General features: G+C 42.3%; 4 protein-coding genes across 6 annotated transcripts; all 4 read right to left on the reverse strand.

Moving 5' to 3' along the window:
• Positions 1-595: 595 nt before the first annotated feature.
• Positions 596-66,101, reverse strand: LOC118853324. The gene is given in 22 exon segments (XM_036763370.1): positions 596-868; positions 871-931; positions 2,157-2,310; positions 4,923-5,161; positions 17,574-17,755; positions 19,486-19,792; positions 23,576-23,749; positions 24,929-25,082; positions 26,483-26,718; positions 28,409-28,608; positions 31,856-32,069; positions 39,654-39,863; positions 46,402-46,549; positions 47,117-47,355; positions 48,159-48,334; positions 52,353-52,635; positions 58,225-58,398; positions 58,986-59,130; positions 59,613-59,863; positions 61,999-62,174; positions 64,130-64,412; positions 65,840-66,101. Coding segments are annotated over 22 exon segments (4,236 nt in total). The 5' UTR covers positions 66,017-66,101; the 3' UTR covers positions 596-815.
• Positions 66,102-66,154: 53 nt separating this feature from the next.
• On the reverse strand, positions 66,155-72,670 carry LOC118853399 (2'-5'-oligoadenylate synthase 3-like; the record flags this gene model as incomplete). The annotated part of the gene is made up of 6 exons (XM_036763497.1): positions 72,494-72,670; positions 70,612-70,894; positions 68,362-68,537; positions 67,640-67,893; positions 67,322-67,475; positions 66,155-66,223 (listed from the first exon to the last, which is right to left on the reverse strand). Coding segments are annotated over exons 1-6 (1,113 nt in total), but the record flags the coding sequence as incomplete, so codon positions are not given.
• Positions 72,671-76,026: 3,356 nt separating this feature from the next.
• LOC118848195 (2'-5'-oligoadenylate synthase 1-like) lies at positions 76,027-99,838 on the reverse strand. Of its 3 annotated transcripts, none has more exons than XM_036757013.1 (6): positions 99,637-99,838; positions 99,090-99,378; positions 94,610-94,785; positions 93,916-94,145; positions 92,936-93,089; positions 76,027-77,572 (listed from the first exon to the last, which is right to left on the reverse strand). In XM_036757013.1, exons 1-6 carry the CDS (start codon positions 99,811-99,813, stop codon positions 77,417-77,419), a joined length of 1,182 nt encoding a protein of 393 aa, XP_036612908.1. In that variant the 5' UTR covers positions 99,814-99,838; the 3' UTR covers positions 76,027-77,416. The 3 variants fall into 3 exon arrangements, with proteins under 3 accessions (XP_036612908.1, XP_036612916.1, XP_036612899.1); XM_036757021.1 differs by lacking the exons at positions 92,936-93,089; positions 93,916-94,145; positions 94,610-94,785; positions 99,090-99,378; positions 99,637-99,838 and adding exons at positions 78,839-78,992; positions 79,844-80,073; positions 80,536-80,711; positions 83,557-83,845; positions 84,071-84,256; XM_036757004.1 differs by lacking the exon at positions 76,027-77,572 and adding an exon at positions 90,369-91,857.
• A 6,736-nt stretch (positions 99,839-106,574) lies between these two features.
• On the reverse strand, positions 106,575-117,008 carry LOC118848211 (2'-5'-oligoadenylate synthase 1-like). Its single transcript, XM_036757033.1, has 6 exons — positions 116,755-117,008; positions 116,243-116,531; positions 111,410-111,585; positions 110,721-110,950; positions 109,731-109,893; positions 106,575-108,057 (listed from the first exon to the last, which is right to left on the reverse strand). Exons 1-6 carry the CDS (start codon positions 116,929-116,931, stop codon positions 108,019-108,021), a joined length of 1,074 nt encoding a protein of 357 aa, XP_036612928.1. The 5' UTR covers positions 116,932-117,008; the 3' UTR covers positions 106,575-108,018.
• Positions 117,009-123,816: the final 6,808 nt, after the last annotated feature.

Raw genomic sequence — 123,816 nt, forward strand, 5'->3', positions numbered from 1 at the left:
ATATGATTTGATGAACTTCTTAAGCTCTTTGGAACCCAGTTTCCTATCTTTAAAAGGAAGGGATTCAACTAGATGGTCTTTAAGGGACTTTCCCCCTCTAATTCCTATAAGCCTGTGATTGCTTTGGGGTTGTCGCTGTTGGAGAGGAGAACCAGGAAGAGACTTCATTAGACAGGGGATGTTTGAATCGGGTCTTGGAATCTATGTTCCCACAGGTGGAGATAAAGGATCCCAGGATCCTAGATTTAATGCTGGATGGGACCTCAGAAACCCTCTAATCCAAGCCCTTCATTTTGTAGAGCCAGTGACTTGCCCAAGACCACAGAAGTAGCAAGCATCAGAGACAGAATTCGAACCTGGTCATTTGGCTGCCAAGTCAGCAACTTGCACTGTGCCATGGGAAGAGTGTTTCCCCCTCCTCTCCTAGCAAACAAAGCAGCAGGAGCAAAGGCAAAGAGCTGAGAGGTCACCATGTATAGATGATAAACTTAGGGATGACTTTGAATGTAGAGAGTAAAGACCAGAAGAATGAAGGACATGGTTTTGAGGGAGATCCTCACCAGTATGGGAGGAAGAAGAAGGTCTGTAAAGGTGATGTGCATAATGAGATAAATAGGTGGAAAATAAGGAAAGTCACTCCACAAATTTGGAGGCTCATGCCAGGGAAGAGAATTTTGAGAAGTAGATTGTTGAACAATGTCCCAAACTATGTAGTGAGAATGAGGAATGAAGATGAGTCCTTTTGGTTTGATCAAATATCATTAGATATTTTTTGAAAATTAAATGGTAGGGGATAGGAGGTAGGTTGCATCAGATCATTTTTGAGGTGACTTCAGCTTTAAGGTATGAAGAATATTCCATTTGTACAACTGAATTTTGGGTTGACAATGGGAGAAAGCCCAAGCCCTCTGCTTCCTGGAGTCTGGACTGTCTGAAAAGAAGCAGATCCTTCTCTTAGAATTAGGGTCATAGATTTAGAGCTGAAAGGGGCCTCAAATGTAATCTACCCAGTCTCACCCCTTCATTTTACAGATGAGGAAACTGAGGCCTTAAGACTTGCTAAAGGTTAAACCAACCAGGTTTCAAATAGAGCTCCTCTTGAATACAAATTCAAGGCACTTTCCCTATGCTAAATTTTGATTCAGATAAAGACTACTACTTATAAGGAGTAGAGATTTTCTAGGACCACCAGAAAACGAAGGTAGTTTCACTGGGTCAGAAAAGGTCTTTTTGGCTTATGAATGGTTATAGGGTCTCAACTGAGTAACTGGTTAAATAAACAGGTCTTCTTTCAGAAGGATGGAAGTTATAGTCTAAAAAAGGAATAATTTTGGGGAGATCAAATGCTAAATTATGGGGAATTCCAGAAGTCAATTCAATTCAAAAAAATATTTATTAACCTCTGGCTATATGCCAGGCACTGCGCTAAGCACTGGGAATTTTAAAAAGAGGCAAAAGACAGATCTTTTCCTCAAAGAGCTTACAATCTAATGGGGGAGACAACATATAAACAAATATATACAGTGAATTATATCCAGGATAAATAGGAAATCATTAACAGAGGGGAGGCACTGGAATTAAGAGGGGCTGGGAAAAGCTTAATGTAGGAGGTTTAGTTGAGACTTAAAGGAAGCCAAGGAGGTCAGTAGGTGGAGATAAGGAGCAAGAGCATTCCAGGTATGGGTGATGGCAGCCAGAGGGAATGCTGGAGGTGAGAGATGGAGCGTCTTGCCCATGGAATAGCCAGGAGACCAACGTCACTGGATGGAAGAGTATTCTGATAGGGAGGAAGGTGTAGGAAGACTGGAAGGGTAGGAGGGGACCAGGTGATGAAGGGCTTTGAACAACAAACGTGGAGAGCCTTCTGGGCAAAGACAGGTGTGGTATAGTAGAAAGAGCCCTAGATATGGAGTCAGAGGGGACATGGGTTCTAATCCTGCCTTTGACACATATTTGCTCGGTGACTGTGAGCAAGTTATTCTACTTCTATTGGCCTCTGTTTTCCCCATCTGCAAAAATGGAGGTAATACTAATACCCTCAGGCCTTGCCTGCCTGGATGGTGTGATTGGGTAGATAAGGAACACTGCCCACCTGAAGGTGCTATCTCAATGCTCGGATTACTAAGGCACTATCTCAGCACTGCAGAAATTCTCACCAGCACTGGCCAGGGCTCTACAGCATCAAAGTTCCCTGTCTTGAAGCAGAGAGAAGATGACCAGATTTCAGCTTCATGGGCCAAGAGGTGCCAACACCAACGGTTTCCTCCACCAACATCTCCAGTAGGGTCAGCTGGATCCAGGATCACAGGCCTACATAGTCAATTAATTCATCAATCAGCAATCATGTATTAAGTACCTACTATGTGCCAGGGACTATGATATATCTTCTATACTTAGATAAAAACAATGGAAACAATCCTTGCCCTCCAGGAGCTTATAATCGATTGGGGGAGACAATATTTACATATATAGGTATGTACAAAATATATACAAATTAAATATAAAGTAACTTTGGGGAGTAGGTACTTGCAGCTAGGAGTGAGGGTTGCCTAAGAAAGTCCTTATGTGGAAGTTGACAGTTGATATGAATCTTGAAGGAAACTTGGGATTCTGAGAGGTGGAAGTAAGAAGGGACGGCATTCCAGGCATGGGTGACTGCCAGGGTAAAGTCATAGAGGTGAGAGGTGGTAAGGGATGAAGAACAGTAAAATAAAGGCCAGTTTTGATGAACTATAGAGTGCACGAGGGAGAGAAATGTATAGTAAGGCTGGAAATACAGGTTCAAGCCTGGTTGAAAGGACTTTGAATGCCAAACAAAGGTGTTTGTATTTAATCCTAAAGCTGATGGGGGGGCAATTAGAATTTCTTGGGTAGAGAAATGACATGGTGAGACATTTGCTGTAGGAAAATGATTGTGTGAAGGCAACTGTGTGAAAAATAGATTGGAATAGGAAGAGAACTGAGTCAGGAAGGCCAGTTGGAAAGATCAACAAAGAAGTAGAGGATCAAACAATGAATCATTAATTAAGTTCCATTGTGCTGGGTGCTAAGGATACAAATAAAATCAGTGAAATGATCCCTACTCACAGGGAGATTAGATTACAATGAGGACATACATAAGCATGTCCAGAATGGATATAAAGACAAACCACTCCTCTCCAGACTCAAGACTTTCTGTACCATCCCAAAGGCCGCCCCCTCCCCCAGTCCTGAAATTCACACTTGGAAGTGCCCTGTGACCTCATCCTCAACTTGGATAGTTCCTCCCAGAATCTCCATTTAAGGGGGACATCCAGGCCAGCTAGGTCTTATTTCTGCAGCAATTTGGGCTTTCTCTAGTATGCTTGCTTGCTCTCTCTCTCTCTCTCTCTCTCTCTCTCTCTCCCCTTCCTTCCTCCTTGTCTCTCTCCCTACCATTTCCTTGTATTGGTCTCTCTTTCCTTCCTCCTCTATCTTTGTCTCCCCTCCCCTATCCTTTTCTTTGAAAGTAGAGATTGTCTTTCTACTTGTATTTGTATTTTCAGTGCCTGCTCCATAGTAGACCCTAATAAATACCCAGTGACTGAAATGCAAATCAATCCAAAGTAGTTAAATATAAGATCATTTGAGAGGGAGGGAGCCAGTAGCTGGAGGTATCATGCAACACTTGCATGCAGAAGCTGGTGCTCGAGTTATACATTCAAGGGAGAAAGGAATTTTTTGAGGCGGACATTAGGAGAGAGTACACTTCACACACAGAGAATAGCCCATGTAAAGGCAGAGAGGGAAGACTGGAATGTTGTATGTGAGGAATGGAGAGAAGACCAGTTTGGTTGGATATTGGAATGTGAGAGGGAAGAATGCTCGACAAAGGCTGGAAAGATAGTTTGGGGCCACTTTGTGAAGGTCTTCTAAAGCTAAACAGAGGAGTTTCTGTTTGATACTAGAGGTAACAGGAAGCCACTGAAGTTGGGTGAGTTGACTCAAGAGTGACGTAGTCCAATCTGGACTCAAAAAAATATCACTCTAGTAGCAGTATGGAGGATGAATTGGAGTGGATAAAGACTCACTGTCAGGGAGACAAATTTGGAGGCTCATGCAATAATCTAGGTAAAAGGTGGTGGCTATGTGAGGAGAGAGAAGAAATTGGGTGTGAGAGGTGTTGTGGAGATGGAAACAGCAATAGAGTGGATGTGTGTGGTGAGGGAGAGTGAGGAATCCATGACAACGCTGAGATTATGACTCTGGGAGACTAGAAGGACAGAAATAGGGAAGTTGAAAGGGTTTGAGTATAAGATAAGAATTACATATTTCTATAAAAATATTAATGAAATAAAAATTAATAAAATAATATTAATACATATGAATAAAATTTAGATAAATCAAAATAAACTATGTTAATGTTGCTATTTAACAGTTCAGAATGTGGGAGTGGGAAACCACTGGCATTTTTTCTTTGTCTCTTCCACTCCCTTTTCTCCTCTTAATTCCCTTCTTGCCCAACTCTGTTTCCTTTCACTCTGGTGAAGGGAAAGGTAGACCTGTGGGCTAAAGAAGTTAATCTGAATGATTTTGTAGGTCTATGAAAATGCTGGGTCTCAAAAGACAGGCCTTCAGCTTTCCTCCTTGTGGCTTGAAGTCCCTTGGCCTCTTCTGAATCTAAACTTTATTTTTGGTCTGAAGAGATCAGCAGAGAATATCTAGGGTCCCATTATGTGTCTAGCTTGCTCATTACCATGCTGACATTATTCTGTATATGGAATATTCTTGGGTTCTCCCTTTAGGATGTGGCATTGACTTTTCCCTATCTGGGCCACTCTTGGTTTTTTTTTTTATTCCAACCTCATATGGGATGTCATCACCTCAAAGAACTTGGGGGTCTGAGTCACTGACATTGGGTTTAGGGGTCAGGGAAAAGGAATGTGCTTGTTGGCAATGGGTACCTGGGTTTCTTGAGCTGTTTCAATAGGAAATTCCTGATGGTTTCATCCTGAAAATCATAGTTGACTGTCCAGTAGACACAGAGCTTTTGGTACTGCATAATTAATTTCAGGACTGTCAGGAAGCCTTCAGCTGTGTTAAAATCTTCCATTCCACTACCTTGCTCCCAGGCATAGATTGTCAGAAGTTCCAGGGCATACTTTGGAGGGAGGGACCCTTTCTTCTTTAATTTCCTGTGACACTGAAGGCAAAGAAAGAAAATATAAACAATATAAAGGAAGTATAAAGGAAAGGCTAAATTCAATCCTGTCATTTCCGTATAGCAGCCATGGCTGGCAGGATGAGGGTAACTGATGTACTAGACCACAAGACCCAGCACTGAGGGATAGTTGCCTTCTGTCCTTGAGCAGAGTGTGTTTCTAGATGTTCAGCTGCTAACAGGAAGCACAGATGTGTTGCTCCTCTGGGGTAGAACCTTAGGTAGAATAAGCAAAAAACCAAGACGTTTGGTCTCTGTTATGTGCCTTTAGCAACTGGAAATGGGGCAGTTTTCTCATGTTGAGTAGGATGGAGAGATTGCTAGGAAAAAAGGTGGTGGCACATTGGATGTTTCTTTTTTAATTTAAAAGCATTTAATTTTTCCAATTACATGTAGAGACAATTTTTAACATTCATTTGTGAAACATTTTGAGTTCCAAATCTTTCTCCTTTTCCTCCCCCTCCCCAAGACAGCAAGCAATTTGATACAGGTTATACATGTGCAATTACGTAAAATGTATTTCTACATTAGTCATATTATTAAAGAAGAAACAGAATAAAAGGAAAAAAACCATGAAAAGAAGACAAAAAAGTGAAAATAGTAAGCTTTGATCTGCATTCAGACTCCAGAGTTCTTTCTCTGGATGTGGATAGCATTTTCCATCGTGAGTCTTTTGGAATTGTCTTGCATCATGTATTGCTGAGAAGAGCTAAGTCAGTCATAGCTGATCTTCACACAGTGTGACTGTTACTATATGCAATGTTCTCCTGGTTCTGCTCATTTCACTAACCATCAGTTCATGTAGGTCTTTCCAGATTTTTCTGAAATCTGCCTGCTCATCATTATAGCACAATAGTATTCCATTACACTCACCAATCACAACTCATTCAGCCATGCCCCAATTGAAGGGCCGCTGTATGTTCTTTCTAACAAAAACACTTGAGAATCAGCTGAGTGCATGTGCTAATCTCTGGGGGGAAACCTACAGTAAGATGTGCTGATTCCCATATTTCTCCCTAACCTTCTTATAGATAAGCATCCACATGAACTAAATATGTGTAATTATCAAGAGATATCTATTTGTGGCTATATTTCTATAGAGAGTGCTGGAATGTTCTCCGTTCTATCTTCTGCCTTTTATAATCCATGGCTTCCTTTAAGACCCAGCTCAAATGCTAGTTTTACAGGAAGAGTGCAAGAAGAATAATTTAGACCACCAAACTGGATTGGAATCAGATTAGGGAGGACCTTCAGTAGCAAGAGAAGAAATTTGTGTCTTATAATCATGTAAGAAATGTGGAGCTATGGTAGAGTTTTGATCAGGGGCATGCCACGGTCATACTCATACATCAAAGATATTATTCTGGCGGGTAAAGAGGGATGGAGTGAGGTGAAGAGAGGAGTCAGAGAGATCAATCAGAAGGCTATTACGATAGCCCAGGCAAGAGGTAATGAGAGTCTGAACGAGCATAGTGGCTGTGGGAACAGAGAGAAGGGAATAGGCTGGAGAGATTTCATGGAAATGTTTGAAGGAGAGGGAAGAGTCAAAGGTCATTGATTCTGAGCTGTGAAGTCTGGGTGCTTGGTAAGATAGTGGGGCCATCAGCAGAAACAGGGATGTGTGGTACAGAGTGCTGGACTGATCACAGACTTATCCTCTCCAAGCTAAATATTTAAACTCAGCAAAAGCAGCAGCCTCAAGGCAAAAGGACTACCAGAAGAATCAATGTCAACAGATTAGAGTGCTTCTCTGAGTAGGAACAGTTTGTTGCTAACTTGGAGGGAAAGTTGAGCCAACACACAGTTGGCAACAGTGGAGTAGAAAAGGAGTGGACAGATTTCAGAGATTTGGTGTACAGCACTGCATTTGCTCATCTGGGTCAGAACACTTGCAAACATCAAGACTGGTTTAATAAAAATGATGTGGAAATTCAGAAGCTGCTAAATGAAAAATGAGAACTTGATGGGATTTACCAGCAGGACAGTTCATCCATCTCTAAGAAAGCAGCAATTAATTCCAACAAAAGCAAAGTACAAGTGAAGCTTAGAGAGATGCAGGTTTCTTGGATCCATAAGAAGACAGGTAAAATTCAGTTTTATGCTGATAGTAACAATCCAAAGCACTTTTATGCTTTGGAAGGCTGGAGGCTATTTATGGGCCAAAGATCTATGGCACATCTCAACTACTCAGTACTGATGGAGGCACATTGATTAGTGATAAGGATATGATCCTAGAGAGATGGGCTGAACACTTCCATAGTGTTCTGAATAGACTATCATCAATCAATGCAGAAGCCATTGACCATTTACCCTTGGTAAAAGTCAATCCCTCCCTAGCTGAAGTTCCAACTGAAGAAGTAGTTCTGAATGCCATTAGGCTCCTTTCATGTGGCAAAGCACCTGGTGCTGATTCTATTCCATGGAGGTGGGAGGTCCATTGCTCATACAAAAGCTGACTGTAATTTTCTGGGTTATATGGCAAGAGGAAGTTATCCCCCAGGAGTTCAAGGATGCCTCCATTGTCCATCTCAATAAAAGTAAATGAAAAATATTGTCTTGTGACAATCACGGGGCGGGGGGAGGGTCTCTCTTAGTAGTCATTAGTGGCAAGATTCTCGCCAGGATCCTCTTAATAGGCTGATCCTTCACTTGGAAGATGGTCATCTATCTGAGAGCCAGTGTGGCTTCAGAAAGGGGCAAGGAACAGTCGATATGGTGTTTGCTGCCCAACAACTCCAGAAGAAATGCCAGGATCAGAACAGAGATTGTACACAACATTTGTAGATCTGGACCAAGGCCTCTGATACTATCAGTCATGAGTGTTTGTGGAAAATTATGTCAAAATTTGGTTGCTCAGAGAGGTTCATCAGTATTGTACAACATTTTCATGACAGCATGTTTGCCCAGGTTCTGGATAATGGACAATGCTCTTGTGCTTTCCTAGTCATCAATAGAGTAAAATAAGGCTATGTGCTTGTTCCCATGTCTTTTAGCATGATGTTTTCAGCCATGTTGTCAAATGCCTTCAATGAGGATGAATATGACATCAAGGTCAGCTACTGCACTGATGGTAAATTCTTCAACTTGAAAAGGCTACAAGCCAAGACTAAAGTGGAGGGAGTGTTGGTATATGATTTTTCATTTGCAGATGATTGTATACTTAATGCAGCCTCTGAAGCTGAGATGCAACAAAGTATGGATTGATTCTCTGCTGTTTGTGCTAAATTTCACCTAACAATTAATACCAAGAAAACACAGGTGCTGCATCAGCCAGCACCACACCATCTATATGTGGTTACAGTTACAGCAAATGGAGAAGCTTTGAATACTGTGGGTAAGTTCACTTATCTTGGCAGTATACTTTCCAGGGAGATATTCATTGATAATGAGGTTGACAAATGCATTGCCAGAGCTAGATCAGTATTTGGGAGGCTCCAAAGGAAAGTATGGGAGAGAAGAGGTATTAGACTGATTACTAAACTGATGGTCTACAGAGCCATTGTGCTGACCTCATTGTTGTATGCCTGTGAAACCTGGATAGCATACCAGCACCATGCCAGGAAGCTGAATTGCTTCCATTTGAATTGTCTCAGGAAGATTCTGAAGATCACCTGGCAGAATAAGATACTGGACACTGAGGTCCTTTCTTGAACTAAACTGCCAAACATTCAAATTCCACAGCAGACAACACAACTTCAATGGGGTGGCCACATTGTTCGAATGCAAAATGTATGCTTGCCAAAAAGAATGTATTATGGAAAACTCTCACAGGGCAAGCATTCACATGGTGGTCAGTAGAAGTGATACAAGGCCACTCTCAAGGTCTCTCTTAAGAACTTTTTGGAATTGATTGCACAACATGGGAGACACTAGCACAGGACCACCCAGCATGGCATGCTGTCATCAGAGAAGGTGCTGCGCTCCATGAGCAAGGCAGAATTGAAGTAGCTCCAAAGAAACACAAGATGTGCAAATTTAGAGAATACACCTCAAGTGTTACATGTACTATTTGTGCCCGACCTGTGGTAAAGCATCTCCAAGCTTGTATTAGTCTGATCAGCCATAGTCAGATGCCTTGTAACTTGACTCTAACATAGTGATATCATTTTGATCCTCTTCAAGAATGAATGACAACAACCAACCAACACATTAGAGAAGAAAGAGAGAGAGAGAGAGAGAGAGAGAGAGAGAGAGAGAGAGAAACAGAGACAGAGACAGAGAGAGAGAGAGAGACAGAGAGAGAAAAGAGAGAGGAGAGAGGAGAGGAAGAGAAATGAGGGAGAGAGACAGAGGAGAGAGGAGAGGAGAGGAGAGAGAATTCCTAAAGGAAATGGGAGAGGATGGGATCAAGGGTACAGGTGGAGATGGTTATCCTTTACAAGGAGAGTAAGCCATCTCTTCACTTAGGCCTGGGGCAAAGGAGGAGAGAATAGCTGAAAGCGATGAGAAGTTTGGGGTTGGTATGCTGAATAGTGAATGCAAATCCATGTATTGGATTTTTGTCTCCATTTACTCCTTTGCCTCATGCTATGCAGTACTCTTCCCTTCTATGCCCCATCCTAGGACCAAAACCCCTTTTTAATTAAAAAAGATTTTTGTTTTTATTTTAGGTTCCAAATTATCTCCTTCCCTCCATTCCCTCTCATGCATTAATAAGGCAAGAGATACAGTGCCCATTATACATATAAACTCACAAAAAATATTTCCACATCAGCCATGTGAAAAAATAAAAGCAAGAAAAATAAAGAGGAAAAAGTATACTTCAATTTGCACTCAGAGTCCATCAGTTCTTTCTCTGGAGGTGGGTAGCACTTTTCATCATGAGGCTTTGGAATTGTCATAGATCATTGTATTTGGTCAGAGTTGCTAGGTTTTTCACAGTTCATCATCATTACAAAAATGCTGTTACTTTGTACATTGTTCTCCTGTTTCTGCTAACTTTACTTTACATCAGTTCATATAAGCATTACCAGATTTTTCTGAAACCATCCTCATCATCATGGCTTATGGCACAAGAGAATTCATTCACAATCATATACCATACTTTGTTCAGCCATTCCCCAATTGATGGATATCATCTCAATGTCTAATTCTTTGCCACCATAAAAAGCTGCTATAAATAGTTTTGTACATAAAGATCCTTTTCATTTTCCTTTGATTTCTTTGGGATATAGACCTATTAGCAGTATTGCTGGGTCAAAGTGTATGCACAGTTTTATAGCACTTTGGGCATACTTCCAAATTGTTCCATAGAATGGTTTGACTAGGTCACAGCTCCGCCAACAGTGCATTGATGTACGTATTTTCCCCCATCCCCTCCAGAATTTGTCATTTTTCTTTTCTTAGTCAGTCTGATGGATGTGAGGTGGTATCTCACAGTTGTTTTAATGTATATTTGTCTGATTATTAGTTATTTAGAGCATTTTCACATGACTATTGATAGCTTTGATTTCTTCATCTAAAAACTACCTGTTCTTATCCTTTGACCATTTATCAATTGGGGAATGGTGCTTATTTTTTAAAAAATAAATTTGGATTAGTTCCCCATATATTTGAGAAATGAGACCTTTATCAGAGAAACTTGCTGTAAACTCTTCCCTCCCCCCATTTCTTTCTTTCCTTCTAATTTTGACTGAATTGGTTTTGTTTGTGCAAAAGCTTCTTAATTTTATGTAATCAAAATTGTCCATTTTACCTCCTGGGAAACTCTATCTTTTGTTGGGTCATGAACTCCTCCTTTATCCATAGATCTTATAGGTAATTTCTTCCATGCTCCTTAATTTGCTTATATTATGCTTTATGTCTAAATTGTGTGCCCATTTTGAGCTTATCTTGGTATATGATGTGAGACATTGATCTATATCTAGTTCCTGACAGGCTAAATTCTAGTTTTCCAAGCAGTTTTTGTCATATATTGAGTTCTTGCACCAGTAGCCAAGATCTTTGAATTTAACAAACACTAGGTTGCAGTGCTCATTTGCTTCTGTATCTTGTGTATCTAATCTAGTCTATCGATCAACCACTCTATTTTCCAGTACCAAATTATTTTGATGTTTACCTCTTTGTAATACAGTTTGAGAACTGGTATTGCTAGGTCCCCTTCCTATTTTTTTCATTGATTCCCTTGGTATTCCTCTGGATGAATTTTGTTATTATTTTTTCTAATTCTATAAAGTAATTTTTTGGTAGTGTGATCTGTATGGCACTGAATAAGTATGTTAATTTAGGTACCATTATAATTTTTATTATACTGGCTTGGCCTACCCATGAGCAATTAATATTTCTCTAGCTGTTTAAATCCATCTTTATTTCTGTGAAGAGTGTTTTGTAATTGTGTTCATACAGTATCTGTGTGTGTCTTAGAAGGTAGAATCTCAAGTATTTAATACTGTCAGTAGTTATTTTCAATGGAATTTCTTTTTCTAGCTCTTCTTGCTGGACTTTTTGGTTATATATAGAAATGCTGATGATTTATATGGGTTTAGTTTATATTCCTCAACTTTGATGATACTGTTAAGATTAAACTAATTTTTCAGTTGGTTCTCTAAATACACCATCATATCACCTGCAAAAAGTAAGGTTTTTGTTTCTTCATTGTCTATGCTTATTCCTTCAATTTCTTTTCTTGTCTCATTACTATGACTAGCATTTTTAGTACAATATCGAATAATAATGGTGATAATAGACATCATTGCTTCGTCCCTGATCTTATTGGAAAGGTTTCTAGTTTACCTGCATTATATATAATGCTTATTCTTGATTGGTTTTAGATAGATACTGCTTGTAATTTTAATAAAAGTTCCATTTATTCCTATGCTTTCTAGTGTTTTTAACAAGAATGGGTATTGTATTTTGTCAAAAGCTTAATCTATATTTATTGCTTCGATCATATCACGTTTTTTGTTTTTGTTAATATGGTCAATTGGGCTTATATTTTTGTAAATATTCACCCATTTCATTTAGCTTGTCAGTTTTATTGGCATAAAGTTGGGCAAAATAGCTCCTGATAATTGCTTTAATTTCATCTTCATTGACTATGTATTCACCCTTTTCATTTTTGATACTGGCAATTTGGCTTCTTTCTTTTTATAAATCAAATTAGCCAATAGTTTAATCTATCTTGTTTTTCTCCCCATAGTATCAGTTCCTAGTTTCATTTATTAGATTTTTTGAACTTTGAATTTTATTATTCTCCTTTGATTTTTAGAATTTGTATTTTAGTGTTTAAATGAGAATTTAATATTTTTTTGTTTTTCTAGTTATTTTTTAGTTGCACCCCAATTCATCGATCTGCTCTTTCTCTTTTTTATTGATGTACTGTGTTGAGATATAGAATTTCCTCAGTACTGTTTTGGCTGAATCCCACAAATTTTGGTAAGTTGTTTTATTGTTATTATCTATAATGAAATTATTGATGGCTTCTATATTTGTTTTTTTTGACCCACTTATTCTTTAGGATTAGATTACATAGTTTCCTATTAGTTTTTATTCTATGCTTTAAAGGCCCTTTATTGAATGTAATCTTTATTGCATTATGGTCTGCTTTTCTGCATTTGTTTTTGAAGTTTTATGCTCTAATACATGGTCGGTTTTTTTTTTTTGTGAAAGCGCTATGCATAGCTGTGAAACAGGAATGCTCTTTTCTATCCCCATTCAATATTTTCAAGAGGTCCATCACAATTAACTTTTCTAAAATTCTATTCATGTCCTTAATGTCTTTCTTGTTTATTTCATGATTAGATTCACCTAGGTCTGACAAGGGACAAATTGAATTCCCTACTAGTATAGATTTACTGTCTGTTTCCTCCCATAACTCATGTAAATTTTCCTTCAACAATTTGGCTGTTATATGATTTGCTGCTTATATGATCAGTATTGATATCCATTCATTATTTATGGTATTTTTTCAAAAGCAAAATGTGGTTTCCCTGATTATCTCTTTTAATTAGGTTGATTTTTGCTTTTGCTTTGTCTGAAATCATTATTGTTATACCTGCCTTTTTGGGGGCGGGGAGTGACAATTGGAGTTAAGTGACTTGCCCAAGGTCACACAGCTAGTAAGTGGATTTGAACTTAGGTTCTCCTGACTCTAGGCCCTATACCTGCCTTTTAAAAAACTTAAGCTGAAGCATAATAGATTCTTCCTTAACCCTTTATTTTGTCTTTTTCTGTGTGTTTCTCTTTCAACTGTGTCTCCTGTTAACAACAGTTTCTAATCCATTCTGTTATCCTCTTCCATTTTATGAATGAGCTCATTCCATTCACATTCACAATTATGATTGCTGTGTATTTTCCTCAATCCTATTCTCATATTTGTCCTTTTCCCTTCTACTCTGTCCCCTCCTGAAAAGTCTGTTTTGCTTCTGACCATCACCTCTTTTTATATACCTTCTTCTTCTCACTCCACTCCCTCCTCTTTCTCTTAGCTCCCTTCTCTCCTACTTCCTTGTTGGATAAGATGAATTTCCATACCCAACTCTCTGTGTATATATATTTTCCTTCCTTGAACAAGTCTGTTGCCTGCTCCTTTTCCCCCACCCCATATTCCCCTCCATTGTAAAAACTCTTCCCTGCACCTCTATTTTATGTAAGAAAATTTCTTCCATCCTTCTCTCCCCCTTCTCTTAGTGCATCTCTCTTTTTCATCCTTTCACTATTCTTTTGAGTTAATGCCAAAATAATAGATTCACACCCATGTCCTCTGTCTAAGTTAATTCCTTCTAACTTCCTAATAATGAATAAGTTCTTGGAGGTTACATGTATCATCTTTCCCTTATGATTTCTTACTTATGCTTACCTTTTATGCCTCTCTTGAGTCTTGTGTTTGAATGTCAGATTATCTACTCAGCTTTGATATTTTCATCAGGAATGCTTCAAAGCTCTCTATTTCATTAAACATTAGTTTTGCTAGGCAGCTTAGGAACAGGCAGTTTTCAGAGGAGGAAATTAAAGACAGCTATAGTCTTATGAAAATATGCTCTAGATCACTATTGATTAGAGAAATGCAAAACAGCTCTTAGGTACCACATATCTCCTGTCAGATTGGCCAACAAGACAAAACAGGAAAATCATAAATGCTGAAGAGGATGTGGGAAAATTGGAACATTGTTACATTGTTGGTGGAGTTGTGAACTGATCCAGCCATTCTGGAGAGCAATTTGGAACTATGGCCAAAGGGCTATAAAAATGTGCCTACCCTTTGACCCAGCTACACCACTTCTAGGGCTATATCCCAAAGAGATCATAAAAATGGGAAAGGGACCCCATGTACAAAAATATTTATAGCAGCTCTTTTTGTGGTGGCAAAGAATTGGAAATCAAGGAGATGCCCATCAATTGAGGAATGGCTAAACAAATTGTGGTATATGAATGTAATGGAATACTATTGTGCTATAAGAAATGAGGAGCAGATGGACTTCATTACAACCTGGAATGACTTATATGAACCGATGCTGAGTGAGGGGAGCAGAACCAGGAGATCATCATACATGATTACAGACACATGGTATCTGTAAGGAGTAACATTGGTAGACTTGACTCTTTTCATCAATGCAAGGTTCAAAGACAGCTCCAAAAGATTCACGATCAAAAAGCTATGAACATCCAGAAAAAGAATTGTGGAGTCGGAATGCAGATTGAGGTAAACTTTTTGCTCTCTTTTTTTCCCTTCTTTTTTTGAATTCATTTCTCCTTTCTCGTGATTCATTCCATTGGTTATAATTCTTCTTTACAGCTGGACTATTATGTAAATAAGTTCAGTGTGAAGGTATATGTAGAACCTACATTGGATTACATGCCATCTTGAGAGGAGGGGGGAGGAGACGGAGGGAGAGAAAATTTGGAACCCCAAAACTTGTGGAACTGAGTATTGTAAACTAAAAATTAAAAATAAATTTATTATAAAAAAATCCTATCTCATTTGCCTTCCAGAAAATCATCCTCCAAACCCTCCACTCCTTTTTAGTGGAAATTGCTACATCTTGTCTGATCCTGACTGTGACTTCATGGTATTTGAATGATTTCTTTTTGGTTGTTTTCAGTATTTTTTCCTTGATCTGAAAGTTCTAGATTTTGGCCATAATATTTCTGGGGGTTTCCATTTGGCAATTTCTTTCAGTAGGTGATCCGTGGATTCTTTCAATTTCTACTTTGTTCTCTGGTTCTAAGATCTCTGGTCAGTTTTCCTTCATAATTACTTGAAATATGATGTTTAACTCTTTTATCTAATGGTTTTCAGGTAGTCCAATAATTCATAAACTATCTCTCCTCAAATATTTTCCAGGTCAGTTGTTTTTTTTTCCTGTGAGATATTTCAAATTTTCTTCTCTCTCTCTCTTTTTTCCCCATTATTTTTATTTGTTTTACTGTTTATTGATTTATCATGGAGTCATTTTCTTCCGCTTGACCAGTTCTACTTTTTAAGGAGGTATTTTCTTCAGTATTTTTGTGCCTCTGTTGATTACTACACTTTTATTACCCTGTATCTGCTCCATAGTTTTTGTGCCTCTATTACTAATTCTCTTTTCATAATTTTGAAGTGCTTTCATTTTTCTCATTTTTTCTCTATTCCTCTTATTTGATTAAATTTTTTTTTGCTTTTTAAAAACTTTTCTTTATCTCTTCCAGTAATTCTTATTGGGCTTGTGTCTGATCTGCATTTTTCTTTGAGGCTTTGCTTATATGTTTTCAAGTTATTGTCTTCTTCTGAGTTTGTGTTTTGAGCTTCTCTTTCACCATTGTAGCTTTTTATTCGGATTCATTGTTTGCTAATTTTAAAAGTCTATTTCTTAACTTTGAACTTTAAGTTAGAGTTGGGTTCTACATACTCCTGAGAGGAATGACTGTCTTTTTTGTTCTTCTGCTGCTTTCACAGCTTGATCTGGAGGACCATAAATTTCTGGTTCTTCAAATGTGGTGTGATCCAGGGAGAGGTCTCATCACTGCCCTCTTGGTCTGCATTCTGATCGTATAGGTAGAACCTTTGCTCTCTCATGACTGTAACTTCTCCTTTCTACCCTAGAACTGAGACCTGGAAATGGGTAATAGTTGATAGATCTTCCAAATGGTACCTGCTCCTACTCCTAGTATTAGCACAAGGGTCCCCTAGAGTCTCTTGATGACCAAGTGCTCAGTCCCCTTAACATCCCTTGGCATTGCTGCTGTTGCTCCACAGCCTGTGGCCAATGCCACTTCCACCATGTTGTGCTCCTGGTCAGCCTCTCACCCTAGTGTTTGCAGACCTCTTTATTTTGAAGATTTTCTTGGCTTGCTCTGGGAAAAGTTAACTTCCTGATGTGGCTGTCACTATGGACTTGGGCAGCTTGGAAACATTTCTTTTAGGACCCTACACTTATTTTCATAACAGGACTGAACTTGCATTTGTCCTGGCATCTGTTCTTTCAGGTTCAGTTGATGAATAATTATGGAAATATTTAATGTAAAACGTTCTTCATTTTGGGAAAACACAATCTGGGTTTCACCTCCTTTTCTAGTCTTATTTAAAATTGCTATCATTCATACACTCTCCGTTCTAGTCAGGTTGGCTTATTAATGGTCCCCACACAACCTACCTCTCACCTCTCTGCCTTTTTCTGATATTGCTCGTATTAGGAATGCTCTTTCTCAGTTTAACCTCATAGAGCCAATCTCTACATTTATTCAAAGAACAGCCCAGTGCCTCAAGAGGCCTTTGTGAGTTCTTTCCAGTGATGATCACTCTCACCCCCTTGAAATGTCTTCTTGCTATTTTGCGTTTGCTTAATCATGTTCACATTGTATCCCTCTACCCCCATCTCTGCCAGTAGAACCTAATCATCTTGAGGTCAAGGACTGTCTTATTTTGTAGCACAAGACCTTCCACACAGTAGGTGCCTGATAAATATTCATTCAAATCAATTAGGTGGCAGGAGAGTAGTGCCACAAACTTTTAGGTGTGACTTATACCATTGGGGTTGGTGCTAGGGAGCCTTTAAAGATGCTTTGGGGTAAAATATGGGGCAAAAGAACCTGATAACCCCAAAAGTGGCTGCTTTGTCCTCTCCCTATAGCCACATGTTGAAAGAGCTTGTGGCACAGCACCTGGTGGTGCCCTATGAACAGGTTAATACTTCTGTGCTGAAATGGAAAGACTAATAGACTTGGACCCAAGATATCTGAGTTTGAATTGATTTCTGACACAAGCTATAGGTAAGTCATCTCACATCCATGACTCTCAGCGCCCTTATCTATAAAATGGAGGTCACAACGTTTGTATTACCTGCCCCAACAAAGTTGCTGTGCAAAGAGCCCTTTGTAAATTGTAAACACAATCTAGAAATGCATCAACAGCAAATTCTAAATCTCATTGGTACCATGATTAATGTGAAAACTAGAAGGGCTATTTTAAGAAATTTACCTGTTTGTACCAGTGCTTCATCAGACGGATAAGACTCTTAAGCTTGGTGGGACGAGATCTGATGAAGTCTCTCTGCAGTTCTGTGAAACAGGTGGAGAATTCACCCCCGACGCTGCTTTCGGATAATTCAAAGAGCTTGATATAAGTCTCAGCGTCTGGTTTAGATTTTGGAACCCATGAATCTATCGTGGGAAAAATGATAATAATCAAATGTGCTATACAGTTTTCAAAGTACTTTTGTATAACATTCTAGTACTACAGACTTTGAATCAGCACTAGCACAGGTGGTCAAAACCATACACTGACTCTTAGATTTAATGCTCTGGAAGATAAGAATGTGTACTATGTTTAGTAATGTTGTAGAATCACCAGGAATTAGATATCGTGACACCCTTCTGAATTACGAGAGAATGTATACAAAAGTAATTTGAAAAGTATAAAGTCCATGTAAATATACTTCAAGAAGCAGTGATTTCATTAATGTGGATATCTCCTCCAATGATGGAGAGTGCAGTCCCTATACAGTTTGGTAGGTGGTCTTTGACAGTTACTGTGTCTGAAAAACTCAATGCCCTGCAGCCCACCTGGGCTCAAGCTTCTCCAGGCTTAACTGGGCTAATTTGTGCCCCACAGCCATGTAGCCCATAATTAAAAGCTTTCCAGCTTGGTTGGAACTGTCAGGGCTTACATTCTGCTGGTACTCTAGAATAGAGGGTCATCTCCAGACCATAGTGAAACTTTAATGGAATAGCCTTTAATGGAGGACTATGAAATTACAGATTCTGTTACTAATAACAATCCATTATGGACCGTGTGATCCAGTGACAATGGCCTTCTTGCTATTCCTTGTATAAGACACTCTATCACCTAACTGGCTGTCTCCCATGCCTAGAATTCTCTCCTTCCTCATCTCTGCCTCTTAGCTTTCTTGACTTCTTTCAAGTGTTAGTTAAAATCTCACTTGCTGCAGGAAGGCTTTCCTGATCCTGCTTAATGCTAGCACCTTCCATCTTTTGATTATCTCCAATTTATCCTGTATATATCATGTTTTTACATAGTTATTTGCATATTGTCTTCCTCCTTGGACTGTGAACTCATTAGGAGATAATAGTTAAACCAACAGGAGCTGATAAAGTTATCAAGAAAGAGAGGAAAGGGAAGAGAAAGGAAAGGGGAAAGAGAAAGGGAAAGGCAAAAGGAAAGGGAAAAGAAAAAGGAAGGAAAAGTCATCAATTATTTATTGAGCCCTCTGGGTGACCAATATTCTGTTTTATACTCCTAGTACCTGACTCTAAGAAGGGGTCCCTGTCCTGGAAGATCTCATAGGGCCTTTTCTGGGGGAAAACATTGATAGTTTGTGGGTTGGATGGTTAGAATTTGTGGAATCATGTTGTCATAACCTTAAGGGATCAGGAATATTTGGGGCCATTTTCTAACTTTCTTGGCTCATGCCATGACCTGGTAAACCTGGAAAACCCAAGCATGGTACCCCAGGGCACACTGCATCAGAGTCTCCTGAGGAAACTCTGGAAAAACTCCAGAGTCTCTTGAGAGGACAAAGTTATTAGAGGAAAATTTTATTAAGGGGAAGACAATTAAAATGAAATCATGGAATTAGCAATCATTATTCCAAATGATGTATATAAATTCCCAGAGTTTATTATAATCCCAAGTATGATGGTACCATTAGTCAAGACACTTCATATGTACTATCTTGACTTCTTTGTGCTAAAAGGGGAGCATAGTATTGATAGTGTTGATCTCTCTTTCTCTCCATCTCTTTTCCCTCTCTCTCTCTCTCTCTCTCTCTCTCTTCTCTCTCTCTCTCTCTTCTCTCTCTCTCTCCCCTTCCTTTCTTCCTTCCCTCCCTCCCCTATCCTCTCTTAGGAGCCAAGGCCAGGGAAGGTCTCACCCAAGGCATTGAAGGCTGGCAGCAAATCAAATTCTTGGCACCGATTAAGAAGTTTGGATTTCAGGGTGAAGCTGAGCACTCGTGGGTTCTTCCATTTTGTGACCTCAAACTCTATTTCAAACTGCTCCTTCAGCTGACAGATTTCAAACTGCTTCTGAATTTCCTTGATGATAATGGACCTGTTGGCAATTTGATCACCGTAGTTTTGGAAGCAGCTAAGGAAGACAACCAAGTCGACATCGGAGCCTCTTGGGTACAGGCTCCAGCCAGGGTCACAGATGTTTGTGCCCTTGCCAATGGATCCACCCTAACGGGAAAGAAAAGTGGTAGATTGTCTTTCCTCATGATTCAGAGTTGAAAGGCATCCTAACTTTACTTCCTGTGTGACCTCAGGCAAGTCCCTTAGTATGTCTAGACCTCATTAAATCATTAAAGGGTAGGTTCCTTTTAAGATCAGAATTCTAAAACTGACCTGTGACCTTAGAGGTCCCCAGTCTAACCCATACCTGCACAAGAATCCCATTCTAAAATATATCTGACAAATTGTCAGATATGGCCTAATGGTCCAAACATGGCTTGACCAAGAAAAATCCTGGAGGGACTATCCTTGGCCTGGTTATGGACACTGGGCATGCCTCCGTGTGGCTTAAAGTCCCATTAGCTTCCTTGGCACCCCATGCAATTCTGGGTTGGTTCTCCAGCCACCACTTACAGGGCACCATCTTCTGCGTAAAGAATCCTCCCAACTGGTAGTGTCTTCCTTCCCAAACTCCCTGTCATTTTGTTACTTTGTATATATAGATATATGTACATTTATTAACTTTTTATTTATGCCATACATTTTTTAATATATACTTGTCTCTCCAATTAGAATATAAGTTCCTTTTGAGTAGAGATTATTCCGTTTTTGTCTATACCACCCAGAGCCTCATATAGTAGGTACATAATAAATACTTGTTGATTAATTTTTAAAATGCAAATTAAAACAATTCTGTGCAGTTGCTGTGCAAGCCTCTGAGGATACAGATACAAAAAAATGAATCTCTATTTTCTTTTTTTTATTAAGTTAATTTATTTATTTTTAGTTTTTAACATTCACTTCCATAAGTTTTAAATTTTCTCCTCCTCCCTCCCCCCTGCACAAGAGTGCATGCAATCCAATATAGGCTCTACATATACATTCCTATTAAACATATTTTCACATTAGTCATGTTGTATAGAAGAATTAGAACCAATGGGAGTAACCATGAAAAAGAAAAACATAAAATAAAACAAAACCAAAAAAAAAATAGTCTGCTTCACTCTGCATTCAGACTCCATATTTCTTTTTCTGGATGTGGATGGCATTTTCCATTATGAGCCTTTTGGAATTGTTTTAGGTCCTTGCATTGCTGAGAAGAGCTAAGTCTATCAAAGTCAGTCATCACACACTGTGACTGTTACTGGGTACAATGTGTTCTCCGGGTTCTGCTCACTTCACTCAGTATCAGTTCATATAAGTCTTTCCAGGTTTCTCTGAAGTCTGCCTGTTCATCATTTCTTATAGCACAATAGTATTCCATCACAATGAATCCCTGTTTTCAAGAAGCTGACATTTTAATAGAAGAGACGAATAATACATATATGCATACACACACGTAAAACATATAATATAATATATAATAATATAAAGAGAATAAATACAAAAGAACTAAATGCAGAAGAGTTTAGTAAAGAAAGCAATAGTAAATAGGGAGGAATTGGGAAAGGCTCTATGAAGACAGTATAGCTTGACCTATGCTATGAAAGAAGAGAGGTATTCTCTGTGGTAGAGTTAAGAAGGGAAAGCATTTCAGGCATGAGGGATCACCCAATGCAAAGACACAGAGTTAGGAGATAGTGTCATATGTAAGACACAGAGTCAAAGATAAGTTTGGATGGATTGCAGAGTATGGGAGTGGACATGATGTATGATGAAATTGGCAAAATAGTTTGGGGACAGGTTGTGAAAAGCTTTAAAAGCCAGACAGGAGTTTAGGGGTAATAGGGAGCCAATGGAGTTTATTGGGTAGGGAAGTGACATAGTCAGATCTCTGCCTGAGATAAATCACTTTGAAAGCTCTGTGTAAGAGCTCTGCATAAGGGGAGACACTTGAGACAGGGAGATCAATTTGAAGACCACTGCAGTAATCTAGGTGAGAGGTGATAAAGACCTGAATTATAGTGGTGGCTGTATAAATAGAGATAAGGAATTAATTGTAGGAGATGTCTCATAGGTAGAAATGATAATACTTGGCAATCTGTTGGTTGGATATATGTAGTGAGTGAAAGTAAGGAGTACAGGAATATGTTGAAGTTATAAATCTAGAAGAAGGAAGAATGGTGGATAGAAAATTTCAACAGAAGTAAGGGAGTTTGAAAGAAGAGTCAGCTTGAGGAATAGGGTATTGAGTTATCTTTTTATATATGTTGAATTTGATAGGTTCCTAGGACATTCAGATTGAAATGTCCAAGAGCAAAGCAATAATTAGACTGGAGCTCAGGGAAGAGATTGAGATTAGGCATAAAAATCTGGGTATTTATGTAGTTGTGATAATTACACATAGGAACTGATGAGATCACTGAGAAAGTATAGAGAAGAGAAGAGTGCCCAAGACCAAGCTTTGGGGAACACCCAAAGTTAGGGGACATGATATGGAAGATGAACCAGGAAAAAGCCTGAAAAGGAGTAGTTGGACAGGTATATGAGAGAAGAACAAATATAGCTGTGTCATGAAAAGTTATAGAGAAAAGAGTGTCCAGGGGAAGGTAGTCAACATTCCAATGCAGCAGGTAGCTAAAGCAAGATGAGGGCTGAGAAAAGACTATCGTATTTGTCAATTAAGAGGTCACCAGTCACTTTGGCAAGAGCAGTTTTAATTAAGTGATTAGGTCAGAAGCCAGACAAAAAAGGGTTGAGAAATGAGGGAGAGGAGAGGATATAGAGGCAGTGTGTGTCAAAATTTTTTCATGGAGTTTGGCTGATGGAGGAGATTTGTACACAATATAAAAGCAGTAGGGAAGGAGATACTTGATAATGAGAAGTTGAAGATGAGAGAGAGAGAGAGAGAGAATACAAGTCATTCCCCAATTGATAAATGGTCAAAGGATATGAGCAGGAAATTTTCAGATGAAGAAATTAAAGCTATGTATAGACATGAATCACTGTTGCTTGGGGAGATGTAAATTAAAACAACTCTCAGATGCCACCTCACACTTATTAGATTGGCTATTATGACAGAGGAGGAAGATGATAAATGCTGAAGATGTGGGAAAATTGGAACACTAATGCATTGTTGGTGGAGTTGTGAACTGATCCAAACAGTCTGCAAAGTGATTTGAAGCTATGCCCAAAGGGCTATACACTGTGAATTCCATTTGATCCAGCACTACTGCTACTGTGTCTGTCTCCCAAAGACATCATAAAAAGGGGGAAAGGACCTATATGTACAGGAATATTTTTAGCAGCTCTCTTTGTAGTGGCAAAGAATGGGAAATTGAGGGGATGCCCATCAATTGGCCGATGGCTGAGCAAATTGTGATGTGTGAATGTAAGGGAATACTATTGCGCTGTAGGAAATGATGAGCAGGTAGATTTCAGAGAAGCCCTGGGAAGACTTACATGAACTGATGCTGAGTAAATGAGCAGAACATTGTACACAGTAGGAACAACACTGTGCAATGATCAACTGTGGTAGAGGATTCCAAAAGACTCATGATGGACAGTGCTGAGCACATCCAGAGAAAGAACTATAGAGTCTGAATGCAAATAGAAGTATACTATTTTCACTAATTTTTTGCTCTTTCTTTCTCGTGGTTTTTCCCTTTTGTTCTGATTCTTCTTTCACAATGTGACTAATATGGAATTATGTTTAACATATTTGTACATGTATAACCTATATCAGATTGCTTTCTATGTTGGAGAAGGAGAAGGGAAGGGAGGGAAGGAGAAAAATTTGGAACTCAAAATCTTACAAAAATGAATGTTGAAAACTATCTTTACATGTAATTGAAAAAATACTATTAAGTGAAAATTTTTTTAAAAGAGTGGGACTAGGAGAATAATTCTCACCTTCACAACTTTCTTAACATTTATGGTTGAATTTTTGAAGCATTTTTCTGTCAGGAACTTAAAGACGATGTCCACAGCTTCTCCAATCTGATCCAGGGATTCTTGTTTAGGTTGGAGAAAATCATGGATGAACTTATCAAGCTTATGGCCTCGAGTTACATAAAGAGATGCTGGCTGGGGAAGAGACAGATAAAGCACATGAATTAAGTAACCCAGTATGTTGTCTAATAATCCCCATGCCCTAAAACAATCAGGCCCTCCAAAGGAATAGTTTCTGTCCTTAGGGAGCTTACAATCTCATGGAGGAAACATAATTAATGAATACATACAGACACCAATAATGGAAAGCAAAAATTCTATGCAATGTCATGACCTATCTCTCTTCTCTAAGTATCAGATAATCTTAGGAAGGAAAAACTGAAGAATTGTAAAAGGATTTTATAAGTGTTTGTGGGGTTAGGGGTTAGGCTGGCCAGTCAGGGAAGATTTGTTAGAGAAAGCCTTAATTTTAAGGAAACCTTAATTAAATTAATTATCTCCTCCTATCTCCAAAATATAAGCCCTCTGGGGGGCTTTTGTATTTATATTTCTAGCACCTAGGACAGTTCCCAGCATATGATAGATTAATAAATGCCTGTTGATAGATAAATCCCTACTATGTGCTGGACAATGTGCCGAGCATTGGGTGTATGAGGTATAAGAAGTTGTCTCTCCAACCCATAACATACTTGCAAAAGACAACTTTAAAAATAGCTTTTGCCTTCAAAACCCCCAAACCAGCCTTCACTTTACATTGAGCTAGAGGAAACATGAGGTATATAAATAAGTAGATAGATAGATGGATAGATAGATAGATAAATGAATGAATAGAAAATATAAAGAAAACAGAGACAAATGATTCTTTCCTTTGGGGGTGGCAGCATTCACCATCCAAGCCAAGTTTTGAAACAGACTGCTAAGAATGTGGATTGGCATGGGTGATAAGTCATAAACTGGAAAGAGCAATCCATCTGCAGGAAAGGGGGAAAAGATTTCTGGGACAAAAGCACGATTGGATTGACCGAAGATGTTAAGGTTCAGTGTTTTGAAGCAGTCAGGAGGGCAAAGGTTAGGGGCAGCAGAGGAAGTCTGAGACAGGACCAAGCATAAAATGGAACATTAGGGAGATGTGATAGAGACAAGGAGCAGGAGGCTCATGTCTATGTCCTATGATGGAAGTCAGTAATCTGTCATGAAGGGTTATTGCTGTGAACAAATATTAAGACATATTTAGAATCTCTCTCTCTCTCTCTCTCTCTCTCTCTCTCTCTCTCTCTCTCTCTCTCATACTCTTGCTCTCACTCTCTCTCTCACCAGTACATCCCAGGGCATCCAAGATGAAGTATTCTGCTTCATAAAATAGGGGGAAGATATCCAGATTTTTGCTTCTTCGGCCAGCTGTTCCCAGGGCTTGGGATCACTTCCACTGACATTACTAGTTGGGTCTGCTGGATCTAGGATGATTGGCCTAAAAATTCATGCAAAAGAATCAGGGATGAACTTTCTCAGGGGAAAATATGATCCTTGGAAGCATGCTAGGATTGGGGTAGACAAAGGAAGGTCCTTGGCTAGGATTCAGAAGACCTGGTCTCTAGTGCGGCTCTATCTGTCGGACATTGGACCACACATCCTCTCTGGGTTTCAGTTTCCCCAAATGGAAAAACCATTATTAGGATAAAATAAAGCATTCCAGTACCTTTGCCAAGAAAATCCCAAATGGGGTCACAAAGAGTTAGACATGACTGAAATGACTGAAAAAAACAGGCAGGCAGTAAGAAAGAGTACCATCTCTGGAGTCAGAAAGTCTAGGTTCAAATTCCATCTCTGACACTATCTGTGTAATCTTGGACAAATGACTTAACCTGCTTGTGTCTCGGTTTCTTTATCTGTAAAATTAGCAGGTTGGACTAGAAGACTTCTGAGGTTCTTCCCAACCCTAGGTCTATGATCCTATGTATAAATGCAATGTTGTCTTTTTTCTTTCTTTCCACTACTTCTCTCCCCTTTCCCTGTAGCCCAAATGGAAAATTATCAGGAATCCAGAAACCTGGATTCTAGCTCTGGATCTGTCATGCTATCTGACTTTAGAGAAGTCATTTCCCCTTCTTCCAATTCAGTTTACTTCCCTCTAAAATGAGGAGGCTATATCAACTGATTTCTAAGAGGCATCATAGTATAATAGAAATGAGTGCTCTAATCGGAGTCAAGAGAGATCTGGGTTCTAACACTGTCTCTGACACTAATAGTGTGACCTTGGGCAATTCATTTAAACTCCCCAAGCCTCAGTTTCCTCATCTCTAAAATGGCCTAATAGTTACACACAATTTGCTTGTATATAGCAATTTATAGTTTGCAAAGTGTTTTCCAAACACTATTTCTTTGGAGCCTTACAACAACCCTATGTGGTAGGTACCATTGTCTCCATTTTGCAGATGAAGAAATACGTTGAGAGAGGTTAGAATGTAGGTGTCTTCTGACTCTAAATCCACATTCCAGTTACTACCAGATACAGTCCTCTCTGCTACCTGTGATCTAGGTATTTCCTTCAAATCAGGACTGCACTTTGAGTATTAACTAAGGTAATGTATGCCAAGCCTTTTGTAGGTCTCAAGGTGCCATATAACTATTAGCATCATTATTTTTCTAATATTGAACCAGATCTGCATTCCTGGTGTAAATCCTGCCCGATCATAGTTTCATCATTGTTTTCTAAGGCTTCTTCTGAAATTCTGAGGTTCTGATTTTGATTTGTTCCTGAGATAACTAGTCTCCTGATTCTAGATGAGGTCATGGAAAGTACTCAATGGATTAGGACTTTTTTTCATGCTTTTCCACAAGTCAAGGGAAAGATGGTGAAGACATTGGCACCTTTCTTTTTGGAGCTGGGACTGCAAGTAATTCCTGACGGTCTCATCCTCAAAGTTGTAATTGACTGTCCAGTAGACACAGAGCTTGTGGTAGTTTATAATCAGCTCCAGGACTGTTAGGATGCCTTCAGCTGTGTTGAAATCATCTGCTCCACTCCCCTCCTCCCAGGCATAGACTGTTAGCAGCTCCAGAGCATATTGTAGGGGAAAGGAGTCTTTTTTCAGTCTCTTTTGGCACTGCAGAAAGAAAATGGGAAGACAATCAGCGAGGAGGTAGAGAGCCCTACCTTACCCACTAAGCCCTATGGCAGACCACATCACCCAGGGCTGTCACTGGGAGAGTGTGTTCCCTTGCTGAAGGTGAATGCAAGATAACACTTCCAGAACAGTGGAGAGGCCACACTTCTAGACCTGGCTCTGCAACCAGCTGTTCACTTTGGCGGGGGAAGGGGGGCAGACTCTCAGGGACTTCATTTCCTCCAATTACAGACAAGGGCGCTGGTCCCGAGAAGGAGATCCTGACCTTTTCTAGGTTGATTTCTCCGAGCTCTGGTACCAAAGAGAAATGACAATGTTGGTTTTATCTGTGGGGTTGTTAGTGAGGCTTTTGTGTAAGGATAAACTCGGACTAGAGTAAAATGGTGGCATCATAAAGCCACTCACATCTGCACCAGACTCCTTGGACATCACACCTGACAAAGCGACACCAAGCTCTCGCAGTGCCTCCAGATACCACCTCTCTTTCCTCCTTGAAATTACATGCGTTTGCTTGTCTATAAATCTGCTATCTCCCTAGTGGACTGCAAGCTCCTGAGAGCTGGAATGGTTGTTGTTGCCGTCTTTGTTTCCCTCGTGCCTAGCTTTGTGCCTGACACCTAGTACCTACTTAAGAAAATGCTGCTGGGTGGTGCAGTGGATAGAGCATGGAGCCAAGAGTAAGAAACACCTGACTTCAGATATGGTCTCAGGTATTTATTAGCTGTGTGAGCCTGGGCAATCTCTCTCAACCTCAGTTTCTTCATTTGTAAAATGAGGATAACAATAGTACCTCCCTACGAGGGGTGTTGTGAAGATGAAATGAATAGATGCATGTAAAGTGTTTTGCAAACTGTAGCTATATAAATGCTAGCTATCAAGATTATTAGTTGAGTTGAACTGAATAGATTTTAATTTCTTGGAGACTTTTAATGTGGAGGGGGGAGCCCGTTACCATTCTGGATGGATCTAATTATTAGGAAAGTTTCCCTTCCTTCAGTCTTAATTATCCTTTCTACAACCCAACCCAATCCAACCCAACCCATGGCTCTCAGCACTGTCCTCTGGGGGCCAGAAGAACTGGCTAACTTTCTCTAAATGATAGGTCTAAAAATAGCAACCATTCCCATATACTTCTTCCTCTCCTCTTACAGTATGAACTTGAGACCCCTTACTATACAAGTTGCTCTGAAGTCAAAGCAATAAAAGCATTTATTAAGTGCCTACTGTATACCAGATACTGTGCTCAGGCCATGGGAATACAAGGAATGGCTTTTTCATGACTTTTCTAAAATATAGCCCCTAGAACACTCCATGTATGATCTAATCATGGCAGAGTGCAGCTGACTGTCACCCCCTTATTCCAGGACAATATGCTTCTATTCATGCAGACTCCAATCCAATTCCATTTATTGATTGCCCTCTGTTGGCCCATATTGAACTTCAGTTGACTAAAACCCTATTCAAAACAGTAAGATCCAAGTAAATCTTGTTACTATTTGAGCCATACTGGACATTTGGATAGGACTTGCAGATACCTGTTATCTCACCATCAGATTTTTATCTCAAGAATTAAACACCGTAATGTAACTGTTCTCAACTCTGGTTACAAGGAATCACAAGCAGATTCACTTGAGCTTTAAAAACCATCAGGGTCCAGGATGAATAGTACCTGCTGATACCAGTGTTTCACCAGGAGTATTAGGTTCTTCAGTTTTCGGGGGCGATGGTTGAAAAAACTCCCTTGTAGTTCTGTAAAGCAGACTGGCGATTCACGAGCAGATTTCCCTGGATTTATCCATTTCCGGTAAGTCTCGGGGCTTGGTTTATACTTTGAAACTGATGTTCGAGTGTGACAGCCACTTGGTTCAACTGGATAGGAGAGAAATTCATGGAAAACTCAGGCTACTCCACCAAAACAAGCCTCTAGCAGAAAAAGCCCCCAGAGGCTCTGTCTTCTCTCCAGCATTTAAAGGCCTTCGAAAACCAATGGAAAGACAAGGAGATGGGAGATGGCAAGCTGAATTTGGGGAACAGCTAGTGGTACCAATTAGAGTGTACAGTGTGTAAAGGAGAATAATGTGAAATAAGCAATGAGAAGCCAGCTAGGTAGCACAGCAGATTGAGCTTTGAACCTGAAATCAGGAAGATCAGAGCTGAAATCCAGCCTTACTCATTTACTTGTTGACTCTGAGCAAATCACTTAACCTTTGTTTGTCACAATTTCTTCATCTGTAAAATGGGGATAAAAATAGCACCTTCCTTCCTGGCATATTGTAAGGATAGAATCAGATATTTGCAAGGCTCTTTGCAAACCTTAAAGTGTTCTATAAATGCTTTGTCTGGTTGTTTCAGTTGTATCCAACTATTCCTGACCCCATTTGGTTTTTTCTTGGCAAAGACAATGCAGTGGTTTACCATTTCCTTCACTAGCTCATTTTACAGATGAGGAAACTGAGGCAAACAGGATGAAGGGACTTGTCCAGGGTCATCCAGCTAGTAAGTGTTTGTCAGATTTGAACTCAGGAAGATGAATCTTCCGGACCCCAGGTGTGGTGCTCTCTGCACTATGCACCACATATCTGCCCTTAATCCTGCTAATCCTGCTTCAGCTATTTTAATTCCCTCTATTTATTCCCTTCTCTGATGGGCTGGCTACATTGTTCAAATGCCAAATGTATGCTTGCCTAAAAGACTGTTTTATGAAGAACACACATGGGGCTAGTGTTCACAAATGTGGTCAGAAGAAATGATACGAGGACACTCCCAAAGTCTCTCTGAAGAACTTTGGGATTGATTTTGAGACATGGGAGGTGCTGATAAATGACCGCTCAGCCTGAAGGTGCTGTGCTCTACAAGCAAAGCCAAACGGAAGTAGCTCAAGAGAAACATGAGATGCACAAATTTAGAGAATCCATCCCAAATGTTCACACGACCTATTTGTGCCTGACCTGTGGTAGAGCATTCCAAGCTCATATTGGTCCGATCAGCCACAGTCAGACACCCTATAACTTGACTCTAGCATAGTGGTGTCATTTTGGTCCTCTTCAAGAATGAAGGACAACAACAAACCAGTTTAATTGCTATAATACAATTACTACATAATTTAATTACTATGCAATTAGTAATTAAAGTAGTATATTGTTGGACTTTCTGGTTTTAGCAGTTTGCTTTTTTAATAATCAGAATGAAATAGAATTGCATGCCAGGCTATGTTCTTAACCACATTTGTGGGAGTGGGATATTGGAGGTCACAGAGTTCTAGCTTGGCATTGCTTTCCACCTTATTATATCTACCCAAAATGTGAACACAAAAGCCAAGAAGAAACAAGGGTCTTTGAAGGGTCTTTTGATAAGCCCTAAACAAGGGTCTATCTAGTCTTGAAAGCTCAAATCATTAGGTGATGACAAATACCACAGGAGGATTTAGAAGTCACATTGAAGGATGGAAAGAAATCCAAGGTCTAAAAAAGGGAGATTAGCTGAGGGCCAGAGCAGTTAGGATAGAGTTAATCTATACAACAGCAAGTAGCACTTTAAGCTTACTAAGCATTTACACCTACATAAAATCACAGGCTCTCAATGTTAAAAAGGACTTCTGAGGATGACAGCTAGTTCAGTCCTGGTCAGGAAGTCCCTCTATAAAATCCAGCTTTCCAACAAAGAGTAATGAGAAACTCATCTCTCCTAAGGCAGCCCATTCTACTTTCGGATATCATCAGGAAATTCCCATTGTTTGACAACCAATCTTCATTTCTGGGTGAATCCTTTGCAATTTTGGCTCTTTCTGTTAGGTCACCAAATTTGTATTTTACCTTGAGTGACTGTATAGGATCTGATGCCTCCCTCCTCACTTCTTTTAAAATCCATGTCTGTGGAGACCTAGATATAAGCTATTGCCAACAAATGGACTGAGATTTTTTCAGAATAAAATCTAAGTTTCATCATAATGAGCCAGAGAGTGAATGATTTCTCAAGGACTGCCCCAAGGATTGGTCAGCTCATGCCCAGAGCTCTGGGTCATGAATAAATCTTGATAATATAAATGACCAAGTTTAAGCTGTGGGTTTTCAGTTTTGGAAAGGTGAACTCCATTGACTATAAATAAATTTAAATAGGCATCTGGGAGCAGTAGCTTGCTGTTTTCTCTTCCTTGGAGAATACTCCAGAGAAGTCAGAAGTCAGAAGCCTTAGGCTATGATGGGAAATGATTAGAACTCAGGGAGAAAGCTAGGAGCAGGCAGAAAGAAGGGAAATGATACATTCTGTCTATCTTTGACCAGCCCATGGACCAGGCAGATTATGGGTTAGAGAAGGGCTCTATGAAAGACTGAATTGTAGAATGCGAAGAATTTGGAAGTTAGAGGACTCGGTTTCTGCCCTTGACTACCTGTGTGACTCTGGGAAAATCCATTAACTTCTCTCAACCTCAGCTTCCTCATCTGTAGATGACCTCAGAGGCCCCTTCAGCTCCAAATCTATGGTCCTAGAGACTCAGGCAGAACAGTCAATTTGATTTTATATGAAATGAAAGCAAATGACTAGTTTCGACTAAAATCCCACCTTCTACAGGAAGGCTTAATTTTAGGGCTTTCTCTTTGTTAATTACTTCCCATTTAGTATAAATATGGCTTTTTTGTACATATTTGTTTGTTTGTTTTCTCCCCTATTTGATTGTGAGCAGGAGTCATCTTTTGCTAATCACTGTATCCTCTGTGCCTAGTATGGTGCCTGGTACATAGTAGGCACTTAGTAAATGTTTGTTGACTGACTGACTAGTTTATTTTTATTTTCTTTTGCTACTTCACCTTGAAATAGTTTAAACATTGAGTAGTTATACCTTATAAATTATTTTATATAATAAATGTAAAATTATTTTTATAGGAAATAAAAGGGGTTTTAATATTGGCTTTACAAATAGATCAATATGTGACCTTGGACAAGAATGCTACCTCTCAACTTCAGTTTCTTCATCTGTAAAATGGGGAGAACCATTCCTTACCCTCTTGGGTATCCTCCACCAAAGACCCATCTTTATTCCTTCAATGCCCCTCTTAATTACCAAAGCCAGTGCCTTATTATATCACCTGCTGACATGGCACCTCTCCAGTGTACTTACCCAAGGTACTGAAAATGGGAAGAACGTCAAAGGTAATGCATAGGTCAGACTCAGTCAGTACCATCTGGTGCTTATCCTCTAAAATCTTGACCTTCATCATCATTGCCAACAGCTTCAACTTTATCAGCTCCCCTTCAAATTCTTCTTCGTGGAAGATGACAAGCGTGCCATCAGAGCGGCCTTTGAGAACAGTGTCTCTGCCATAGGACCCACCCTATGAGGGAAGAGAAAATGTGTGGTGGGACCAGAAGTGTCCCAGCCTCTCTGTCCACTTATGAGACAGCCAGTGGGAGGAAAGAAGGACCAGCCAGCCCAGCTCTCTTTGGCTCCTCCAATACCAGAGTTTTAAAACTCTTTCCTAGAGCTCCAACTCCCTTTGATTGTCCTAGAAACAAATATTAACAGTACATGTTTCTAAAGGTTCTTAGGTTCTAGACTCTGGGGGATTTGAAGACAAACGGTCCCTGCCCCTCAAAGGGTTTATACTCTATTCAACATGTTGGGAGGTGGAAAAAAAACATTTATTAAATACTATGTACCAAGCCCTTTACAAATATCTCATTAGATCCTCTCAACAACCCTCATTTGATCAGAAACTGAGCCAGAGAGAGCTCAGGGTCACACAGCTGGTAAGTGTCTAAGACTGGATTTGAACTCAGGTCTTCCTGACTCCAGGCCCAGCACTCTATCCACTGAGCCACCTAGCTGCCCTGAGGAAGATGGGGGCTCTAAGAGATGGTGATGAGGAGGGAGTACATCCTAGGACTATATGCAGGAAGTAATAACTGCTATGCAGAATCTAGGAAACAGTTTGTTTGGAGCATAGAATGTGTGAAGGGGATCAAGGGGGAACCAATCTGGAGGAACCAGAACCTGGAGCTCACTAAATGCAAAGCTGAAGAGAAGAGGGAGCCACTGAAGATTTTTAGGGAGAGGCGTGATATGAAAAGCCATAGGTCTTAGGATCTTTTGGCAGTCTTATGAAGAACACAACACATGGAAAAGAAGAGAGATTGATTGGCAGCAGGAAGATCACATAGGAGATGATTTCAATCATCCTGGCAAGATGATGGGGGGAAAATAGGTGTTAATGCAGTTTTAGTGGGGGAAATAAAGATGGATCCAATCACTTTGCCCGAACCTTCTGAAGTAATTACTTTGAGGCAATATCATGTGTCGGGTGGGCAAGATGAAATTACCAGTACTATAAAAGTATGTGTTGAAGTGGGAGTGTTAGTCCCTTCAACCACTCAATGGAACAACCCTGTATGGCTAGTTCAAAAGTCAGATGGAACATGGAGGATGACAGTAGATTATAGACAGCTGAACAAAGTGACTCCTCCCTTGTGTGCTGCTGTTCCAGACACTGTTACTTTAATAGAGAGAATACAGAAACATGAAGGGACTTGGTATGCAGTTATTGATTTGCCAATGGGACCAGTGTGCTTTTACTTGGCAAGACTGACAGTATACATTTACATGCCTGCCTCAAGGATATCTTCATAGCCCAACTATTTGCCACAGGTTTGTAGCTGAGCATTTGGATGAATTAAAGTTACCTGGTGTACAGCTTACTCTCCACATGGATGACATCATGATACAGGGAGAAAATATAAAAGAAGTGGAAAAGAGTTTGACACTATTAATTGACCATATGAAAAGCAAAGGATAGAAAATTAACCCTGCAAAGGTTCAAGGACCAGTTAAAACTAAAATTTTGGGGGATACAGTAGAATAAAGGACTGCAAGAAATCCTCCCACAAGCTTGACAAAAATTCCAAGATTTTCCCACCCCTACTAATAAGAAAGAGGCCCAAAAGTTCACAGGGCTATTTGGTTATTGGAGACACCACATCTCACACTTGGGACAGATTTTGAAACCCTTGTATAAAGTCACCAGGAAGAAATACGAATTTGATTGGGGACTTGAACAAAGCAGAGCTTTTGAGGAAGCAAAGGCTGCTATACAATTGCCCTAGATTTATGGCCTGTGCAAAATGGGCCAGTGGAATTACAAATGACTGTGCAAGATGACTATGCAAATTGGAGTTTATGGCAAAAACAAGAAAGCCAAAGTATACCTTTAGAATTTTGGTCAAGAAAACTACCTTCATCCGGGATGCAATATACACCTTTTGAGAAGCAGCTGTTAGCTGCATATTGGACTTTGGTAGAAACTGAGCAACTGACTCTGGGCCATGAAGTGGTATTAAGGCCTGGAATTCTGATTATAACTTGGGTAGTGAGTACCCCAGCTTCCCACAGAATTGGACATGCGTAAGAAGCAAGCATAATCAAATGGAAGTGGTATATTCAGAATAGGTCAAGAACAGGCAAAAGTGGAGTTTCTGCTCTACATGAATCTGTGGTGAACTGACACTGAGGGGAATGAAAAACCCCCTTAACCTAAGCAACAGTTGGTACCATTCTTAGTGAAATGGAATAATGAATATGATGGACTAACCTAGGAACAGAAGAAACATGCTTGGTTTACTGATGGGACAGCAAAATATTTGGGACACAAGAGACATTGGAAAGCAGTAGCCTATAACCCCTATACTAGGGGAACTCTGAAAAGTTCTGGGATAGGTGGAATTAGCAGATATGCTGAACTGATGGCAGTACATCAAGCCATCAAAACAGAAAAAGGAGGACAGTGTCGCATATTTACTGACTCATGGGTGGTAGCTAATGGGTTAGCTATGTGGATGCCTATATGGAAGAATCAGAATTGGAAGATTCATGGTAAACAAGTTTGGGGTAAAGAGTTATAGAAAGATATATGGGACATGTCTCTGGTTATGAATTGGTCAGTTTTTCACGTTGATGCTCACGTGACCCTGACCACACCAGAACATGAGTACAATGCACAAACAGATCGGCTAGCAAAGATTGCTACTGAACGTATTGTCCCTACTCTGACCCCAACCGGTGACCCAGCCTTAGCAAAATGGGTCCACCAGACCACCAGCCATTTAGGGGTCCAGGCCACCCATTGATGGGCACAGGATTGAAGTATTAGTATCTCTCATGCATTGTTAAGACATTGTTAATAACAGAGGAATGTTGTATATGCCAATTGGAAAAAGAACAAACTGTTCCTAGGATAGTAAATGGAGAAATAGCAAGGGGAAAAGTTCCAGCCCAAATTTGGCAGATAGATTATATTGGCCCACTACCCCAGGATAAAGGATGTAAATATGTATGTACATGTGTTGACACCTATTCAGGTGTACTAGTGGCTTGTCCTTATAAGGATACAACTCAGAAAAACACCTGTAAAACCCTAGATATTGTAAGTCTATGCTATGGAACCCCGATGCAGATTCAAAGTGACAATGGGTCACATTTCAAGGGTAATGAAATGAAAAGATATTGTGTATTGAATAATATAGAATGGGTATATCATATTCCATATTACCCACAAGCATCTGGGCTAATTGAAAGAATGAATGGATTGTTGAAAGAACATCTAAGAAAATTAAGCTCTAATAATTGCATCGACATTGGAAGGATAATTCGTTTATCCCTTAAGAGGGAGTACACCTCTAGCCAGAATGATGACCTCAAATCTGCAGATTAGAAAACAGCAAACACATGAGATCCAAACTATTAAATTTTGGACTGTGAGGGAAGATGTCCCATCACCGTGTCCAGGAACACCTGGTTCAGCAGGGTACGATTTACATTGCATAGAGAATTTTAGGTTGAACAGGAAAGAGATAAGAAAAACCTCTACTGGGATATGTATGAGAATCCCCAAGAATCATTTTGGGTGGATATTACCTAAACCAGGATTAGCAGCTCAAGGAATACATGTATTGGTTGGAGTGATAGATTCTAACTATCAAAGAGAAATTGTTGTGACACTCCAGAATTTGGGTGAAAAACCTGTATAATTTTGCAGAAATGATAGGATAGTTCAAGTGATTATTATCCCCTGTGAAAAAATACCCTTTGTGAAAACTGACCCTCCTCCCCAGATAACTACTAGAGGAATGAAAGGGTCTGGCTCTATTGATAGAATAAAATTGGGAGCTAAGGTATGGTTAAAACGGAAGCCGGATGATGTTCCAAAGGCTGCAGAAGTCATAGCCCATGGGAAGGACAATACTGTAACAGTTGTTTATTCAGGGGAAGATAATTACTGAATCATACCTGTGACCCATTATATTTTACCATGAATAGGGCTATAATAATAGATTCCTGTACTCCAGAAGCATGGCTGATGCTGATAAATGCCACAAGCCATTCAGAGGGAATGTGATCTTGTGTGATTAACAGATGAATGTTTGTACCTGGGGGAAAAAGCCTTGAGTGCAATCCTAGTCTCTATCTAGCATGGGATCCTCCTGGTTTAGTTTCCCATTATGTTCCCTGGTACATCTGGGGAAAGGCTGAGAGGACAATCTTAGTATCTATCTAGGGTGGGATCCTCCTGGCTTAGTTTCCTTATTGTGTTCCCTTTGAAAAGAAAGATTTCCTACCTGAGTTAGGCTATGAGATCGAATCTTTGCATAATTGAAGTCTCAATCAAAATGGAGATGATTTTATTTGAAGGATAATTGTCCATACTTACCTACCCTTTTTGTTCTTTGTTTTGGTTACCTTTGTTGCTAGTTCTGTCTCCTTTAGGCTTAAGTACCCTACACTTTCAGAGGACTGACTGAATAAGCACCTAGCATTCCTGGAATTCCTGCCAGCTTGCTAAAGAACTGACCTCTTGAATGGGACTCTTGACCTCTTGGGGCAGGCACAGCTCTATGTCCAATTTCAGTGAGAAGAAGCTATGGAGAATGAGACTTTCGCCCCTTACCCCAAGATTTTGAACTCCATTCATCTGAGGGGGGGAATGATGAGATTGTTCTGTGTACTTATTTTGTATTATCCTTGTTTTATTGATATGGTATTATTGACACCAGTTTCCCATTTACCTATGTAATGTATACAAAGATCTAGGGGCCAACAAGTGAGCCATGTGGCCACACTGATGAGATGTTATGTTAAGTATTTTGCAAATTTGATGTGTTCATTTCGAGGGCATTCTATTGTACTTGGAGAAAAAAAAAGAGAAAAAGAATTTGTACCTATTTAGACACAAGTTGCCTATGTAATGGACGTGAAAGATCTTGGGGCCAAATGTAAAAGCAATCAGTAAATGAGAAGATCTTCCCTCCTCCCCCATTTGAATAGGCTTCAGGTGGGGCTCCAGGTGGAGCCAATGAAGGGAGATCTGATGATATCTTCATTCCCAAGTAGGCCCAAACCCCTAGCTACTAGGTGCTAAGCTGATGTGGGTTTGAAGACCCCAGGGTCCTAAGGGGAGTAGTAAGACCAGAGCCAATAGTAGGAGCCTAAGTTATGGTCACTCAGATGATGTTCTAGTCAATTGGATGATGTCTAATGACTACATAAAAAGAGAGAACAGAGCTTGGAGAGTGAGACATGGTGGAAGCAGGTGAAGGAGGAACCCTAGCATTGGGGGGAGGTATGAGAATGATTTGGCTTGCTGCCATAATGTTTTTCTGTAACCTCCTGGTTACTATTGTGAGGCAGACTTATTGGGCCTGGAAGGTTTTGGCCAGGATATCAAATTGGGGACATTGGTCCATGGGTCTCCTACTTTGGAGCTTGAATAAATGCTTTAATTCCTCTGCCTTCTACTTAGAGAATTCCTTATATCCTGCGATCCTGAACCATTCAGGCACATTCATGATTTTCTTCAAAATCATGAATTCTGCCTTCATGCTATATCACTGCACTCTGTGTGAGTCCTGAAGGGAGGGACAGCTTTCCTAAGTTCCCTTCCGGCTGTGACACTCCACAGAACTGTGAAATTCCTTTTCTGGTCTCCAATTCTATTCCCTTTCCCTAAGTTACAGAATGAAACCCAGGAGAAACCCTACCCTATAGTCATCCAATACTGATTAGGGGGCAAGGAGTCCATGTTGCCCATTCTGCACTCACTGTGGCAGCAGCACCTAGATCTGATTACTTCCAGCTCTGGGCTGGCAGCCTCACTTGTCACAGCCTCCACAGCTGCTTGACTTGAGGCTGCCTAAAAAAAACTGCAGGGAAAAAGCCTCCAGAGAACAAAAATTATGGCTGGACACCTTGTTCTTGTTTCTATGGAGAGAATACGTGCCAAACACAGGTTAATGGGCAATTAGAATGGTCTGTCCTGTAGAGGCTGTGGGTCCAGAGGAGGCAGGGACCAAGACTCTTGTGTGCAGTGAGGTCAGGAGGTGAAGATGAGGTTGGAGAGAATTCCAGGGATGGGGGACAGTCAGTGAAAATGCTTGGAGCTGGGAGGTGGATTGCCTTGTAAGAGGAACAAGGAGGCCAGTGCCACTGGATTGCATCATACATGGGGGGAGAAAGGTGTAAAAAGACCAGAGAGGTGTGTGGGTGAGGCTTTGAATGCCAAACAGAAGATTTTGCATTTGATCCTAGAGGTGATAGAAAGTTTACTGAAGAGTGTAGGTGATATGGTCAGACCTGTGCTTTGGAAAGATCAGTGTGACAGCTGAATGGACTGGGGTGGGGAAAACTTATTGCAGGGAGGTCAACCAGAAGCTTTTCGTAACCCACTGCAGGTTTCTTTTTTTAACACTTTTCATCTTTGTGGTCCCTACGTGACCCTCCCTCCTCAACTCTCCTCTGAAATGTTGCTGTAGTCTCCTAATTGTCTTCATAATTCAAGCCTCTATCCTTTCCAACCCATCCACCCCACCCCCCACAACTTCCAAAGTCATATTCCTTAAATACAGATCTGATCCTATCACTTCCTGTTCAATAAGCCCCAGTGGCTCCTTATTACCTCTAGGATCAAGTACAGATTCTGGCATTTAAAGCTCTTTACAACTTGGTCCCAACCTACCTTTTCAGAATGATTATACATTGATTAAACAATTATACAACGATTATACATTATTCCCCTCCAAGTACTTTATGGTCCAGTCAAACTGACTTTCTTGCTGCTCCTCAGAGATGACAGTTTCGCACCTCTGTCTTTGCACAGGCTGTCCCTCATGCCTGGAACACTCTCCCTCCTCACCTCCACCTCTGAGAATCCCTGTTTTCTTTCAAAGCTCAGATTAAATTCCACCTTCTACAATATGTGCAGCCTTTCCTGCTCCCCAGGTGTGAAGACCTCTGAGGACCTCTGCTACTCCAAATCCCCATCCCAAATTACCTTGTATTTATTTTGCATATATTTATTTGTAAATGTTTTCTCTTCAGAGAACGTAAGCTTCTGGAAGGATGGGATTGTACTTTTTTGTTTGTTTGTTTGTTTTTGTAGCCTTGGCACTTAGAACAGTGCCTGGTACGTAGTAGTGGGCACTCAATAAAAACTTGTTCTTTGAGTGATTTCCTGCCCCTTCCTCCTTCTTTCCCTCCTTTCCTCTTCCCCCATTTTCTCCTTTCCTCTTTTCTCTCTCCCCCTTTCTCTCCCCTTCTCTCTTCCCCTTCATTTCTTTCTTCCCCCATCCCTCATTTCCCTCTCCCCCTCCCATTTCTTCTGTCTTCTCCCCTGCCCTTTTCCTCTTCCCCTGCCTTTTCTCCCTTCCCTCTCCTCCTTCCCCATCCTTTTCCTCTCGCTCTCTTTTCCCTTTCTTCTTCTTTTTTCCTGTCCCTCTCTCCTCCCCTTCTCTCTCTCCTTTTTCCCCACCCTTTTCACCCTCCTCTTCTCCCTCCTTTTCTTTTCCCCCTCTCCCTTCCCCTTCCCCTCCTTTTTCCTCTCTCCCTCCTCTTTTCCCGTCACCCCTCCTTTTCCCATTTCCCTCCCACTGCTTACCACAGCTATACCCTTCACTTGAATGGGAGGCTCCTGCTTCTCCAAGAACTCACAGATGTCATCAATACTCTTGTCAATCTGCTTCAGATGCTTTTCTTGGGGCTGTAGCTCATTCTGAATGAATCGATCTAGATTGTCAGCAGGCTCAAAGTAAAGCGCTTGACGATCATACCACCAGCTCCACCAAGATTTTAACATTATCCCTCCTTCCTTCTATTAACTTTACAATTAAGCTGACTTGTGGACAAGTCGTCTGGCAGAGGCTTACTCAGGGTAGAAAGAGGAAATGAAGTCGTTTAGTTTCGATTCTCAACAGCAGCTGTTTCTCTCTGCCATTCCCTCCCCTTCCCGCCCCTTTCCCTTGGCTTCTCCACTTCTGATTTGCCCTTGGCCTCTTCTGTAAACTTTCTCCTCCCAATCTCTGCTCATATCTCAGCATTCTGTATGGATACCTGCTTAACTTCCTTTTAAAAGATGCTGTTAGAGATGGAATCAGTAGAATAGTCTGTCAGAGCTTAGAGGGAAGAGCTGGGAGGGGCCTCAGAACAGAGGATGTCAGAGCTGGGAGGGATCTTAGATGCTAAATCTAGAGTCAGACTCCCTAATTTCATAAAGGGTGTGGGCAGGGGAGGGTTTTTTCCCTTTAAGAAGGCTCTGGGTCCTTAGTTCTATATCCCCTGAGAGTGTATGTCTTCTCTCCCTGGTCAATCATTGAGAGATGTCCCAGTATAGTATAAAGAGCTCTCAGTCTGGAGGCCCAGGAGTGGGGTGTTCCCAAAATCACAGAATCTCAGAGAGGGAAGGGGCTTCAGAGGCCATTTTGTCTAAGCTGTAGCTGCACATGGGTGTTCCCTTGGCAACATCCTGATGGTCTATTATCTAGCCTTTGCCAGAAGAACTTTGGGACGAGGAAATACCCCCCAAAAAAGCCCTTATTTATTTAACTTATATACAAAGTACATCATGCAAAATGCTTGGCTGGGCAAACCAAAAGCTGGAATGAAGGTTTCCAGGAGAAACATTAACAATCTCAGATACGCAGGTGATAGCACTCTGATGGCAGGAAGTGAAGAATTAAGAAGCTTCTTGATAACGGTGAAAAAGGAGAGTGTAAAAGTTGGCTTGAAGCTTAAGGTCCAACCCCCACCCACCCACCCCAACCCCCCAAAAAAAACCATGATCTTGGCAACTGGCCGTTCAGTCGTTGTAGCTGTTACTTTGAAGTCATTTTCAGTCCTGTCCAACTCTTTGTGACCCCATTTGGGGTCTTCTGGGCATACATACTGGAGTGGTTTGGCATTTCCTTCTGCTGCTCATTTTACAGATAAGGAAACGGAGAATGAAGTGACTTGACTCGCACAGTTAGTGTCTGAGGCCAGATTTGCACTCCTGAAGATGAGCCTTCCTGGCTTCAGGCTATGCACTATGGCGCCATCTAGCTGGTCCCTGACTGTTAAGTAAGGTGTAAAATGGAGACAGATGCTTGAAAAGGTTATCCGCTGTTGTTGAGAAAGATTTCCACCACCATACAGCATATGATAGGGTAGAAGGAGACAAAAGAGAGATCCGGAGAAAACACTCTAGGGGTATTTGAGACAACTAGGCGGTACAGTGGATAGATCACCGGACTTGAGTTCCAAAATTGCCTCAGGTATTTGCAAGCCCAGTGACCCTGGGCAAGTCATTGGTCTTCTGCCTGCCTTAGTTTTCTCATTTGCAGAATGGGAATAATCATAGTGCTGACCCCCCCTGCCCAGGGTTGTTAAAAGGATAAAATGAGATAATATTTTTAAAGTACTTTGCAAATCTTAAAGTGATATATAAATGCTAAAGGAGGAAAGACTTTCAGCTGGGGAGGTCAAGGAAGGGAAGCTACATAGAGGAGGCATCACACCTGACTTTCCCGCTGTGGGTGTAGAGCTGAACAGGTTCCTCTGGAAACCTCTGAGGTGCTATGATTTTGAGCTGAACCTTGAAGGAACACAAGGATTCTGGAAGGTTGAGGCAAAGAGGGAGGCTCTTCCAAACCCAGAGTTGACAGTTAGCATGTTGAGTTTGGGGTACAGGTAGCAGGCCAGTCTTATTGTAGTACTTACATGGAGTACTTGAAGGGGAGTAATGAACAATAAAACTGGAAAGGCTGGCTGTAACAAGTTATTGTAGGGCTTTAAATAGCAAACAGGGGAGTTTGTATTACATTCTATTTTTAAAAATAAACTTTTTAAAATGAAAAAGAAAATTAACAACTAATCACTTAATAAAAACCAATGAACAATTTTTTCTCATTTCCACCTCCTGCTCATGCTCTGATTGAAAAAATAAAAAGCAGGAAACAAAACCCTTGTAACAAATACACATAATAAAGCAAACAAGTTCCTATATTGCTATGTCAAAGAATGTATGTCTCTCTCTGCATCTTGTACCCATCCATGTCAGGAAGATGGGTAGCCTGCTTTGCCACTGATCCACTGCATTGATCACAGTTCTCAAGTCTTCCAAAGTTATTTGCCTCTGAAATAATGTTATTGTATCAATTCAACTTTGTAATTAATCCTAAGGGCAATAGGAAATGATTAGGATTTCTTGAGTAAAGGGGTGATACAATCTGGTTGATGCTCTAAGGAGATTATTCTGGTGGCTGTGGGGAAGAACGATTGGCAAGGAAGAGACTGGAAATAGTGACTATTTTAATAGTTGCAACCAAAGGTGATGAGACCCTGAAATAGCATGGAGAAGGGGTTGAGGAGTGGAGGCCGTGAGTGTAGATTCTTTTTTCCCCTAGGATTTCGGCCATGACATGAGATTTGTTGTAGAGGTAGAATCTATGACTTTGACATTTATTGAACATGGAGAGGAGGATGATGTTGAGTTTTGGAACCTAGATAACTGGAAGAATGATGGTGCCCTTGACACAAAGAGGAAAGTCTGGAAAAGAGGTGGATTTAGTCATTAACATAATATATTCCATTCTGGCCATGCTGAGTTTGAGATGCTTACAAGACATTCAATTGGTGGTGCCTAAGAGGCACACACACACACACACACACACACACACTACCTACCCCACTATCTATTCATCCATCTATACATATATAATATACACATATATAAAATATGCACATCTATACGCCTATGTCACATATACATATATAGATATACATATACACACACACACAGCTCTGGGGAGTTACCTGCATAGAGATGATGATTAAACCCATGGGAGTTAATGGGACCATCACAAGAGAGACTATATAGGGGAAAGAGAAGAGGGTCTAGAACAGAGGTGATCTTCTAGGAAGGAAACTCAGGGGTACCAGGTAGGTACGGTGAGAACCATTAGAGAAGGCATGTCATGAAAAACCATGGGAAAGTGGGCAGCCAACAGTGTTGGATGGTCAGTAGCATCAAACACTGCGGAGCAGCCAATAAGGATGATGACTAGAAATGACCATTGATTTAGCATCTGTATCCTAGAAGATCACTGGCAACCTTTGAGGTAGCAGTTTTGGTAGAGTGGTGGGGTGTGCTGCCAATTTGCAAAAGGTTGAGAAAGTAGGGGCAGTGAATGTACACCATTTTCTTCTAGGATTTTAGCTGTGAAAGGGAAGAAAGATCTAGGATAATAGATTGAGAAGATGGTAGAGTAGAAGGAAGGTTTTTTTCTTTTTAAGGAAAAAGAAGGTCTAAACATGTTTTTAGGTGGCAGGAAATGAGCCAATAGATATGGGGGAAGAGAGGAAGGGAGGGAGAGAAGGAGAGAAACAGAGGGGGGGGGGAGAGAGAGAGAGAGAGAGAGAGAGAGAGAGAGAGAGAGAGAGGAGGAGGAGGAGGAGGAGGAGGAGGAGGAGGAGGAGGAGGAGGAGAAGAAGAAGAAGAAGAAGAAGAAGAAGAAGAAGAAGAAGAAGAAGAAGAAGAAGAAGAAGAAGAAGAAGAAGAAGAAGAAGAAGAAGAAGAAGAAGAAGAAGAAGAAGAAGAAGAAAAGAGAGAGAGGAGAGAGAGAAACAGAGAGTCAGACAGAGAGAGTGAAAAGGAGAGACAGATTGAAAAATGCAGAGACAAAGGAAAACAGAGAAACAGAGAATGCCAGATTTTCAAAAGACTTGAATGCCATGCAACTTTATGAACATTGAGCTTTAGTAAGGTTAGTGTGGACTTGATGTTTCTTTCATTGGCCATAGGGAAGAAAAGATAAGAAAAAGTCAATGAGCACTCTGAGGTTTTGAGCATTGGGGAACGGGAGTCAGGTGGTGCTCTTGGCAAAATCTTTTGTGAGGAATGGATGTGGGAAGAAAATGATACAAGCTTTGGCCATTCACCTTTGGACTTTAGTTTCCTCATGATCTCTGAGGTTTCTTTCAGCTCTAGAATTCTAATGCCTTATATTCCATTCTAGGAGTTATGGAAAGACAGGTACACTACTACATTGTTGGTGGAGCAGTGGATTGATACAACCACTCTAGAAGGTAATTTGGAAGCATGCAAAGAAAGTGACTAAGATGTCCATCCCTTTTCACCCACAGACTCCTCTGCTAGGCAAATATCCAAAGAATGCCATTGACAAGAAGAAAGTCTCCAAAGATCCAAAATATTTATAGCAGTTCTTTTTATGGTAGCAAAAAACAGGAAACAGAGCACATCCCCACTGAATGGGGAATGGCCAAACAAATCATGGTACATGAACATAATGGGCTTTAAGAAACAAACATAATAAATACAGAGAAGCATGAAAAGATCTATAGGAACTGGGGAAAAGTGAAGAAAGCAAAGTCAGAAAATCCATATACACAATGATGACAACCAGGTGAATAGAAAGAACGATGACCACAAAATAATCAAATAAATAAAAAAAGATACAAAATGATTAAGAGCCTGCTAGGCTCCAAAGAAGAAATATGAGCAGACACTTTCCCCTTCTTCTTTACAGAGGGCAGAGTCCATACATGTACAATGCTGCATACAAGGTCAAATTTTTCTGCTGTTTTTTTTTTTAATTTTGTCCTCTTCCTTGTTAAAATATTCTTTATCATAAGGAGTATTTCTCTGGAGAGGGAAAGGTAGAGATACAGGAGAAATTGAGGCAATGTAAAAACAAAAGATATCAATAAGAATCCATTTCCTTCTTCCCTCACTTCTTCCTTCCCTCCCTCCCTCCTTTTCCTGCTTCCTTGTTTCCCTTCCTTCCTCCTTGTTTCCTCTTCTTCCTTCTTTCCTCTCTTCCTTTCTTAAAAAAAAAACCTTGTCATAAGCAGTAACCCTCTGGGAGGGGAGAAAAAGGGATAAAGGGGGCAATCTAGTCAACATAAAAACAAAACATCAATAAATTTATTTATTTCACAAATTCCCTTCTACTTCTTACATTCTATATTCTAAGGGCCCTCTTAGCTCTGACATTCTGTGATATTAATCTAGCTCTTCAAGGTTTGCAAAGCCCTTTACAGACATTATCTCATTTGGACTTTACAATAACCCTGTGAGATAGATGCTTTTTGTTGTTCAGTTGTTTCAGTCATGTCCAATTTTTCATGACCCTATTTGGGATTTCCTTGTTAGAGATCCTGGAGTGGTTTTCCATTTCCTTCAGCTTGTTTTATAGATGAGGAAACTGAGGCAAACAAGGTGAAGTGACTTGCCCAGGGTCACATAGCTAGTAAGTGTTGGAGGCTGGATTTGAACCCATGTCTTCCTGACACCAGACACTAAATGCAGTATATCCACTGCACCACAGATAGGTTTTTACAAATATTATTGTGTTCCCGTTTTACAGATAGGGGAACAGAATCTCTCAGAAATTTAATGACTTTTCCACGATTGTGCAGCTAGTGAAAATGTCAGAGGAAGGCCTTGAATCCAGGTCTTAGTGCCTACAAGTCTGGCATTTTGTGGTTCAGCTTTGAACATGCTGCATTTGAGGTATTGATAGGTCAGCCAGGTGAAGTTCAGTACAGAGATCAGGGCTGGAGTACGGTAGTTTGGTGTCATCTGCAGAGACGGTAATTGACACTATGGGAAGGAATGAACTCTCTGAAGAAGACAACATAAAGAAGAAAACAGAAGACAGATTGAAGCGTAGGTAATGACCGTCATTAAAGGGTGAGAGATGGGGAAAGGGTTGGCAACAGTACTCAACAGGAGAATAAGCTATAGCTAAGAAAATCCCTGGGGAAATGGAGAGGCAGATAGGGCTGGAGTTTCATATGTAGAAGAGAATCCTTCAAGGAAGCCAACGCACACACATCTGGCAGACAATCTTGCACCTCAGCTCTGCAGAGGGGGTGGCAGCCAGGCGGTTCACATGATGAAGAATTTGGAGTTCAAAGGCAGGATATTCCAGGTTCATGAAGAGACCTAAAGGGATACAAAGGTCATCTCCTTGGTACTGATACCAGTCTTTACAAGTACCATTGTACCCTAAACCTCTGCCAATAAAGTTGGAAGGCAAATAGGAGATTTCCAATAGGTTGTTGGAAAAACCAAGACAAAGAAGGCACCATCAAGTGACCACAGGCTACTGAGAATAAAAACCAGTAGGTCTCAGCTCTGATGCTTGGTTCTGGTTCACATCATGATGTCTAGGATAAGGAAGGATTACCTAGACACAACAGGTATCTCCTTTCCTCTTCCTCTTTCCTGATCTGCTCAGCCCTGGACATTTTCAGGGTTTTCACTTCCTTGCCAGAGCTGCCATCACATAACCTCAGGAGATTCCAAACCCCTCCCCTAATTCTGAGCTACTGAAGATTTTTCTCACCTTCAAAGTCCAAGGCAGGACAAAGTCTCCAGACTTGTTTGCGCAGCACACGGAATTTGCATAGGAGGCAGCTTCCTTTGCCAATAAGTCCCAGCGGGTGCCATGGCCCAGATTCCCAGTTGGGTCAGCAGGATCCAGGACGATTGGCCTATGGGTCCCATTCAAGAGATTCAATCTTAGTTGTAGCTAACTCCACACGTATGGATTATCCACAACCCATTTCCTGTACCAGGCTAATTCTCCACCCCACTCCTGGCTCTCAGTTTCCTCATCTGAAAAATCAAAGGATTAGACTAGATCATCTTGGAGGTCCCTTTCAGCCCCAAATACACGATCCTGAGATCTTTAACATATCCCTCTGACCCTCTGATGCCTTCTTCCACTGCCTCACAAATACAGAATTGTATCCCGTCCCCTTATTCCTGGAGTGCTAAAGAACTCAGGATTCTGTATAGTCAAAGAAAGACATGAAGGAGGGGGTGGGTGGACAGTTATAATGTATTTGTTGTTGTGAGGATAAAAAAAAAGATGATATTTGTAAAGCAATTGGCATAGTTCCTGGTATATAGTAGGCACTTAATAAATGCTTATTCTCTTTCTCCTTCCTTTAAGGATCTAACACTTCACACACACAAGGTGTCTCTTGTTTGGACTTGAGGGATGCATGATGGGAGTGAACACCACACAGGAGGGGAGGGAAAGAATGGGTTAGCACCTGGGTTTCCGGAGTTGCTGAGTCAGGAAATTCTTGATGGTCTCATTCTCAGGGTCATAGTTGACCTTCCAGTAGATACAGAGGTTCTTGTAATTCTGGACCAGTTCTAAGACTGTCCTGAAGCCTTCAGCCATGTTGAATTGGGCTGTACCATTCCCCTGTTCCCAGGCATAGATGGTCAAGAGTTCTAGTGCATACTGTGGGGGGAGTGCCCCTCTCCCTTTGGGAACCCTCATACACTGGTGGTAGAAAACAGAAAGAGCAATGAGCAAAACAGTCACTGCCCTCCCCACTCCCCCACCCCTCAGGAGGTCCAGGAGTCGGTTTGCATTGTTGGCAGACTAGCTGACTGAAAAGAGCATGGGATTCGGAGTCAGAAGGCCTGGGTCTGAATTCTGATTCTAGTATTTGTTACCTGTGTGACCCTGGGCAAGACTCTCATCTTTGTGGGGCCTCAGTTTCCTGCTCTATACAATGACGAGTAGGACAAGGTGATCTCCAAGGCTATTGTGAACTATAATTCTTATGATTCTGTGAGTGGTTGTGATCAAGGGAGAAAATTATCTGGGGAAGGGCAGACAACTCCAGAGCCAGTCAGATGTTACCCAGGAAGCTGGACCACAACTGCTCCCTGCTTCTGATTCCTGTCCCTGCCTTCCCTTTCACTAAACTTTAGAACATGGAATATCAGATGTAGAAAGAACCTTATGATAAAGAATATCAGAGGCGGGAGAGGTCTTAGAGCAGGGAATGTCAGAGATGGGAGGGGCCTTAGAATAGAGGATGTCTGAGCTGGGAGGGGCCTTAGAACAGGGAATGTTGGGGCTGGGAGAGGCCTTAGAACAGGGAATGTCAGATCTGGGAGGGGCCTTAGAACATGGAATGTCTGATTTGAAAGGATTTTTAGAACATAAAATTTCAGAGTCAAAAGTAAACATATACCATAGAAAACACCAGTTGGGAGAGACCTTGGAACACACCCAGGGGACAGCCTTAGGAGGCTCAGCCCTGAAGAATGGAGGGGCTGCCCATCGGGCTTTACCTGCTTATACCAGTGTTTTACCAGGCGGATCAGACTCTTCAGCTTGGTGGGACGAGAGATAACAAAATCCCGCTGCAGCTCAGTGAAGCAGGAGGAGAATTCACCTCCATTATTGTAGCTGTTAATGAGATCAATGTAGACCTGCGGCTTGGGTTTTGTGCCTGAGCCCAACTGGCCTAAAATGAGGGAGAATACCATGGTTACCAGTGTATTAAGCTCAGCACTGTGTAAGGTGCAGGTTGTGGACTTTCATGGAAACTCTCATGTGAGATACCAGCAAAATTGAAGGTGTATTTCACCTTGACAACTTGAGGTCTCACAGCTCAGTGAGTTTTGTATATGTTGTTTTATAACATCTTACCCTTCTAGGTTCTGACCTAAGAGAACATTCGTCAGTACATCGAGGACAGTTAGAGGATCATGGGGCTACAGAGTTAGAGCTGGAAGGACTTCACAGGCCATCGAGTCCAACTCCTTCATTTCCTGATGAGTGAAGGAGAGGACCCCTCTAGAGAGGCAAAGGACCTGGGGCCTAGGTCCAGCTCTACCACTAACCCTCTGCGATCTTAGGCATTTAAACTAGTGCTCAACATTATGCCTGGCATGTAGATGCTTAATTGATGTTGGTTGACTAACCAGTTGACTGATCTATGACCCCTTCTGGTCCTGACGTTCTCCATTATCCCAATCAATTTAGCTTCATACATTTTTTTTAAAGAAAGGGAGAGGTGGAAAGAAAAGAGACAGCAAAGGAGGGTAAGGAAGGAAGAAAGGAGGGAGGGAAGGAAAGAAGGAAGGAATTAAGGAAGGGAAGAAAAGGAAGAAGGAAGGAGGGAAGGAAGGGAAGAAGGAAAGAGGAAGAAAGGAAGGAAATGAATTAAAGAAGGGAAAGAAAGGAAGAAGAATGGGCAGAGGTAAAGAAAGAAGGAGGGAAAAGGAAGGAGGTAAGGAAGGAAGGAAGAAAGGAAAGAAGAGAATGTATCAGGCTTTACATCCTGCTAAGAAAGATAGAAAAGGAGAAAAAGAAAAAGAGAGAAGGCTAGCAAGAGTGAAAGGGAGAAGGAAAAAGAAAGGAAGAAAAACGAAGAGATAATAATTATAGCTAACATTAATATTGAAGTTTCCAAAGTACTTTATATACTCTTACCCCAATTAATATAATAAGGAAGCCTTAGACAGCTAGATTGAATTAATTAAAACATAAAAAAGTATAAATTAAGTATAAGTGAGTTCTTAATCAATTTGAGGGGAATAGTGTTTTGATCATTGGAAAAAACCAGATGATGTCACACAGGAAATGTCTTGTGACTGGTTGAAAGAAGCAGCTATACCTGTGGGTCTATGCAGAATACAGGAAGTCAGTTTAGAATTACCCACTCCAGCAGCAAAGCAGGCAAGTAAAAGAGGAATTTAGGCCTAGGGTTGGCTTGAGGAGGCAGACCCTTGCACCTGTACCAGAGGGCATCCAAGGGAAGGAGGAGTGATCCTAGTTAACTAGAGGGTCACATTCTCCACTTTCTCCTTCCCCTTCCCTTTCTGAATCGAGTGTGCTGTTGGAGAAACTGGACCCGTACCTGAGAGCAGAGGACATATTGAGGACAAACATGGATATCAGTCAGTAAAACAATAAACATTCATTCAGTGCCCATGATGCACCAGGCACTGTACTAAGCCCTGGAGCTACAAGAAGAGGCAAATGACAGTCCTTGCTCTCAAGGAGCTTGAAATCTAATGGGGGAGACAACACGCAAACAAATATATGCAAAGCAAACTACAGACAGGATAAACAGAAAGTAAACAATAGAAGGAAAGAACCAGAATTAAGGGGGTGGTTGGGGAAGGGTTCCTGCAGAAGATGAGATTTTAGTTTAGGGAAAAAAGTAAGCAGAGATGAAGAGGGAAAATTTACCAGGCATGGGGGACAACCAGAGAAAATGCCTGCAGCAGAGAGATGGAGTGTCTTGTTTAAAGAACAGCAAGGAGGCTGGTGTACTGGATCAAAGAGTACATGTCAGGGAGGAAGGTATAAGAAGATTGTAAAGGTAGGAAGGGGCTAGGTCATAAAGGATTTCGAATGCCAAAGAGATTTTGTATTTGTGTCTGAAGGCAATAGGGAGCCACTGGAGTTTACTGGGTGAGGGTGATATAGTCGGACCTTGGCTTTAGGAAATTCACTTTGGTGGCCAAGTGAAGGATGGATTGGAGTGGGGAGAGATTTGAGGCAGGCAGACCAACCAGCAGGATGTTGCAACAGTCTGGACGTGAAGTGATGACCAGGCTAATGGCAGTGCCAGAGGAGGGAATGAGACATATTGAAGGGATGTTGCAAAGGTAAAATTGACAGGCCTTGGCAACATATTGGCTATGAGGGGGTAAGAGAGAACGAGGAGTCATGGGTGGCATCTCAATTTTGAGCCTGAGCGTCTTGGAGGATGATGCTACCCTCTATAGTATTACGTAAGCTGGAGTGGGAAAGGGGTTTGGGGGACAGCTAACAAGCTCAGTTTTGGACATGTTGAGTATAAGATGTTTCCTGGATATCCAATTTGAGATGTCTAAAAGGCAGTTGGAGATCCAAAATCAGAGGTGAGCAGAGAGGTCAGAGAAAGACAGGGAGATTTGAAAACTATCCACCTAGAGTTGTCAATTAAATCCACGGGAGCTGAAGAGATCAACAACTGAAATAGCATAGAGGAAGATGAGAAGAGGGTCACGGACAGAACCCTGTGGGACACACATTGAAAGAGGGCATGATCTGAAGGAGGAGAAATGGTGTCCTGAAAACCTAGAGAGAAGAGAGGATCAAGGAGGAGAGAGTGATCAATAGGCTGCAGAGAGGGCAAAGAGAATGGAGATGGAGAAAAGGCCATTGGATTTGGCAACTAAGAGATCACTGGTAACACTGGAGAGAGCAGTTTCAGTGAAATGATGAGAGTGAAATGATGATAGATACAGGAGAATAACCATCTGAGGAGGGAAGCAGTTTCAGGGTATGTTACCCCCTCACATCAGAGAGAACGACAGCTATGGACTCAAGAAATGTACTGATTCTCAGAGCCCAGCAGAGAGCTATACTTAAAGGGATCTTAATGAGCCTTCCTCAAAGGAAGAAAAGGACTCCCAGTGCTAGCTCTTGTGAGGTATCACTTTGTCACATATATTCCTTATAAAGTATGTGCTTCATTACCTACATACTTTAAATTTGAGCCCACTTTCCCCAGGGACCTTTCATGTTCAGTGGGAGTATGCCCCCAGTTTGGGGAAAATGTTTTATACAAACTCATCCTATACCTTCTCAGTAAATACCTTTGTTAAAATTGAGGTCATTGGCTGATAATCAATGGAAACAGTACCAGTAGGGGCTTGTGAATAATTGTACTAGAAACCTAGCCTTTCAGGGTTTTCCCTAGACTCCTAAGAAAGGAATAGTCAGCTGCCCTCTGGGAACCTAACTTGCCAGTGTGAGTGGAGGAGGAGGTAAGGTCTGATGGTCTGTCTGTCTCTGTCTACATACACACACATGCGTGTATATACATGTATGTATGTGTGTATGTGTATACATGCATACATGTATATACACACATATATACATATATAATGGTCCTCATGACAGCCTTTATGCTATTACAATCTCCATTTTACAGATGAGAAAACTGAGGCTTAGAGAAGTTAAGTGACCTGCCCAGGGTCACAGAGCAGTTCAGGAAGGATTTGAACCCAGGTATTACAGCTTTTCTGACTCCAAGTCTTCTGCTCTATCGAGATGGTCAGATAGGGAGAGGGGGAAAGAGAGGAAAAGGAAAGGAGAAAGAACAGGAGAGAAATCGTGGGAAGTGGGGGTGGGGGAGAAGAAAAAAAATCCTTGGCTTCAAGGTGTAATTGCTTATTTGGAGTGGTTATCTAGTCCTAAATCATAGCAGGTACTAGGGTTTAGTCAACACGTCGAAACAGGTTTGAAAGCAAACAAGCAGCAGTCCAATGCAAATAAGAGATTTTCACTTTGCTCTCGGGTTTTCAGGGATCTGGGCAGGGATCATCGTTGGACGAAAAAGAGTGGGTGTTTACAGACATACGGAAGATCACCAGGGCTTGGGGGAGGAGCGGGGAGTGAGAAACCCTAGCGGTGAGCCCAGCTCATGGGGAGAATTGAGTTTCCAGGGGAGGTGCCTCCCTCTCCCTTTAAAAGCAGCTCACCCAAAGCGTCGAAGGCAGGAAGCACATCGAAGTCCACGCTGTGGTCCAGGGTCTTGGACGTCAGTGTGAAGCTGAGCACTCGGGGATTCTCCCATTTGGAGATCTCAAACTTCACATCAAACTGCTTCTCCCGCTGGCAGGCTTCCAGCTGAGCTCGGATTTCCGTGATGATTTCCGCCCGGTTGGTCCCTTGATCCTCGAATCCACAGAAGCAGCTGAGGAACACGACGAGGTCCGCATCGGAGCGGCCCCTCAGGGCGGTGCCCTTGGCCGAGGAGCCTCCCTGAATGGCGGGGGGGGGGGGGGGGGGGGGGGGGGCGGGGTTTGGAGGGAGGCGTGGGGAAAAAGAAAAGTGTCAGGTCAGAGCTGAAATCCGGGATCACTCCGCTGCAGGGGCCCTCTGGGAAAAAGACACCCTGGGGGAGCAGAACCGGGAGAACATTGTACACTATTGTAGAAACATTGTATCTGCTATGAGTAACTTTGATAGACTTGGCTCTTCTCAACAATGCAAGGTTCTAAGACCCCCCCGAAAGACTCATGATGGAAAAAGCCACGCACATCCAGAGAAAGAATTAGGGAGTCTGAATGCAGATTGAGGGAAACTATTTGCTCTCTCTTTTATTCATTTATTTATTCATTCATTTGGTCAGTCTTTCATTAATTTATTTACTTATTTATTTACCTATCTATTCATTTATTTATTCAATTTTCTATCCATTCATTCATTCATTTTTGTTGCTTCTTTCTCGTGGTTCATTCCATTGGCTATAATTCTTTTTCATAACTTAACTATTGTGATAATAAGAAGGCCCTAAGTGTTGGAGTGGATAGAGCACTGGGCCTGGAGTCAGACCTGAGTTCAAATTCTCCCTCAAACACTTACTAGTTATATGACCATAGGCAAGGGAGGAGTCAGCAGATTTTCCTTACCTTTAATCTAGAGTCTCTGCCTGTATGGGGAATAAGGAAACCTAGCTCTGACACAGAGCCAAAACTAAGGCAGGGTGATCAGGGCTATGTCCCTCACTTCACTGCTCTCCACCTCAGTTTTCCCAACTATAAAATGGGGTTAATAATAGCACCTACCTCCTAGAGTTGTGAGAATCAAATGAGATATTTGTAAAGTGCTTTGCAAAGATTAAAGCACTATATAAATAGTAGTTATTATTACTATTGAAGCAGAGTCCCAGAATTAGTGTTAGAGCAGGACCGAGAACCCAAGTATCTTAACTCCCAGCCTACTCCCCTTTCTGCCAGGCTGGTGAAATTTGGCTTTCCTTGGGGGCACCAGCTTTCTTGGAAGACATGTCTCTGGTCCCACATCTTACCATGAGCACTTGAGCTTGGAAGAGGACTCTCCAGATGAGCCCTGGCCCCATGCTTACCCACCCTTCCTATGGCTCCTATAGGCAGGAAAGTTTGAAAAGCCAAGGAGGGCAAAACTTTAAAAGAAAGAAAAGGTCTGTGAGATGGGAGAAATGGAAGTGTTCCCAGGACATTCTGGGCCCTTACAAGGAGCTGAGGTGTTGGCTTCTTTCCTAGGCCTTACCCCTTCTTGTTATGAGAATTCTATAAACTGTTATGAAAATTTTTATATTTCTTTTAGTGGATCTTATTATTCAGGGCTTAGAGCTATTCCTGCTGCAACTTTCGGTTAGCTGAAAGCCTGTCTCATGTAGCTAAAAACCTGGTTAATGCAATGATAGAATTAAGGGGGAGACTCTTAGACATTCCTCAAATAAGAATCAGAAGGAGAGTCTGAGCTTCCCAAAGTGATTTAGTCACTGGTGGAAGGATTATCCTGACAATAACCCTGTAGGCATGTAGATCTCCCCTCTCAATCAACAGTGTTATTCAGTCATGTCTGACTCTTTCTGACTCCAATTTGGGTTTTCTTGGCAAAGATTCTGGAATGGTTCTTGGCAAACATACTGGAATGTTTGCCATTTTCTTCTCCAGCTCATGTTACAGATGAGGAAATTGAGGCAAATAGGGTTAAGTGACTTTCCCAGGCTCATACAACTAAATGTCTAAGGCTGGATTTGAATTCACATCTTCCTCTCACCAGGCCTGGTGCTCTATCCATTGAGTCACCTAAATGTATGATTGTACCCTGACTCAGTTTACCTATGGAGTCTGTTTAGGTTTGTTTCTTTAGGGGATGTATGAAATTATCATTCTGTTGAAGTTTGTTCATTGTTTCTGACATTGAAGGAAACATGGAATTATGAATCTGTCTTTTATTTAAACTTTTATTTATTGTTTAAACTTTTAGGCCTAAAAGAATGTATGAGATTGCAATATATAAAAATAAATTATTTCTTTGTCCCTCTCATGTAATTTTGTCTATAAAAAGCCTCATTAGAATTCTAATCTGAATTCAGTGTCATTTTTCTGCCTCTAAAATTTCTGCTTAAGCATAATAAAACCTAGATTTTTATCTTTATAATTTCTTCATTTGTGGTAGATTTATTTTGGCATCTGGAATCTATCACATGAACTCAAAACCGAGATATTTCTCCCTTAAAAACCTGAAGGGCCCCACCTTTCCTCACTATGGACTAGTCAAGGAGTGGGGAGGAGGGGTCACTTCCCAGCCTGCCCCTGGTCCTTAGGCTGTGGTGCTCTTTCTTTCTGGGCAGATTGTGAAGAAGTACCTGATAGGTTACCACTGTTGGCACTTAGGGACTGCCCTCCTTCTTCCCTCATCTGAGGATAGTCAAGCTACTCACTCAGTAGGAACCTTCTCTTCCTCTCCCCATCTTTCACAGGGCTCCTCGGCATTACAGGATTTGCTCCTACCTTCTTTTGTAATGGACAACAAGGGTTGTCAGTAGCTCTCTAAATTTTCCGTCCTGGGACATAGCCTTGACCACCCTGCCTTAGTTCTGTCTCTATGTCAAAGCTATTCCCCATACAGGTATAGATTATAGATTAAGGTCAAAGAAATCTACTGATTCCACTCCTGTCCTCACTTTAGAAGAAAGAGCACTGGATGCAGGGTGGATCTGGCTTCTAGTCTGGACAATACAATTTACTAGCTGTATGACCTTGGACAAGTAACTAACACTTTCTGTGCCTCAGTTCCCTCCTCCCTAAAATGGAGATAATGAGCCCTACCCTGCCTCCCTGCCAAGGCTGATACAAAGACCTGATGAGATAAAGTGAGATGTTTAAAGGGCTTTATAACAGCAAGATCCCAGACCCTTTGTTGGCTTCATATCAGGCTGCCCGATATTCTGACCCCTACGTGGCTGAACATTCTTTGACTGACCCTGGTCTGTCTAGAGTTTGAATTTACCTTGGTTCTTTTAACCAACAAGTGTTTACTGGTCAAGGCCTGGCCCTGAGTGCTATGAGAAAGATAGAGGTGTACAACATTAATGCCTCTCATTAAGTTGTGATCCCATTAAGACAGGTTCTCCTATAATTATGATGCCAAGCAGAAGAAATGTGACAGGGGTGCTGGAAAATATTTATCATCTGGCTTCCTACTCGCCCCCTCTCCCCCAAATTTACTCACAACACTTTTAAATTTAACCTGCATTACTAGCATTTTATCCATTTCTTTCTTAAGTCTAGATGCTCAATAAAACAATAAACTAAGCCCTGATTTGTAGTGTTTGTCTATTTCCAAAGTGTAAATGCTCACACCGAAAATTTAACAATTAGCTCTCAGAGCTGGGATGAGCTGGCTCCAGCTCATCCCTGGATATGTGCCATAGAGAGGTACAGAGACTGAGTATACATGGGCTCACAGATCTAGAGCTGGAAGGAACCTCAGAAATCATTCTAGTCCACACAGCTCATTTTACTGAGAAAGATACTAAGGCCCAGGAAGCAAAGTGATACCCAAGGCCACACAACTAGAAAATATCAGAGGTTGGATTTGAGCTCAGGGTGTCTAACTACAGAGTCAGGAAGGCTTCATAGAAGGTAGGATAGTATCTAGTCTGGCAGAGATGAGGTTGGGATAAGGTGCTTTAGCAGGAGGAACTGGTGTGAGCCCCATCATCTGGGGGCTATTCTCTTTTCCTCCCCTAACTCAACCCCCACACCACCCCAGGTCCCATTCAGAAGTCCTAGAAGAGACCTCCTACAGCAACCCCTGGAGAGAAATGATCATTAATAATCAATGATTTGAGGAGATCCAGAGTTCACCCTTTTTTTAAAAAAAGATTTGATTTTAAAAGTTCAATTTCTTGAAGGACATTGCTGATAATGAGATTAGACTAAGACCTCACCCTGGTAGGGTAGCTATTGTGTTCTGCTCTGGTTTGGGTAGGGCATAAATTCTTTGAATAGATTGTCCAAGGCTGGGGGGGTGGGTCTGGGTATAGAGATCTTCTCCCTGTGCAAGGGTAACATGATGTCACTTTCAGCCCCTCATTTTAATACACCTTCTCCCTTTAATTGTTAGCCAATCAGGGTTGATTCCCACCTTGAGGAACATCTACTTTTCAAAGGGTATATAAGCTATGAACCTGCCACCATGAGGGTCTTTAGTCTAAGAGAGACAGATAAATGACCATCCTTTTATTAATAGCATGGTGGCCTTATTACTAGAATAATTAAATTACCCAGAAACTATGTCTCTCAAACCGTTTTTGACAGATTAAGAAACAGAGACCCAGGAAAAGAGTTTAAATTACTTGTCATAGGACCTAGGGCAAATCCCCTTAATAAAAGTATTTGTTCTGTGAAGTTTGGATTCAATCGTAGGGCTGAACTTGAGGACCTAGAGGGCCACATGTGGCCTCAAGGCCTTAGAGGACTAGGTAGTTGTTTGGTTGGTTGGTTGTTGTCCTTTGCTCTTGAAGAGGACCAAAATGACATCACTATGTTAGAGTCAAGTTGCAGTGTGTCTAACTGGATGATCAGACCAATATGAGCTCGGAAGGCTCTACCACAGGCAAGGTACAAATAGTCCATGCAATCATTTGGGATGGATATCCAAATGTGAGCATCTGGGTCAGGATACTCGCAAACATCAAGGCTGGTTTGATGAAAATGATGGGGAAATTCAGAAGCTACTAAATGAAAAATGAGAACCCCACCGGGTTTACCAGCAGGATAGTTCATCCATCTCTAAGAAGGCAACATTTAATTCCATCAAAAGTAAAGTACAAACAAAGCTCATAGGTAGTAAATTCCGGAAGAAGGATTTGAACCCAGGCACTCTTAACTCAAGACTCTTTTCACTATGCCTTAAGGTTCTACTCCCAGTGCTTGGTTCTGATCCCAGGCACTATCTTGGGAGTTGTCCATCTCTGGATCAGAGCTGAACTTTATCCCCCTTCTGGGACCTTGAAGGTGGTTCAGTTTCTAGGCACGGCTACTTGGTAACTTTACTTACCACTGTGCCTTGGTGTTCCCTAAAGAAAAACAACTTGACCTGGGAGCTGGGGGCCAGAGGGATGGGGTGGAGGAGGGCAAAGGTGGAGTGGGAGGACTCGGAGATTTCTAGGAGTCTCCCAGTAAATTAGAAGAACTGGCAGATCTACTCTTATCTTTGGCTCATCCCTTCTCACTCAAGGGAGTTATCTACTCTGCTTAGAAGACACTTCATCTCTGACTGCCTCAGTTCCTTCATCTATAAAATAGCGATAATTTTAGCACCTATCTCCCAGGGTTATTGTGAAGATGGAATGAGAGAATATGTGTGAAGTGCTTACTAAGCTCAGTGCCTGGAACACAGCAGGTGCTTAATTAATGCTCCCTCTCTTCCCTCCCTTCCTCTTATACCTCCCAGATGAGCTGACTGGGGCCAACTCTATCCCTAATTCTGACTCTAACAGCGTCTGGTTACGGGGAGTGCCTGAGTCTTACTTTGGGGGCCCTGTTGTATGTGTGAGTTTAAGTGGCTCACCTTGACTACTTTGAGCACCTTAGTGGATGAATTCCGGAAGCAGTTTTCTTTCAGAAATGAACAGATGATGTCCACGGCTCTGCTCACCTGACCCAGGAATTCTCGATTGGGCTGGAGGAATTTACTGATGAAGTTGTCCAGGTCCCAGGATGGAGTTTGTTGAAGTAGAGTTGGCTGAAGAAAAAGACACCAAGGATCACAGAATGGTAGATTTAGATCTGGAAAGGACTGCAGAAGCTGATCCCTTTATTTTGACAGATGAGAAAACTGAAGCCCAGAAAAGTTAATGAATTCACCCAAAATCAGACAGATATGATTTGAACCCAGGACTTCTGACTTCAGAGTCAGGGTTCTTCAAACTATATCATGCCAGCCTGGACTTTGGTCTAGGCCTGGGGTGGGGGTGTGGATGCAGGGATTCCCTTAATTGAAAAAAAATAAACAAAAAATAACTGAAGTTCAAATACAGCCTGGCAGACCAGTTGATATTCCACTACCAACAAAAAACCCATAAAAGACTACATCTTTCTTGAGTGTTGACCTGGGAGTTAAGTGACCTAGGTCCCAGTCCAAAACCTTGGGCCCTTCTGAGACTCATTTTTCTCACCTGCAAAATGGCGACAAGAATGTTTGGCTTACCCGGCCCCCGCAGAATCATTTCATCATAACTGATCTCATCAGGATACCAATGTTTGGGGGAGCAGGGAGCACCGTCTTCCCCTTGAGAGGGGAGCATTCCTCAAAGAGGCCCTGCCTCTTACCATCACATCCCACGGTTGCACTGGAGACCTGTCCCCATTCACAAAGCAGGGATGATACCCAGAGGTTTCAGCTTCCCAGGCCAGCCTCTCCCAGCTCCCCTGGCCCACATTCCAGGTTGGGTCTGCTGGGTCCAGGATCAGGGGCCTATAGTTGAGGTCAGGAAAACCTGAATTAAAATCTTGCCTGAGGAAAGTTGTGTGACCCAGGACAAGTCCTTTAACCTTTCAGCCTCAATTTCCTTATCTATAGAATGGAGATAATAGCACCTATTTGATAAAGTTGCTGTGGGAATCAAAAGAGAGACCTTATTTAAAGCATTTTACAAACCTTAAAATAAGGTTATAAATGCTATATATATATATATATATATATATATATATATATATATACACATATATATACCTATATATACACATATATATATACATATATATATATACATATATATATATGTATATATATAATGCTCTATAAATGCTAGCTGTAGTTATTATTGGTTCTTCAGCTAACACCTGTTCTCCACTGCCTCCAAACAACCTTGCTTTCTTCACTATAATGCCCAGCTCTGGGCTCACCGCCTTTAATCCCAGGGGATTCCAAAGTGGGAAGGCCCAGAAAGTAGGCACCTGGGCTTCTGCAGCTGTTTTTGTAGGCAACTCCTGATGGTCTTATCCTCAAAGTCATAGTTGGCCGTCCAGTAGATACAGAGCTGCTGGTGGTCCCGGATTAGGCCCAGGATTGTCAGAAAGCCTTCAGCCATGTGGAATTTGTCCTTTCTGCCTGCTTGCTCCCAAGCATAGATGGTCAGGAGCTCCAGGGCATAGACTGGAGGCAAACACTCATCATCCTGTCGCCCTGCCTTGTACCGAGATGTAACCTAATTGAAACACAATCATTCCATGAATCCACAATTACTGTTATGTGTCTCATCCCATCCCGGGTACTACAGGTAACAGAAAAGAACACAAGCTTCCTGCTCTTTGGGAGCTTATACTCTAGTTGGAGAAGTAAGTAAAACCCACAGATCAAATGAGAATGAGACCTGATGGACTACCTCACAGGTTCAAAAGTGGTGTTTTATATTAGTGGGTATTCAGGTCTCAGGACCCTGTAAGCACTTAAAAATGATCAAAGATTCCCCAAAAGCTTCCACTTACGTGGGTTATATCTATCAGTACTTATCATATTTATTCTATTGGTTATAATTCTTCGTTACAACTGGACTATTATGTAAATAAATTTAATGTGAAGATTACATATGATCTTGGGGGGGTGTAATGGTAATCAGGACAGGATTTTTTTTTGCTGTTCTTCTCTTTTAGGATGCTAAGGCAATGAGTCTCGCCTTTGTCTGAGCGGGGCAGGTAGAGTGGGATCTTTTTGTTTTGAAGTGTTTCTCAGCTCCAAGGCAATGAGGAGTCATTGATTGGAAACAATGTATACCATGTGGTACTAGAGATTGAACAGCTTTCCCACACCCTGGTGTTAGTGATTTCCCACATCCTAAATGCTAAGTTGGCCCCAGCCCTCAGGGTCCTGAAAAGTGTATATGTACCGGAAGGTTAGCGTTTGACTTTTGGGGGTACGATCGTTGAAAGGGTGTTGGTGACAAGACTCTGGGCAAGCCATTGAAACAGCCCCTCCCCCCAGCCCTGGCTTTGATAACCCAGATGTTGGTGTTTCTCTGGTAACTATGTATTGCTATGGATAGACTGGCTTGTGTTATTTGTCCTGTTTATATAATTTCTGTTTGTGTTTGCCCTGAAGTTCAGGGAACTGATTTCCCCCCCCCCCCAACTAAGTGAATGATATATGTATGTTTAATTAAACCGAGATTGTTAACCCCTCAAAGTTGCTTTCCTTAGAAAAGCAGATCAAAAAATTTTTGTTCGTAGCCCTTCTGTGTGCTGGTGTTATTGGTCTTATATAACCACAGTAACTGCTAGCAACATTATTGTTATGGAGGGGGAGGGGGGAGGAAAGGGAGACTTGTGGAACTGAGTGTTGCAAACTAAAAATTAAAAAAGTACTTATCATGTTAGAAGTTAAAAGTCCTAAAAATCAAAGGAGAGATGAGCAAAATTGAAAGTAAAAACATCTATTGAACTAATAAATAAAAGTAGGAGCTGTTAAAAAAACAACAACCCAGCAATACAATAAACCGTTGACTAATTTGATTAAAATAAGAAAGAAGAAAACCAAATCACCAGTGTTAAAAATGAAGAAATATACATATACAACCAATAAAGATGAAATAAAAACAATTAATAGGAGCTATTTTGTCTAACTGTATGCCAATAAATCTGACAATCTAAATAAAATAGATGAATATTTACAAAAACATAAATTGCATCGATTAACATAATAGAAAATAGAATGCTTAAAAAAACCCTATTTTTAGAAAAAGAACTAGAATAAACCATAAATGAACTTTTTAAGGAAAAAACCCTAGGATCAGATGGATTTACAAGCAAATCCAACAAAACATTTAAAGAACAATGAATTTCTATACCAAATAAACTCTTTAAAAATTAGGTAAAGGAGTACTACCAAATTTCTCCTATGACACAAATATGATCTTGATAGCTAAAACAGGGAGAGTCAAAACAGAGAAGGAAAGCTTAGACCAATTTCCCTAATGAATATTGATGCAAAATTTTAAAATAAAATGCCAGCAAGGAGATTATAGCAATATATCACAAAGATCATACACTATGACCAGGCTGGCTTTTTTTCCCCAGGAATGGAGGGATGGTTCAATATTAGGCAAATTGTAAGCATAATTGACCATATTAATAACAAAACAACAAAAATCATGATTATTTTGATAGATGCAAAAAATTTTGACAAAATATTTTTATTTTAAAAATGCTAAAAAGCATAGGAATCAGCAGTGTTTTTCTTAAAATGATAAGTAGTCTGTATCTAAAACTGACCACAAGCATTATCTGTAACAGGGATGGGAATTTGATCCTAACAGTTTTATGAGTGCTAATGTGTCCCAGGTCTCACCTGTTGATACCAGTGTTTCACTAGAAGGATGAGACTCTTTAGCTTAGAGGGGCGGCTGTTGACAAAATCTCTCTGGAGCTCAGTAAAACACTCGGAGTAGGTGCCTGCTGGAGAGCCATTGTTTATCAGGTCTACATAGACCTGGGGTCTAGGTTTGGAGCCAGGGTTGAGAGGCCCTGTGAAGAAACAACACACATATTGCCTCTTTGCCACAAACTAAGCTGGTTTTCTCTCCTAGGGTGGAGACCCCAAAGACACAGAGAAATCATTTTCCCCACTCTGGGCCAAGGGATTGTCTTGTTCACCTCTGCCATTCCAAATCAGAGGTCCAATAGGGAAGGTGTGAGCAACCCCGTTAGGGTCATAAATTTAGACCTTAAAGATTATCCATTAGAATTCCTTCCTTTCATAGATCAGGACCAAAAAATGAGAAGTGACCTGCCTGACTCTAAATCTAGGGTTTCTTCCATGGCACCATCTTGTCAATAGCCCAAGGAAAGAGTGGCGCACAAACCACCAATGGACAAATAGATTCTGAGTCTCTGTTCTCTGATGTAAGGTAAGCAGCACAGCCTAGCCTGGTGATTCCCAAGCCTAATTCTACTGCAGACTGGTAGAAGATCAGGAATTTTTATTTATTTATTTTTTTAGATCTGGAATTTTTATTAGTGACTTAAATAAAGGGAGAAATGGCCTGCTCATCAAATGTGTGGATGTCTTCTAACAGGGAGGGAGAGCTAATACACAGGATGACGGGCTCAGGATCCCTAAGGATCTAGAAAGGCTATGAGCATTGGGCTGAATCTAATAAGATAAAGATCACTAATTATGTTCTTGTAAGAAAAAAAAAAAGGAAAGCAAGTTTCACATAATAGAGATCTGGAGCTTCCTGTATAATCCTCTTCTACTCTATTATAGGAGTGCTGATTTTATTCATTATTAATTCTAATAAGAGCTAGCATTTATATAGTGCTTTAAGGTTTGCGAAGCTCTTTATGTGTGTCAACTCATTTGATTCTCATGACAACCCTGGGAAGTGGATGCTAGTATTTTCACCCCCATTTTACAGATGAAGAAACTGAGGCACAGTTTAAGTGTCTTAAGTGACTTGTCCAGGGTCACCCAGCTAGTATGGGGGGATTCAAACTCATGCCTTCCTGACTCCTAGTCCTATAATCTATTCACTGCACTACCTATTTTCCTTTCTTAGACCAAAGACCCCCAGTGGGGCTGGGGTCACAGTTTATATGTCTTTCAAAGAGGAGGGGTCATGAAGAGTCAGACACAACTGAACAGCAAAGCCCTGACATCCTGTGTTCTAAGGTCCCTCCCACCCCTGACATCCCCTGTTCTAAAGTCCCTCACAGCTCTAATATTCCCTGTTCTAAGGCCCCTCCCAGCCCTGATATCCCCTGTTCTAAGGCCTCTCCCTGCTCTGACAATCCCTGTTCTAAGGCCCCTCCCAGCTCTGACATTCCCTGTTCTAAAGCCCCTCCCTGCTCTGACATCCCCTGTTCTAAGGTCCCTCCCACCCCTGACATCCCCTGTTCTAAAGTCCCTCACAGCTCTAATATTCCCTGTTCTGAGGTCCCTCCCAGCTCTGACATCCCCTGTTCTAAGGCCCTTCCTAACTCTGACATTTCTTGTTTTAAGGCCCCTCCCAGCCCTGACATCCCCTGTTCTAAGGCCCCTCCCTTCTCTGACATCCTCTGTTCTAAGGCCCCTCACAGCTCTGACATCCCCTGTTCTAAGGCCCCTCCCAGCCCTGACATTTGGCATTCTTTCTAAAGCCTCTCTTAGCCTTTATATTCTATGATCAAATGAGATAACATGTAAAGTGATTTGACAATTTAAAGGGCTGTGGAACTATTCACTGCTCTTATTCTCTGATGAGTATTTGTGTTCTATGGCCGCAGGGCATGATGTGAATTGCCAGGCTTGCCTGATAAAGTGTAGCAGCTCCTCTGATAAGTGCAGTGAAGGAAATAAAGGTCCTTGTATAAGGGCAGGGAAGGGAGGTGCAGACCTTTATTGAGAGTTCCAGAGTTCAGATCCCACAGTTTCCTGTGGATCCTATCTGGATCCCTTCACTGCAGGAGAGAATGCCACCTCATAGTCCCAATGCACTTACCCAAGGCATCAAAGGCAGGCCTCAGAGAGACGTCCATCCAGCTGTGGAGTGTGGCTGACTCCAGCCTGAATCTCAAGGCTCGAGGATCCTCCTGAGCAGAGAAGTGGAGGCTCAAGCTCTGGGGGTGTGTCTGCCAGCAGGCTTCCAGCTGTGCCCGGATCTCAGCGAAACTGTCAGGCTGCCAGGCACCTTGGTCAGCATAGGCCTTGAAGCAGCTGAGGAACACGACGAGGTCGGCGTCAGAGCCGCCTCTCAGGGCCGTGCCCCGGCCGTAGGAGCCACCCTGAGGAGGAGACAAGAGCAGCCCTTCGATTACCCCAAGCCTGGGGCCCTGAGGTAGACCATGACCTAGACAGCCCCCAAGTCCAATTAGCAAAGGAAAAGAATCCATTAAACAGCTGGCCATTTGGTTTTTTGAGCTCTGAAATTCTGAATGATTTGCCCTAGAGAGGTGGTACTGCATAGACAATTACTATTGTCAAGTTTCTTTGGGTGCAGGTTCATCTATTCCCCTCCCTTAGTCCTCCAGGACATTTGGGTCCAAGTCTGGTGCAATGCTAGATCCAGGGCCATCCCTTAAATATGACAGTTTGGAGTGATCTCTGGAGCAGGGAAGCAACTAAAGTGTTGGCCTCAGAATGAGAAAGACCAGGATTCAAGTCTCACCCCTGACACTTTCTGGCCCTCTCGCCCTGAACAAGTTACCTAATTTCTCAGTGAGAACACTGAATCTTCTAAACTGGTCTTCTAAGGCTAGGAATTGCAGGAGGAAGTTTCCTCCCCAGGGGCTCCCTATATTCATGAAATCAGAGGGCCAGTCTAAGAAAGAGATCAGAACTGGTTGCCAGTGACTCAAAGTGTCAAAAAGCTGTTGCCTGCTTGGCTCTATGAGAACAGAATCACATATAAGAACACATTTTGTTAATGAATTAACCTTTTAGTCATGTCTGACTCTCTGTGACCCCATTTGGGATTTTCTTGGTAGATATAGTAGAGTGGTTTGCCATTTCCTTCTCCAGTTCATTTTACTGAGGCAAATGAGGCCCAGGGTCACACAGCTAGTAAGTATCTGAGGATTTGAATTCAGAAAGATGAATCTTCTTGATTTCAGACCTAGGGCTCTATCCACTATGATACCACCTAGTTGCCCTATTTCATGCGCTTTTCTCTCTCCTCTCTCTCTCTCTCTCTCTCTCTCTCTCTCTCTCTCTATATATATATATATATATATATATACACATATATATATACACACATATACATATATATGTATATATATATACACATATACATATATATGTATATATATATATCTATAGATAGATACATCTCTCTATATCTATACCTATCTATATCTATCTATCTATGGAGAGACAGAGAGAGAAAGAGAGGAGAGAGAGAGAGAGAGAGAGAGAGAGAATGGCTTGTAAAGGTCTCCCCTCAAAGTAGATAGGACAGGCACTTCTTACTTCTCCCTCCACATCCTTCCCTGCCAACTCAACTTGGATGGGCCTCCTAAATGGCTTTCATCTCCATGCAAATATTTGAATGATTAGCAGGAAAGGGGCACCTGGAGGGATCAGTTCTGGGCCCTGAACCCCAGTAGGGACAGCCTGGATCAGACCTTTGTGAGCTATATACCTCCTAAATGCCATTTCTCTGGGCCCCTTAGACTGCAGACCTGCTCCCCGCCTCCCGGCCCCTTCTCACCTTGCTCACCCTTAGCACCCGGATGGTGGGAGAAGATGTTCGGAAGCACTTTTCCCGTAGGCACCTGAAGATAGTTTCTGTGACTTTGCTCATCTGGTCCTGGAAACCTGAGTCCGGTTGGAGAATGTCCTGAATGAACTTATCTAGATCTTTGGCTGGGATGTGGTAGAGAGCCATGTCTGTTCTGTCAGGATAGGCATCTTCAGTACTTCTGCCAGGGCCAGGCTTCCCCTTGGACGACCCTCTGTTTGAGGATCCTGGACATTTAGGGATAGTGTTTTCACAGTTGTCATTACTCCTTGGCATCCCCCTTTCCTTCTCCACTTTATTATTATTTATTTTTCCATCTTCTACTTTAATTTCTGTTCCTGGAGCCAGGAGACCCTAAAAATCCACAAAGAAAGTTTTCTTTTTCAGATTTTCTTGTCTTTGCACACCCTTCACATACATCTCTGCCACCTGCTCCACGCTATTCTCAGTTTTCCTTGTACAGGCTGCTAGAGTACCCTTCCTAAACACCTGAGCTACTCACATCCTTTTCCCATTTTCCAATGGCTCTCAATTGCCTAGAAATACGGTCCAAGTTCCCTTGCCTGGCATTCAAACCTTTTCCAATCTAATTTAATTGATGCTTGCAGACTCATCTCATTCTGTTCTTCTCTCTCGCCAAAGCAGGGCACTCACCAATCTCCTCTCTTACCTCCATGATCCACACAACCCTTTGGATGCCCTCTCTTTCATTCACACTGATTGAAACCCAGTTTTCAAAAGAGTACTTTGCATAGAACCAGACCTTGGAGTGAACTGTGTCTCCACACAGACTAGGAATCAAGAGGCCTGGGTCTGAATCCTGGCTTTACAAAGTCACTGTGTGACTTTGGACAAATCCCTTACCCTCTTGGCTTCATTTTCTCATACAGAAAACGAGGAGTTTGAATTAAAAGAAACCCAAGGCTCTCTCTGTTTTGGATGTTCTAGAAATCTATAAACCTGGGTGAGAATGACTTGGGCTCATCCCCCAGGGATATGGGAGGGGAGTCTTTGGCCTGGTCCTCGGGGAGTGAGGCAAGCCCCTTCCCATGTTCTTTATTGTGCAGGTATTCCATTTCCCACCTCAGCCTTTACACAGGGCATCTCTCAGGCCAACGGAAACACATGCTCTACCTTTTCTTGGCTTCCCTCACTTCCTTTGCTGCTCAGGTCAAGGGCCACTTTCCTCTTCTACACAGATGCTAGCATCCTCCTCAAAATGACCTTGTCTATACTTTGTCTTTTCTTGACTACGTACATGTTGTTTTTCCCAAGGCAGTTGGATTTTACCGCCTTGGAGACAGGCTTTTTTGGTTTTTTATTTTTGAATTCTCAGCAGCTAACATAATAGATACTTAATAAATTCTAATTGAACAAATGAAAATAAGGAATTATTGTGGCTGGAGGCTATCTCTCTAGCTCAAAGTGGCTCTCTCACACTTGTGAACTCACCAGACCATCCCAGGGCTGCACAGGGGAGCCGTCTCCTCGTACAAAGCAGGGACAAGACAAGCTGGATTCAACTTCCTGGGCCAGCAGGTCCCAGTACTGGCCATCCCTATGTCCCACATCCCAAGTGGGATCAGCAGGGTCCAAGATCACAGGCCTAAATTCCCGGTAGATAGAGGGGGTCATTAGCATGAGAAAGAGGACTTCACCATTGAAGACCCCAAGCCAGAGGAGAATCTTAGATTTAAAGCTGAAAGGGGCTTCAGAGGACTTCAAATCCCACCCCATCACTTCACATCGGAGACTGAGCATGGTGGGTACCTGGGTTTCTTGAGCTGGTTTCGTAGGAAAGCCCCAGTGGCTTCATCCTCAAAGCTGTAGTTGACCTCCCAATAGATACAGAGTTCCTGGTATTTCTGGATTAGCCCCAGCACAGTTCGGAAACCTTCAGCAATGCTGAACTTCTCTTTCCCACATCCCTTTTCCCAGGCATAGACTGTTAGGAGCTCCAGGGCATAGACTGGGGGCAGAGATACCTTTGCTGATTGAAGCTTGTCTTGATGAGCCTCTGTGACCTGAATGACCAAAATCAAGAGGAAACTTGGGATTCCTTATCAGGAACTAGGTGGTCCTTAGTCTGTAGTGCCCATATGGTCAGTTATCTTTTCAAACATCTTAAGACCTGCCCCCTTAAGTAGGTGATGGACCCCTCCAGGGCAGGAGCTATATTGTGATAAAGTCAGGTTGAGAGACCAGTAGAGGTTAGCATTAGGGTTAGGTGAAGGACAGGGACGTTGTAGGGTCTGGGTTAGAGACAAGGTAATGGACAGAGATAGGGTGAGGATTTGGGGGGTAGGTAGGCTAACAGTGTCTGGGACCACAGAAAGCAAATGTCATCAACTCATCCCCCAGGGGTGCTAGCATCCTAGTTAGATGAGAGATCTGCCTTTAGAAGGTGCCCAGTATAGACAGGGCTTCCAAGGGTGGCAGCGACCATACAGGAAGGCACAATAGGTGAAAGGAGGGGGAGGAGTCTTACACACCAGATGGTACCAGTGCTTCACTAAGAGAATCAAATGCTTCAGCTTGCAGGGGCGAATGTTGATGAAGTTCCTTCTGAGCTCGGTGAAACAGGCAGTGTATGTGCCAGCTGGGGAGCCACAGCTAATAAGGTCTGCATAAACCTGGGGGCTGGGCTTGGAGTCAGAGCTGAGCTGTCCTGCAAGGAAACGAAACCAATGTTGCTTGATCTCGTGTCCTGCCCAGTGCCAGGCATACAACCGAGAACACATGGGTCCTGGTCACAATGGGTTCTGTCCATACAGCAAGGATGGCCTGTAGGAAGCCCTTCACTTCAAAGAAGGCTCACTAGAAATCTAGAACCTTAAAGCTTGGGAATTGTCTCCTAGGCTCTCACTTTACAGATGAGGATACTGAGGTCCAGCCCTTTCCCTTCATTATTGATGGAATCACAGAAGTTTCCAAATAACTTTCTTAATCAGCTTGAGAGGACTCTGGAGGCTTGAGCACTGGATGGATGAAAGTAAGCTGTGACATCACACAGGAAGCATCTTGTGATCGTGCAAGGGAATCTGCCCCATACCTCTGTCTATACCTACGAGAGTGAGGCTAGTGACTTTGCACAGACCTGCTTCACTTAAATTCGCTTCACTTGCAAGTCAAGACATCACCCTCCTGATGTCAGTGGTCCTCTTTGAGAAGGAAGGATGAACAACAGTGAATAGCCCAGCTGGAGAAAATACAGAGACCTGGAAAAACCTGGCTAGATACGAGTGTGGAAGCAGCTTTAAGGAATATGACCCTTCTTAATAGCAAGCACCCTAGCATAGCCAGGATGGCTGCTAGCACAGGTTCTTTGATCTGCTTTTCTAGGAAAGGCTGCTCAAAAAGGGGTTAACAATCCTACTTTTAATGACATTCACTAGTCCAGGGGAAGTGTCAGCACCCTGAATGTCAGAGAAAATACAAGCACAGAAATTAGCATAAAGACCAACAGACAAGGCTCTTAACTGCTTGAACCAAAGCAATATTGCTATATATTTTATATACACCACTGGATTGAGAAAGACTTTACTTCTGAGCAGTGGGGGTCTGAACGTATAGCTACTCAGAGTCTTGACCAGGGAATTGCAAGGTCCTTCTCATAAGCAAACCTCCAAAGCAAAATATCAATTCAGAGTATATATACACTTCTCAGAGCCAGAAGGTGTCACAACCCTGGAGACTCAGTGCCTAACTAGAAATTAGCAAAAGGTGTGAAAGCCTTCCTACAAGCAAGCCTCCCCTAAGCAAGCTCCTCCTTAGGCAAGTCCCTCCCCCAATGGGCTCCATGTGAGGCCTATTAATGTGTGGGGAAGATCTTCATATCCAATTAACATTATATCCTTGTTGCAGGGAAGAAGTCAGAGATAGACTTAGGATGTGAAAGTCCAGCTAAGTGGCCCAGCCTGTAGAGGTGATGTGCCCAAGCAGAACTTTGTGAGGCCCCTACAAAGAGAGAAGGGTCTTCCAGGTACTTCAGGACCAGAAATAATGAATTACCTTTGCCATATGTGCCAAACAGAAGCCTTATGACCCTTCTCCTGTAAGACACTGTGTGTACTTGTGGGAGTGTATAGCCCTGGTGTTGCAGGTAGTGGTGGGGGCCAACATTTTGTACCAAGCTTTCTTCATATCCCATCTTTAGTAAAAATAGAATTCAGTAGAAGGAGTAGCTATCGATAGGGTTATCCCTAGAATTCAAGAGTAACAGTCACCCTCTGGGGACCCAACTTTTGGGTGCAAGTTAGGGGACTAGTCCAGAGCAGGTATTACAATGGGATGAGAATCCTTTTCTCCTGGAAACCTTTCCACTGTTTCACACGATAGAGCTGGGGAGGGGATTTATCTGAGGGGTGTCATTATGCAGTTAGGTGGTGCAATGGATAGAGAGTGGATCACAGAGTCAGGAAGATCTGAATTCTAATCCTGCCTCAGTGATTTATGAGCTGTGTGACCTTGGGCAAATCCCTTAATCTCTGTGCCTCAGGATCCTCATCTGTAAAATGGGGGTATTAATGGAGCCCATCTCCCAGGGTTGTTGTGAGTTTCAAATGAGTGTATAAAGCACTTTGTAAACTAATGAGATATATCAATTCTAGCTACCCATTATACATGACATCAGTTAATGAGGGTCCAGGTCATGGAAGAGGAAGTAGAAGGTTTACCAGTCTCCTCTCTAAGGAATCTCCAAGTGGATCTCGCCACTCTTCCAGGGTTAGGCTCACTCTCACCTAGGGCATCGAAGGCAGGCCTCAGAGAGACGTCCATCCAGCTGTGGAGTGTGGCTGACTCCAGCCTGAATCTCAAGGCTCGAGGATCCTCCTGAGCAGAGAAGTGGAGGCTCAAGCTCTGGGGGTGTGTCTGCCAGCAGGCTTCCAGCTGTGCCCGGATCTCAGCGAAACTGTCAGGCTGCCAGGCACCTTGGTCAGCATAGGCCTTGAAGCAGCTGAGGAACACGACGAGGTCAGCATCAGAGCCACCTCTCAGGGCCGTTCCCCAGCCGTAGGAGCCACCCTGGGAAGGAGACAAGAGCAGCCCTGATGTGATGGGATCTTGGATCTATATAGAGTTGCAAGGGATTCTTGAGAGGCAGTGTGGTACAGTGGGCAAAGTCCTAGATTTGGAGATATTGGATCTGGGTTCAAATCTCCTTTGACTCACCTATCTGTGTGACTTTAGGCAATCTGCTTCCTTGTTCTAGCCTCAGTTTCCCTTTCTTTAATGTGAGAGAGTTGGCCTAGATGACCTCTCAGGCCCCTTTCTGTTCTAAATCTATAATTCTATTGATCTAGCCCAACCTCTCTTAGCATATAGAAGAAGAAACTGAATGTCAGAGAAGAGCAGTGACTCTTCTATTCCTTACACAAATATTAAGTTTCAGAACTCAGTGCCACGTTGCAGTGGTACCCTGGGTGCCATATTGCCTGGCTCTTACATCTGTGCAGTAACAGGTTATTTTCAAGATGGTTCTGGCTTCAGCCCTTTTGAGGTAGGCAGGCATCATCATCCCTGTTTTACAAATGGGGAAACTGAGTCCCAGATTGGGGAAGTGATTTGCTCAGAGACTGTAGGTTCTAATCCTTTGCCTTGCCACTATGCACTGGTGGGGCCTTGGATCAGCTCCCTTGCATGTCAGTTTCCCAGTTAATTATATGAAGGGTTGGCCTAAATGATCTCTAAGCACCCTCCTAGCTCAAACATTCTGTGCATCACATCTCTGTCCAGAACCCAGCTCAGAGCTCTTTCTGCCATCCCATGGAAAGGATTGTGTCTTTCATTCCCTTCTACCAACTTGAATCCAATCTTACCAGTTCTACCTTTGTGACGTTTTCCCTACCTGTATTCCCCCCTACACTCACAATGTTACTGCCCTAGGTCAGATCCCCATCACCTCTTACCTGGACTGTTGCAATAACCTTCCAACTGGTCTCTCTCTCTCTGCCTCAAGACTCTCCCTGCTCCAATCCATTCTCCACACAGCTGCCAAAGTGTACAGGTCTGACCTGTCATTCCCCAGCTCCAGAGTGTTCAGTGAGTCCCTATTGCCTCTAGATCTATTACAAATTCTCTTGGGCATTTAAAGCCCTTTCCAGCCTGGCTCCTCACTGCCTTTCCAGATTTAATGTAAATGACTCTTTTCTGTGTCCACACCAGATTATTTGTTTTCTCTCAATTTTGTACTGCCTATCCCACATTCCTGGAAAGCTGTCCCTTAGAATACTTAGATTTCTTTTTTTCAATTCAATTTAACAAACATTTATTAAGCCCCTACTATGTGCCAGGCACTGTGCTAAGATCCAACGCCACCTCCTCCTGGAAGCCTTCCCTGACCTCTCCCCAGGGGTAGTGCTATCCCCACCTCCCTACACCCTCAAATCACTACGTGTTTACTTTTGAAATATTTTTGTATTTTGACGTTTTCTTCAATAGATATCCTTAGCGCCTACCACAGTGCCTGGCACATAGTAGGTGCTTAAGAAGTGTTTGTCTATTGATGGATTATTCCTATGGGTCTGAGGCTCCCAGTTTCCAAAGGTCTTCCAGATATTGCCCTCTTGTCCCAGGTCCCCCACCTGTCATCTTCCTGGAGGGAGGAACTCCAGCCTCACTCACCTTAATGACTTTCATCACCCGGACCCTGGAAGTGGAATTCTGGAAACACTTCTCCCGCAACACCTTGCAAATGGTGTTCACTGCTTGGCTCACCTGATCCAGGAAGCCTTTCTGTGGTGTGAGATTATCCTGGACAAACTTGTCCAGGGCCCTGACGGGCGTCTGGTACAGACCCATGGCTCCAATTACAGCAGGTAGGGTTCCCAGATGGCTTTAAGAGGAAGCTGTCCCTCACTCAGATCATAGCCCGGCTAATACTCTGCTTCAGTTCCGTTCTCCATGGGTGGCTGAGTGCCAAAGGCAGCCTCAAATCTCATTGGCTCATGGGGGAGGAAGGATTGCCAGCCCTCTACGCTAGTTTCGTTTCCTCTAAAGGGCAAGTCTTGCAGTCAGAAAGAACTCAGAAATTGGAACCCAGAGGGAGAGGCGGGGGTGGAGGGAAGGAAGAGATGGCAAAGGAGGGGAGGACAGTGTCCCCAACGAGACTGCCTCAGAGAGGGGTGACTGAAACCAACCTCACCTCCCTTGCAGCGGCTCTCCCCTTCCCGGGCAGCTCCAAACCTATGGCATGCAGGAAATTGCTGTTTCTTCCCCTTTTCTTTCATTCTACATTTTTCCCATCTCCTTTACTTTCGATTTCCCTTTCCACCTGGACCTTTCCTCAGCTTCCCACTGCCCTACTCTTCTTTCCCTCTGGGTGAAACCCTAACCCTTCCTGCTCTCAAATTCTGCCCCCACACTCTGCCCATCCCTGCCCCCAAACCTAGAGATGTCACAGGTTCATGTATCCCACTCCATCTCTGAGTCCTTAGAGAAAAGCGAAGTCAAACCAGCCGACAAAGGGACTGAATCTTGACAGGACACCCATAATCCTCCTCTCATGGTTGTGGAGGAGGGTAGATTTGATCCCCTGTTCTTTGGAACCAGGACTGATCATTGTAATCAGTCAGAAGCTGGCTGCCTATGAGGGTTGTTTTTATTTATGTCATTATAGTAGTTATCACGTACATTGTTATCTTGGTTTTGCATTTTTGTCTGACCAATCTGGTACAGTGGAAAGATCATGGGGCTTGAAGTCAAGAGAGACCAGGGGTATAAATCTTGCCTCAGATCCTTATTCATTGTGTGACTGTGGGTAAGTCACTTAACTTCCATCTGCCTCAGTTTCCTCATCTGTAAAATAGGAATTATAAAAGCACCTGCCTCCCAGGGTTGTTAGGAGCATCAAATGAGATAACATATGCAACAATGCTTTGCAAACCTTAAAGCATTGTATTATTATTATAATTACTACAGAACAGGTAGGTTTACAGTGCAGAATGCTGGGCCTGGAGTCAGGAAGACTCATCTTCCTGAGTTCAAATCTGGTCTCAGACAATTCCTAGTTGTTTGACCTTGGGCAAGTCATTTAACCCTGTTTGTCTCGGTTTCCTCATCTGTAAAAGGAGCTGGAGAAGGAAATGGCAAACCCCTCCAGTATCCCTTCTCAAGAAAACCCCACAAGGGGTCAAGCAAGAGTTGGACATGACTGAAAAGGAACTCAATTATTTCCATTAATATTAATTATTCAGTCCCTTCACTTTGTACTTGAGGAAACCAAAGGGGCTGAAGAGAGCTTTGCAGGAGGTTACAATAGCAGGACCAGGGCTGGATCTTCCAGTTCCTGACTGTTATTTCTTTATGACAACTCACTGGTCTTTCTCTTTCTCAGCCGTTTTATTATTAAATTATCAATATTTGCTAATAATAATGACGATATCCAGCATTGATGTAGCGCTTTAAGGTTTGCAAAGCATTTTAAGAATATTGTCTCACTTGAGTCTCAAAACCACCCTGGGAGGTATGGGCTATGACTACCCCCATTTCATAGATGAGGAAACGAAGGCAGGCAGAGATGGAGTGACTTGTTAAAGGTCACACAGCAAGCAACTGAGTCAAGATTTGAACTCGTGTCTCCTTTACTTCAGGTCCATCACTCTAACCATTATACCATCTTCTCTTCGTAAAATTTTTTTCTTTCTGTGTTTTGTTTTCATATCACATTCATATCCCTTTCTCACCTACTTCGTGAGCCATGTCTTCTAAAAAGAAAAGATAAAAAAAGAAGAAGAAAAGCGGTCAACACCATCAACACCCTGCCCCCCTCCCCCCACCATGAAAGGAGAAAGGTTCATTTTTTTTCTGTTCTTCCCTGGGTCCAAGCTACACTTTTTCCTCTTAATAATATGACTCGCACACATATAACTATATCTGATTGCTTCCTGTCTCAGGGAGGGGGGAGGGAAGAGAGAGAAGGAGGGATAGAATTTTGTAGGATCATAGATTTAGAGCTGAAAGAGACCTTTGGGGCCATGCCATCCAACCCCCTCATTTTAGATTTTTGTTGCTGTGGTTCAGTCCTGACTCTCTGTGACCCCATTTGGGGTTTTCTTGGCAAAGGTACCAAACTGATTTCCCATTTCCTTCCCCGGTTCATTTTACAGATGAGGAAACTGAGGCAAACGGGGTTAAGTGACTTGCCCAAGATCACACAGGTAGTAAGTATCTGAGGTCTGATTTAAACTCAGGAAGATGAGTCTTTCTGACTCCAAGCCCAGGGCTCTATCCACTGTACCAGCTATCTGCCGTATCACATGGTTAGCTCATCAGAATCAGCCACAGAAGATCTACACATATCTAATCTCTCCAAGATGCTTTCTCTCCATGTGATCATGATTCTCCTAGAAGTAAGCTGTACTTATGGAGAGACATCATCCCAGACACTCTGTGCATGTCCCAGACCCTGACTACATGTTTTCCATAAAATTGGTTTCCTTTGAAATCCTATAGATTTTCCTTTGTGCATTTAAAAATATAATTCTAAGAAGGCTTCACCAAATTGCCAATGGAGTCCAGGACTCCAAAAATTTTAAGAATCTTAGACATAAAACATGATCATTTGAGGTGAGGGTGGGGTGGGACATGAACAGCTAGGAAGGTCAGGAAAAGCTGCCTGTAAGAAGAGGCAGGTCAACCCAGCCTTGGAGGAACCCAGGGATTCTCAGAGGGAGAAGGGGGAAGGGAGCATATGCCGGGCATGTGTTTTCCTTTGTAATACTTACTTGACCCATTTTCTTCCACTATAGTGCCCCATTGTGTGTGGAGGTGACCCTTGGATCTGGAAGGTCATCCCCATGGAACCCCAGACCTGATGATTCCTTTTCACCAAGAAAGACTCCAAGTATGGAGTATGGCTATCTGTTGCCCAAAGACCAGGCTGAGTTTGGGAGGGCACATTGCTGCAAGGTTGGCCACTAAACGATGGAGTCTTCAAATCGTGATGAAGCTCTGGAGGGGTTGCTGTGGGAACCCATGGATGGGCAATCTTCACAAGTCCTTGAAGATTTATTGAAGTAAGCACCCCCATTTTATGAATAGGGAAACTGAGACCCAAGGAGGGGTATTAAGCATTTCTTATTGTTGTCAGAGGCTGCCTGCAGGTGCTCCAAACCCAGTTTTCAAGATGGCATCGTTGACTGACTGGACACTATCAATGGAGAAAAAAGTCAACTTTATTTAGTTAATACATATACAGTTGGCAATACAGATCAAGGATACATGCTGATTGGCACAGCTTAGTTAGTAAGCATACAGTTGGCACATACAGATCAAAGCTACAGGCTGATTGTTCCAGGAAATGCCCAACTTCCCCTTGACTCCTACTCCTCATGGAGATGCATCTGAATGGGACTGCAGGGCCAGTGCATGAAGGGTGAAGTATCCACACTGGGTACCTCTTTTCATGCTGTTTGGCCTCCAGGTGCCATATTATCAGTGCAAAGATTTCACATCACCCTTGAAACAAAAACACCATTGTGTTCTAGGTGCCTAGTAGTATTTCTAGTCTAGTAGTCTAGTAGTATTTCCTAGGTCCCACGTCAGTTGATCAACAAGCTTTTATTAATCCCTTACTATATGCCAGGCACTGCACTAAATGCTGGAAATACAAACATGAAAGAAAAAAAGTTTCTCATCTCTAGGAGCTCACAGTCTATTAAACTGTGATGTTTAAAAAGTTTGAGAGACACAATTTCTGGGTAATTAGTCATTTTATTAATAAGGCTTCCATGTTATTGATAAAAGAGGTCAGCAGTATCAGCAGTACTCTCGAATGCCAAAGACCCCTGATGGCAGTGGGCTCAGTTTATACGCCCTTGGAAGAGCAGGTGTTCCCAAGGGTGGCAATCAACTCCAGTTAACATTTAATGAGAGAATTAATATTTTAACAGAAAATGGGCTATATTGCAATGAGGGCCTTGGGGTATTTGGACTTACCAATTTCCATATCACCTGTCTGACAAAAGGAAGAATCCACATTTTCCCAGACCTGCCTGAGTAAACCCAATGAGCAGGAATCCACCCATTAGCCTAAACCTAGAATTCCTTTTCCTGGGAAAGTCTTTGAGAAAGATTTCCCACACTGGTTGATTTCTGGATTTGGGAGTCAAAAAGGAGGAAAACCTTGGTCCTGATTTAATAATTAGTTATAATAGTTATTAATAGAGAAATAATAATTTCTTTCAAGGGGAGATAACATGCTAACCATTACACACAAATGAGATATAGATAGGAGAACTCAGAGATGGCTTGCATTTCTAGCAGCACTATAGCCTAGGGGTTACAGGATTAGAGCCATACCCAGAATTAGAAGATCCCCTATTCTGTTTGACTCAACCCAACCGTGTTCACTTACAGATATTATCCCTATGAAGACATCACTACATGTTTCTGATAAAACTATTGCACTCAAAGACCCACACCTTCCTCTAATTTTCTTGGAATTAAAGGATTTGAGAGCTGGGAAGGACTTTGGTAGCCCTCTCATCTAATACATCCTACTGTCCCTCTGAGATCACAAAGAGCCAGGGGGTGGGGTGAACAAACTCAGAGAACTGTGCAGTTAGACTCTTCTTGGGCAGGAGGATTTCTTTGGAGGTAACAATCACACGTTGGCAGTACCACTGGATTGTGAATGAAGAAGGCCTCTTCTGAGTAACTGTGTGGGGGAAAGCCTTTGCTTCCTTCCAGTGTCTGCTCCACCTACAAAGAGAACATATTGACTTTGGGGAATCTGCCTAGTCATGATTTGGGAGTGGGAGTCACTGAGGTAATACAGGAAGAACTTTGGGCCGCGATGTGATGCCATAGTGCATAGAGTACCCAGCCTGGAGTCAGTAAGACTAATTAATCTTCCTGATTTTAGATCTGACCTTAGACACTTCCTATCTGGGTCAGCCTGGAGAAGTCACTTCACCTTGTTTGCCTCATTTTCTTCATCTGTAGAATGAGCTAGAGAAGGAAGTGACAAATCACTCCAGTATATTTGCCAAGAAAATGCCAGAAGGGGTCACGAAGAGTCAGATAGGACTAAAATGACTCAACAAGAAAAGCAACAAAGAAAGAACTTTGTACTGGGAGTCTAGAGAACTCCATTCTGGTCCTGGTTCTGCCACTAACTGGCTTCATGACCTCCGTGAGCCTCAGTTGCCATATCTATCAAATGGAGATGGAATAAACTCAACAGGGTCCAGCAGTGTGACTGTGAAAATAAAAGGCTACTACTAATGAAGCTGAGATCACTAATGGATCCTGGGAAGTGACCAACCCAGTGACCACTGTGCGAGTTACTACCCAGTGGGAGTACACTGTTCAGTTCTGGGGGACAAGACTGTCTCTCTCTCTCTCTCTCTCTCTCTCTCTCTCCATCTATATATATATATATATATATATATATATATATATATATATATATATATATATATATATATATATCTCCCTCTCTCTCTGTCTCTCTCTGTCTCTGTCTCTCTGTCTCTGTCTCTCTGTCTCTCTCTCTCTCCCCTTCCCTCTCTGTCTTTGCTCTGTACCACCCCTCATGATTTTACTGCTTAATTAAAAGGTTCTATTGAAAGTAATCATCCTTGAGGTGGAACAGAAAGGGGTGGGGGAGAGGGATAAACATGCTGCTGTCCAGTTTAGGGTGACAGATGTGGAATCAAGGAAGACACCTTTGAAATCTTCCAAATCCCAAAGATCTTGGGAAGTACCAATCTCATGGTAGCCTGTGATGGTCAGGACTGAGCTGAAACATTCAGGTCAGATCAGGAGTAGACCTCCAGATTCCAGCTTCAGATGATCATGAACCTGGGGCCAGAGGAGCAGGAGGAGTGCTGTGCAGAAGTGAAGGCTGCCTGACCCCCATCCTGTAGCTCTCTCTCTCTCTCTCTCTCTCTCTCTCTCTCTGTCTCTCTCTCTCTCTTTCTCTCCCTCATACACACACACACATAAGAGGAGGCTCTCACTCACTGGCACATTCCATGGCTGCACACAGCTCCCATCCCCGTTTTGAAGACATGGGGCAGATGACCATCGGTAAGCTTCATGTGCCAGCTTGTACCAGCGCCATCGACTTCCACCCCCTACATTACCAGTTGGGTCAGCTGGGTCCAGGATCACTGGCCTAAAGGGGAAGGTAGAAAGTTGAGACTAATGAAGAGGTTCCTCCCAGGTCACCAAAGCCAAGAAGACATTTGCTCCAGGCATGGCCCTCTCCAAATCCTTCAAGAAATTTAGACTACAGTATTATTAATAGTTGACATTTCCTTAATCCTTTTTAGTTCCAAAGTTTGCCTTCAGGATCACAATTATTATTCTAACAGGCCTTATGAGGTGTACCACAGAGGAGGACAAAGGCCCATAGGAGAATCTTCCCCATAGCCATACAGCTAATGAGCAGGGAGGGATCAGGAACCAGGACACAGACCACTGGGGACCAATTTCACCAGAAGACTAAATTTCCATGTAGGAAATGGTTAAGGATAAGGCTATCTTATGACACAATAATGTCCGAGGAGAGACACACACTAATCATTTTATAGTATCTTATATATATATGTGGCCTGAATCCTGATAATCTTTCAAGCTCCCATAGAAACTCAGTGAACATGTGTATAATTAGGTTGGATTGGATTGAACCAATAGGGGTGTTTAAGGACCTGGGAGAGACTTCTTAACTCAAAGGAATAAAGCTTGAATGGTGGAATTTCAGACAGCAGCAGAGGGAAGACATTTTGGGTGGCAAGTGAGCCTTCCTAGCCTCTCTGATTTGATGTCATGAAGTCAATCTGACATTCCACTCACACATGGGACCATTTTATGGGCAGGCCATGAATGTCAAAAGTTCAGCAGGAACCCTAGCTTTCTGTCTCCAAGGGGGTGGCCTGAGTCAGGGCAGAAAGGTTCAGGAGACCAGAGCTATCAGCTTGGACTATTTGCTGATTTCAGGGGTGGGGTGGATCCTATCCCTGGTACCTGGGTTTTTTCAGCTGTGATTTCAAGTACTCTCCAACGGTCACATTCTGAAAGTCATAGTTGATGGTCCAGTAGACCATGAGCTTTTGGTAATTCTGGATCAAGTACAGGACTGTCTGGAAGCCCTGAGCTGTGCTGAAATCAGTTTCCTTGCTCCCGTGCTCCCAGGCATAGACAGTCAGGAGCTCTAAGGCATACTGAGGGGGGAGTTTGTCTATTTTGTCCTTGCACTGAAAAAGAAGAAGAAATAATTGAGAATGATCACTCCCTTGAGCAAGAACTCTGGCATTCCTCCTTTCTTTCTCTCTCTCCTGTCTCCCCCCACCCTGGGTATCTCTGTCACAATCATATGTGCCCACATGTCTCCCCTAATAGAATCTAAGCTATTTGAGAGTAGAGATTATTTTCATTTCTTGTATTCATATTCCCAGGGGCACACAGTAGATACCTTCTAAATTCATTTGATTAATGCAATGAAATACAATCCATATGCATGATGTGGCATCCTCTCCTGAGTCACAGGGAAGGTCAGAAGCCATCTAAGTCCAGTCCCTTCATTTTAGAGCTGAGGAAGAGGCTAGGTGACTTGCCTAAGGTCACATAGCCAGTGAGTGGCATGGCTAGCTGAACACCCATTCTTCTCTCATTGCCCTCATGTGTTCACCTCGTGGGTAACCAAAGAAGAGACCTACCATTTTGTACCAGTGTTTCACCAATCGGATCAGACTTTTGAGCTTGGTGCAGCGCTGTTTGAGGAAGAGCTTCTGGAGCTCTGTGAAGCAAGTGGAAAATTCTCCTGCATTCCCGGGTTCACTTATAAGTTCAATGTAGACCTGGGGGTTAGGTGTGAAGTCTTTTGTCACGTGTCCTGTTGGTGGGAAACCAACTCAATTCAACCAGTTTTTAATTAGCACCATCTCTGTTCTGAACAGCATGAATAAGGAAATGGGGGTGGAGTAGCGGGGATAGAGGCAGGGACAATAGGCAGGCCCTGCCCACCAGGAGTTTGCATGTAGAAAAAAAGAACCAGACACATGAAACAGCTGACAATACAGGACACAGAGAATAAGTCCTGGAGGAACTCAGGGGAGATAGTTCTCTGTGGTCTGAGGGTATCAGTGAAGGCTTCTTAGGAGGAGTAGGATCTGATGTGGGCCTTGAAGGAGACGTAGAATTTGGATAAATGGAGTAGAAAGAAGGCATTTCCAAAGGGGAGCATAACCTGAGCATGGGCCTTTAGGTGGGAGTTAAACGCATGCTTTATTCATGGATCAGTGAGGAGTCCAACCCAATTGGAGCAGAAGAGGAACATTGGAAAAGAATCAGAGGGAAAGTAAGAGAAACCTAGGGTCCTTGTTATTGTTTTCGGGTAACTAACTGTGGGTCTGGACACACTTGCTGTTTGCTGTCTGCCAAACTCCTGGTTGTCTACTTATAACCTGTCTCTGAGAGTTTATTCTGGATCACACTCAGGTATGGCCACAGGTCTTAACATAAGGGATGTAAGACCCAGCTGTGCTGCCTAGGTGTGCCCTTGGGTGAGAAGGAGCCAGCATACCCCAGGTGAGTGCAGAAGCAGTGGGGCAGGCATGCTACTGGCTTTGGGCACTTACAGGAGGGCAGATTTCTGAGCTTTGGTTCTAGGCCAGAAGGGAGAACTGAAGGAGGATCTGATGCCAGAGGCATCATCCTCCATGTCAGCACTAGAGATGATTACAATAATAAGCTGCTACAAATAAAAAAAAAATGAGCAGGCAAAGGAGAAAGAACCCAACTATAGAAATTTACTGTGGGTATAGAGAAGACCACGGATCATCTTCAGAAGATGATACTGAAGCAAAAAAAGCCTTTCCTACCCCAAAGATTAATGTCAAATTGTCACCTGCCCAAAAAGAATTCATAGAATTTTTAAAAAACCTTTATATATCAAATGAGAGACCAAAGAAATTTAAAACAAAAATAATCAAAGAAAAACAAGATTATGAAAAGAAAGTTAACCAACCAGTAAAGGAGATCCAGAATCTCAAGGAAGAAAACCTCTCCTTAAAAATTAGCATTGGGTAAGATGTAGCCAGTGAAGTTATAAGAGACCAAGAAATAATAAAACAAAACATAAAGAATTAAAAATAGAAGAGAATGTGAAATATCTCATAAGAAAAACAACTGATCTGGAAAACAGATCAAGAAGAGAAAACAAGAATAATCAGATGACCTGAAAACTCTGAACAAAAAAAATCATCTTGATACAATAATCCAAGAAATAACTAAAGAAAATTGTCCAGAAGTGCTAGAACAAGAGGGGAAAGTAGAAATAGGAATATATCCACCAATCATCACCTGAAAGAAATCCTATAAGGAAAACATTAGGAATATAATAGTTAAGTTCCTAAACACTCAGCTCAAGGAGAAAATAGGAGCAATAAGAAAAAAACAATTGAAATATGGTGGAGCCCCAATTAGATTCACACAAGACCTAGCAGTGGTGACACTACAAGACCACAGGTCTTGGAACACTATATATCAAAAAGCAAAAGAATTGGAGTTTTGGCTGAAAATATGCACAGCAAAGTTAAGCATAGTCCTGAATGGAAAAAAGAAGAGATTCAATGAATTGCCAGACTTTCAGGATTTCGTTGTAAAAAACCCTGAACTTAATAAAAAATTTGACATTCAAGAACCAAGAGAAATATAAGGTACACATCAGAGACTAAAGGGACTCTTGTAAGGGACCAACTACGTACACTTGAATGAGAATATATGCAACGCATGTCTGAGATTGTTATTAGTAATTGGGTAGTTCAAAAGAAAGATTGGAACATACCTGAGTATGATGTGATTGTAAAAAGTAAAACCATTTAGGAAAAGGTAAGAAGAGTAATTATACAAATGATGTAGGAGAGGAAGAACTGACACTGAGGAATTAGATGGGGAAGGAGGGTTTGTAGTTTTAGAACACTATTCTCATTGGGAATGGGTTAAAGAGTGAACAATACACACACATTTATAGAAGGGTATAAAAGTCTTCTAAATTCAGAAAGAAATAAAAGGCTAACGGATGGGGGGGGATTTTTAAAGGGAACTCTACTCACTACATCAGATCTGGGTAGGTGCTTGATAAATATTTATTGATTGACTTACTGATTAGACCGATAAAGGGATCCAGGACACACAAAACATAATCTTTATGTGCCAAGCACTTTACAAATGTTATCTCATATGAGCCCCATAACAACCCTAGGCAGTAGGTGCTATTTTACAGAGTAAACAGAGGCAGATGGAGGTTAATGATTTGCTCAGGGTCACACAGCTAGCAAGTATATGAGGCTGGATTTGGACTCTGGTCTTCCTGACTTCAACCTCCTTGTTCTATCCACTGGACCACCTAGCAGCCTGTCAAGAACTCTTAATTTAGACCAACTTCCCAGAGCCAGAGAAAGGCAGGGACTTGCCTGAGGTCACAGTAAATGTCAGAGTTGGGATTTGAAGACTTCTTTTCTGAGGCTGAATCTGGGGATCTTTTCCCAATGCCAGACACCCCCTGTCCACCCTACCCCCACCCCGATCCCAGGCAGTAACAGAGACTCTATAGCCCCTAGGTTTTTGGGCCAAGGGCGAAAGCTTCACTGTTGGAAATCAGCTGGGGCTGGTGCTGAGAGGAGCAGCCTGGGCAGGGCCTGTTCTTTGACCCAGAAACCAGGTTGGAGGCTTCTCACCTAGAACATCAAAGGCTGGAAGCACGTCAAAGTCCACCCAATGATCGATTTTTTTCGACTTCATCCTGAAGCTGAGCACTCGAGGGTTAGTCCGTTTGTGGATTTCAAATTTTATTTTAAACATTCTATCTTGGTCACGCTCACATTCTTCCAACTGTTTCTTGATTTCCTCAATGAACTCTTTTCGGCGATTTATCTGGTCCTGATAGCTTTGGAGATCACTGAGAAATACGACCAGGTCTGCATCGGAGCAGCCTCTCAGAGCTGTGCCTTTGCCAGAAGAACCTCCCTGAATGGAGTAGAAACTGAGATTATCCCTTAAGGAAGAGCCCCTTGACCAGAAGAAGGGAGGAGGGGACGTGGAAAACCAACTGGTCCTGCCCTGAACATCCCTCTGCTCTGCTCATCCCCATGTTCCAAATCTGGCTCCCGAGCCCTCCCCCTACCTGGGGCTTCTCTCTTTCCCTGCCCAGATTTTCAGATCTGCAGGTAAAGAAACCAGCCCCAGGCTCACCTTTACAACCTTGGTCACCCGAACTGACTTCCCCGTGTCTCGGAAACACCTGTTCTTTAGGAAGGAGGAGATCGTGTCGACAGCACTTCGCACCTCGGTCCGGAAAGTGGTATCGGGCAAGAGATGCGCCTCAATGTACCTGTCCAAGTCCCTGGCCCGAGTGTCCCAGAGACTCATGGTGGCCCCAGACTGTACCGAGAGAGTGAGGGAAGCGAGAGCTCAGTGCCCAGCTGGCTGAGAGCAGAGCTGTCCCTTGGTCTCTCTCTCCCTTTGTTCCCACCCAGTACACTCCTCCCTAAGCTCCGCCTCTTCATTTTCATTTTCCTGAGCAGGGCGAGCCCTGGTTTCTGCTGCTCCACCCTAGACTGCTTCTATTTTTAAATAAGTTTAGTCGATGCCTTCTGTGTTTGCATGCTAGTTTTTTGTTTTTTTTTCAAGGAATAATACCACCCCCCTCACCTCCAAATGGGACTGTCTTGTAACAAGGAAAAATGAAGTGCCGAGGCCCCTTGGTGATGTTTAAAAGACAACGGTGCAGTTGGAAGAGGTTGATTCATGGCAGTAGAGACTTGGAGATGGAGAATGTGACCTCCTCTGCACAGAGGTACCTCAGTGGCACAGTGGATACTCAGGAACACCTGAGTTCCAATCTGCCTCAGACACTTATTACCTGTAACCCTGGGGAAGCCATTTAACCTCTGTCTGTTTCAGTTTCCTCATCTGTAAAAGGAGCTGGAGAAGGAAATGGCAAACCACTTCAGTATCTGTTCTCAAGAAAACCCCACAAGGGATCAACCAAGAGTCAGACATGACTGAAAACAACTCAGTTGTCTTCATTAATATTAATTATTCAGTCCCTTCACTTTGTCATTGAGGAAACCAAAGGAGCCGAAGAGAGCTTTGCAGGAGGTTACAATAGCAAGGGCAGGGCTGGGTCTTCCAGTTCCTGGCCGTTGTGTCTCTATGACACCCCACTGGTCTTTCTATGAAATTATCAATACTTATTAATACTAATGATGATATCCAGCATTTTTATGGTGCTCTAAGGTTTGCAAAGCATTTTAAGAATATTGTCTCATTTGGGTCTCAAAACCACCCCGGGAGGTAACAGCTATTATTATCCCCATTTCATGAATGAGAAAACTAAGGCAGGCAGAGATGAAGTGATTTGTCAAAGGTCACACAGCAAGTAACTGAGTCAAGATTTGAACTCCTGTCTTCTTTGCTTCAGGCCCACCACTCTAACCACTGTAGCATCTTCTCTTTGTAAAACATTTTTTCTCTATGTGTTTTGTTTTTATATAGAATTCATCTCCCCTTCTTGCCTACTTAGCAAGCCATCCCTTCTAAAAGAAAAGATAAAAAAGAAGGAAAAAAGTAGTGAAAGCAGTCAACGACCCCCTACCCCCATGACAGGACAAAGGTTCATTTTTTCCCATCCTTCTCTGGGTCCAAGCTACAATCCCTATGGGATTGCTTCCTGTCTCAGGGAGGGGGGAGGGAAGGGAGGAAAGGAGAGAGAAAATTTGGAACTCAAAACTTTAAAAGAAAACAAGTGTTAAAAAATTGTTTTGACATGTAGTAGTGGGAAATATATATATGTATTATATATGTGTACATGCATATATAATACATATATAAGTATATATGTTTATGGGGTGTAGGCTGTGTTCAGGGAGGACTGGTGGTGTGACGGCTGCCGAGCCCTTTTCAAGGCTGCTTTCCACCTTTGGTGTCCATCTCTTCTACCCAACTCTCGCCTCTGGCTCCAAGAAGCTGTATGATGCACAGTGGCCACACCCTGGTAAACCATTTTGGCAGATGGGCCAAACCAGGTTGAGGGTAACCAAGGGGTCTCAAACCCATTGGTGAATTAGGGGGGTGTCTACCCCAACCATGTGAAGACTTCTCCTGGTGGAATGGGCACATGAGTACAATCTGTTCCAATGGCCATGAGGGCAGCTGAAATAGGCGCTATGGAGTCCTTAGAGCTTGGTTAGACATGGAAGACAGACACCAAGGCCATCCACTGCATCCTGAGCTATCACCAGTTGTCTTGACTCTGTCCTGCCACTGGACTGTGATGACTGTGGAGGAGAAACTGAGGCTGACAATTTAGTGCAACTGTGCCTCACTGAAATCCAATTTACACAAGAATCAGAAGACATCACCCAAAGCTCATATGGGTCTGGTCAGCCACATTTGGACACACTGAAACTTGACTCTAGCATAGTGATGTCATTTTGGTCCTCTTTGAGAACAAAGGACAACAGCTAACCAATATATGCACACATACATACATATACATACATACATACAGATACACATAATTACACATGTACATACATACACAATACACATATACACGCACACACACACATATACATCCTGCCTGTGGGAAATCCCATATTCGCTACTTGGCATTCATAGGATCATAGATTTAGAGGTGAAAGTGACCTTCAGAGGCCATCCAGTACAACTACCTCATTTTTGATTTTTGTCTTTGTTATTCAGTCATGGGATTTTCTTGGTAAAGATACTGAAGTGATCTCCCATTTCCTTCCCCAGCTTATTTTACAGATGAGGAAACTGAGGCAAACAGGGTGAAGTGACTTGCCCAGGGTCACACAGCTAGCAAGTGTCTGAGGACAGACTTGGACTCACCAAGATGAGTTTTGCAGACTCCAGGCATGGTGCTCTATCCACCAGACCGCCTCTGCCACCTTGCTGCTCCATTTTACCTACACATTAAGTGACTTGTCCAGTGTCACACAGCCATTGAGTGTCAAAGACAGAATTTGAAGCCATGTTTTCCTGTCCCAAGGCCCTATCAGCCTCTCCTAAAATTCTCCTTTCTCCCTACCCCACATTTCAGAATACAGGGGATATGCCTATGTCATATATACACATATATAGGCATATTTTATAATAAAAGCTACAAAAATCCTCATAAACTTTGACCTGGATTCCCATGATTAATTTTTTTCTGTCCTAAGCAGATTATTAGAAGAAAATCAAAAACCTGTCTACACAAAAATAATAAGAAGAACCTGATTTACAGTAACAAGGAACTAAAAACAAACTAGGGGGCAGCTTGGTGGCAGAGTGAATAGTGTGGTGGGCCTGGAGCCAGGAAGACCAGAGTTCAAATCCAGCCTCACACACTTACTAGTTGTGTGACTCTGGACAAGTCACTTCACCCTCTTTGCCTCAGTTTCCTCATCTGTAAAAGGAGATGGAGAAGGAAATGGCAAACCATTCCAGCATGCCTTATCAAGGAAAACCCCATGAAGATTCACAAGGAATTGAACAACAAATCATGGGAATGGGACAGGATGGGGAAAAATGGCATTTTATTTTAATATAATTATTTCTTTGTAATCTATTACTTCAGGTAGGGGTCCTACCAAATTGTCAAAGGGGTCTATGGTACACAAAAGATTAAAAACCCTTACTCTAAACCTAGTAGTCTTAAATGTCAAAGAACAATGCCTCCAGGTCCCAGCAGTTGTAAAACCAAGACTTCTTTAATCAATGTTAATCAGGCATATTTTTGCTTCACACTATGTATAGCACTTAACCAATCCTATTCAATGATCCAACTAGCATTTATTAAGCATCTATTATGTGCCAGACATTGTAGTAAACAGAGAGAATAAGAAAAAACCAAGCTGGCTCAGCCTTCAGTGATTTTGAATTGGCAGGGGCTGGTAGGGGTGGGTTCAGAGAAGGTGTTTTTCAACGTATACACAGAGAAGGAAATACCATTTGAAGAGAGGGCCTGTAGTAACACGTAGACCAGAGGTTCTTAACCCAGGTGGTTGTGAACTTTTTAAAGGAATATCTTGATAACTGTATGTAATCTGAATACTTTGGCCTCAGCGACTTGGGGTTCCAGGGCACCCTGAAGGGTTTAGGGTCTTTTCTTTCTATTGCCATCAGCTTAAGCCCCCCATTGACTGTTCCCACATGGTTGGTAGCTTGTGAATGGTGCCTCATTTAACCAATTCATGTTGATTAGCTTTTACAAAAGGCTATTGATTAAAAGATAGGCAGAATAAACATACAAACATTTTCCCCAGCTGAGTCATAATCTTCCCTCCACCATGTCAGTCTAGGGGGTAGACTAGGTTCAACTTAGCTCAGTTCCTACATGTAATCTGTTCTACCCAGTTTGTATCCAGAAGGTATATTCATGCTGGGGGCATCCTTGCCTCCACCTCCCCTGGGCTGGGGTCCCAAAGGTCACTCCTTGCACCTCAGGATATGCTTCTACAACACCAAACTTTGGAATGAAGGGATGGTGAGTAGACTTCCAGACCATTCAAGCTCATGGTGTGATAGGCTCCATTCCCTTTACAAGATCCCCCAAGAGCACTGAGGCTAAAACTCACAGACCTTTTTGAATAATGAATATAGACCACTCCCCAAACCATTTTGAGCCCCCAAGACCTGAGAAAGGCCTGAGACCTGGATTGGCCAATCAGGAGAGATATTTTGGCCCACTCTGAGCTTAACCTACCATAATGCTTTGCATGCTCTGATATAACAGACTTGTTTTACTTTGCTCTCTGAGTGAACCCCAAATGCTCCTTCCTGTGTCAGCAACTATAAGGCTAGATGAAGCTGACCAGGAGCGTTCTTGTTTATGACCAGTAAGGACAAGTCACCTGGAACCAGACACTATCTTGAATAATGAGACTTTTCTTATCTTGGTATTTTATGGACATATGCTATGTTCTGTCATGTTAATGATAGAAAAACACCACAGATATCTGGATTCTATAATTTCAACCAAAACTTTTAACAGTTCTCCTATGTTATTGTATTTACAACCTATCCAATTAAGAAAATTCCTTCCTCATGCTATGGATGCATGCATATGGAGACCATAATTTTGGGTGACACAAATATCCTAAGTTGAGATTCCTCTCAGGATCTAGAAGTTCTTCCTCAATTTGGCTTATGTCTGAGTCAGAATTATTTTCTGGCTCCCATGTACACATATGCTGCTAGCTTAAGGAAATAAACAATATAAATATATATCACCTACCTTGTTTGCCTCTTTTAACCAAACTATTAGGTGGATATTCTACAGTCAAAGAATTTCCTTTTTATCATGTTGGTCATTGAGTCATTTCAGCCATGTCTGACTCCTTGTGACTTCATTTGGGGGTTTTCTTGGCAGAGATAATGGAGTGGTATGCCATTTCCTTCTCCACCTCATTTCACAGATGAGGAAACAGGCAAACAGGGTGAAGTGACTTGTCCAGGATCACTCAGCTAGTAAGTATCTGAGGCTTGAATTGAACTCAGGAAGATGAGACTTCCTCACTCCAAGCCCAGTGCTCCATCTACTGTACCAGCTACCGGTCCTATCACATGGTTAGCTCATCAGAATCAGCCACAGAAGATCTACACATATCTAATCTCTCCAAGATGCTTTATCTAAATGTGATCATGATTCTCCTAGAAGTAAGCTGTACTTATGGAGAGACATCATTCCAGACACTCTGTGTATGTCCCAGACCCTGACTGCATGTTTTTCCATATAATTGGTTTCCTTTGAAATTCTATAGATTTTACTTTGTGTATTGAAAAGCATAATTCTAAGGAGGCTTCACCAAACTGCCAAAGGAATCCAGGACTCCAAAAAACTTAAGAATCTTAGATATAAACCATGATCATGTGAGGTGGGGGTGGGGTGGACCATGAACACCTAGGAAGGTCAGGAAAAATTGCCTGCAGGAAGAGGCAGGTCAACTCAGCCTTGGGGGAACCCAGAGATTCTCAGAGGGAGAAGGGGGAAGGGAGCATATGCCAGGCATGTGTTTTCCTTTGTAATACTTACTTGACCCATTTTCTTCCACTATAGTCTTCTTCTAGTGCCCCATTGTGTGTGGAGGTGAGCTTGGGCTCTGGAAGGTCATCCCCATGGAACCCCAGACCTGATGAGTCCCTTTCACCTAGAAAGACTCCAAGTATAGAATATGGCTATCTGTTGCCCAAAGACTGGTATACCTGAGTTTGAGAGGGGACATGGCTGCAAAGTTGGCCACTAAATGATGGAGTCTTTAAATCATGATGACAGCTCTGGAGGGGTTGCTATGGGAACACATGGATGGGCAATCCTCACAGGTTCTTGAAGTATTTATTGAAGTAAGCAGCCCCCTTTTATCAATAGGGAAACTAAGACCCAAGGAGGGGTATTAAGCATTTATTATTGTTGTGAGAGGCTGCCTGCAGCTGCTCCAAACCCAGTTCCCAAGATGGCATCAATGACTGACTGGACACTATCAATGGAGAAAAAAGTCAACTTTATTTAGTTAATATGCATACAGTTGGCAATACAGATCAAGGATACATGCTGATTGTCACAGCTTAGTTAGTAAGCATACAGTTGGCACATACAGATTAAAGCTACAGGCTGTGTTCCAGGAAGCGCTCAACTTCCCCTTGACTCCTACTCCTCATGCAGATGCATCTGAATGGAACTGCTGGGCCAGTGCATAAAGGGTGAAATATCCACACTGGGCATCTCTTTTCATGCTGTTTGGCCTCCAGGTGCCATATTATCAGTGCAAAGATTTCACATCATCCTTGAAACAAAAACGCCATTGTGTTCTAGGTGCCTACTATCTAATAGTATTTCCTAGATCCCACATCACTTGATTAACAAGCTTTTATTAATCCCTTACTACATGCCAGGCACTGCACTAAATGTGGTAAATACGAACATGAAAGAAAAAAAGTTTCTCATCTAAAAGAGTTCACAGTCTATTAAACTGTTGGGTAACTAGTCATTTTATTAATAAGGCTAGCATGTTATTTATAATAGAGGTCAGAGGTACTCTCGAATGCCAAAGACCCCTAATGGCAGTGGGCTCACAGTTTATATGCCCTTGGAAGAGCAGGTGTTCCCAAGGGTGGCAGTCAAGTCTGGTTAACAATTAATGAGGGAATGAATATTATAATGGAAAACGGGCTATATTACAATGAGGGCCTTGGGGGATTTGGACTTATCAATCTCCATATCACCTGTTTGACAAAAGGAAGAATCCACATTTTCCCAGACCTGCCTGAGTAAACCCAATGAGCAGGAATCCACCCTTTACCTAAACCTAGAATTCCTTTTCCTGGGTAAGTCTTTGAAAAAGATTTCCCACACTGGTTGATTTCTGGATTTGGGAGTGAAAAAGGAGGAAAACCTTGGTCTTGATTCAATAATTAGTTATAATAGTTATTAATAGAGAAATAATAATTTCTTTCAAGGGGAGATAACATGCTAACCATTACACACAAATGAGATATAGATAGGAGAACTCAGAGATGGCTTGCATTTCTAGCTGCACCATATCCTAAGGGTTACGGGATTAGAGCCATACCCAGAATTAGAAGATCCCCTATTCTGTTTGGCTGAACCCAACCTTGTTCACTTACAGATATTATCCCTATAAAGTCATCACTACATGTTTCTGATAAAACTATTGCACTCAAAGACCCACACCTGCCTCTAATTTTCTTGGAATTAAAGGATTTGAGAGTTGGAAAGGACTTTGGCAGCCCTCTCATCTAATACATCCTGCTCTCCCTCTGAGGTCACAACGATCCAGAGGGTAGGGGCAACAGACTCAGAGAATTGTGCAGTTAGACTCTTCTTGGGCAGGAGGATTTCTTTGGAGGTAACAATCACACGCTGGCAGTACCACTGGATTGTGAATGAAGAAGGCCTCTTCTGAGTAACTGTGTGGGGGAAAGCCTTTGCTTCCTTCCAATGTCTGCTCCACCTACAAAGAGAACATATTGACTTTGGGGAATCTGCCTACTCATGATTTGGGGGTGGGAGTCACTGAGGTAATACAGGAAGAACTTTGGGCTATGAGGTGATGCCATAGTGCATAGAGTACCCAGCCTGGAGTCAGTAAGACTAATTAATCTTCCTGATTTTAGATCTGACCTTGAACACTTCCTATCTGGGTCAGCCTACACAAGTCACTTCACCCTGTTTGCCTCATTTTCTTCATCTATAAAATGGAGAAGGAAGTGGCAAACCACTCTAGGATCTTTGTCAAGAAACTCCCAAATGGAGTTACAGAGAGTCAAATATGACTGAAAATGACTCAACAATAAACAACAAAGAAAGAACCTTGTGCTAGTCTAGAGAACTCCATTCTAGTCCTGGTTCTGCCACTAACTGGCTTCATGACCTTATGAAAGATATTTATCCTCCCCGAGGCTCAGTTGCCATATTTATCAAACGGGGATGGAATAAGTTCAACAGCGCCCAGCAATGGGATTGTGAAAATAAAAGGCTATGTGATCTTCTAATGAAGTCAAGGTCACTAACAGGTCCTGGGAAGTGACCACCCCAGTGCCCCCTCTGGGAGTTAGTACCCAGTGGGAATACGCTGTTCATTTCTGGGGGACAAGACTCTCTCCTTCTCTCTCTCTCCCTCTCTCTCTGACTCTCTCTCTCTCTGTCTCTGTCTCTCCCTCTCTCCTCCCCTCTCTCCTTCCCTCCCTCTATCTCTTTGCACTGAGCCACCTCTCAGGACTCCATTGCTTAATTAAAAGTTTCTATTGAAAGTAATCTTCCTTGAGGTGGAACAGAAAGGAGTGGGCGAAGGGGTGTAAACATACTGTGGTCCAGTTTAGGGTGGCAGATGTGGAATCAAGGAAGACACCTTTGAACTCTTCTTAATCCCAAAGATCTTGGGAAGTGCCAATCTCATGGTGGCTTGTGATGGTCAGGACTGAGCTGGAACATTCAGGTCAGATCAGGAGTAGACCTCCAGATTCCAGCTTCAGATGACCATGAATTTGGGTCCAGAACAGCACGAGGGGTGCTGTGCAGAGATAACTCACCGGCACATTCCATGGCTGCACACGGCTCCCATCCCAGTTTTGAAGACATGGGGCAAATGACCATCGGTAAGCTTCTTGTGCCAGCATGTCCCAGTGCCATCGACTTCCACCCCCTACATCACCAGTTGGGTCAGCTGGGTCCAGGATCACTGGCCTAAAGGGGAAGGTAGAAAGTTGAGGCCAAAGCCAAGAAGGGATTTGCTCCAGGCATGCCCCTCTCCAAATCCTTCAAGAAACTTAGACTACAGTATTATTCATAATTGACATTTCCTTAATGCTTTCTACTGCCACAGCCTTTGCCTTCAGGATCATAATTATTCTTCTAACAGGCCTTATGAAGTATACCACAGAGGAGGACCAAAGCCCATAGGAGAATTTTGCCCGTAGTCATACAATTAATGAGTAGGGAGGGATCACAGACCAGGACACAGACCACTGGGAACCAATTTCACTGGAAGACCAAATTTTCATGTAGGAAGTGGTTAATGATAAGGCTATCTTATAACATAGTAATGTCTGAGGAGAGACACACACTAATCATTGTATAGGTTCTTATATATGTGTGTTGCCTGAATCCTGATAATCTTTCAAACTCCCATAGAAACTCAGTGAATTTGTGTATAATTAGATTAGATTGAATTGAACCAATACGGGTGTCTAAGGACCTGGGAGAGAATTCTTAACCCAAAGGAATAAAGCTTGAATGGTGGAATTTCAGACAGCAGCTTAGGGAAGACATTTTGGGTGGCAAGTGAGCCATCCTAGCCTCTCTGATACTGATGTCATGAAGTCAATCTGACATTCCACTCACACATGGGACCATTTTATGGGCAGGCCACGAGGCAAAAGCTCAGCAGGAAGCTTAGCTTTCTGTTTCCAAGGGGGTGGCCTTACTCAGGGCAGAAAGGTTCAGGAGACCAGAGTCATCAGCTTGGACTATTTGCTGATTTCAGGGGTGGGGTGGATCCTATCCCTGGTACCTGGGTTTTTTCAGCTGTGATTTCAGGTACTCTCCAATGATCACATTCTGAAAGTCATAGTTGATGGTCCAGTAGACCATGAGCTTTTGGTAATTCTGGATCAGGTGCAGGACTGTCTTGAAGCCCTGAGCTGTGTTGAAAACAGTTTCCTTGCTCCCGTGCTCCCAGGCATAGACAGTCAGGAGCTCTAAGGCATACTGAGGGGGGAGTTGGTCCATTTTGTCCTTGCACTGAGAAGAAAGAAGAAATAATTGAGAATGATCACTCCCTTCTGAGCAGGAACTCTGGCATTCCTCCTTTCTTTCTCTCTCTCCTGACTCCCCCCACACTGGGCATCTCTGTCACAATCATATATGCCCACATGTCTCCCCTAATAGAATCTAAGCTATTTGAGAGTAGAGATTATTTTCATTTCTTGTATTCATATTCCCAGGGGCACACAGTAGATACCTTCTAAATTCATTTGATTAATGCAATGAAATACAATCCATATGCATGATGTGGCATCCTCTCCTGAGTCACAGGGAAGGTCAGAAGCCATCTAAGTCCAGTCCCTTCATTTTAGAGCTGAGGAAGAGGCTAGGTGACTTGCCTAAGGTCACATAGCCAGTGAGTGGCATGGCCAATTAAGCGCCCATTCTTCTCTCATTGCCCTCATGTGTTCACCTCCTGGATAACCAAAGAAGTGTCCTACCATTTTGTACCAGTGTTTCACCAATCGGATGAGACTTTTGAGCTTGGTGCAGCGCTGTTTGAGGAAGAGCTTCTGGAGCTCTGTGAAGCAGGTGGAGAATTCTCCCCCATTCCAGGATTCCCCTATAAGTTTGATGTAGACCTGGGGGTTAGGTGTGAAGTCTTTTGTCACGTGTCCTGTTGGGGGGAAACCAACTCAATTCAACCAGTGTTTAATTAGCACCAGCTCTGTTCTGAACAGCATGATTAGGGAAGTGGGGTGGGGTACTGGGGGTAGAGGCAGGGACAAGAGGCAGGCCCTGCCCACCAGGAGTTTGCATGTAGAAAAAAGAACCAGACACATGAAACAGCTGACAATACAGGACACAGAGAATAAGTCCTGGAGGAATTCAGGACAGAAAGATCACTGTGGTCTGAGGAGATCAGTGAAGGCTCCCTAGAGGAATAGGATCTGACCTGGGCCTTGAAAGAGATGTAGAATTTGGATAAATGGAGTAGAAAGTAGGCATTTCCAAAGGGGAGCATAACCTAAGCATAGGCCTTTAGCTGAGAGTGGTCATGGTTTGTTCATGGATCAGTGAGGAGTCCAACCCAATTGGAACAGGAGAGGAATATTGGAAAAGGACCAGAGGGAAAGCAATAGAAAGCTGGGGCCCTTGTTATTGTTTTGAGGTAACTAACTGTGGGTCTAGACACACTTGCTGTTTGCTGTCTGCCAAACTCCTGGTTGTCTACTTATAATCTGTCTCTGAGAATTTATTCTGGATCACACTCAGTTATGGTCACAGGTCTTAACATAAGGGATGTCAGACCCAGCTGTGCTGCCTATGTGTGCCCCTGGGTGAGAAGGAACCAGCACAGCCCAGATGAGTGCAGAAGCAGTGGGGCAGGCATGCTACTGGCTGTGGGCACTTACTGGAGGGCAGAGTTGTTAGTTTCAGTTCCAAGCTGGAGGAGAGAACCAAAGGAGGATCTGATGCTGGAGGCATCATCCTCCATGCACCAGCACTAGAGGTGATTACAATAATAAGCTGCTACAAATAAAAAAAAATAATCGGGCAAAGGAGAAAGAACCCAACTATAGAAAGTTACAATGGGAATAGAGAAGACCAGGGTTCATCTTCAGAGGATGATACTGAAGCAAAAAAAGCCTCTCCTACCCCAAAGATTAATCTCAAATTGTCACCTGCCCAAAAAGAATTCATAGAACTTAAATAAACCTTTAGATATCAAATGAGAGATTGAAGAAATCAAATATAAAAACAAAAACAATCTAAAAAAACAAGATTATGAAAAGAAAGTTAACCAAGTGCAAAAGGAGATCCAGAGTCTCAAGGAAGAAAACCACTCCTTAGAGTTGGGCAAGATGCAGCCACTGAAGTTATAAGAGTCCAAGAAACAATAAAACAAAACACAAAGAATGAAATCATAGAAGAAAATATGAAATGTCTCACAGGAAAAACAACTGATCTGGAGAACAGATCAAAAAGAAAAAACATAAGAATAATCAGTCTCCCTGAAAACTATGATCAAAAAGGGAATCTTGATATAATAATATGAGAAATAATTAAAGAAAACTGTCCTGAAGTGTTAGACCAAGAGGGGAAAGTAGAAATCCAAAATAAATTCTGCCCTAACCACCTGAAAGAGATCCTACAAGGAAAACCTGTAGCAATACCATAGTCAAATTCCTAAACCCTCAGCTTAAGGAGAAAATATTACCAGCAACAAGAAAAAAAAACAATTCAGATATTGGTGGATCCCCAATTAGAATCACACAAGACCTAGCAGTGGTGACACTGAAAGACGACAGGTCTTGGAACACTACATGTTGAAAAGCAAAAGAACTGGAGTTGTGGCTGAAAATATCATACCCAGCAAAGTTAAGCACAATCCTGAATGAAAAAAAGACATTCAATGAATTTCCAGGCTTTCAGGATTTTGTTGCAAACAAACAAACAAACAAACAAACAAAACAACAATGAACTTAATAGAAAATTTGACACAAGAAGCAAGAGAAATATAAGTTACACATCAAAGACTAATTACAAGGGACTCTTGTAAAGTACAGGCTGTTTACATTTTACATATGGAAATATGAAGTGTAGGTCTAAGATTGTTATTAGTAATTCAGAAGTTCAAGAGAAAGATTGGGGTACACTTGAGTATCATGTAATTCTAAAAAGTAAAAGCATTTAGGAAAAGGTAAAAAAAATAGTTATACAAATGAGGTGGGAGAGGAAGAACTGACACAGACAATTCGATGTGGGAGGAGGGCTGGTAGTTCTGGAATTCTACTCTCATTGGGAATGGATTAAAGAGGGAACCATACATATATATCTAGAAGGGTATAAAAGTCTTCTAAATTCAGAAAGAAATAAAAGGCTAAGGGGATAGAGAGTGGGGAGAGGATAAGAGAAGGATTTTTAGAGGAAGCCCTACTCACATCAGATCTGGGTTAGAGAGAGAACAATACATACATTTAGAAGGAAAAATTCTTATAAATGTATAAAGACATAAGAGTGTGAGGGAATGGGGGTATGGAAGAGAGTCTAGATTAATGGGAATGGGAGAAAGAGGGAATAACACACACACACATATATATATATACATATACATGTATATGTGTATTATATATATTTGGAGGGCAATAAAAGGCCTCTAAATTCAGATAAAAATAAGAGGGCAAGGGGAAAGTGTGTTGGGGAGAAGATAAAAGAGGGATCTGTGAGGGGTGGGGGTGGGTAGGTTAAGTAATAAGAGGGTAAGGTAGCAGGTAAAAGCAAAGAAGAGGAATGGAGGGGTAAGAAATAGATACACACAAACATAAAATAAAGGTCAGGAGTAGAATTATTAGGGAAAAAAAGCTTGAGTAGTAATCATGAACAGATGACAAACAAGTATGGTAGAGTCTTGCATAGATGCATATGAATGTATATGTTTATATATGAATATGATTATAGTATCAAATTATATGTATGTGTATGTATGTATATGTGTATATATATCTTTCTGTGTACATATACATATAAGTGTGTATGTATCTCTGCTTAATTGTAGACTTGGAGGTGGGGTGGAAGGTTTGGGAAGAAAGTAAAAATTGCACAGCAGAGAAAAGAAAATTTACAAGAAAGCAAAGATATTCAGTTCAGAACACAATGTGTAGTATTTATTTTACAGGCTTTCTTGAAATGGAAATTTATTGCTATATATTTTGAATCCTCTCTTACGTCTGCTGTGCACACAGCAATGCTTTTTTTTCTTATTTTGTACTTAAGTTGTGGTATTTAAGTTTGCAATGTTTCTGTTTTTTTCTTACTGTGTACTTAAGTTTAAAATAAATTAAGAAAAAAGGGTAAAAAGAAAAGAGAGATTATCTACTCTGGAGGTTCTTAACCTAGAATCTGTAAAGCTTTAAAAAAACCCCACTTTTTAAAAGAACTATTTCAATCAAATTTGTGTTCTAATAATCCCGTGTATTTTATTTTCCACATTTAGAAACATTATTCTGAGAAGGGGTCCATAAGCTTCCCCAGACTACTTCTCTCTCTCTTAATTATTTCCAGTTTATCCTGTCTATAGCTTGTTGGTACACAGTTGTTTGATTATTATCTATCCCTTTAGACTATGAGCTTCTTCACAGCTGGGGCTGTCTTTTACCTTTCTTTGTATTCTCAATGGTTAATAAAGTGCCTAGCTCATCATAGGTGCTTAAGAAGTGTTTATTGATTGACTGACTGACTAGACTGATCCAGGACACACACACACACACACACACACACACACACACACACACACACACACACAAAACATACTTTAGTACCAAGCAGTTTACAAATGTTATCTCGTGTGAGCCTCATAACAACTCTAGGGAGCAGGTTGTTGTGTTTGTCCTTCATTCTCAAAGAGGACCATGACATCAGGGAAATTATGACATGACTTGCACCTGACTTTGATTTGAGTGAGGGCTAAGGGAGCAGGTGCTATTTTACAGATGAGTAAACTGAGGCAGATGGAGGTTAAGTGACTTACCCAGGATCACAGAGCTAGCAACTGTCTGAGGCAAGATTTGAACTCAGGTCTTCCTGACTCCAGGTGTAGTGTTCTATCCACTGTACTATCTAACTACCTGTCTAAAATCCTTAATTTAGGCCAACTCCCCAGAGCCAGAGAAAGGCAGGGTTTTGCTGGAGGTCACAGTAAATGACCTCAGAGTTGGGATTTGAAGACCTCTTTTCTGATGCTGAATCCAGGGATCTATTCCCAATGCCAGACACCCCCTATCCACCCTACCCCCCAGGAGTCAGGAACAGATACTCTATAGCCCCTGCGTTTGTGGGTCAATGGGGGAAGCTTCACTGCTGGAAATCAGCTCAGGCTGGGGCTGAGAGAAGGGGCCTGGACAGAATCTGTTCTTCCAGAAGTGGGGTCTCCTCATCTTGGGCTGGGGTGACCCAGAAGCCAGATTGGGGGCTTCTCACCTAGAACATCAAAGGCTGGAAGCACATCAAAGTCCACCCAATGACTGCTCTTTTTCGACTTCATCCTGAAGCTGAGCACTCGAGGGTTAGTCCATTTGTTGACTTCAAATTTTACTTCAAACATTCTATCTTGGTCACGCTCACATTCTTCCAAACGTTTCTTGATTTCCTCAATGAACTCTTTTCGGCGGTATATCTGGTCCTGATAGCTTTGGAGATCGCTGAGGAATACTACCAGGTCTGCATCGGAGCAGCCTCTCAGAGCTGTGCCTTTGCCGGATGAACCTCCCTGAATGACACAAGCTGAACAGTGAGATTATCCCAGAAGGAAGAGCCCCTTGGCCAGAAGAACGCAGGAGGGGACGTGGAAACCCAACAGGCTCCTCCCTGGATATCCCTCTGCTCTGCTTATCCCCATGTTCCAAATCTGGCTTTTAAAGAAGCTCCCGAGGAGCCTCCCCCTCCCTGGGGTTTCTCTCTTTCCTGAGCCTTCTCTCCCTGCCCAGATTTTCAGATCTGCAGGTAAAGAGACCAGCCCCAGGCTCACCTTCACAACCTTGGTCACCCGAACTGACTTCCCTGTGTCTCGGAAACACCTGTTCTTTAGGAAGGAGGAGATCGTGTCGACGGCACTTCGCACCTCTGTCCGGAAAGTGGTATCGGGCAAGAGATGCATCTCAATGTACCCGTCCAGGTCCCTGGCCCGAGTGTTCCAAAGACTCATGGTGTCCCCAGCCTGTACTGAGAGACTGAGGGAAGCGAGAGCTCAGTGCCCAGCTGGCTGAGAGCAGCGCAGTCCCGAGGTCTATGGCTTTGCTCCCACACAGGACACTCCTCCCTAAGCTCCGCCTCTTGAGTCAGTTTCATTTCCCAGAGCAGGGCGGGCCAGAGTTTCTGCGGCTCCATCCTAGAATGCTTTTATTTTTAAAATAAGTTTAGTTGATGCCTTTTGTGTTTACATACTAGTTTTTTTTTTGAAGGAATAATACCACCCCACCCCACCCTCCTCACCTCCAAATGGGATTCTCTTGTAACAAAAAATGAAGTGCCTAGGCCCCTTGGTGATGTTTAAGAGACAACGGTGCAGTTGGAAGAGGTTAATTCATTGTAGTAGAGACTTGGAGATGGAGAATGTGATCTCCTCTGCACAGAGGTACCTCAGTGGCACAGTGGATACTCAGGAACACCCGAGTTCCAATCTGCCTCAGACACTAACTAACCCTGGGAAATTCACTTATCCCTGTTGGCCTCAGTTTCCTCATCTGTAAAAGGAGCTAGAGAAGGAAATGGCAAACCACTCCAGTATCCCTTCTCAAGAAAACCCCACAAGGGGTCAAGCAAGAGTTGGACATGACTGAAACACAATTGAATTATTTTCATTAATATTAATCATTCAATCCTTTCACTCTGTCCTCGAGGAAACCAAAGAGGCTGAGGAGAGATGTGCAGGAGGGTACACGAGCGGGATCAGGGCTGGGTCTTCCAATTCCTGACTGCTATGTCTTTGCAACACTCCACCAGTCTTCTCTTTCTCAGTCATTGTTACTACGAAATTATAAATACTTATTAATAATAATGATACTATCCAACATTTCTATAGTCCCTTAAGCTTTGCAAAGAATTTAAAGAATATTTTCTTACTTGATTCTCAAAACCACCATGGGAAGTAGGGGCTATTATTATCCCCGTTTCATAGATGAAGAAACTAAGGCAGGCAGAGTTGAAGTGACTTGTCAAAGGTCACACAACAAGTAACTGTATGAGTCAAAATTTGAACTCGTGTCTCCTTTGCTTCAGGTCCATCACTCTAACCATTGCACCCTCTTCTCTTTATAAATTCTTTTTCTTTTTGTGTTTGTTTTTCATATCATATTCATCTCCCCTTCTCGTCTACTTAGCGAGCCATCTCTTCTAAAAACAAAAGATAAAAAAGAAGGGAAAAAGTAGTGAAAACAATCAACACTCTGCCCCGCCACCCCACCCCATGAAAAGAAATAGGTTCATTTTTTCCATCCTTCTCTGGGTTGAAGGTACACTCATTTCCCTTAATAATATGGATTGACATGTATATAACCTGTTATGGGATTGCTTCCTGTCTCAGGGAGGAAAGGAGAGACGGAATTTGGAACTCAAAACTTTAAAAGAAAACAAATGTTAAAAATAATGGTTTTGAAATGTAGTAGGAGAATATATATATATTTTAAATACCTTTTCTGCCTGTGGGAGAGCAAGCTCCCATATGAACTACTTGGGATTCATAGGATCATAGATTTAGAGCTGAGGCCATCCAGTGCAGCCCCCTCATTTTTGATTTTTGTCTTTGTTATTCAGTCATGGGGTTTTCTTGGTAAAGATACTGAAGTGATTTCCCATTTCCTTCCCCAGCTTATTTTACAGATGAGGAAACTGAGGCAAACAGGGTGAAGTGACTTGCCCAGGGTCACACAGCTAGCAAGTGTCTGAGGCCAGACTTGGACTCACCAAGATGAGTTTTGAAGACTCCAGGCATGGCGCTCTATCCACCAGACCGTCTCTGCCACCTTGCTGCTCCATTTTACCTGCACATTAAGTGACTTGTCCAGTGTCACACAGCTATTGAGTGTCAAAGACAGAATTTGAAGCCATGTTTTCCTGTCCCAAGGCCCTATCAGCCTCTCCTAAAATTCTCCTTTCTCCCTACCCCACATTTCAGAATAAAGGGGATATGCCTATATAATATATACACATATATAGGCATATTTTATAATAAAAGTTACAAAAATCCTCATGAACTTTGACCTGGATTCCCATAATTAATTTTTTCTGTCCTAAGCAGATTATTAGAAGAAAATCAAAAACCTGTCTACACAAACTAATAAGAAGAACCCAATTTACAGTAACAAGGAACTAAAAACAAACTGGGGGGCAGCTTGGTGGCAGAGTGAATAGTGTGGTGGGCCTGGAGCCAGGAAGACCAGAGTTCAAATCCAGCCTCACACACTTACTAGTTGTGTGACTCTGGACAAGTCACTTCACCCTCTTTGCCTCTCAGATGGAGAAGGAAATGGCAAACCGTTCCAGCATGCCTTATCAAGGAAAACCCCATGAGGGGTCACAAGGAGTTGAAGAACAAATCATGGGAATGGGATGGGATGGGGAAAAATTGACATTTTTATTTCAATATAATTATTTCTTTGTAATCTATTATCACAGGTAGGGATCTTACTGAATTGTCAAAGGGGTCTATGGTACACAAAAGATTAAAAACCCTTACACTAAACCTAGTAGTCTTAAATGTCACAGGACAATGCCTCCAGGTCCTAGCATTTGTAAAACCAAGCCTTCCTTAATCAATGTTAATCAGGCATATTTTTGCTTCACACTATGTATAGCACTGAACCAATCCTATTCAATGATCCAGCTAGCATTTATTAAGCATCTATCATATGCCCAACATCGTACTAAACAGAGAGAATAAGAAAAAACAAAGCTGGCTCAGGCTTCAGTGAAATTAAATTGGCAGAGAGTGGTAGGGGTGGGTTTAGGGGAGGTGTTTTCAACATATACACAGAGATACCATTTGAAGAGAGGACCCATAGTAACCCGAAGACCAGAGGTTCTTAACCCAGGGGGCTGTGAACTTTTTAAAGCAATATTTTGATAACTGTATGTAATCTGAATACTCTGGCATCTCTGTCTTGGGGCCAAAGTAGCTCCATTCACTCTTAGGGTTCCAGGGCACCCTGAAGGGTTTGGGGGCTTTCTTCTCTACTGCCATCAGCTTGAGGCCCCACTGCCTGTTCTCCCATGGTTGGCAGCTTGTGACTGGTGCCTCATTTAACCAATTAATGTTGATTAGCTTTTACAAAAGGTTCTTGATTAAAAGATAGACAGAATAAACATACAAACATTTTCCTCAGCACCTCTGAATCATAATCTTCCCTCCACCATGTCAGTCTAGTGTGGGGAGTAGGTTCAACTTAGCTCAGTTCCTACATGCAATCTGTCCTACCCAGTTTATATCCAGAGGTTACATTCATGCTGGGGGCTTCCTTGCCTCCACCTCCACTGGGCTAGGGGCCCAAAGGTCACTCCCAGCTCTGTTCACCATAGACCTCACCCAGCGACCCTCCAGGCTCACCTGGGCTAGAGCCCTGCTTCCCTCTGCTATTTTGTGGGTTCTGCAGTTCTAGAATTTGTTCAGAGCCATTTTTATAGGTTTTTGGAGGGACTTGGTGGGGAGCTCACACAAGTCCCTGCTTTCCAGCTGCCATCTTGGCTCCGCCCCACCTATGTTATGTCATGTTAATGATAGAAAAAACACCACAGATATCCTGGGTCTATGATTTCAACTGACACTCTTAACACTTCTCCTATGTTGTTGTATTTACAACCTATTCAATTAAGAAAATTCCTTTCTCATGCTATGGTTAAACACATATGGAGACCCTAATTTTAGGTGATACAGACATCCTAAGTCTGGATTGCTCTCAGGATCTAGAAGTTCTTCCTCAACTTGGCTTATTTCTGAGCCAAAATTATTTTTTGGCTCCCATGCACATGTATGCTGCTAGCTTAAGGGAATAAACAATATAAATAAATAAATGAATGAATGAACGAATATATAAATAAATAAATATATCACCTAGCTTGCTTGCCTCTTTTGACCAAGCTTCCAGATAGACATTCTATAGTCAAAGAATTTCCTTTTTATCATGCTTGTTGTTGAGTCATTTCAGCAGTGTCTGACTCTTCCTGACCCCATTTTGGGGTTTTCTTGGTGTAATGGCAAACAAAGTGGGACTTTTTGCTGTTTTTTTCTTTTGGAGTGCTTCTCAGCACTAAAGTCCCCAAGTGCCTTTGATTGAGCCTTGCCTTTGTTTGAATCAAGAATCTTTGATTAAATCAAGAGTAGCTGATGACCTGCTCAAGTCACAAGAAATCCTAAGTCACATGAGTTTGAGCCACATAGTTGTGATGCCCTCTGATCCTGAAGAAGTATATATATGCTCTGAGGTTAGCATTTTGCTTTGAGGCTCACTCATTCTAAGAGTGTCATCTGGCCAGATGAGACTCTGGGTAGCTGTTAAGGAGCCCCCTGGCTTAAAAAACCCAAAGGTTGGTGCTTCTCTCTCTGGTAACTACATATGTATTGCTATGAACAAACAGTTAGAAGCCCTGTCTGCTGATCTGTGTTATTTGCTCTGTTTATATAATTTGTGCTTGTAATTTCTGTTTGTGTTTTCTCTGAAGCTCAAGGTGCTGAATTTTCCCCCTGAACTAAGTGAATGATATATGTATGCTTAATTAAAGTGAGTTTATGAACCCCTTAAAGTTGCTTTGCTTAGAAAAGCAGATCAAAGAAGCTGTACTAGCAGCCCTCCTGTCTGCTGGTGTTGTTGGTCTTACACTTACACAGCAGCTGCATTGTTATACTTTTATGGTATTATTGGCACCAGTTTCTCATCGACCTATGTAATGGATACAAAGATCTAGGGGCTGACAGTGAACCTTGTGGCCACTCTGGTGATGAGATGTTATGTTAAGTATTTTGCAAATGTGATGTGTTTATTTTGAGTGGATTTTGTTGTACTTAAGAAATGTTAGTACCTATTCAGATACAAGTTGCCTATGTAATGGACTTGAAAGATCTTGGGGCCAAATGTGTGATGCCAATCAGTGATTAAAAACCTATCCCACCTATTCAATAGGCCTCAGGTGGGGCTAGATAAGAGAGATCTGATTGGAGGCAGGCCTATACCCTTGTGATGCCAATCAGTGACTAAAGATCTTTCCCACCCATTCAGTAGGCCTCAGGTGGGGCTTGTTAAGGGAGGCTTGATTAGAGGAGGCCTACACTCTTCACTTATTAAATGCTAAGCCCCAGGCTTACACCCTTTGTTTAGCTGATTGGGCTTGAGGCCGTAGGTCCCTAAGAAAAGTATATATACCCAGAAGGTAGCCATTAAGGTCAGAATTCAGCCCATGGAGAAGAAGTAAGAACTCTGATACAACAGAGTTGCAGAGAGAGTGGAGAGTGGAGAATGGAGATCAGATAGCTGTGAAGACCAGAAAACTGAGGTGGGGAGAGAATGCAAGCTAGCAGACAGTTGGAATTTGTGAGTGTTTAGGGGAAGGCCCCAGTAGGAGGGAAGGTTATAGGATGACTTGGTTCTTTGCTGTAATACTGTGTCACAATTTCTTTGTTGTTACATTGAGGTGGACTTACTGGCTTTGGGATACCACTGTTGCTGTGTCAGGTTGGAGTTATTGGTTTTGGGATTTAATCCTCTGGTGTCTAAATAAATGTTATACTTCCCCTTCCTTCTACCTAGAGAAACTCTTATGATTTGTGAATCAAGCTGTACAGGTGTGTTCATGGTCATCTTTGAGCTCATGAATCTTGCCTTACTGACACACTTGGCAAAGATACTGGAGTGGTTTGCCACTTCCTTATCCAGCTCATTTCACAGATTTGGAAAAAGGCAAACAGGGTGAAGTGACTTGTCCAGGATCACCCAGCAAGTAAGTGTCTGAGGCCAAGCCCAGTGCTCTATCCACTACACCAGCTACCTTCCCTATCACGTGGTTAGCTCATCAGAATCAGTCGCAGAAGATCTACACATATCTAATCTCTCCAAGATGCTTTATCTAAATATGACCATGATTCTCCTAGAAGTAAGCTGTACTTATGGAGAGACATCATCCCAGACACTCTGTGAATGTCCTAGACCCTGACTGTATGATTTTCCATATAATTGGTTTCCTTTGAAATCCTATAGATTTTACTTTGTGTATTGAAAAGCATAATTCTAAGGAGGCTTCGCCAAACTGCCAAAGGTGTCCAGGACTCCAAAAAATTTAAGAATCTTAGACATAAACCATGATCATTTGAGGTGAGGGTGGGGTGGGGTATGAACAACTGGGAAGGTCAGAAAAAGCTGCCTGTAGGAAGAGGCAAATAAACTCATGCTTGGAGGAATCCAGAGATTCTCAGAGGGAGAAAGGGAAGGGAGTATATACCAGGCTTGTGTTTTCCTTTGTAATAATTACTTGATCCATTTTCTTCCACTATAGTCTTCTTCTAGCGCCCCATTGTGTGTGGAGGTGACCCTTGGCTCTGGAAGGTCATCCCCATGGAATCCCAGACCCGATGAATCCCTTTCACCTAGAAAGACTCCAAGTATAGAATATGGCTGGCTATCTGTTGCCCAAGGACCAGTATACCTGAGTTTGAGAGGGCATATTGCTGCAAAGTTGGCCACTAAATGATGGAGTCTTTAAATCATGATGACAGCTCTGGAGGGGTTGCTGTGGGAACCCATGGATGGGCAATCTTCACAGGTCCTTGAAGTATTTATTGAAGTAAACAACCCCATTTTATCAATAGGGAAGCTGAGACACAAGGAGGGGTATTAAGCACTTCTTATTGTTGTGAGAGGCTGCCTGCAGCTGCTCCAAACCCAGTTCCCAAGATGGCATCAATGACTGACTGGACACTATCAATGGAGAAAAAAAGTCAACTTTATTTAGTTAATACATATACAATTGGCAATACAGATCAAGGATACATGCTGATTGGCACAGCTTAGTTAGTAAGCATACAGTTGGCACATACAGATCAAAGCTACAGGCTGTGTTCCAGGAAGTGCCCAATTTCCCCTTGACACCTGCTCCTCATGGAGATGCATCTGAATCTGCAGGGCCAGTGCATAAAGGGTGAAGTATCCTCACTGGGCACCTTTTTTCATGCTGTTTGGCCTCCAGGTGCCATATTATCAGTGCAAAGATTTCATATCATGCTTGAAACAAAAACACTGTTGTATTCTAGTTGTCTACTATCTAATACTATTTCCTAGATCCCATATTAACAATCTTTTATTAATCCCTTACTATATGCCAGGCACTGTACTAAATGCTGGAAATAAAAACATGAAAGAAAAAGACAGTTTCTCATCTCATAGAGCCTACAGTCTATTAAACTGTTGGGTACTTAGTTGTTTTATTAATAAGGCTAGCATGTTATTTATAAAAGAGATCAGTGGTACTCTCAAATGCCAAAGACCCCTGATGGCAGTGGGCTCACAGTTTATATGCCCTTGGAAGGGCATATAAAGGGCATATCCTAAGGGTGGCAATCAACTCTGGATAACAATTAATGAGAATGAATATTAGAATGAAAGTGGGCTATATTACAATGAGGGTCTTGGGGGACTTGGACTTACCAGTTTCCATATCACCTGTTTGACAAAAGGAAGAATCCATATTTTCCCAGACCTGCCTGAGTAAACCCAATGAGCAGAAATCCATCCTTTACCTAAACCTAGAATTCCTTTTCCTGGGTAAGTCTTTGAGAAAGATTTCCCACACTGGTTGATTTCTGATTGAGGATGTTTCAAAGGAGAAAAACCTTTGTCCTGATTCAATAATTAGTTATTAATACAATAAAGAAATAATCATTTCTCTCAAGGGGAGCCAACATGCTAATCACTACATACAAATGAGATATAGATGGGAGAAATCAGAGGTGGCTTGAATTTCTAGCTGCACCATAGCATAGGGGTTACAGGATTAGAGCATCCCATATCCAGAGTTAGTAGAACCCCTGTTCTGTTTGGCTCAACCCAACCTAGTTCACTTATAGATATTATCCCTATAAAGACATCACTACATGTTTCTCATAAAACTATAGCACTCACTGACCCACACCTGCCTCTAATTTTCTTGGAATTAAAGAATTTGAGAGTTGGGAAGGACGTTGGTAGCCCTCTCATCCAATAGATCCTGTTCTCCCTCTGAGGTCACCAAGAGCCAGGGGGTAGGGGGAACAGACTCAGAGAATTGTGCAGTTAGACTCTTCTTGGGTAGGAGAGTTTCTTTGGAAGTAACAATAGCACAGAGGCAGTAACACAGGATCTCGAATGAAGAAGGCCTCTTATTAGTAACTGGTTCAGGGACAGCCTTTCCTTCCTTCCAGTGTCTGCTCCACCTGAAAAGAGAACACATTTACCTTGGGGAATCTATCTACCCCTGATTTGGGGATGGGAGTCACTGAGGTAATATAGGAAGAACTTCGGGCCGCTAGGTGGCAGCATAGTGCATAGAATGCTCAGCCTGGAGAGAGGAAGAGTTCAAATCTGGTCTGAAACACTTACTAGTTGGGTGACTCTGGGCAAGTCACCTTGTTGAAGTTTAGGGTGGTGGGACCCTGAAACAGTAACACACGGGTCCTGCCCAAATGAATTCAACTCAAGACTTCTTTTAGCCAAAGAAGAACAAAGTTTATTAAAGACTGGCCATATTGGGCTGACTCTTATGGAACCTGAACACTTGTAACATTTCTATTTTACAAGTGGGCTAGACTGAATCTGAGCACTTTCATCAAATAAGATGGATATTATATACAGAAAGACTGTGGGAGGGATCTAGGGGTGGCGAAGTAGTCTGGGACGTTTGGAGGAGGGGGGGTTTAGGGAGGGTCTCAATGGGAGTGCCCAGTAGCCTGGGGTGAATAAAGGTCGAATCTAGGCAGGATCTTGATGGGAATGGGGTGACCAGAGGTGGGAATCCAGGAACCAAGAGAATGGGATTTTGATAGGATCAAGGGTGGGAAGTGGCTGGTGGCAATCCAGAGGTAACAGAGATTTGGACAGAGCAATAATGAAAATTATGGTCTCAGGCAAATTCCAGATCAAGTGGGAAGATTCAAGGAGAGTTCAAGGGGGTTCCCAGAGCCTCTACCCCATCAATTTCACCCTGTTTGCCTCAGTTTACTCATCTGCAAGGTCAGCTGGAGAAGGAAGTGGCAAACAACTCCAGGATCTTTGCCAAGAAAACCCCAAAATGGGTCCTAAAGAGTCAGATATGACTGAAAATGACTCAACAGCAACACCAAAGAACCTTATGCTAGTCTAGAGAACTCCATTCTAGTCCTTGTTCTGTCACTAACTGACTTCATGACCTTACTCAACATATTTATCCTCCCTGATCCTCAGTTGCCCTATCTATCAAATGGAGATGGTATAAACTCAATACGGTGCAGCAGTGTGACTGTGGGCTATGGGATCTTCTAATGAAGTTGAGGTCACTAACAGGTCCTGAGAAGTGATCACCCCAGGGCCCACTGTGGGAGGTGGTACCCAACAGGAGTAGACTGTTCAGTTCTGGGGGACAAGACTCTCTCTCTCTCTCTCTGTCTCTGTGTGTGTGTGTGTCTCTCTCCCACTCTCTTTCCCCCCCCATATCTTTCTCTCCCCCCTCCACTCTATGTCACCTCTCAGGACTCCACTGCTTAATTAAAAGGTTTTGTTGAAAGTGGTCTTCCTTGTGGTGGACCAAAAAGGAGTGGGAGAGGGGTGTAAAGATCCTGGAGTCCAGTTTAGGGTGGAAGGTATGGAATGAAAGACATCATTAAACTTTTCCAAATCCCAAAGATCATGGGAAGTGCCAGTCTCAAGGTGGCCTGGGATGGTCAGGACCGAGCTGGAACAGTCAGGTCAGATCAAGAGTCGACCTCCAGGTTCCAACTTCAGATGACCATGAGTCTGGGGCCAGAGTAGCAGGAGGGGTGCTATACAGAGGTGAAGATAAACTGAGCACATGGGGAACCCTTATTGGGGGTATCTCACACACACACATATGCCAGAGAAAGCTGCCACTCACCGGCACATTCCATGGCTGCACACGGCTCCCATCCCAGTTTTGAAGACATGGGGCAGATGACCATCGGTAAGCTTCTTGTGCCAGCTTGTCCCAGCACCGTCGACTTTCACGACTTCCACCCCCTACATCACCAGTTGGGTCAGCCGGGTCCAGGATCACTGGCCTAAAGGGGAAGGTAGAAAGTTGAGGCCAATAAAGAGATTCCTCCCAGGCCAACAAAGCCAAGAAGACATTTGCTCCAGGCATGCCCCTCTCCAAATCCTTCAAGAAACTTAGACTATAGTATTATTAATAGTTCACATCTCCTCAATGCTTTCTACTGACAAAGCCTTTGCTTCTGGATGACCATTATTCTTCCAACAGGCCTTTTGACTTGTACCACAGAGGTGGACCAAGGCCCATAGGAGAATCTTCCCCATAGCCATACAGCTAATGAGCAGGGAGGGATCAGGGACCAGGACACAGACCACTGGGGACCAATTTCACTGGAAGATGAAAATTTCATGTAGGAAATGGTTAAGGATAAGGCTATCTTATGACAAAGTAATATCTGAGGAGAGACACACACTAATCATTGTGTAATATCTTATATATGTGTGTGGCCTGAATCCTGATAATCTTTGAAATTCACATAGAAACTCAGTGAATACCTATATAATTAGGGTGGATTAAGGACCTGAGAGAGAATTGTTAACTCAAAGGAATAAAGCTTGAATGGTGGAATTTCAGACACCAGGATAGGGAAGACATTTTGGGACGCAAGTGAGCCTTCCTAGCCTCTCTGAAGCCTTCTCATGAAGTCAATCTAACATTCTACTTATACATAGGACCATTTTATGGGCAGGCCATGAGTCAAAAGCTCAGCAGGAAGCTTAGCTTTCTGTTTCCAAGGGGGTGGCCTGAGTCAGGGCAGAAAGGTTCAGGAGACCAGAGCCATCAGCTTGGACTATTTGCTGATTTCAGGGGTGGGGTGGATCCTATCCCTGGTACCTGGGTTTTTTCAGCTGTGATTTCAGGTACTCTCCAATGATCACATTCTGAAAGTCATAGTTGATGGTCCAGTAGACCATGAGCTTTCGGTAATTCTGGATCAAGTACAGGACTGTCTGGAAGCCCTGAGCTGTGTTGAAATCAGTTTCCTTGCTCCCATGCTCCCAGGCATAGACAGTCAGGAGCTCTAACGCATACTGAGGGGGGAGCTGGTCCATTTTGTCCTTGCACTGAGAAGAAAGAAGAAATAATTGAGAATGATCACTCCCTTGAGCAAGAACCCTGGCATTCCTCCTTTCTTTCTCTCTCTCCTGACTCCCCCTACCCTGCTCATCTCTGTCATAATCATATATGCCCACATGTCTCCCCTAATAGAATCTAAGCTACTTGAAAGTAGAGATTATCTTCATTTCTTGTATTTGTATTCCCAGGGGCACACAGTAGATACCTTCTAAATTCATTTGATTAATGCAATGAAATACAATCCATATGCATGATGTGGCATCCTCTCCTGAGTCACAGGGAAGGTCAGAAGCCATCTAAGTCCAGTCCCTTCATTTTAGAGCTGAGGAAGAGGCTAGGTGACTTGCCTAAGGTCACACAGCCAGTGAGTGGCACCCATTGAGCACCCATTCTTCTCGCATTGCCCTCATGTGTTCACTTCCTGGGTAACCAAAGAAGAGTCCTACCATTTTATACCAGTGTTTCACCAATCGGATCAGACTTTTGAGCTTGGTGCAGCGCTGTTTGAGGAAGAACTTCTGGAGCTCTGTGAAGCAAGTGGAGAATTCTCCCCCATTACAGGATTCCCCCAAAAGTTTGATGTAGACCTGGGGGTTAGGTGTGAAGTCTTTGGTCACCTCGCCTGTGGGGGGCAGAAACCAACTCAATTAAACCAGTGTTTAATTAGCACCAGCTCTGTTCTGAACACCAGGAACAGGGAATTGGGGGTAGGGTGCTAGGGGTAGAGACAGGTACAATAGGCAGGTTCTGCCCACCAGGAGTTTGCTTGTAGGAAAAAAGAAGCAGACACATGAAACAGCTGACAATGCAGGACACAGAGAATAAATCCTGGAGGAACTCAAGGGAGATACATCACTATGGTCTGAGGGGATCAGTGAAGGCTTCCTAGAGCAGTAGGATCTGACCTGGGCCTTGAAGGACACGTAGACTCTGGATAAATGGAGTAGAAAGAAGGCATTTCCAAAGCGCAGCATAACCTGAGTATAGGCCTTCTCATGGGAGTGGTCACGGTTTGCTCATGGATCAGTGAGGAGTCCAACCCAATTGGAGCAGAAGAGGAACATTGGAAAAGAATCAGAGGGAAAGTAAGAGAAACCTGGGGCCCTTGTTATTGTTTTGGGATAAGTAACTACAGGTCTGGGCACACTTGCTGTTTGCTGTCTGCCAAACTCCTGGTTGTCTACTTATAACCTGTCTCTGAGAGTTTATTCTGGATCACACTCAGGTATGGCCACAGGTCTTAACATAAGGGATGTAAGACCCAGGTGTGCTGCCTAGGTGTGCCCTTGGGTGAGAAGGAACCAGCATACCCCCATGAGTGCAGAAGCAGTGGGGCAGGGATGCTACTAGCTGTGGGCACTTACAGGAGGGCAGATTTCTGAGCTTTGGTTCTAGGCCAGAAAGGGAGAACTGAAGGAGGTTCTGATGCCAGAGGCATCATCCTCCATGCCCCAGCACTAGAGGTGATTACAATAATAAGCTGCTACAAATAAAAAAAATGAGCAGGCAAAGGAGAAAGAACCCAACTATAGAAAGTTACAATGGGAATAGAGAAGACCAGGGTTCATCTTCAGAGGATGATACTGAAGCAAAAAAAAGCCTCTCCTACCCCAAAGATTAATGTCAAATCATCACCCGCCCAAAAAGAATTCATAGAATTTTTAAAAACCTTTATATATCAAATGAGAGGTCAAAGAAATTTAAAACAAAAATAATCAAAGAAAAACAAGATTATGAAAAGAAAGTTAACCAACCAGTAAAGGAGACCCAGAATCTCAAAGAAGAAAACCACTCCTTAAAAATTAGCATTGGGTAAGATGTAGCCAGTGAAGTTATAAGAGACCAAGAAATAATAAAACAAAACATAAGGAATTAAAAATAGAAGAGAATGTGAAATATCTCATAAGAAAAACAACTGATCTGGAAAACAGATCAAGAAGAGAAAACATAAGAATCATCAGACGACCTGAAAACTCTGAACAAAAAAAATCATCTTGATACAATAATCCAAGAAATAATTAAAGAAAATTGTCCAGAAGTGTTAGAACAAGAGGGGAAAGTAGAAATAGGAATATATCCACCAATCATCACCTGAAAGAAATTCTATAAGGAAAACATTAGGAATATAATAGTTAAATTCCTAAACCCTCAGCTCAAGGGAAAATATTATGAGCAACAAGAAAAAAACAATTGAAATATGGTGGAGCCCCAATTCAAATCACACAAGACATAGCAGTGGTGACACTAAAAGACCACAGGTCTTGGAACACTACATATTTAAAAGCAAAAGAACAGGAGTTGTGACTGAAAATACAAAAGCAAAGTTAAGCATAGTCCTGAATGGAAAAAAGAAGATATTCGATGAATTGCCAGCCTTTCAGGATTTCATTGTAAAAAACCCTGAACTTAATAGAAAATTTGACATTGAAGAACCAAGAGAAATATAAGGTACTGTGTTGGCAGTTAAGATGGGCTCTTAGCACTTAGTTCAACCAAGTGTCCTTGAAGAGTTTGGCCTTTATTTCCTTGATTAAATTAGGAGTCCTTGATGACCTCCTTGCCTCAAGGGAAAGCCTAGTTTATATTGGTTTGAGTGACATGTTTGTGACATCAGAGACTTTTAGACCACGTGGGTTTAAGTAGCCTCTTTGTGACAATTTTAGGTCATGTGGGTGAGTTGTATGTGTGATTCACCCTTGACCCTGAAAAAAGATATAAAACCAGGGGTTGGCTTTCCTTTTCCAGAGCTCTGACCCACAGCCATGGTGGCACGTGTGACTCCGGATCAGCCCTTGTTATGAGCTCCCGGGCTGAACTTAGATGTTGGTAACCAGGAGTTGTATTTGGTCTGTCTATCGATGTCTGTCATTTGTTTGTATTTGCTCTGAAGTCCAGGATGCTGGCTTTTTCCCCTGAACTAAGTGAATGGTATTTGTATGCTGAATTAAAGTAAGCTTGTTAGCCCCTTAACGTTGCTTTCCTTAGTAAAGCAGATCAAAAGAATCTGGGCTTGCAGCATTCTGTGAGCTGGTTGTTGTTGGTTTTACACCCCCCACAGCAGCTGTTAGCCAGATTGTTGAAACAGGTACACATCAGAGACTAAAGGGACTCTTGTAAGGGACTGACTATGTATATTTTACATGAGAAAATGTGCAATGTATGTCTAAGATTGTTCTTAATAATTGGGTAGTTCAAAAGAAAGATTGTGATAGACCTGAGTACGATGTGATTCTAAAAAGTAAAACCATTTAGGAAAAAGTAAGAGTAATTATCTTATACAAATGATGTGGGACAGGAAGAACTGACACTGAGGAATTAGATGGGGGAGGAGGGCCAGTAGTTCTAGAACAGTACTCTCAGCAGGAATGGGTTAAGAAGTGAACAATACACACACATATTTATAGAAGGGCATAAAAGTCTTCTAAATTCAGAAAGAACTAAAAGGCCAATGGTTAAGGAGGGGGGAAGGATTTTTAGAGGGAACTCTACTTACTACGTCAGGTCTGAATTAAAGACAGGACAATATATACATTTAGAAGAGAATAAAAGCCTTCTAAATTTATAAAGAAATAAGAGGGTGAGGGAATTGGATGGGGGTGGGGGTAGAAGGGTGTCTAGATTAATGGGAATGGGATAAAGAGGGAATAACATATATATATTTGGAGGGCTATAACTGTCTTCTAAATTCAGATAGAAATAGAAGGGTAAGGGCCATGGGGGAGAGGGTAAGGGAGGTATCAGGAGGGAAAAGAAATAAGATACACAGAAACCTAGAATAAAGATCAGGAGTAGAATTTACTAGGGTAACAAAAATGTTGGGTAGTAACCATGAAGAGAGGACAAACAAATATAGTAGTCTTACATAGCTGCATATGAATGTATAGGCCTATGAGCATGAATATAGATATCTAAGCATATATATGTAAGTGTATGTATGTATGTATATATATGTATATCTTTACATGTATGTGTGTGTGTGTGTCCATGTTTAATTGTAATCTCCTTAGGGGAGGAAGGGAAGGAAGGGGGAAAAAAGAACAAAGTAGAAAGTGCACAGCGGAGAACAAAAGAAAACCTCCAGGGAAGCAAAGAAACAATATTCACTTCAGAACACAATGTGTAGCATTTATTTTATAAGCCTTCTTGGAATGGAAATTCCTTGCTGTATATTTTGAATCCTCTCTTAGGCTCTACTGTGTACATAGCAATGCTTTTTATTTTCTTATTTTGTATTTAACTTGTAGTATTTACATTTATAATGTTTCTGTTTCTTTTCTCATTGTATAGTTAAGTTTCATATTTAAGTTTAAAATAAATTAAGAAAAAAAGGTTAAAAGAGAGAGAGAGAGAGATCATCTAGTCTGGGGGTTCATAACCTGGGGTCTGCAAAGGTTAAAAAAATTTTTTTAAAAGACCTAATTCAATCTAATTTGTCTTCTAATTTTATTTTACACATTAGGAAACATTATTCTGAGAAGGGGTCCCTAAGCTTCACCAGACTACTTCTCCCTCTCAATTATTTCCAGTTTATCCTGTCTATAGCTTGTTTCTACATAGTTGCTTGAATGTGGTCTTCCCCATTAGACTATGGGCTTCTTGACACCTGGGGCTGTCTTTGACCCTTCTTTGTATCCTCAATGGTTAATACAGTGGTAGGCTCATAGGAGGTGCTAAATAAATGTATATTGATTGGCTGACTGACTAGACTTATAAAGGGATCCAGCATACACAAAACAAACAATAAAGAAACTTTATGTGCAAGCACTTTACAAATGTTATCTCATGTGAGGCCCATAACCAGCCTAGGGAGCAGGTGCTGTTTTACAAATGAGTAAACAGAAGCAAACCAAGGTTAAGTGACTTGCCCAGGGTCACACAGCTAGCAAGTGTCTGAGGCAAGATTTGAACTCAGGTCTTCCTGACTGCAGGCTCAGTGTTCTATCCACCGTACCACCTAGCTGCCTGTCAAGAACCCTTAATTTAGACCAACCCCCCGGAGTCGGAGAAAGGCAGGGACTTGCCTGAGATCACAGTAAATGACAGAGCTGGGATTTGAAGAACTGTTTTCTGAGGCTGAATCCAGGGATCTCTTCCCAATTCCACCCTCCTCCTGCCCACCCTACCCCCCCAGGAAGGAGTAACAGAGATTCTGTAACACCTGGGTTTGTGGGTCAAGGTGGGAAGCTTCACTGTGGGAAATCAGCTGAGGCTGGGGCTGAGAGGAGCGGCCTGGGCAGGGTCTGTTCCTCCACCCAGAAACCAGGTTGGGGGCTTCTCACCTAGAACATCAAAGGCTGGAAGCACATCAAAGTCTACCCAATGATCGATCTTTTTCGATTTCATCCTGAAGCTGAGCCCTCGAGGGTTATCCCGCCTGTTGACTTCAATTTTTACTTTAAACATTCTATCTTGGTCACGTTCACATTCTTCCAAACGTTTCTTGATTTCCCCAATGAACTCTTTTCGGCGATTTATCTGGTCCTGATAGCTTTTGAAATCGCTGAGAAATACTATCAGGTCTGCGTCGGAGCAGCCTCTCAAGGCTGTGCCTTTGCCAGAAGAACCTCCCTGAATGGAGTAGAAACTGAGATTATCCCTTAAGGAAGAGCCCCTCGGCCAGAAGAAGGGAGGAGGGGACGTGGAAAACCAACTGGTCCCGCCCTGAACATCCCTCTGCTCTGCTCATCCCCATGTTCCAAATCTGGCTCCCGAGGACCCTCCCCCTACCTGGGGCTTCTCTCTTTCCCGAACCTTCTCCCCCTGCAGGTAAAGAAACCAGCCCGAGGCTCACCTTTACAACCTTGGTCACCCGAACTGACTTCCCTGTGTCTCGGAAACACCTGTTCTTTAGGAAAGAGGAGATCGTGTCGACGGCACTTCGCACCTCTGTCCGGAAAGTGGTGTCAGGCAAGAGATACATCTCAATGTACCTGTCCAAGTCCCTGGCCGGAGTGTTCCAGAGACTCATAGTGTCCCAAGCCTGTACTGAGAAAGTGAGGAAAGCGAGAGCTCAGTGCCCAGCTGGCTGGGAGCAGCTCTGTCCCTAGGTCTATGGCTTCGTTCCCTCCCACCAGGACACTCCTCCCTAAGCTCCGCCTCTTAAGTCAGTTTCATTTCCCAGAGCAGGGCGGGCCAGGGTTTCTGCTGCTCCACCCTAGACTGCTTCTATTTTGAAAATAAGTTTAGTTGATGCCTTTTGTGTTTGCATGCTGGTTTTTTTTTTTTTTAAGGAATAATACTACCCCACCCCACCCTCCTCACTTCCAAATGGGATTCTCTTGTAATAAGGAAAAATGAAGTGCCTAGGTCCCTTGGTGATGTTTAAGAGACAACGGTGCAGTTGGAAGAGGTTAATTCATGGTAGTAGAGACTTGGAGATGGAGAATGTGACCTCCTCTGCACAGAGGTACCTCAGTGGCACAGTGGATACTCAGGAACACCTGAGCTCCAATCTGCCTCAGACACTTATTACCTGTAACCCTGGGGAAGCCATTTAACCTCTGTCTGTTTCAGTTTCCTCATCTGTAAAAGGAACTGGAGAAGGAAATAGCAAACCACTCCAGTGGTTTCTCAAGAAAACCCCACAAGCGGTCAACAAAGAGTCAGACATGACTGAAAAACAACTCAATTATTTTCATTAATATTAGTTATTCAGTCCCTTCACTTTGTCATTAAGAAAACCAAAGAGGCTGAAGAGAGCTTTGCAGGAGGTTACAATAGCAAGATCTTCCAGTTCCTGGCCGTTGTGTCTCTATGACACCCCACTGGTCTTTCTATGAAATTATCAATACTTATTAATACTAATGATGATATCCAGCATTTTTATAGTGCTCTAAGGTTTGCAGAGCATTTTAAGAATATTGTCTCATTTGGGTCTCAAAACCACCCCGGGAGGTAACAGCTATTATTATCCCCATTTCATGGATAAGAAACTAAGGCAGGCAGAGATGAAATGACTTGTCAAAAGTCACACAGCAAGTAACTGAATCAAGATTTGAACTCTTCTCTTCTTTGCTTCAGGTCCATCATTCTAACCACCGTAGCATGTTTTCTTTGCAAAAATTTTTTTCTTTATGTGTTTTGTTTTTATATAGAATTCATCTCCCCTTCTTGCCTACTTAGTGAGCCATCCCTTTTAAAAAGAAAAGATAAAAAAAAGAAGGAAAAAAGCAGTGAAAACAATCAACAAACCCCTACCGCCATGAAAGAATAAAGGTTCATTTTTTCCCATCCTTGTCTGGGTCCAAGCTACAATTATTTCCCTTAATAATATGGCTTGTACATATATAAGCTATGGGATTGCTTCCTGTCTTAGGAAGGGGGAAGGGAAGGGAGGAAAGGAGAGACAGAATTTGGAACTCAAGACTTTAAAAGAAAACAAATGTTAAAAAAATTGTTTTGACATGTAGTAGGGGAAAATATATATGTATTATGTATGTATACATATATATATATAATATACATATATGTTTATGGGATGTAGGTGGTGTGTTCAGGGAGGACTGGTGGTGCTGGAGGAAAGGGCTGCCGAGCCCTTTTCAAGGCTGCTTTCCACCTTTGGTGTCCATCTTTTCCACCCAACTCTCACCTGTGGCTCCAAGAGCCATAGTATGCACAGTGGCCACACCCTGATAAACCATTTTGGCTGACGGTCCAAACCAGGTTGAGGGTAACCAAGAGGTCTCAAACCCATTGGTGAATAAGGGGGGTGTCTACCCCAACCGTGTGAAGAGTTTTCCTGGTGGAATGGTTGAATGAGAACAATTTGTTCCAACGGCCATGAAGGCAGCTGAAATAGGCACTATGGAGTACTTAGAGCTTGGTTAGACATGGAAGACACCAAGGTCATCCACTGCATCCTGAGCCATCACCAGTTGTCTTGACTCTGTTCTGCCACTGGACTGTGATGACTCTAGATGAAAGGGTGAAGCCAACAACTTCATGCAACTCTGACTCACTGAAATCCAATTTATGCAAGAATCAGAAGACATCACCCAAAGCATTGTATTCAGCCACATTTGGATACACTGAAACTTGACTCTAGCAGAGTGATGTCACTTTGGTCCTCTTTGAGAATGAAGGACAACAGTCAACCAATATATACTACATTTCCCCATGTATGAGACGCACCTTAATTTTGGGGCCCGAAATTTGAAAAAAAGTATTACATAAAGTTATTGAACTCAAGTTTTATTCATCTGCTCATAAGCTCTCAGGCATCTTTTGGCAAGTCCGGTGTGTGTACACATGCTTAGTCCATTCTGTTTCATGACCCTGAAGCACCAATTGTGGCCTCCTTTGAAATCAATAACTTCTTTTTCATTAGCAATTCTTCTTGCCTCATGCTGACCCATCTTTGTGGACACAGGAATTCAAATTGCCCTTTGCCCTTCCATCCATATCTTCAATTTCCTTTCTAAATCAGGCCATTTTGCTGACTTGCCTCTCATGGCCTTCTTCTGCCATGGCATTTTCAGAAGGGTTTCTTCTTCCTGTAGCCAGTGTCGGATTGTTTTCTCAGTTGGAGGAGGACCAAACTTAGGTTCAGCAACACGATTTCCATTCAGTTTTGCAAACTGGATCACTTTTAACTTGACTTCAGCAGTGTACGAAAATCTTTTCTGAGCCATTTCTGGGCAAAACATGGCAAAACATAACCTAATATACCAGTAACAAATGCAAAACAATGAGCGCAAAAACAAGTGTGAAAAAGCAGGAAATGAAAGTAAAAAAATCTACAACAATGAGCACAAAGACAACAAGTGCAAAAAAGAGGGAAATGCAAGTAAAAAAATCTATAACCACTGTATAAGACACACCCAGTTTTTAGACCCCAAATTTTTCTGGAAAGGGTGCATCTTATACATGGGGAAATATGGTATATATATATACATATATATATATATATATACATATACATATACATATATACATGAATGTACATATAATTATACAATGCATACATTCACATATACACATTTACATATATGCATACACACACATACACACACACACACACACATATACATCCCACCTGTGGGAAATCCCATATGCACTACTTAGGATTCATAGGATCATAGATTTAGAGGTGAAAGTGACTTTCAGAAGCCATCCAGTACAACCCCCTCGTTTTAGATTTTTGTCTTTGTTATTCAGTCATGGGGTTTTCTTGGTAAAGATACTGAAGTGATTTCCCATTTCCTTCTCCAGCTTATTTTACAGATGAGGAAACTGAGGCAAACAGGGTGAAGTGACTTGCCCAGGGTCACACAGCTAGCAAGTGTCTGAGGCCAGACTTGGACTCACCAAGATGAGTTTTGCAGACTCCAGGCATGGTGCTCTATCCACCAGACTGCCTCTGCCACCTTGCTGCTCCATTTTTCCTGCACATTAAGTGACTTGTCCAGTGCCACACAGCTATCGAGTGTCAAAGACAGAATTTGAAGCCATGTTTTCCTGTCCCAAGGCCCTATCAGCCTCTCCTAAAATTCTCCTTTCTCTCTACCCCACATTTCAGAATACAGGGGATATGCCTATGTCATATATACACATATATAGGCATATTTTATAATAAAAGTTACAAGAATCCTCATGAACTTTGACCTGGATTCCCATGATTAATTTTTTCTGTCCTAAGCAGATTATTAGAAGAAAATCAAAAACCTGTCTACACAAACTAATAAGAAGAACCCGATTTACAGTAACAAGGAACTAAAAACAAACTAGGGGGCAGCTTGGTGGCAGAGTGAATAGTGTGCTGGGCCTGGAGCCAGGAAGACCAGAGTTCAAATCCAGCCTCACACACTTACTAGTTGTGTGACTCTGGACAAGTCACTTCACCCTCTTTGCCTCAGTTTCCTCATCTGTAAAAGGAGCTGGAGAAGGAAATGGCAAACCACTCCAGCATCCCTTGTCAAGGAAAACCCCATGAGGGGTCACAAGGAGTTGAACAACAAATGATGGGAATGGGATGGGATGGGGAAAAATGACATCTTTATTTCAATATAATTTATTTCCTTTGTAATCTATTATTTCAGGTAGGGATCTTACTGAATTGTCAAAGGGGTCTATGGTACACAAAAGATTAAAAACCCTTACACTAAACCTAGCAGTCTTAAATGTCAAAGGATAATGCCTCCAGGTCCTAGCATTTGTAAAACCAAGCCTTCCTTAATCAACGTTAATCAGGCATATTTCTGCTTCACACTATGTATAGCACTTAACCGATCCTGTTCAATGATCCAGCTAGCATTTATTAAGCATCTATCATACGCCCAACATTGTACTAAACAGAGAGAATAAGCAAAAACAAAGCCGACTCAGGCTTCAATGAAATTAAATTGGCGGAGAATAGTAGGGGTGTGTTTAGGGGAGGTGTTTTTCAACATATACACAGAGAATGAAATACCATTTGAAGAGAGGGCCCATAGCAACCCATAAACCCAGGGGACTGTGAAATTTTTAAAGCAATATTTTGATAACTGTATGAAATAGGAATATTTTGGCCTCACTGTCTTGGGGCCAAAGTAGTTCCATTTACTCTTAGGGTTCCAGGGCACCCTTAGGGGTTTGGGGTCTTTCTTGTCTAATGCCATTAGCTTCAGCTCCCACTGCTTGTTCCCCCATGTTTGGCAGCTTGTGAATGGTGCCTCATTTAACCAATTAATGTTGATTAGCTTTTACAAAAGGCTCTTGATTAAAAGAAAGGCAGAATAAACATACAAACCTTTTCCCCAGCACCTCTGGGTCATACTCCCCCCTCCACCATGTCAGTCGAGGGGGTGGAGTAGGTTCAACTTAGCTTAGTTTCCAGGTGCAATCTGTCCTACCCAGTTTATATCCAGAGGTTACATTAATGCAGGGGGCTTCCTTGCCTCTACCTCCACTGGGCTGGGGTCTGAAAGGTCACTTCTTGCTCCTCAAAGTATGCTTCCACAACACCAAACTTTGGAATGAAGAGTTGGTGAGCAGTCCTCCAGACCATTCAAGCTCATGATGTGACAGGCTCCATTCCCTTTACAAGATCTCCCAAGATCCCCCAAGAGTACCATGTCTAAAGCTCACAGACCTTTTTGAATGATGAATGTAGACCCCTCTCCAAATCATTTTGAGCCCCCAAGACCTGAGAAAGGCCTAAGACCTGGATTGGCCAATCAGGAGAGACATTTTGGCCCACTCTGAGCTTAACCTACCATAATGCTTTGCATGCTCTGACATAACAGACATGCTTTGCTTTGCTCTCTGAGTGAACCCCAAATGCCCCTTCTTGTGTCAGCAACTACAAAGCCAGATTAAGCTGACCGGGAGCATTCTTCTGTTTATGACCATTAAGGATAAGGCACCAGGAACCAGACACTATCTTGAATAATGGGACTTTTGGTATTTTATGGACATATGCTATGTTATGTCATGTTAATGATAGAAAAAAACACAGATATCCTGGGTCTATAATTTCAAGCAAAACTTTTAACACTTCTCCTATGTTATTGTATTTACAGCCTATCCAATTAAGAAAATTCCTTTCTCATGCTATGGTTAAACACATATGAAGACCATAATTTTAGGTAACACAGACATCCTAAGTCAAGATTCCTCTCAGAATCTAGAAGTTTTTCCTCAACTTGGCTTATGTCTGAGCCAGAATAATTTTCTGGCTCCCATGTACATGTATGCTGCTAGCTTAAGGGAATAAACAGAATAAATATATATCGCCTAGCTTGTTTGCCTCTTTTAACCAAACTTCTAGGTGGACATTCTATAGTCAAAGGATTTCTTTTTTATCATGTTGGTCATTGAGTCATTTCAGCCATGTCTGACTCTTTGTGACCTCATTTTGGGTTTTCTTGGCAGAGTAGTTTGCCATTTCCTTCTCCAGCTCATTTCGCAGATGTGGAAAAAGGCAAACAGAGTGAAGTGACTTGTCTAGGATCACTCAGCTAGTAAATATCTGAGGCTTGAATTGAACTCAGGAAGATGAGACTTCCTGGTTCCAACCCCAGTGTACCACTGTATGCACTGTACCAGCTACCTGTCCTATCACATGGTTAGCCACAGAATCAGCCACAGAAGGTCTACACATATCTAATCTCTTCAAGATGCTTTCTTTACATGTGATCATGGTTCTCCTAGAAGTAAGCTGTACTTATGGAGAGACATCATCCCAGACATTCTGTGCATGTCCAAGACCCTGATTGCATGTTTTTTCCATATGATTGGTTTCCTTTGAAATGCACTAAATTTATTTTGTGTATTTAAAAGTATAATTCTGAGAAGTCTTAACCAAACTGCCAAAGGAGTCCAGGACTCCAAAATGTTTAAGAATCTTAGACATAAACCATGATCATTTGAGGTGGGGGTGGGGTGGGGCATGAACAGCTAGGAAGGTCATGAAAAGCTGCCTGCAGGAAGAGGTAGGTAAACCCAGCTTTGGAGAAACCCAGGGATTCTCAGAGGGAGAAGGGGGAAGGGAGCATATGCCAGGCATTTGTTTTCCTTTGTAATACTTACTTGATCCATTTTCTTCCACTATAGTCTTCTTCTGGTGCCCCATTGTGTGTGGAGGTGAGCCTGGGCTCTGGAAGGTCATCCCCATGTAATCCCAGACCTGGTGAGTTCCTTTTACTTGGAAAGACTCCAAGTATGGCTATCTGTTGCCCAAGGATCAGGCTACCTGAGATTGGGGGGGGGCACATTGCTGCAAGGTTATCCACTAAATGATGGAGTCTTTAAATCATGATGACAGCTGTGGAGGGGTAGCTATGGGAACCCATGAATGGACAATCTTCACAGGTAATTGAAGTATTTATTGAAGTAAACACCCCTATTTTATCAATAGGGAAACTGAGACCCAGGG

Source organism: Trichosurus vulpecula, chromosome 1, assembly GCF_011100635.1.
Source record: "Trichosurus vulpecula isolate mTriVul1 chromosome 1, mTriVul1.pri, whole genome shotgun sequence".
Classification (NCBI taxonomy): Eukaryota; Metazoa; Chordata; class Mammalia; order Diprotodontia; family Phalangeridae; genus Trichosurus; species Trichosurus vulpecula.

Coding starts and splice junctions, on each gene's coding strand:
- LOC118848195 (XM_036757013.1), bottom strand. CDS start 99,813: ATGAGTCTTTGGAACACTCGGGCCAGGGACCTGGACGGGTACATTGAG. Junction 94,786..99,089: donor TCCAGCCTTTGATGTTCTAG/GTGAGAAGCCCC, acceptor TCCCCCCAACAG/GACACGTGACAAAAGACTTC. Junction 94,146..94,609: donor TGAAACACTGGTACAAAATG/GTAGGACACTTC, acceptor CTTTCTTCTCAG/TGCAAGGACAAAATGGACCA.
- LOC118848211 (XM_036757033.1), bottom strand. CDS start 116,931: ATGAGTCTCTGGAACACTCCGGCCAGGGACTTGGACAGGTACATTGAG. Junction 116,532..116,754: donor GGGTGACCAAGGTTGTAAAG/GTGAGCCTCGGG, acceptor TACTCCATTCAG/GGAGGTTCTTCTGGCAAAGG. Junction 108,058..109,730: donor TGCAGCCATGGAATGTGCCG/GTGAGTGGCAGC, acceptor TTCTCTTTTCAG/GTGGAGCAGACACTGGAAGG.